At 31.8% G+C, this 130,184-nt stretch overlaps 10 protein-coding genes and 1 non-coding gene across 14 annotated transcripts; 7 read left to right on the forward strand and 4 right to left on the reverse strand.

Annotated features, from left to right (window-relative positions):
* Positions 1-1,493: 1,493 nt before the first annotated feature.
* Positions 1,494-9,547, forward strand: LOC109789374 (beta-fructofuranosidase, insoluble isoenzyme 1). Of its 2 annotated transcripts, none has more exons than XM_020348311.3 (6): positions 1,494-1,743; positions 5,602-6,473; positions 7,103-7,261; positions 7,991-8,229; positions 8,345-8,435; positions 9,110-9,547. In XM_020348311.3, the coding sequence occupies exons 1-6, from the start codon at positions 1,566-1,568 to the stop codon at positions 9,287-9,289; spliced, it is 1,719 nt and encodes a 572-aa protein (XP_020203900.1). In that variant the 5' UTR covers positions 1,494-1,565; the 3' UTR covers positions 9,290-9,547. The 2 variants fall into 2 exon arrangements, with proteins under 2 accessions (XP_020203900.1, XP_082917282.1); XM_083061156.1 differs by lacking the exon at positions 1,494-1,743 and adding an exon at positions 5,105-5,126.
* A 280-nt stretch (positions 9,548-9,827) lies between these two features.
* On the reverse strand, positions 9,828-9,907 carry TRNAL-UAG (transfer RNA leucine (anticodon UAG)). Its single transcript has one exon. It is a non-coding gene; the product is annotated as a tRNA-Leu (tRNA).
* Positions 9,908-12,102: 2,195 nt separating this feature from the next.
* On the reverse strand, positions 12,103-16,651 carry LOC109818874 (chaperone protein dnaJ-like protein). The gene is made up of 8 exons (XM_020384412.3): positions 16,319-16,651; positions 15,723-15,840; positions 15,487-15,606; positions 14,804-14,890; positions 13,726-13,802; positions 13,470-13,597; positions 12,919-13,055; positions 12,103-12,437 (listed from the first exon to the last, which is right to left on the reverse strand). Exons 1-8 carry the CDS (start codon positions 16,513-16,515, stop codon positions 12,360-12,362), a joined length of 942 nt encoding a protein of 313 aa, XP_020240001.1. The 5' UTR covers positions 16,516-16,651; the 3' UTR covers positions 12,103-12,359.
* Positions 16,652-24,846: 8,195 nt separating this feature from the next.
* On the reverse strand, positions 24,847-26,660 carry LOC109795056 (uncharacterized). Its single transcript, XM_020354466.3, has 3 exons — positions 26,272-26,660; positions 26,068-26,121; positions 24,847-25,164 (listed from the first exon to the last, which is right to left on the reverse strand). The coding sequence occupies exons 1-3, from the start codon at positions 26,554-26,556 to the stop codon at positions 24,931-24,933; spliced, it is 573 nt and encodes a 190-aa protein (XP_020210055.1). The 5' UTR covers positions 26,557-26,660; the 3' UTR covers positions 24,847-24,930.
* Positions 26,661-27,712: 1,052 nt separating this feature from the next.
* On the reverse strand, positions 27,713-35,489 carry SNX1 (sorting nexin 1). Of its 2 annotated transcripts, none has more exons than XM_020355091.3 (11): positions 35,333-35,489; positions 35,061-35,198; positions 31,939-32,074; positions 31,076-31,209; positions 30,482-30,556; positions 29,385-29,544; positions 29,104-29,237; positions 28,908-28,976; positions 28,605-28,684; positions 28,237-28,297; positions 27,713-28,149 (listed from the first exon to the last, which is right to left on the reverse strand). In XM_020355091.3, exons 1-11 carry the CDS (start codon positions 35,342-35,344, stop codon positions 27,940-27,942), a joined length of 1,209 nt encoding a protein of 402 aa, XP_020210680.1. In that variant the 5' UTR covers positions 35,345-35,489; the 3' UTR covers positions 27,713-27,939. The 2 variants fall into 2 exon arrangements, with proteins under 2 accessions (XP_020210680.1, XP_020210681.1); XM_020355092.3 differs by having other exon boundaries at positions 35,061-35,195; positions 35,333-35,481.
* Positions 35,490-55,096: 19,607 nt separating this feature from the next.
* LOC145949719 (uncharacterized) lies at positions 55,097-56,331 on the forward strand. Its single transcript, XM_083060535.1, has 5 exons — positions 55,097-55,417; positions 55,491-55,658; positions 55,726-55,830; positions 55,910-55,982; positions 56,063-56,331. Exons 1-5 carry the CDS (start codon positions 55,182-55,184, stop codon positions 56,219-56,221), a joined length of 741 nt encoding a protein of 246 aa, XP_082916661.1. The 5' UTR covers positions 55,097-55,181; the 3' UTR covers positions 56,222-56,331.
* A 10,665-nt stretch (positions 56,332-66,996) lies between these two features.
* On the forward strand, positions 66,997-93,175 carry LOC109808120 (putative UDP-N-acetylglucosamine--peptide N-acetylglucosaminyltransferase SPINDLY). 2 transcript variants are annotated; one of them, XM_020370979.3, is made up of 18 exons: positions 66,997-67,277; positions 67,574-67,996; positions 69,878-70,039; positions 70,164-70,339; positions 71,449-71,524; positions 72,021-72,149; positions 72,273-72,392; positions 72,481-72,549; positions 72,639-72,720; positions 73,463-73,557; positions 80,054-80,118; positions 81,121-81,319; positions 82,488-82,682; positions 83,637-83,731; positions 83,836-83,971; positions 84,214-84,431; positions 85,223-85,350; positions 92,233-93,175. In XM_020370979.3, the coding sequence occupies exons 2-18, from the start codon at positions 67,589-67,591 to the stop codon at positions 92,667-92,669; spliced, it is 2,790 nt and encodes a 929-aa protein (XP_020226568.1). In that variant the 5' UTR covers positions 66,997-67,277; positions 67,574-67,588; the 3' UTR covers positions 92,670-93,175. The 2 variants fall into 2 exon arrangements, with proteins under 2 accessions (XP_020226568.1, XP_020226576.1); XM_020370987.3 differs by having other exon boundaries at positions 67,579-67,996.
* Positions 93,176-93,314: 139 nt separating this feature from the next.
* On the forward strand, positions 93,315-95,888 carry LOC109795556 (casparian strip membrane protein 2). The gene is made up of 3 exons (XM_020355098.3): positions 93,315-94,667; positions 94,916-95,039; positions 95,521-95,888. The coding sequence occupies exons 1-3, from the start codon at positions 94,423-94,425 to the stop codon at positions 95,734-95,736; spliced, it is 585 nt and encodes a 194-aa protein (XP_020210687.1). The 5' UTR covers positions 93,315-94,422; the 3' UTR covers positions 95,737-95,888.
* Positions 95,889-99,981: 4,093 nt separating this feature from the next.
* Positions 99,982-101,111, forward strand: LOC109795579 (casparian strip membrane protein 2). Its single transcript, XM_020355129.3, has 3 exons — positions 99,982-100,301; positions 100,391-100,514; positions 100,723-101,111. The coding sequence occupies exons 1-3, from the start codon at positions 100,057-100,059 to the stop codon at positions 100,933-100,935; spliced, it is 582 nt and encodes a 193-aa protein (XP_020210718.2). The 5' UTR covers positions 99,982-100,056; the 3' UTR covers positions 100,936-101,111.
* Positions 101,112-109,567: 8,456 nt separating this feature from the next.
* Positions 109,568-110,656, forward strand: LOC109795545 (casparian strip membrane protein 1). Its single transcript, XM_020355084.3, has 3 exons — positions 109,568-109,893; positions 109,981-110,104; positions 110,205-110,656. The coding sequence occupies exons 1-3, from the start codon at positions 109,649-109,651 to the stop codon at positions 110,418-110,420; spliced, it is 585 nt and encodes a 194-aa protein (XP_020210673.1). The 5' UTR covers positions 109,568-109,648; the 3' UTR covers positions 110,421-110,656.
* Positions 110,657-112,639: 1,983 nt separating this feature from the next.
* LOC109795325 (casparian strip membrane protein 1) lies at positions 112,640-115,905 on the forward strand. The gene is made up of 3 exons (XM_020354782.3): positions 112,640-113,019; positions 114,192-114,315; positions 115,340-115,905. Exons 1-3 carry the CDS (start codon positions 112,775-112,777, stop codon positions 115,553-115,555), a joined length of 585 nt encoding a protein of 194 aa, XP_020210371.1. The 5' UTR covers positions 112,640-112,774; the 3' UTR covers positions 115,556-115,905.
* Positions 115,906-130,184: the final 14,279 nt, after the last annotated feature.

A 130,184-nucleotide genomic window follows, 5' to 3' on the forward strand; every position in this document is an offset into this window, starting at 1 on the left:
CGGGGATGTTAATACCCGCCCCCGTACCCGCCACCGCCCTCGTCCTGCTTAATAATATAATTAAAAAATTATTCTTATATATATATATATATAAACCAAAATTAGAATTCTTTATATGTAAAAAATTTGTATTATCTTGATTTTCTTTTTTTTTATTTTTCATATTTATTAGAAATAGAAGAAAGAAAAAGGTCTAGAAGTGAGGGCGAGGGTAGGTTGAGGAAACCCGAAAACTGTTGGGGACAGGGATGGATACCTAGATTTTATCTCCAACAGGTATCGGGGTTGGGGGTGGGGGAAGAAGCGGCCGATTTAAATTTGCATGGGCAGAGGCAGGGAACATAAAACACATCCCGCCCCGTTACCATGCATACTCTTACCTCTAGTTGATCAACCAAGAAGAGAGGAAAAAGAAAAAAAAGAAAACTTCACATGACTTCTACTCGAAATTCTTGCTCTGGGAACTTGAATCTCCTACTCAGTCAAGTAGATTCAGGTGTAGAGGAAATTAAAGAAAGTGAATGATTTAGTAGAAGAAAAGGGAGAAAGAGTCTTCAGGTTTTCTAGAGAACTTTTTTCTAACTTCTTACTAGTTTTTCTTAAAACATGAACTTATTAGATTCATGTCTTAATAAGAAAAATCTTATATACCCTTCCATAAGTTGAACTAACTTAACTCTAACTCGAATTACCTCAAAGACGGCTTAAATCTCAAGGGACACTATGTTAACAACATTTTTTTGTCATATCTTAGTGTCAACCGTGTTGATGCTTTTAGCTCTTTTTAATTATACATAGTTTTTAATTTATTGTGAGCCAAGTCCTTACAACTAATTATCTTCCATGTTTTAAAGTTATCCTCAAAGTCAACACAAAGGAACATTTAGTGTCAACTTTCATTGATTAATGTTAACTTTTAACTAACGCTAATTTATGTTTTTCTTATGTTGAAAGTTCATTCAAAATAAGAAATAAAAATAAGAAATTGTATCTCAAGAATTTGTTATTGAAGATAGTGATGTTCGAATCGAGTTAAACCACTATTAGGAGCACATGTGCTTAACTCGAATAGTATTGTCTTTTGTTAAAAGATACTTGTGGTAAAAACAAATTAATGCGTGAACTTTTAAAATTAAGTAAATTTAATTAATTTCAAATTTAGTGTTAATTATTTGATCATTGATATTTTTACTTAATAATGAAGTTATTTAACATAATTTAAATCAGGCAAATAAATAAAATGTAAAATCAACTCAATTAATTTGTAATATATTCCAAATATAAAATTTGATCCATAACCCAATTTAAAACTCGTTGTTTGATATATAAACATGAGAAACAATTTCTAATTAATCATATAAAACTAATTCAAACCAAATCAATTTAATTACAACGAAACCAACTAAGACGTATTAGTATTGAAGAGGTCGTATACATGGCCTAATTTCATCTACCTTTACTAGGTCCTTTGCATTTTTCACTCTATAAATAACAGCAATTGGTAACTCTTCCTTCACAATGCTCCCCTTCCCTCTTCATCATATATTGTTTCTCAGTTTATTCTCATGGCTCTCCCATATTGTCTCACAGTTATAGCAGTTTTCTCCCTTTGTGTGATTTGTAACAATGGCGTTGAAGCTTTTCATGAGATATATCCTGATCTTCAATCCATTTCAGCGCGTACCGTGAGCAAAATTCACAGAACTGGATACCATTTTCAACCTCATAGAAACTGGATCAACGGTAACGCTTTCAGTTTCTTACTCATGCACTTTTTCCTTCTCCTACGTACGTATTTAGAGTGCAATTATGTTTCCTCAATGTGATTCTTGTCTATATATTTGTTATCACTATTGAAGTAGTTATATAAGAATAGCATTAGCATATTATAATATTGGGAGTCCTGGCTACTATTTCACTACCATCACTATAAGTAAATATGTATAAAGACTTCCCAAACAATATCATTAGTACAAGTATGCTTAAGAGGATTTTGCTGAGTAGTGAGAAGAAACATGTTTTATTGGATTAAAAAAATAACAATTTCTATATTGTGAGTGGAGAAGTTTATTGAGAAATCGAGGGATTAAATAATATGAAGAATTATATTTATGGATGACAATTATATAAGTAAATTTAACACTACAATTGCAAAACATTATAATGTATTTGAATGAAAAAAATTTAGAATTTAAAATTTTTGAATTTTGAATTATTTTAATTTTAATTTTTATTATTTTATAAATATTTTATTTAAATAAGTCAGTTTAAATTTTTTAATTTTTTAATTTATTTAATATAAACTATATTCATACTCTAAGAAAGTTTTTTATTTTTCAACTGTTCAAAATGATTGTTTGTGATTGTAAAAGTGAATAAATTTATTATATGATATAAAAATAGGGTATCTATTATTTTTCTCTTAAAAATGTGATCTATATAAGTTCATATTCTTGACCTTCTAGTTGAGTGTATGGGGATAATGTTCCGTGTTTTCATGGAATAGTTTGTACTTTGTAGTGGCATCTCAGACTTTGTTGGAAAAATGGAGATAGTGACATTGACAAGATATAAAACTTTTTGCATCTAGCAGGTTATAGTGAATATACATGAGCCAAAATGAAAAGGTAAGGGATTACTTAGGTTGCCTTTTTAATTACAAAGATGCTTGTCATTTCAAGAGGAAGAAAATGGTTATATTGCAAGCTAGTGCAGATAGCACCTTTTTCCATCTTGTACATTTTTGTGCTATAATATGAAATAATCAATTACTCAGCAATTATGAACCCTAAAACACTATTATGAGAGTGGACTATGTTCCAAAAAATACTTAGAAATGAGAGTGACATGGCTTATTCCTTTCAAGTAGCTGGAACCTTCTTGGTTAGCCTTCACGTTGCCAATGTATTTTGGAGTCACGGACCACTCACACATGGAGATGAAGGACTAATTTGCATTAATAAGGAAAATTACAGCATATGCTTGTCACAACTTGCTGTACAAACTTGTATTGGTCATTTTTTTTATTAATCTTACCTCAGCCTTACTATTTGCGTTTACGAACTGGTTTGCTATGTTACTGTATTCTTCAAAATAACACATGGAAGTTGATACAAACGTGCTGATTTTGGACAAATCAGAGCACATGCAGATGCAATCTCTTTTCTTTCTCATTGAGAAATGTAACGTAGATAGTTCTGGTTCACAATTTATTCTCCTATTACATAAAGTATATTTTCTAATTATTTAAAGTTTGCTACATTTTAATTTGCCTTTTGATCATGTTAATTTCTATTTTTGGGGGTATATAAAAAATAATCAAGATTGTTTTATTCTTTACAAATATAAATATTGCTTTGTGTATTTAAAGACTTGTTTGGTTTAACAAAATATTTTTTATTTTTAAAATAATCTTAAAAATATCAACTTATTTTTGTTTTATTTGTTTTGTTTTCGAATATATATGATGCTTTCATTTATTTTATACAATTTTTTGAAATAAAAAATGATATTTTATAAGTATCTATGAAAGATAAAACTAATTAAAAATATTTTTTAAAAAAACAAACCTTAAATTCTAATAAATTTTGTTCGACTGAATTATAATTTTGATCTCTCTAATTTATTAATTAGTAATTTTATTACCTCTACTTTAAAATAGACTATTTAGTCCCCTATTTTTAAAAATATAAAATTTTGATCTTATTGTCAATTTAATCATTAAATTTTAATATTATTTAATTATTTGTTATCATTTAAGTGACATCATATTTAGTGACATAAAATATATAAATAAAAATTTAAAAATCACATAAAAAAAATCTTTGTTTATATATATTTTAACAGATGATTAATATTTATTTTATTAATAAATTTTATTTTTATAATTTTTTATCTCCAAATGTTGTATTATAAATTGTCACATTAAATATGAATAAATATTAAAAATTAATAATTAATAGATGTCAATTTGATAAAAGAATTAAACTTTTATATTTTTAAATTAAAGATATTATATATCTCTATTTTTAAATAGGAAAAACGAAATTACAAATCAATAAAAATTGAATATAAAAAAACTAAAAAAGTAATTTATCCTTTTTATTTTCTTTCTAAGTATATATATCATGTATTTTATTATTATTTGTAGATCAATAATTGATAATTAATCTGACATCAGGTTGAAAACAAACCTAACTAGTCCATGCCAACATCATTCTAGCTAGAAAGATTTAGTGAGGATAACAAAATTCACCAGACAATTAATTAGTTACAAAATTTTATTTCTTAAGTAGGTTTATTTATTAAATCTCAAATTAGTTATTATGGAAATAAATTATTTAGAGTTTCAAATAAATAAATAAAAGTACACACAACTTGTATAATTAAACAAGTTCATACAAGAACGTAACCAACAAAAAACTGCGACCAGTAATCAACAAAATATAGAAAACACCTCCATGCTTATGTATTAAACTAAGACCGGTAATCAACAAAATAATTATTAAATTTAAAACACTTCTAGGTCACACACATTAAATAATCTCTCTCAATCACTTATATATGCTTCAGTTATAGGTCAAGAAATAAGAAAACTAAACCTCCCCCATGCTTATGCATGGGTGTGCATGTGTGGCAAATAATTAATTTTTATTACAAAGGACGGAGGGATGTAGTATCTATTAATTAATTTTAGGTTTAGAGTTATTAATTTTTTTTTCCAAAAAAATATATTAATATTCTAATTAATAATTATAACTCACTTTTTAAAGTGTAATCCTCACGGGAAAATTGAGTATATATATTTCCTTCAAAATTTACTAGCAAAAAAAAAAAGTACTTTGTGCCTTATTAATATTATGAAAAATAATCATTTTTATTATAATTGATAAAATAAAATTATTGAATTATCCTTCACTAAAAATATAATTATGTAGTTATTGTAATAAATAAAAGATAAAAATATCTATAAAATTATATATATGAAAACGGTGAAAAAAAATTTATATATTTTTATAGATATAATTTTTTCTTTCGTGATAGAATGCTGATATTTTTTGGTTTCTTATTCTTTCTCATGGGGTGAACGTGCATTTATCAATCATCACCACATGCAGATCCAAATGGTGAGTGAGATATCCTTGAATTTTTTTTTTCTTTTGTATATTCTTTCAATCTTTGAATGATAAATATATTCGTTTATATTATTTGTGAAGAAAGTTAATACACATTTTTAACACGCTTCTTTTAAAATGTTATTTTTTACTATGGGTTTAATTTATTAAATAAAAAAATAAGAATTCATTATCTGACAAAAAAGAAAGTCCAACAAAATAAAGTTTTCCATAAACTTCAATCAACAATAAAAGAAATGTTTATAAACATATTTGTAACATCTTTCTTTATACAGTAAGTTTTGATATTATTTTTTTTATTTTTCTTATCATATCAATCATTTACCTCATGTTTTTTTAATCTCTTTTTATATTATGTAAATCTCATATGAATAAATTATAGAAACTTAATCTATAATAGTCATTCATATCTTCTTTTGTACCATATATCATGCAATAACACTCTCCTCTAATGCCAACACCGCAGGCCCCATGTATTACAACGGAGTCTACCATCTATTTTACCAATACAACCCAAAAGGGGCAGTTTGGGGCAACATTGTGTGGGGGCACTCGGTCTCAAAGGACCTCATCAATTGGAAAGAACTTGAACCCGCCCTCTACCCATCCAAACCCTTTGACAAATACGGGTGTTGGTCCGGGTCAGCCACGGTACTCCCGGGTAAAGGACCTGTGATCCTTTACACAGGAGTTATTAATAAGCATAGCAATGAGGTGCAATGCTATGCTATACCTGAGAATACATCCGATCCATTTCTAAGAAAATGGATAAAGCCCAATGCCATTAATCCTATTATAGTCGCGGAACACAATATGAATGGTAGTGTGTTCCGCGACCCAACCACTGCATGGTGGAGTGAGGATGGACATTGGAAGATGTTGATTGGTGGGAGAAGCAAAGATAGAGGAATGGCCTATTTGTATAGGAGCAAGGACTTTGTGAAATGGATTCGGGCCAAGCACCCGATCCATTCAGCTGCTTCTACGGGTATGTGGGAGTGTCCAGATTTTTACCCAGTTTCTTTGAAAGGGAAAAACGGGTTAGACACATCCGTGGTTGGTAATAGACTCAATAGAGTTAAGCATGTTCTCAAGAATAGTCTTGATGTAACTAGGTATGAGTACTACACAATTGGAACGTATTTCATGAATGAGGATAGGTATATCCCAGATAACACTTCGGAGGATGGTTGGGGTGGCCTTAGGTATGATTATGGCAACTTTTATGCATCCAAGTCATTTTTTGACCCTAGTAAGAGACGAAGAATTTTGTGGTCTTGGGCAAATGAGTCAGATTCCAAAGAGGATGATGTTAAGAAAGGATGGGCAGGGATTCAGGTACTTTATGTGCATGTTATATGATTATGTTATGTATAGTTTAGTTTATATATGATCTTTATTCCTAGCAATTGTTTACTTGTTACTTGTTTTTATCATAAGTGAGTAATAATAATTGGATGCGGGACACAACATATAAGTAGAAAACAACTTTCACCTTACAAAGTCAGTTTTGTAGGGTTGAGTTAAGCTTAAATTCACTATTCTAAGATGGTATCAGAACTATCCTAGATTCTTAAAAATGAGTCACCCATCATTCATACATGTACCATGAGCATGAGGGGGTGTATTCAAGTCCCGCCAAATCATTAGAAAAAGGGTTACCTACCATTCATTGATACATGCACCATAGGCATGAGGGGGTGTATTCAAGTCCCGTCAATCCTAGACCATTAAAAAGGGTCACCTACCATTTATCCACGTACCAAGCCTAATAGTGTTGGACATGAGGGGGCAAGTCCCATATCGACTAGAAATTAGATAATTAAACAATATATGAGTGGAAAACAACACTCACCTTACAAAGCCGATTTTGTAAGATTGAGTTAGACTTAAATTCACAATTTTAAGACAACACACATTCTTTTTAAAGTTTGTTTATTATGTTATGTGTGTATTGAAATTTTCAGGCAATTCCAAGAACTGTATGGCTTGATTCTCATGGGAAACAATTGGTGCAATGGCCTGTTGAAGAATTAAATAGTCTAAGAGAGAAAGAAGTTAAAATAAATAACAAAAAGCTTAAGAAGGGAAATTATGTTGAAGTTAAAGGGATCACTGCAGCTCAGGTTAGCTTCCTAATTAATTAATTGGTAATTTATATATTGTTTGTTTGAGAAGATTCTAAGGGAGAGGGAAATAAGTCTAAGTCAAAATGTCTATTGTTTGGTTGTTAGGGAAAAGATAGAGATGGGAGGATAAACAAATTTGTTAGGACCCATATTAAAAATACTCTTCAAGGTTAATGAGATATGTGGAGAAAAAAAAAATGATAAAATTGTGTGGAACTCATTAGACAGAGTAGAAATGATGAATTTGCCTTTTTGTTTTATATTACGTAAATGTATTACTAGGTCAAATGTATCCTTTGAATATACACATACTTTTCTTTCTCACTTACTTATTTCTTACTTTTTTCAATTTAAACAATTTAAAAACCAATTCATTTTCTCTTCTCTTTTACTTCTTTATTTTCAAAATCTTTCATCACCCAAACAAAAGCATTAAAGTTTTCTTACCTATATGGCATTTATTATAATCAAGAAAACCATATATGTTTAAACGATAAGAGTACTATAAGTTTACACATTGTTATCTAATCATATATATGTTACTATATGTAGTATGATAAGTTTATTAACTTTTATACCAGTTATCTTAAAAGTCATATTAACTTTGATTTACATTAATTTTAAATTGGTTAGTATTGTAAAAAAAAATACAGAAATAATACTTAAAAATTAAACTCTAATTAATGTATTCTAAAATGAAATGCACTTAATATATATATATTTCAGGCTGATGTGGAGGTTACCTTCTCATTCTCAAGCTTGGATAAGGCAGAGACATTTGATTCTAGGTGGGTGAATGCACAAGATCTATGTGCACAGAAGGGTTCAAAGGTTGAAGGTGGGGTTGGGCCATTTGGGCTTTTGACTTTGGCTTCAAAAAACTTGGAGGAGTTTACTCCTGTGTTCTTTAGAATTTTCAAAGCTCCAAACAAGCATGTTGTTCTCATGTGCTCCGATGCAAGAAGGTTTGTTCACTAACTAAAATGGGGATGAGATATACTTCCATTATTCCAATTTGCTTTCTCAAAACTATGTATGTGCATGTTTTCTAATTAACTTTAATTTTGTACATCTCCACAGTTCCTCTTTGAAGAGAGAATTGTACAAGCCATCATTTGCAGGCTTTGTGGATGTGGATTTAGCCCATAAAAAATTGTCTCTCAGGAGTTTGGTATGTTCATCACCTCATTTGGTGTTACATAATAATGAGTAAATTGTATTTTTCTTTTCAGTTTCATATTTTCCCAACTTATCCTTTTATACTTTTTATATCACTTAATGGGTTGAAGTTGCAAAAAAAAAAATAATAATAATACTATGACTACAATTAAAATTGTCACTTGTATATAAATCATGTTTCACCTTATAAATCAATTTTGTAAGGTTGAATTTGATTTAAACTTACATTCTATAATATGTTAGAGATCCCAACTCAACAAGTAAAATAATATATAAGTGAAAATTAATCATCATTTTATAAGGTAGTTTTATATATTTGAATTAAAAATAATCTAACATCCTAAGACAACTGATGAGTTTAAATGTTTAATTATTGTTTTAAATTAGTATAATACAATGAAACACGTCTTCTAACTGTGTAAGATAAGTGTACACTAAAATCTAAAATCATATTTAAATTAGAAAAGATAAAGATTTTTTTTTTTTACTTTAACTCAAATTTCATAAGGGTTTGCTTCTAAAAGAAAAATAGAAGAAAGCAAGTTAAGTGTGAAAGTATAAGGGTGGTATAAAGTCTAATATACCTGAATGCTTATTCATGAACTCCAAGAACAACCATGCATACTATATCATTAATTTCTTTTATGTTTGATTTTAATATGGCAGATTGATCACTCTGTTGTGGAGAGTTTTGGAGCTGGAGGGAGAACAAACATCTTATCTAGAGTTTATCCAACACTTGCAATAAAGAAAAATGCTCACTTATTTGTGTTCAACAATGGTACTGAGCACATCACTGTAGAGAAGCTGAAAGCATGGAGCATGAAATCTGCTCGTCGAAACTAATGGCCACATAGAAATTAGTATATATGAATGAATAAAAGTAGCTAGAAATAATTAAACCTCTTCTCTTGTTCTCTTCAAAAAGAGGTCTAACTTTTAGTCTTCTGTTCATGGGGGTGGTGTTGTCACCTGCACGTGAAGCTATACTAGATTAACATATACTGGTTTTAATTTTACGTCAAAGAAATTTTAATGTATGAGATATAGTAATTTCAATTTTCAATATATATATCTATATATAACTGCAACTCATTTGTGTCTCATCAGAATAATTTTTGGTAGTTTTGGATTAGTTTTAAGGAATAATTTCAACTTTTTTACTGTTGTTTTTCATTTTGTGCTATGAGCACAATTTTGTCATGAACTTAATTTCTCATAATGTGATGAGAAATTGGTCAACTGGATCACTCTCATGATGTTGCTGAATGGTGGGCTCTTTCAACTGGGTTGGGCCTGTTCCTGCCCATTCAATTAGTTTCATTCGAATCTCTTTTCTGACAAAAATAAAAACAAAAGGTTGAGACTAAAAAGTGCAAAATATTGACAGCTGTGGGATTTGAACCCACGCCCTTTCGGACCAGAGCCTAAATCTGGCGCCTTAGACCACTCGGCCAAACTGTCACATGTTCATACTTATAAATCATATAAATATTGAATATTGATCTCTGTGTTTAGGTGCCACTAATGTGAAAGTCATATGAAGTGGTGAAAAACTTTAGGAAGAGTGTTTGTGTTTCCACTCATTACGTTGAGATTTTTAAAACTGTTAGAGTCCTTGATTTCTCATTTGAGTTGTAAACTTAAGTGATAACATTATCTTGTGAAATCCACCAACATGGGAATTGAAAGGATGAAAATGAATTGTGTGTTTAATGAAGTGCATGAGCCCAACACTTTCTCTAAGGATCCGAATTTTGTGTTGAAATTGGCCTAATTGTGCTTTTAACCTTCTATAATATTTAATGTGTAATTTTAGTACCAACATGTTATTGGTTTATACAGTATTGAATTCAATTTCTATAAACAAAGATCTTGAATTTGAGTTTTATGTATGAAAAAAAAATGATCTACTAAAGATGGTTAGTCAAGTTTTTTAACAAATATTAATTATTGACGAAACTAGTAATTATTTCAAATCAATAACATGATTATCCAAATAAATTTATAATTTTAGTCACTTGATTATATAAAAATTATAATTTTTGTCTCATTACAAAATGTTTATTTTATTACCGTTTTAATTATAATATTTTTATTAAATAGATAAAATGTGATTCATACTCTTTCTAGTTCTGAATATAAGCAACAACAAAAAATCATTTACACTGATTAAGAAAGATTGTTTAAATCATTTACTTTTATTAATCTCACCTAAAAAAATAATTTATTTTCCTATATTATTTTCATTGAAACTTGATATCAAGAATAAAAAGAAATATTGGAGATACAATTTCAAATAAATAATTAAAATGAGATTAGTTAAAGTTTACTTATATTCAAAACTAACAAACGAGATTTTTTGCTTATATTCTAAATTGGATGGGATATTTAATAATGTTTAAATTAAATTACATTTTTAACCGTCATATTTATTCTATTTTCATTTGATTTTATCATATTTATGAGATAAAAATGGAAAACTAACATTACAAGTTAGCCTAAATATTAATTATTATGTCATATATTTAATGTTAAGTTATAACTAATATTATTATTTTAACGATAAATGGACATTTAAAAGTGATACCAACAATGCAAACTTTATAAAATTTGAGAATTAAAATTGTGTAAACTTAATAAAATTTAAGATTAAAATTGTGTTATTAAAAATTAGAGAACTATGGAAATTATAGTACAATTTAACCTTAAAATTATTTTAAATAAATAACTTGTTTTATAAATTTTGAAAAATAAATGAAGATTTCCTAAAATTGAGTTATAAACTTTCCCATTTCCCAAGCAATTTTATATTTTAAAATAAATTTTAATTTCATGCATTGTTTATGTAAATATTTTTACGCCAACTTATTAGAAACCACTCTAGTCATGACTTTTAAAGTAATTAGAATAAAAATTAATAAAAAGAGAAGAAAAGAAAAGTATTGTACAAGAGAGTTTGGTAGGAAAAAAAGTTTTTTCATGTCCAAAAAGATAATTTTATTAAAACAAAACTTTCTAATCATTTCTTATATTACATTTAAAGCATTCTAAATAATTAATTATGAAGATATATAAAAAAAATAAAGATACAATTATTAGAGCATTTTATTTTTAATATCTTAATTTCGTACAACCAAAGAATATAAAACATTTAAATGTGACGAAAATGTAAAAAAAAAAATATTAATAATTTAATTTTTATTATAAATTTATTTATTTAATTATATTGTTAATTATAAATTGTTTTGTGAAAAAATAACATTTATATTAATTTGGATGATGAAACGAAAAAAAAAATTCATTTGGAGAAAGAAATTAAAACACACACTATATATATATTGGCTAGGCCTTTTATAAACTACACAAGTTATCCCTATGAGTTATATTGCAAAACTTTTGAAAATATACTAAAAACATCTTATGAAACAGTTACAAAATATTTTCATAAGGTACCCCATGGCCCATACCCCTCACAAGCACTTAACATATTAGTCTAAATGAATAGTTTATAATCTCTTCCAAAGATCTAATATATACTGTATAAGTGCTTATTGTTTTTTATACTGTTATATTGTTAGCATGTTTAAATTGAATTCTAAAAATAATGACTGTATCACTGCTTATTATTTTTAACTGAAACAAGGACTATTACTTAATGACAAAATGCAGTATTTACCTGCAACATACTCAAAAGTACAACATTGGTTCTTATAGAAAGAATATTTGCCGATCAATTTTGGCAATGTTTATCTGGAGGGGAAGACTACAATGGAACCATTTTAGCCCAATTCCTTATATATTTTTTCTTAAATAATAATGCTAAATTTGGAGAAGGGGATTTTGTAGATGGTGTTCATATTTTTGACATACAGTTAGAGCAACAAAATCCCAAGTCCTCAATTCATGTCAAGTTTCAGTCGAATGGATCAATACGCAGGTCATGTTCACTTGCCATCATCATCCCAGTGCAAAGACATGTTGGACACATAACCTACAAGACAGGTAAGATGATTATTTAATCACTACTAATTAAAATTAATTGGTTGCAAAACTACATTTGCACATGCAACAACAATTGTTATGTATCCTGCATTCACTCAAAAGAAAATCAGAATTTAAAATAGAATTAAATATGTATTTAGTCCCCAAACTTTTGTCAATTATCATTTTTTGTCCTGAACAATTTTATTTAGTTTTATCCCTAAAGAAGTAAAATTTTCCTCCATGAACAAAAAAATCTTAACATCAGGGAATAAAAAGTCACAGGAAGAAAAAGTTTAGAGACTAAAAGTAAAGATCTGTAAAAGTTCAAGGACTAAATCTAGTAAAAAAATTATTCAGCGACCAAAGGTGAAAAGGTGAAAATTGATTAAAAATAAAATAAAATAAAGGACTAAAAATATATTTAATACTTTAAAATAAAAGTTCCAAGTATTTGTAATTTGAATTAGAAGTGTGACCAGAATGTGTACCTTTCCTGCACCAGAGCAATTTGGACACCTTTTGGTTGTAGGTACACGTAGAGGTCTAGCAGAAGCATTAGATACTGAAATAGGATCAATGTTCAAGCATACACCACTAGCCGAACACCGAGCACAGGCCAAGTATCCTGTCCATAGATTTTAAAACAAATTGGAAAGAACACAAACTTGACATAAGAATCAGACATTACAAGAAATGAATATAATTCTTTGGATGTTGTGGCAGATCATCTGATTAAACAGTTAAAAATATTTCTGAATGTTTTCCTGTCATGTATGTACTAGCTGGATAGGTAATCTTGAGAATATGTTACCAAATTGAACACCAACCTTACTGCATGTAAAATCCTAGTGATTAAAATTTAAGTGCAGTAAATATAATTTATTGTTATATCTGAAAAATGAAGAGTGCAATGGTGCAACCAAATTTTCATCACAATCACCAAAACTTAAAACTCAACTAAACAGAATATAATGTGTCTAAGATGTGCATGATTGAGATATATTAAGAGAATGAAGATCTTCAAAGAGTAGGAACATACCAGTTCCATGGCAATACTTGCACCTTTTTTTCTCTTGTTGCTCAACATTGTTGGCCTCAATTAACATTAGTACTGAAATCACACCAACAGCCCCACCTGAAAAGGACGCCACAATTGGGTCGACCTGACTGGATTCATGAAGCAAACAAATTGTAATTAGGTATTGATCAAGCAAGTCTGTTATTCATCAACAGAACAGTTTCTTCCTGATGGAAATTGATAATTAATAAAGCAAACAATTCAAAGAACATTATACCTTAGTTGCAAAGGTAAATGCATACTTCTTATGAAATCTTCATATGAGGTACCACCCAGGCCTAATTTTAGCTCAAGCTGTCATAGACATAAAGATTCAACATATGAGATGAGTATATGATCTACCAATATACAGTATTTTCAGCCATATCCATAATGATAGAAAGTAATAAGGCAAAATAAAATGCTAACAAAGTGACTAAATGTACTATTATCAAGCCACTTAATGGTAAATGTGTGAATCAGGGGGTTCAATGTTTTGTATGCCTCCACTCTTGAGACTGCTCCTTTCGTGGATCTTTCATCAAAAGTTAACTATTTAAGAAATCCAGGTCTTATACTAAATGAATAAATGCACCTTCCCATCTAATGAAGATCCTTTACTTTATATACTAAAATATAACATAAAGGGAAGTTGAGAGCCACTTATCTTTAATCATTTGGTCTCAAAAAGAAAGTATCTTAGATTCAAGTACTTACTTCTCAGCATATCTAAAACTTAACTTGCCCCGCAAAATTCAAATTATCAAAGCAAAAGAACGTTCCAAAAGGTTTGATATCTCACGGAATTTATTTGATGGGAATGGCTCCCTCTATCCTAGTCTACATGTATACCCTTCAATCACCTTCTTTTATCCATTCTCAGAATTTCCTCCCAACTAAGTTGAAAAGAAGCAGTCATGGATCAGAGAAATGATTCTCATGAAAAAGATAGAAGTATTTTTTACTAGTATTTATTTATGCAATGCAACAGGTAGAAGTCGTCACTTTCAAATAATATCCACATAGAAATACAGTATTAAAGTAGTATTTACACATGCACCAAACTATAATAGGATACACTGTCCATAAAAGTATGCGTGGACATGGTAAAGGAAGAATAGAACTCAAAGATCAATCGTGCAACAACATAGTGATCCCTAAAGAGTGAGTAACAAAGGGTATCAGATTCAGATCCCTATAACAAACTGAGAGAACAAAATGATCTACTCATAGACATTCTAGTCTTTTAACTTTAAAGTTATGTTTATCTGTCATAGATTAAAATAGAAACAAAACACATAATGTAATAAAATTACCGTCGGTGCAATAAGCCCGCCAAATACAATTATCGCAGATATGAATGATATGCTAGTCAGATAGAGCTTCTTCAAAGTCTTGGGCGTCTACTTCAATAGGAAAAGCATAGTTAGTGAAGATTAAATAATTGCCAAATGCACCAGCTTTATTCCAACTGCACCAAGCATTCATAGAGAAACAAAAAGAAGTTACTAAAAACTACTTTAGAAAAATGATGTTTCACCCAAGTGATATTCTACAAAAATTGTGAAAAACCTTGGTATATCATCCTTGCCAGGGGGGGGGGGAACAAAATGTTTAGACTACCACATCAATAAGTTTCTTCGGAACTTCTAATTTCCAACCATTGGTATAATTTGTCAATTATAGAGAAATAAAAATACTAGCAACACACTCTCCATTATTGGTTAGAATTTATTGAAATACAACAAAATCATGAGTGAAACTAGTTAAATAAAAAGTGAGACTAACAAAACTTTAAGATTTTCAATAAATTTCAACTTTTCAACTAATAATAGGGAGAGTGTCCAAAAGAATATGTTTGAAAGTGTATTGCTAACACTCCTCGTTAATAGAATTACTTTGCAATATGTTTCTCACCAAATTGCACCAATCCTTTGGAGGACGATTTAGTCAACACCAACAGCCTAATCAATCAAAGCAAGGTTCTTCTTAGACTCACCACAAGAGGAAGAAAAGGAATGGATGAAGGAATATCCGGCATCTCATTTGCTTCCTCCTCTCCATCTTCATTGACAGCTTTTTGTGCCCTTAAGCGCTGCTGCACACGTAATCTCCTCACCTGCCACACTCAATGCACATCAATAAACATATGTTACTATGATTCATGGATGACAATTGATACTATTCCAAATACTATTGCCACTAAGAAGTAATGGAGTGCCATTATAAACCAACCTCCTCCATGAGAAGAAATATTTTGTTGCGCCTGCTCTTTATGTTGTCTTGAATTTCCTGCTGCTGCATCTGAACAAAATCCTCAACCATGTCTGGCCCCTCAATGATGCAAAAGTTGCTGCTAAAACAAAAATTAGTTTAATTTACACACGATGTCAGTGTAAAAATAATTATACTACCACCTAATCAGAAAATAATTATTATAAAAATCAATAAACTTACCATCAAATAACACTAAACGCCCAATCAGATAATTTTTTAAAATAATTATTATAAAAATCAACCACTCACCCAACCATCAGATAACACTAATTATACTGACACCCAATAAAAATAATTATCATAAAAATTAACAAACTAATCATTGGATAACATAACACTAATTATACTAACACCATCAACAAACTTATCATAAGATAAACTTATCATCAGATAACACACATAGCAGTGTGCAAACTCTTTAAACAAAAATTAAAAAAAAGAAATGTACATTTTGCAAACCCAACAGCAAAATTTAAAATTTCAACCAACCCAATAGCCAAAAGACTGAGAAAACAAAAACCAACGAAAAATGCAGAGTCTTGTGAGGTTGCAACCTTGGTGGGTTGTCACCGGAACCTCCATCCTTTGAAGAAGAGCAAACAATTATCCGTGGCTGCGACTGCAAGAGGTTTGTGGCTTTGGAAAAAGTGAATTGCTTGGTGTTTCCTCTGATGGGGGGACAGAAAAAAGAGTTCTTGGAAGGAGCAATAGTGGAGGAAAGGAAGTGAGAGGAGAAAGAAAAAGTTGCCATTGTTTTGAGTTTTACTAGTTCATGGAATGGAAGAAGTGAAAGTGAAAGAGATGAGAAGAGTTTATGAAAAGTGATAGACAAATCCACCTAACAACTAACAAGTTAGGAATGCTTAGGGAAATGGTCCAATGGATGGGTTTACACTTTACACAATGTTTGGGTTGAGCAAAACTTGTAGGGTTGCGACCTATACATGTTGAACAGATACAGTGCTATCGTGACAACACATTAAAAATTTTGTTATAAACATAGAAAAGTAATAATATTTAATTATTATTCTTATTTAATCTCTATCGCATCACTGATAAGTGTTGATATAGAAACATGCTTATACGAGAAATTTTTTTATTAGAAGTAACTAATAAATAAAAGATTAACTAATTAAGTTTTCGACAAAAATAATCATCGCTGAAGTAAACAAATACTACGTTAGACACTTGAGCCTTTCATTTAGAGAAAGGAAAAAAAAAAATAAAACTTGAGTCTTTCAATGTCCATGTAACACTTTTTCATATCGACGAAATATTAGCTATTAATTTTTTCATCAATGTGGATCTCCAACTTTCTATAAGTTAGATATTAGATATGTCGGTGTAAAATTTATAAGATTGAATATTTATTTATAATTCTGACAAAATAATGAGTGATATAATTTTGTGAGATTAAGTTATATTCTAAACTCACGTGATGATGTAAATTGAATTAAAATTAATTACTAAAAGTTTTGTAATAAAAAACTTTTCATATACCATTGAATTTATTTGTTTTTATTAATTTTGATAATGGATTAAATATTTTTTTTGATTTTTTAAATGTGTAAATATTTAATTTTTGTTTCTTAATTTTAAAATATTAATTTTTTATCTTTCATTTTTTAAAATATGTTAAAATTTATCCTCCTCGCTAATTTTGTTAAGCTAATTTAACAACTATCCTACTTAGTAAAATACACGCACTCATGTATGGTATTTTAAATCTCAAAAACATCATGTTCTATTGCTTTCCATGTTAATGTTTTTATTTTCAAACACTTTTTTTCATATGACAATTTCTTGTTGATTCAATTCTTGTAGTACTAGTGTTTAGTATTTCTTTGCTTGAAGCATTCAGGTAGGCTTTGTTTGGATTTGAGGATGGAAAAGAGGGAGTGGAAAAGGAGAGATTTGAAGGGAAAGTGAGTAGAAAGTGAGGTTGTTTGGATTAAGGGAAAGTGAGTGGAAAGTGTAGAGAAAGTATGTGAAAGTTTGTGAGTGAATTGATTGATGTGATAGATAAAAATAAATTTTTTAATTAATAATTATATAAGATTACTATTTTGCCCTTAAGTTAAAAAATTTATAATTATTATAATTAAAAGATAAATATATAAATTTTAATTAAAAAATTATAAAATATTAAATATTAAATATATATATTAAATATTAAATATTAAATATTAAATATATATATATTAAATATTAAATATTTAATATTTAATATATATATATATAAATTAAATATTAATATTAAATAATTATATTTAATTTAAGATATTATATATTAAATATTAATATTATATATATATATATAAAAGATTATGTTATATATATATATAACATAATCGATTATGTTATATATATATATATATATATATATATAGCATAATCGATTATGCAAGGCTACATAATCGATTATGCCCTTGCATAATCGATTATGCTTCAACATAATCGATTATGTAAAGTCATAATCGATTATGTATTCTTGCATAATCGATTATGTTTCCTTCGTATATGCTTTTTTCACTGCATGGTACACTATGCATGCATGCAAAAGGGTATTTCTGGGTTTTTATAAATCTTACGTGGCTTTCTTCTCCTTTCTTCGCACAAAAGCGAGGACGCGAATCACGCTTCTTCCTCCTTTTCTTCGTCTTTCCGTCGTCGCAAATCACCGAAAACGAACAACAAGTTTCTTCGCCTTTCTTTGCTCATGAATAGTAAATCCCTGGAAACAAACACTACTTAAGGGAGGTAAATTCTGACACGTTTTAAAAAATGAAGGACCAAAAATAAACATTTTAAAATTGAGGGTTGAAAAACAAATATTTACATATTTTAGAGAATAAAAATGATGTCTTTGATAATTAATAAGATAATAATTAATTAATGTGAATAATAAAATTAATTATCAACTAAAATACAATAGTAAAATTATACTACCTTTCATCTTAATTTTAAGCAAAAAAATATATTTTTTTTGTCTTTATTATAAACAATAATTATTAATTCAATTATATTTCTTATACATTCAAGTATAATTAACATTAAATATAACAACCACTTAAAGGAAAGGTATATTGGAATAAAACTTTAATTTATAATAGAATTAATTAAAAATAATCATATTAATTATTTTTTTTAGTCTTTATAATTTGTCGTATGTTGCTTATAATTAAGACCAAAGGTAGTATATGTTTATGTGCATGTAAATAGTAATTACTCCATTTGTTCTCTAATATAAGTATAAAAAAATTAATTTCACACATATTATGGAGATTAGTTATTTGGCATTAAATTGTAATAATTCCATAATATTGTTCCTAAATTGTCCTTATTATAAAGGGGGGAAAAGGCATTGCAATTGAAAAATCATGTATTAAATGATAAATATTTTAAGGAGAGTGTCATTAAATGATGTAAAAGTAATTAAAATTTGTTTATATTTAAGAATAAAAAATATTTTTTTTTTATAATAGTGCAGAGGAAGTAACAATTAAGGTTAACTTAGTGGTGGAGAGATGTGACAATATGTGCAGAGCCTAGGTTTAGTGGAGGATCCAAGATACTAGAGGTGTCAAAATGAGTCAAACACATTCGGTTAACTCAATTCACGAGTCTAGACCAGGTCGAGTTAGGAAAAAAAAATTATACTCAATTCACTTAACTCGTAACTGAAACGGATTTGAGCCTAAATGAGTCAGATTGGTCCGTTTAACCCACTACAGTTATATATATATATATATATATATATATATATATATATATATATATATATATATATATATATATATAGTTATTATTTGTAATTTTGATTGATATTTTCTTATATGTTTGCATTTGAACCAATGATGGACTTGATTTCTTGATATAAAAAATTATAACTCTTTATTTTATTTATTAAAAATAGGAACAGGTGATTAAATTTTTTTTAATTTTAAAAAATTTGGTGAGATAACCTACCTAACTCACCAACTCGTAGTGAGTCGAACCGAGTTGAAATTTTTCTAACTACTAGAAAGTGAATTAGGTTGGATTAACTCATTTAAAGCATCAACTCATGATGAGCCAATCTATGTGAGTTGGGTTAGCTCACTTTAGGGTCACCAACTCATGGTGACCCTAAACCCTAAACCCTAAATCATAGGATAAATTTTTTTAAAATAAAAATTAATAATACTACGTCAGTTTTAATTATAAGTAACAGAACAAATCATTAAGATCAAGAAAATTAATTAATGTAATTACTTTTAATTAATTCTACCATAATTCAAATTTATCCCAAATATATCATTTACTTTAAATGATTATTATATTTAATGTGAGTTATATGTGAATGCATAGAAAATAGAGTTAATAATAAATAAAAGATATAAAAAAAAATTAACATGAATAATTTTAAAAATTAATTATTATTACATATAATTAGGTCATAAGTAATAATATATTATATTTGTAAAGTATATATATAATTGTTTGATTCAAATGGCTAAATTAACTGTTGGGGGTGCATTCCAATGAATAAAAAAAATACATGTAAATAATAAAGCAAAACTATCTAATTATATATGTATATGTTGTACTGAAAATCGTGTGTAAATATAATTACAAGACAAATAAACAACCACAAAGTTTTTGTGTTTTATCTTCATCTCTATCTTTTTTATACAAATATATTTATATATTTTATATATATTTATTATCTTTGTTGCTGTATACAAGATTTTTTCAACTAATTATGTCTTTTAAGAAAATTAAATAATTTAGTTATTAACATTAAATTTGTTAATAGTTTGAAATAATTTTAAAAATTACACTTAACATTTATGAAATTAATCCTATCTCTTTTCATTTTATTATTTTTTACCTAATTAATTAATATTAGAAAGAGAATAATGTCAAAGGAAATGAGAGAGTTATGAAGTACTCCCTCCATTCCTTTTTACTTGTCTTAATTTTGAAACAATTTTGTTTCTATTTATGCCTTTTTTTTAATTCCAGAGAACATTAATTACACTTTTACCACTTATACCCTTACTTGTCACATTTATTTGAGAAAGTGAAAATGAAAAAAATTTATTATACATTTATTCTAGAGTTGAAATACAAAAGATAAAATTGAAAGCTTTATAACTATTTTATTAAGATCATGAAATTTTATTATATTTCTTGGTTTGTGCATGTAAATCGTAAAAGTTAAATAGAAAAAAATAAAGTAGTATCAATTCATTCATTGTCATAATATATATATATATATATATATATATATATATATATATATATATATATTCATCTTTAACCCTATTAAGAGAGATAATTAATTTTAAGTATTTATTATTTTTGTGTAAAAAATTGTTAATTGAATAAGGTTAATTGAAGAGGAGCAAAATTTCTTATAACAATCTGACCGGTCACTACACTTAATATGATACAACTTACAATGCAACGGAAAATATAACATCTACTAGTCTAGGGTTATCAACAAAAAGGTGCCTGGATATTCATTCAACAGTTATATGTATAGGATACAAAAAACATAAAATAGCCTCTACTAATTTGACTTGAAAACATAAATTCTCACCACTTTGTGTTTTTGTTAGTGAGGTTCATGTAGTGAGTGTTTGAATCAAATAATTTTTTTCTTTTTTTAATTGTACATTATTATATTATTAATTATTTTACAAATATTTAGAATGAGTTGAGAATATATAGATGAGTTTACACAAAGAAAAAAAAAGGATATAAATACAAAGAAGTTTTATGATAAAATGTTTTTCTCATTATAAGTAAAATTTTAATTAAAACTATTAATTCACCTAACTTTTTTTCTCCCGATTTTATGCCCCCCACATGTGAGTATTTTGAATACAAAATAACACTAGTCCAAAATACATATTTTCTAACACATTTTCTACATTAGGTGTCATCCACATGACATACAAAGCAATGCAGTGGCATACTTTATAAATATATCAAAATATTTTATGATAAGTGTTGACTTACCCATCATAGAATGTTCTTTCTATCTTAGGTAAGTCAACACTCGTCATAGAATGTGTTGGTCAGCATTTGGTTATAACCATTTTATGACAGGTGTTGGTTTACCTGTCATAGAAAATTCACATTCTATGACAAGTAAATCATCTCTCACCATATAATGTCTTGTTATTAGGTCACTAAAAGGTGTGAAACCATTTGCACTCTCTACTATTCTTCTTATTTTTCTCTCTGACAACAAAGATAATATTGTTTCTGATGACTCTCTATGCACGTTACCCATAGTTTTCAGTGACAATTGTGATTAGAACATTCTAACATGCAGTTCGCCTTTCGTTCCTTATCACTCTAGCGACCTTTTTCTTCCAATTTTTGTCGTGTGTGGTACCAGGTGCGAAGTTTTTTCCTCCTTTTTCCATGGTTTTTAAGGTGGATAATGTGTGTTTGGAGAGAACTCTATTTTTCCAAGTTCTTTAGTTTGAAGACATTCTTCAATCCGTTCTCCCTTCTCCATTACGTGTGCTCCAGCTAGGTTCATTCTCTTCTCTCAACCTTCCAATTTTGAACACTAGTGTTGTTTGATTGAAATTTCTATGTTGCTAAGAGTTGTTGAGTTCGATCAAGAACACTATTTGATTGAGAACTTTAAGCATATTTGGGTACTTGGTGTGGGTTTGAGAGCTTATTAGGTGAGTATTATTTGTAATGGTTCTTAATTTAATATATTCAATTACACATTCCTTTACATTATGTTTCTTTTCACAATTATAAGTATCTTCGTCCTGTGGCTGTGGGCATGCAAAAAGCCTTTTATTATGATTTTATCAACCTGGTTACCATCTAGTGTGTTGGTAACAAAGACACTAAGATGTGTTAGTATTTGAGAGACTAATTCAAGGATGGAGGAAAGAAAGTGTACTTAACACCTTATTTGAATGGATAAATACTTATATTATATTTTATTTTATGTTTATAGTAATTTAGCAGTTTCTAAAAATATTTAAAAAAATGCAATACACATTGACAACTTCTCATGATAATTTTGAGGCAATTTCTTGTAATTATCTTGTGTTCATTACACAAGAAAACTACTAACTTGCCTATTAGACACATCATTGGCTCGTAGTATTTATTTTCAATAGTTGTCAATTTTTTTTATAATTTCATGAAACAGATAAAAATTGTATTCTTTAATTATTTTTTATTTATCATTTATTTTTCATAGGTCTTTGGAAGCAAGCTTATGTTGCGGGGGCTTCCTCTAGCAACTAGGAATAAGCTTCAATATATTGTCTCCAAAGTAAGTCAAATGTCAACTAAACAATAGTTAGAGTTCAATTAAAATATATTCTAAATATAATTTATTTATGTTTTATATTATAGCGCCCATATCCAATTAATAATCATGAGTGTAGCTATTACGTGATGAAACATATGCTCACCATCATTATCGATGACATTAGGGACTCAAGGAGAGAGATAATACATTTTTTAATCAAACTAATTACTTTAAATGATTATACAACAATGTAATGATCAACTAATGTTTAAATTATCTCTATTTTGAATTAATTGTATAGGTATTTAGAAATCCATATCCATTTTTCTGTGAAGGCATTAAAGATATCCGCAAAAGATGGACATATCCTTTTCTTGAAACAAATTAAGATTGATTTATTTGTGTATATTTTTTTAGTTTTATTTGTATACATTAGCTGCATATTTATGTTTAAGTTTTATCATATTGGTACATATATATTTGTGTACATTATTTTAGTTTTATTTATGTACATTGTTATTAATTAATGACAATTATTATTAACTTGTTTTATAATTAATTATCTTTCATTGTTATAAAATTTAATTTATATATTATTTCAATTTAAATAAAAGATGTTGTATATTATATAAGTTACTACTGAACTAAACAACAATATACTAATTTAAAGTATCTAGAATGTATTTCTACTATGTAGGTTTTGAAAAGCTCATAAGATATATTAAAAATGATTCACATTCTTTGACAAGTAACATAACATCCGCCATAAAATATAGGTATCAATGTATCAAATCATTTTAGGACATATATGTTGCATCGAAACAAATTAGGCACGTGCTTCACAAAGGAGAATATGTTTGTTAGCTATAACTCAGTTTGAAATTCAAAATTCATTAATGAATGAAAATAAGAGTTGGATTATCGTGGTGAGGGTAGTCTGGCAGTGTTTGTTATATGATATCTCAAAGCAACAATTACCAATGTTCATGATGAGAACTTTGATTTATAAGTTTAAGAAAGATATACATAGCGTTTTGTTTAGTCTTCAATCTTCTGGCTAAAATACAAGTAATAATATTTTATCTACATATACATTTTTGTCTCAAAATCCTCAAATATTGGGTTGGACCCTTTCTTCAACGTCTGTTCATTTTAACTCTTTCACTTTTACATGTGTTTTGGCTTCTTTCTAACTTGTAGGAAGAATATAAGATAAAATGGTACATGTGAATGAAAAATATTAAGTATCTTTTTTGTAGCATATTATTTAACACAATTTTATTATTAATTTATTTTTAAAAAATCAATTTAGTTGTCTTATAAATACGTCTTGAAGAATTGACTTAATTTTTAAGAAAATAGAGCAAATTAAATAATTCGTTTTTAAGCGAAATTTTGTTCCTTTGCACGAGTTCAGTTCACTCTAAAGTTTAACATTTGTACGACTAAAGTATACTATGTTAGACATAATAAAATCCGATAATGAAGCGATATAAACAGATAAAACTAGGGATAATCGCAAAATAATAATAATAATAATTAATAAATAAATTTGATTATTGGGTAACACTTCAACTCAATTTCTCCTATTTATTGTAATATAAGATACAACCTTGTTCTGAATTTAAAGTTATGCTCAACTTCGATTTAATTTGATCCAACCAAAACGTATTATGCCCAGTTACATTTGATCCAATCAATCATGTGATTTACAATTAGGACAACTGATTTTAGCACCAAGATATAATATAACATACATATAAATGAATTGGAACAATATATATATATATATACATGAAATTAAAAATCAAACTCCAAGTTATTTTTTTTAGTTCAAAAGTCAAAACCTTACAAGAGTAATTAAGTTAAAAACAAACAAAATATTCACAATCTGGCGATTTCAACCGACTTCTGAAGAGCTTGCAGAAGGCTCCTCATAATTCTTGGTTCACCAGGTGGTGCCTTATCCTTCAAGGGACCATTTCTAATGGCACGGAAAATTGGAGCAGAATTATCAGTTGGTGGAAAAACCATGCAGTCAATATACACATTAACTTCCGTTTTCCCATCTCCAATAGTGATAAAACCCAATCTAGCTCCACCTGCTATTTTGTCCACCTGTGTATTCAAAATGAGGACTATTACATACTTGAAGAACTGAACCTGTATCATCTTATTATATACTTGAATCATAAATAACTTCCATGTTAACTATTAGGGTCAATTTAGTGGTAGAATCAAATAAATACGTAAAGATTTAAGTTTGATCCTTATTATTATCATTTCAGTCTTTTTTACTGATAAAAAAGTTGACTTACATTCAACCGTAAGTTGAAATCTCACCATGTTTTGAACAAACAGCTATGAGTCTATGACAATGATTCAATCACTTCTCAGTTTCCAAAAAGGCAAAACGTATAAACGTAACAAAGTCATCAGCCATGAACATGAGGTACTTCAAGCACAATTTAGCAGAGTTGTGTTTTACAAACAGCCAGAGAAGTAGCTAGGACTAACGTTAACCGTGTCTATGACAATGAACTAATCATTAGCTTTATTTCTAATTTCTCCAAGAGATTTTCTGGCAACAATGAGATCACATTCCATGACTGATCATGTCCCACTGTGAATAATGGGAAGAAAACAAAAATATGTAGACAGAAAACAAGATTTGCCACACAAAATTTACACCAACATATAGCAACCTTCGAAAAGAATCAATGCCACCCTTTACTAGGCAAACCCAATTCTTGTTAAGAGTGTGTTTGGTAAGTGGCATTAGAAGTTTATAAGCAATTTTAATTAGTTAAAATAGCTTATAAGCTAGGTTTAGTGTAAAAAAAATAAAATATATGGCATAGATTATTTGTTATAAAAAATGGTCATTGCATTGTTTATGTTTAGCACGTGCGTGGGATGTGACTTAAAACAGGAGTTTTTATTTCAAAACTTGCCCAAAAAATGATTTAAAAAGATGATAATTTTAAAATAAAGCATTAAGAAAGAGCATAATAATAATACCTTGAGAGGCACGGGAAGGGGGAGATTGGCTCCCTGGCAAAGACTGTTAGCCCACTGTCAGAATCACACGCCAAGGCAAGGGAAAACCACGTAAACGTAAACGTAAACGTAAACCAAACAGTACTCAATAATCACAAAAAAGTAAATAATAAAAAAGTTTTAATCCTGAAACAGTATATTAATTATGACGAGAATGGAATTTACCTGAAACAACAAGGAATCGAATCTCTGAAGGTCGGTGTCAACGGGAAGCTTCATGGTGCCTAAAGAGACACCGTCGTCGTCAGTGGCGGTGGGGCCGTCGGTGCGGGCGGAGGCTTTGGGCAGCGTGGTGAGATGAATGGGATTGCGGAGCTTTAAAAAGGAATGGGTGTGGCTGTTGTGGTGAATAGGAACGAGGGAAGGGGAAGAAGTTGGAAGGTGGAAATTGGCTCCACTCACCCTCGGGTACACACTCTGCCCTATGCTACTGCATGAAGCCATCGCCATGCCTCTCCCTCTAAATTCTCGCTAAGGACTAATATCATTTTTATTTTTATTTTATTTTTTATTTTTATCCCGTGCTGCTGGACGATGGATAATGTTTCCTTTCGTTCATTTTGTCCTCAGGTTTCCGCCACAAGATATTTATAAATAAATAAACACCTAAGAATATTATAATATAAGAAAAAAAAGGCTAAATATTGGTTACGTTTAAAATTAATAGAGAAATGTTAGTTATACTTGCATAAATACTGTTTATACACTAATTTCAAAATGTGATTTGTAATACTTGATGGACATGGCTCAACTTTCATCAGTATAATTTTTAATTAGTTTGGATTTTGGAAATAAGAATTTAATTTTAATAAGACATCAGTGTAACTTTTTCAAAAGTAAATGACAAATTATAATAATTAATTATTATAAATACTAAGGGTTTTTTAATTATAGATCCACAATAAAAGTAAGTCATCGTTGAATAAAAGAATGATAATTCTGTGCTCAAACAAAATATATGTGGTAATCATGGGAAAGTTGAATGAGAAATTCAGAACCTATAAAAGAACGAGGAATGCGAGGGGGAAAAATGGGTTACATGAAACATAGTTATTTGTACAATTATAAAATTGTTAAATCTAAAATTAGAAAGAGTCTGAATTTTTTACATTGCATCAAGGCATCAAACACTTAAACCTTGTTAATCAACTATTATAAATCACATTTTGAAAATTAGTTTTTAAAGACGTGATGACCTTACTCATAAAGGGAAAAACATTAACAGCACTCTAATAAATTCTTTTAAAGACCACTGTAAATTAAAATTTATTAAAAATTACAAAATGTTATAAAGGACACTTAATTAAATAATTTTCTCTAATTATACAATTTTTAATAAATGTTAACCAGTAAAGAAAAAATATATTGAAGAAAAGTCTGGCTATCACTCTAAAAAAAAATGCTTGCACACTGCCAGGTAAATCCGGCAACATTTCCAACCAAAAGTATCACTCCTGCACAAGATGAATTAGATTTATGTAACTTGTTAAAAGTTTGTGCCAAGTCAAAAACAACATTCATTTTTGTGCTTGCAAATCCGTTGTGACTATATACAATACAACAGAGAGGAAGAGAGAGAGAGATCGAAAAAGCAACGGCAGCAAAATAGAAAATAAAATAGCGGATAGTTAACCTTTTACTTTGTTTAAAATTTGTACAAAATCGAGCAGAAAGAAAAACACATCTTTTACAACATAATTCGAAACAGCAGATAACTTCTGTAAGCTCTTTTACAAAACAAGAGCTGCGACCTGCGTCTGCCATACCCTAGTCCCTGTAACACCCATGAAAGAGTACTTTATCTATGCTCTGCAGAACTCGTTGATTAATTTTCTACGAGGAGGAACATGCTTCCAGTTTAGGAAGCAAACTTCTCCAAGCATCTGCAATACCATTTGCTAGACGTGCCTGACCTTTGGCAAATTCATGGAAAGCAATTCCCATATCTAATGTTTTCTGTTCCTGAAAACGCCCCATCTCTTCATTCATTAGTTTCACAATCGTCTCAAATGTCTTTGTCGCCTGTTCACTCTCTGCCTTCAACTGCATGGCAAAATCATGTCAGTCAAGCCAAACAAACTGTAAATTTATAATTCTCATCAGTGGAGATTAATATTTAAGCAAACTTGCCTCTTTATATTCTTGCTCAGCTTCTGCAACTTTATCAGATCGAATCAGCATGAGTTTGTCACTGCGTTGCAAACGATAATAAAGAATATCCATATCAGAATATATGGCACCAAGCAGTCTTCTAGCCCATCATCAGCCAGATTTGAAGGGAAAAAAGTACTAAATTTATTCATATAGCAGAATATAAGACAAATAAGGCTAATTTGCATTCACATATACAGACATGTCTGGGGAAAGGGATATTAAACAACAGATCATGAATGTTAATTCAAGCCATAGAATGATTGGGAAAAAAAAAAAAAAAAAAACCTATTCTGCTTAAGATACTATATTAGGCAAATAATAAAAACAGAGAAACAAGAGCATACAGATTAATCTCCTTTAGCTTCATTGTTTCAGCCAGTTCACATTGTCTCCTGAAGGCATTGGCCCTCTCTGCTATTGTTGCCTGTTTCAGAATGTGAAACAAGAGCATTAGAATGAAAAAAATAAGGTATAACAATCCATTTTTGGGCTGGTTGGAGGAGCATTAATGTTAGGGTTCCCATATTTGCACAACTATTTTACTAAGGCAATGGGGATATATATTTCAAGAATCAAGCGAAAAATATTTTGATCAAGTTAGACGAAGTAGGTTATTAAATGATGAAAGAAAACAGGACCAGGACTACCTTAATAGATTGCACAGCACGGACATAATCTTTCAAAGGTTCTTCAAAATTCATCAAGAGCTGATGTGCCTGCTCGATATAGTCATAGTAGGATAGCTTGTTTCAATTTTCATCCCTTAACAACATGTATATCATCATGCAAGCACACGGGAATAACCAGTAAAATGATGTGCAACAGCAAACGCATGAGAATTACCTCCTTTTGCAGCTTCGCTGATAAAATCTCTGACTTTATCCCTAGTTCAGAGAATGCTTTCCCAAGAGCATCTCCTTCAGAAGCGCCTAGAAGTTTTACTGCTTTTCCAAAATCAGACAGTGATTGACCCAACTCTGCATGCACATTGTGAATTATGAATTGATCTTACCAGAAGAGTGGATAAAACGTAAAAAGGAAGAACAAAACTGTAAAACAGAAAAGCAATAGATACAGAAGACAATAATAAGAACCAAACAAAAAATCTTAAATTCAATCATCACCTCTGTGCCTCTTCACAAGACGGTATGCATGCTTTTGAGCTTCAGCCAAGTGGTTTTCAAGCTCAAAGATGTAATGTTTCATTTTTTCATATTCAGGATCTGTTTCTTCTACTGGCTTCTCTTTCCCAAGGACAGCGTCACTCACTTTAGATTGCACATCCTGTCAAAATTCACATTCACATAAACAACAAATAAGAAACCTGGATGGACAGCACACTCAACCTGATAGGTTAGCAAAAGCAAATTTCTAAAATAGATTAAAATTGTAATCTGAGAGATTGTTTACATTGGACATATTCATATCGAAGAAACTGATAATCTGAGAGTGAAATACTGAAGTGGCAGAATTTCACAATTATGTAGCAAAACGCAATTATCAAGTACAGACAACAGAGTACATTTCAGAGGTGTGTATCCAGGACAAAACCCAGGTAATTTCCAAGGTCATTGCTCTATTCTATGGGTCTATATATCATCCATGACAAACTGAATTGTTAAAAGCAAAAAGCATGTTTCAGCAACAGTTTCAAATCAGCTAGCCATCTTTGTCTGAATTTATTTATACTAAAAGAAGATACTCAGTAGTAACTAGTAACATTCATTTACCCTTTTGTATACTTTCTTATAGCCTCCTCTTTTGAATCTAAAACAAAGATAGTTGAATATGAAACTGAATTTCTAGACTCCATTAAAAACAAAAACTCCCTTCCACTATCCCACAGTCTCTACTTTGCCTTTTCAGATATATTTTTTTATTGAATGTTTTCTCTTAATGATTTTAAAATTAAAAGGTCTAATTCCACACAACTATTATCACACCCTAATCTTTTCTTCTTGAACTCAATAAAACAAATACTTTGAGCTTATTAATCAATGTGTAGATATTTAAATTACATTATTTTATTTTCATTATTTCCAATATATTTCATGCAGGCTCATGTGTTCATAGCTACTAACAGGGAAGAAAAAAGAGGCTTTATTGCTGAGTTGTTTAATACAGGAAATTAGTGTGATTCAAATTTAAAATTATTCATTTGACAGATTTCAACCTAGCAAAAAACCATCCACATTCCAAGACAAATTAGAACATGTCGTACCTTAAAAATCTGCATTAGATCGGATGGCTTCTTCTTGAATATGCCAGTCTCATGTGACCTTAATCTTTCCATTGTCTGTGTAGTACGTTAAATGGAATCAAGATTAATCTAGGTTCTTATTTTCCTTCTTAAAAGTCAAATGTGGGGAAAAGAGCATAAATTGAGTACTTACAAATACAATAGATACTCCTACATCATACATATGACAGAAAGGGAAAAAATAAAAATAAAAATAGAAAACAATATTAATAACTCTTGCACATTCCATATCCCGCACTCTCCAGCCTGAACAGTGGTGGCAAGGTACTTATGGAATCAGTTACCATAATGCATAATTCAATTTTCTATATATCAATCACTAATATATGCTACAAAATATGAAATCAAGCATTCCAGATCAATTAAAGAGACTCACCACCAAACTGAACAATTAATTTAGTGACAATGGTTAGTTTGAACAGAAGATTTGGACTAAAAAAACAGTGCAGTAACACAGCACAATGGTAGAAGGGGGGGAGGAGCACCAAAGCAAATAACATCTAAAACTGACACAGCTTCAAAGAGGAATAAAGTCTACTTAGGATGAGGCATCACCTCTTCTTCTGCCTGCAAAAATAACCTCAGGTCCTCACTTTGCTGAAGTTCATGATGTGATGCTATCCTATTTACAAATATATCCAATGCTTGCCGCCTCATTTCAATAAATTCAGCACTGAAGCGGAATTTCTCTGCAATAACAAACCAAAGTGAAGCCAAAATGGAATTTTGGATGGCACAACATTTCAATTTTCCACTGAATAAATTACAATCAAAATGCAACAGCTTTTTATGACAGGAATATGACTTCTCAACATTCAACAGCGATATACCAAGTCTTCATAAAAGCATAATGTATGGCTTCTCTAGGACCTCAATCAGCTAAAACTAGTAATTATCAGCAATGAAAACCTCATTGTTAATTGAACCATCAACTGAATGCACTGTTAAGCATTCCAAAAGGTCAAAGACATTCTAGGGCACACTATAATCTATATACCAAAAAAAAAGGATTTAAATTCTGAAAAGAAAGATTTTATTATAACATGGATCAAACAGGAGATTTAAGATACTAATTCAGGCTACTAAGCTCCACCAGAAGCCTGGAAGACTGGAAAATAGACATGAAATAAAGCAGATGACAAGATACCTCCAAATCTAATTCTTAATAAAAAGAAACCTATGATAATCTTTTTTGTTTGACCCTGTGAAAAGCAATACGAAAAAATACAGCAGTTTTCCTCAGTCAAGATGTTTTGTTACAATTAATGAAAAGGCAACATAACCTCTGATAATTAAAATCAGCAGTAACATAGAGCATTGACTGAGTTTCAAGGTAGCATTAGTGTAAGAATTCCAATGACAGTAGTTACTTTCAAATTATCATTAAAAACACAAGAAAGAGTCCTGCTAGATGTTACCTACAGCACTTTTCTCTGGAAGAGGGGGAATGAAAATCCCTTTGTTCTTCTCAAAAAGGCGATCACGTAACCAGACAAAGTCACTGTATCGTCGGATTACAATCTTCTCAGGTCCTTGGTATTCAGGAAAATTTGTCTGCCAAATTGTTTCCAGCAGTCAGATGATGACATAGATGTTTACAATTACACATCTCCCCCATGCATTATAGTGATGGTATAAAAAACAGAAACTCATAAAGAAAGAGAATATATTTGCATTGAAAATAAGGGAGTAAATAGTCAACTGTCTAGCTAGCAAGTGCCCTTGGGCACCAGTTTAGAAGTATTAAATACATCATCTTATAAAATGCTTCCAATTACTTGAAAGAGCAAATATTTGTGTGCTTTTCCAATGTGGTAAATGTTTTCTCCAATTAAAAATTAATAAAAACTTTATATTTTTGTTTCCTTAATTACTATAGCATTGAAAAGTTATAGATACCTGCCCAATGAATTTCATACATATCCTTTAAAGTGATATATAACATTTAATGATTTACATACTAGTAGACTCAAGCAAAAATGACAAATAAAGATCAAAGTGACATCAAAATTTAGAGTATTAACATTTTGGGACAAGATTTCAGATAATTGAAAATTGTCCATCATCTTTAAAGAATTAAACATTTTCTGCTTCTGGAAAATCATGACCAAATTATTTTTCCTCAGTATTTGTTCCATTCACTCAATACAACAAGCATTAACCAAGCTCAAGCACACACCATCAACCAAAAAGCACATGCCATCTTGATTCATAATCAGAACTGTACTGGCTGTTTCCCCTGGACCATGCATTTAGGGCCCATACCCAAATCTTTGGAATGTTCTAGCACCCTCTAAATTGGGAATCTCACAAATCATTGGTTGTTATTCACACTATTTATGGACACAACCAAGGTTGTCAATTTCGAGAGTTTAGTTAATTTTGTTGAGGTCTCATAAACTCAAATTATAAGTTCGTAAGAGTTTACTTAATATAAAAAATATATTATAATACTTATAAATAACATAATTACTCAATATTTCAACTCCATATTAAAGTAAAATAGAAAACTAAAACATTAAAGTAGTAATGTTTGGTAGCAAATCATGCAAAATTTCATACAAGATACAAGTTCTTAAAATAACAAATAAAAAACTACGACTAATTTTTCCTTTTAGCAACAAAGGGGTCGAGATTGCTTGTGATTGCACGAGATTGGGCAAGATTGCTCGAGATTGTTCAAAAATGAGTTTACTTCCAAGTTGTATAAGTGGGACCGACCAATCTTGTAAACTTAGTAGTTACTACGAGTTGTCACTCGAGATTGACAACCATGGACACAACCATTATTTACACTTTAAGGATTGGCACCTTCCCATGCCCAAATCTTTCAAATGCTCTAGCAACCTTATGATTAGGAATCCCACAAATCATCAAACGCTATTTTCACTCTATGGATGAACACATCTAGCACCCAAGTCACAAACCACTTATTCAAATGTTATGAATGGAATGAGCATTATTCATACACATGCTCATGCCCAAACTTTGGAATGTTCTAGCACCCTTGTGATTGGGAATCTCACAAATCATAGGCCATTATTCGCACTCTACAAATGGACACGTGCTCATGCCAAAACCTTTGAAATGTTCTATCACCCTTGTGGTTGGGAATCTCACAAATCACGGTCGTTATTCACACTCTAAGGATGGACACTTGTGCCCAAAGCTAGGAATGTTCTAGCACCCTCGTGATTGGGAATCTCACAAATCGCAGTCGTTATTCACACTCTAAGGATGGACACTTGTGCCCAAAGCTTTGAATGTTCTAGCACCCTTGTGATTGGGAGTCTCACAAATCCTAGGCCATTATCACAATTTATGGACAAACAGAGATGATATTTACACTCTAAGGATGGACATGTGCTTGTGCCCAAATCAAACATTTAGAATGTTCTAGAACTTGTGTCATTGGGAATCTCACAAATCATGGGCCGTTATTTGTGCTCTAAGGATGGACATGTGCCCATACCCAAACCAAACCTTTGGAATGTTCTAGCACCCTCGTGGGAATCTCACAAATCATGAGCCGTTTTCGCCCTCTATGGATGGACACATTTGTAATTTGCACTCTAAGGATGGCACGTGCCCGTGTCCACGCCGAAACCAAACCTTTGGAATGTTCTAGAACCCACGTGACTGGGAATCTCAAAAATAATGGACCATTAATAACACTATGGATGGACATGTGTCTGTGCCCAACCTTTGGAATGTTCTAGCACCCTCCTGGTAAGGAAACACATAAATCACAGGCCTTTATTCGCACCCTATTGATGTACACTAGCTCACACAAGTTGTGGTGCGGAAGAGGAAGAGAAAGGCTCCTATTAAAGGTGGTACAACAGCGCATACACCAGGTGCACACAATTTTCTCATTCTCTCCTACAGAATCTTCAAACTAACTTGAGCATCAAAGTTCCTTTTCCTAGTACCCACCCTTCTGCTCAAGAAAAGCCCAACAACACTCTTGGGGACTGCAGTAAACAATAAGGAGGAAAGGAGAAGCTCTACGAACTACCCTAAACAGCAACAAGAGAACGAAAAATAGCAACCAATGCACAAATGCACATCACCATTGACAACAGAATCCAAAATGCAAACGGCATTTTAGAGGGGAAAAAAGACATCCAAATCCAACACACTTCAGCAACGTAATTTCTCTCGATCGCAATGCTCCAATTCCAATCACTACAATCCCACGAAAATGGATCGCTATTTAACAGCATTCATCGAAAACTAATCAATAACTCCTGAAAATGTAATCACAGAACGATAATCGATGCATCGATCACCGAGAAAAAAAAAATCAAACTAAACCTCTCATTCCTCAGCAAAATCAATCACACAAAACACCGAGATTCTACGATCTCGGCTTCCACAGGAAATTAACAACGCTGTCGAAGTTGAGTTGAAGAGAAACTCCAACGACCTCCGTCAACACGAAAATCAAAGCTCGACTGGTGAACAAAATTAAAAGAAAATAACACAAAGTGAATGAAAGAAGAAAAAAAAAGTGTAAGAAGGTGAATGATTGCAGTACTTTGGTGATGACGCGGTAAGAGATATAGGCTTGGACGCCATTGCCGAGCTTAACGGGATCCGTTACGGAGACGGAGAGGAACGGTGGCGACGATGACGGAGATCTAGGGCTCTGTGACGAACCGGAGAGAGTTCTCTGCTGTTCCATACCGCAAAGTAACCGTCAACATGCAAACACAAGAAGGAAAAGAGAAAAAGGTTGAGAAGAAGAAAAAAAAGAGCGCAGGTGATTCTCGGTATTTGTGAATTCGAGCGGGGTAGAATTGTAATTACCGCGGGGTTCATGGTCGTTTTGGGGCGAGCGAGTGTCGCAGTGGCACCGCGGAAAGCGTGGGTTGTTTCAGAGAAGAGAATGAATGAGTGAAGGGTGAAACTGGTTGCCGTTTGGGAAGTTGCCGGCTACACTATTCAATTGGGCCCACGGTGGGTTGCGGGGCGGGTACGAACGCGGGTCAACTTGTCCTTTTTTTAACGCATACTCAACTTCCAAATAAAATATTAATATTCGACTGTTACGAGGATATTTATTTGATAAATTTAAATATGTTTTTATTTTTTAAATTTAAAATATTTTTTTTTATTTTACAAATTTAAAATTATTATTTTTAATTTTATAATTTTAAAAAATTAATATTTATGTTCATCAATAACATATTTAAAAAGATCAAAATTTTTAAAAATTTTATTTTAGTCTCTGAAATCATTCATGATATATTTAAAACAAATTGAGATAATTATAAGGATTAATTGAATTTAATATTATATTTTTACTAATAAGAATACAAGTAAATAAATTTTATGTCAAAATATTTAATAAATTATTTAACAAAATTTAAATATAAAAATTAAAATAATATTTTTTGAAATTACGAAATTAAGAAAATTAGTTTTAAATTTAAAAAATTAAAAATAAATTTATCTTAAATTTAAAGGAATAAAAATATATTTAAAGTCTATTCAATAATAAAATGATACTGGTATATTTTTTTAAGTCATGGACATAATTTATGTAATATCTTAAAATTGACAATTAAAAATTAATATATATTTATAATAATTAATTTTTTTTCATCAAATATTATTTTTTTAAATCAAAATTAAAAACACCAATTGAATCTTTGTGTAATTGATAAAAATGCATGCTCATTAATTACCTCTCTCTATTTGATACGTTTGCATCGAGATCAATTTAGGGAATACATGATGAATAATGGAATTTGAACAATTATGTTTTGTGGGATCCAAACATGATGAAATCAATTTAAACATTACAAAATTCATGCTTTTAGTTATGAAAAGTGATAGAGTCTGTTTGAAGGCAGTAAAAGTTTTGTTAAGCTGCATAGTAATCCAAGTCAATCTAAGTATATTTTGATTTTTAATTATTAACTTTGTTTTATATTTATCTTAATTTAATTAATTTTTATATATTAAAAATGAATAATTATTTTGCACAATAATATTTTTAGAGATTATTTTTTTACGAAAGTATTTATAAGAATTCTTTTAACTTTTTAACTAATTAAATTCTATATTTATCATATTTATTTATGAAATAAAATGTTTAATATATTAAACGTGAACAATTATCTAATGAGAGAATAAGTTAAAATAAGTCTATAAATATAACTCAAAGATTTGTAATGGTCTTGTATTTGAAAGTCACTTATATATATAAAGAAACTCCAACATCTCGTAATGGAATGAAAGATAACTTACAAACATATTCTTCATTGATTTTCTATGTTCAATAATTTATCACATCTTATTTATAAGATGAATTTTCTATTATTTAAAAAAAAACTTTGTTGTTTAAAAAATATTTAGGTAATTTGCCTAAAAAGACAAATCAAATAACATTTAGAATAAGTCATAAATGACTTGTGAAATAATACTTGTATCTTTGTAAAAAAAATAGTAAAATATGACAAAGAACTAGACATAATCGCAATAATCAAAATGAATCAATATAAAAATATATTGCATTCTTTATTTTACTTTTTTTGCACTTCTTTGATCTCATGTAACTATTTCACTTTTCAAAAGATATTAAATTTTTTATAAATACTATTCAACATTTCTCCCTCTCTCTCTATTCTAATATCTTTCTTTTCTCTACGGTAACGTAAATATATTATTTTGTGGGAAACATAAAATCATAAAATAAAAGTTTGATAAAAAAAAAGTCAATAAAAGAAGGGTAACTAAAGTATCCTACAAATATTCAAATAAACCAAAGTTTGAATTCTCATGCAGAGGTTATTAACACCAAAATAAAAGAAACTAATAATTTTCATAAGGCATTTCAACCTTGGAAGTAGTCCTCATATAGTCTGTATATTTTGTTTGCTTTGTAACATGTTAAATTGAACTAATGAGATAATTGTCTTAGTAAGCGCCCTAAAGACACACGATATATATATATATATATATGAATGAGTTAATTACTTATACACTGTCACTGTAAAAAAATTTTACACTGGCAACCAATCATATCTTTTAATAGTGACATGTCAGTTACTTATTTAATGAAATAATAATAAAATACAGAATAATTTGATATATAGTTGAGAAATAAACTCTTTGATTATATCGTGTAGAAAATGTATATTTAAAATAGTGAAGAGAAAACTATTAAAATATTAAATTGATATAACCCAAAAATTAGGACTCTCTTTTTTAAAATTATACTATATATTGTCGGGGTGAATCAGTTATAAGTTATAACCATTGTTGAGTAAATTTCTTTACTTTTATGAATCTAAAAATCCGTTTAAGATGTTTGATTAGCGGTCATTTTCTTCCGAGTCAAATAAAAGTGTTCCAAAAAAAATAGAAAAAATGAGATAAAGCAGATAAGAACGAAATTAATAAATTTTTAATAGCTACAGAATAAACGGGTGGGTCAAAACCCGACCCGACCCACTTGATACCAGGCTCCGATAGCGCGTAGCCACGTGGAAGTTTCGACCAATAAGCTTTTAGCTCTGACGTATATGATGATGAGGTGTCACCCAAGCTCACACCCTCCATGCTGCATTCAATCACAATATTTTATGGTTTTTAGTTTTTACTTCTTTTCTATGAAAAATGCATTTGATGTTTTTAGAACATTAAAAAATATTTATTTTTATTTAATAGTAGAAGTATTTATAAAAGAATTTATAGAAAAACTAATGAAAATGAGACCCTTTATGTGTGTGTATCTTGCTTAAGAAATAAAAATAATAAAAAAAATGATGAAATAGAGAATGTGTAATTAATTTTACAATAATGGAGTAATTACTTGTATTAGCTGAGAGGTATAAAAGTTCAAAAAAAAATAGATACAGAAACAAATTGTATTTATTAATTGTTATATATTATATATACAAATTTGTTTATTTCAAAATATTATTGAGAAAGTAAATTTGAAAAGATCACATTCAACCTCGCCCCTCTGGTTTAAGTGGATTCCTTTGCGAAAGGGATAAAGATATTTCCCAAAATTTAAAATATCACATTCTTATATTTGGTATAAAAAATTTAAAAAAAAATGGTGATTCTCAACACTTGCCTTATTTTCTATTATCACAGGAAAAAAATAACTCTATGGTAACTATTATCTCTGCTTTATCTTTTTATGTTTCTCGTAACTCTTATTTTTCAAATGTTAAATATTTTTTAAAAATTATTTAACACTAATTTCATAGGTATAAAATTGTGTTAAATATTAAAAAGATAATTTATAATTCATAATAATCCTGTTCGATTCACCGTAAGAATGTCTTCATTAGAAGACCAGTGGAGGAAAATAATTACATATAAATACATAATAAAATAGGTGATTCGTTAGAGAAATTTACAAGAAGTAAAGAAAAAATAAACTAAATAAAAAAAATGTGTGTGAGAGAGAGAAATAATGGAAGGATAGATACACGTGGATAATCAATTCTTACACATTAAATACAAGCGATTATTTTGAGGATTTTTAAAAATATTTTTTACTTCATATGTAATTCGATTTTTATTTAGTATAATTAATAAAAGGGTTTTTAAGAATTTTTAAAATTCATATCTAATTTAATTTTATTTAATAATTATTTATGAATTAAGTTTTAATATTTTAAAATAAATTATTAATATAAAAATAATTTATGCTACAATAAAAAATATTTATCATAAATGCATTATAAAATTTATAAATTTTATAATATCTATTTATTCAAAATTTAAATATAATGTATATATTAAGTATAGTATTTATGTATTATAATTTTTTGTTATATATAATAAACATTCAGCTTGTACATTGCACAAACTAAAATACTATAACTGTATAAAAATAAATCTTATACAAATAATGTAACATTGTGTTGTGTTTTATGTATGTTCTATGTTGTTTTTTGTTGTTCAAGATGCTATGTAGTTTTATGGTTTGTTTTAAAGTTTTAAAGATTAAGTGATTCTTATGAGTTTAGTTGTTTTGAGTTTAGGTCAAAGTTAACCAATAATAGAGAAAGATATATAAGATTTTCAAAAAAATTAAACTTCATAAGCTCATTTGTCTAAATATTGGAGAAAAGTTTAAGAGAGATGGGCTCTAGAATCAGAGAATTTCAATCTTCAATCTAATCCCATTGAAAGTTTCTTTTCTTTCCCCTGAAGGCTAGATTGAGTAGTAGACGTGGAGATTCAAGTTAAGAATTATAGAAAGAAGTTATTGTACAAGTTTTGTAGTTCTTCGTTCTTCGTCCCTTTTTTTCCTTGCTTTTGGAAACATTTGAGAAGGTAAGCTTGTAATTTTTATATATCTTGAGTTGTGGATATTGATTGCTAAGTTGTCTTGTCGATTGGTGGCAAATTGAGTTGAATTGATGATAATGAAGTTGGATATTAGGCTTTTTTTAGTGTTTTTTGGTTTAAAAGAAAAATTGATGGATTTGTAACATGATCTAGTTGCATGTGATGTTTTTGATAATTTTGGTGATGCATGAAAGGTAGAATACCTTTTTCTAAGTTGCATATGAAAATAATGGTGAATGGTGGCTCAAAATGTTGAGATTAGGCAAGTTCCTTGGTGAAACATTTCCTCTTGCCCAACGAGATGAACATCGGGCCCAACGCGCATGCATAACTGATGAACAGTTGTACAACATCATATTCTCACTCAATGATAGAAGTGTCGCCCAATGAAAAAAATGGTTATATGGATATAGTCTCGTCCAGCGAGAAAACCCACAAAGAGTTATGTTTGATTAAGGAACTATGATTGCTTGACAAGTTTTTTTATTCCTTCACTAACGAGAATGGAAATAAACGAGAAACTTGTCTTGTTACATTTCTACCCTGCCAAAGCCTCTCTCATGATTGTGAAGAACGAGTTTGACTACCCAATATTTTTTTTCTCCATCTAGCTATAAATTTCCTCTTAGAGCATTTTTCAATTAATTGATTGGACCCTATTAAATTGTTTATGCACAAGTGATAGGAACCAACAAAAGAAGTTTAATCAATTAAAATAATATTTTTAATATATTAAGTTGGTAACTTATATATCCTTGAACATTTTTAATCGATTAAGAAATCATAATAATTGATTGACTAATATTTACATAGGCCAACAAAGAAATGTAATCGATTAAAGTCTAATTTTAATTGATTATGTTGGAAAGTTATATGTCCTTTGAGGGTTTTTAATTGATTACAAACTCATACTAATTGATTAACTAACATTGTTTATCCCTAGAGCAATGTAATTGATTAAACTTGTATCTTAATTGATTAATATCATTGAATATGATTTAATTTAATTGATTAACGACCATATTTAGTCAATTGTTATACAATTCAGTAAAAGGTGGTTCATTTTTAATCCATAAAAATGCAATTATCAAGAAGATGTAAGATAAAGGTAACTTAGTAAATTTACTTATATTATAATTTATTTTCTCCTTGTCCATTCAAACCAAATAACTTTACAAATATCATTTGTTATCTATTTCTCTTCAATCAAATAACTAAAATTTCAATATATTTCTTACTTATTTTCACTCGTTTATTTTTCTCTTCTTTATATCTCTCCATCCTATTTCTCACTTATTTTTCTCTTCTTTACCAAACACGCTATTAGGATTTTATGTTTTTTGGTACAAATATTTACATGTATGTACAAGGATTGTTGTAACCCCTATATTTGTTGCATGAATATTCAAGTACTCATAGCATGAAAATCTTATGTTACAAGATGTTTATTTTTATTATTCTTTTTACTTTGTAGCTATGTTGTAATAAGTGTAGTGACTTGTTGAATCGTTACAATCAATAAGATAAAAATAAATAAAAAGTCGTGTACAATTACTCATTTATTTTTAATTGTACGATGAGAATAAATTTTACATGGCAACAACTTTTTCTAACTTGCATCATTCTCCATGTAATGTGTTAGGAAAAAAGGAGAAAAAAATATAAATAACGATATATTTTATTGAGTAGAAAATACATATTTTTTATTTATTTTCTTCTAAACCAAATTAAGAATGTATACTTGATTAAGTAAATGTTTAATTTTCTATTTTTCTATAATAATTGTTATTTTTATCCTATTAATTTTTGTGCATGAAAAGAAATAGTAATTTAATATAATTTCATTATATTGTATTGTTAATTTTTTAGTATATTTAAATAAGATTTTTTTTTATTAGTACCAAAATAAATTAGAATTTACACAATAGATACTTTTGTTACCATCTATCAACTAGATTTGAATAGGTACTTTTGTTTAATAATAATAATAATAATAGTATATGACCTATTGTAGAGAGAAATATTAACATGTTTCATTTTGTTGCGATGGTTGCTTTTACAAAGACAATAATATTGGTTATTAATGGATATTATATAATTGCAATAAAGTTTAGTGACCTATATAATCAAGTCAACTACTTACTAAATAATTCAATATTTTTGAGTTTGAATTTTCCCTTTCTCTTAAATCATTCAATCATCCCATGATCATTGGTGTAACTCTAGGTGTCCAAGAATTTGCCATAGATTATTTGCATCATGTAGTTTAAGTACTTCGTACTTTAGTCCTACTTTGATATGTTGAATAAAGTTCAACTTTATAAATATCTCTAACAATTTCTCGCATAAGATAAAACTTGCTTATTATTGTTGTTGATTTAATTTTTTTTCGTATCCTATTCAAATGATAGATTGGAATTATTCTTTCAAAAACAAACATTTTCTTGTATAACTATTAAAATACCTTTTGAAAGTAATTTTATTAAGTTTATAGATAATAACAATCCAATTTATTTTGGATTATAATTCAATTCAAACTTTTGAAACTATAGTTCACTAAACTAAAAATAGTTTAGTTCACTTTAGTCAAATCATTTTCTAAACTAGTTCAATTTAAACGAATTACATTTTTAGTTTAGTTTACAAATAGTTCATTTTAGTTCAAGTCTTTGAACACTATTACTCTTGACTGAAAAATAAGTACACATCCATTAAAAATTGATATGCTCCAAATTTTATATATGTTTTGTGAATTTCATCTTGTTGGTTAACATGATAATTCAAAATTTGTGAATGTTTCCTTAGACACAATTCAAAGTATTAAGACTTAATATCACTTTTTGACACCCATGTTTCATAATTTTGCAAATTTTATCACTTAACTTTTAAAATTGCATACTTTGTCATCTACTTTTAAAGTTTTGGATATTTTGTCACACTGCTAATTAATTGTTTAAAGTTGTTAGTTGATCATTAACGTGATACATTGACTACTAATATTAAAGATGTTTGTGGTCTAATTAGATACGATTTTTGACTTAAAAGTCGTCTAAACCAAACAAGGAAGTTAAGTACAATTTAGTTTGAATGTATCATGAAATTCGAATAAATCTGATAGCAATAGTAATAATCGTAAATTATTGATTTTGTATTATTTTCTATTAACTAGGTTCCTAATATAATCTAGCTATTTATAAAAAATTGATACTAACAAATTGTATCTTAGAATAGTCTGGTTAGTTGCAATATATTTTGTATATATTGATCTATCATGAAAGGGAATGGGATACAAAATTATATTCTTTTATGATAATTAGAGTTTTTTGGCTTCTACAACCTTAACTAAGTCCTTATCCCATCATTCTCCTTCTTAATTTTTTTATTTGTTGTCAACCATGTCTACAACTACCAAATTTCATCCTGTTTTGTCTGTCACCAATGTGAAAGCTCTTATCCCCATCACATTGGACTTGGAATCGGAATAATACCATTCATGGGCGGCATTATTCAAAGTTCAGGCAAGAGTTCATGACGTGCTTGAACATATCATCCCAACTACAGATATAAAGGAGGTAGAGGTGACTAACAAGGCCAAACTTGACAATCTCCCTCTATGGAAACGACTTCATGTGGTGGCCTTGTAGTGAATTTATGTCACTATCTCATCTGACATCCTCACCTCCATTCTCATTAACGATGACACGATTGAACATGCATGATAAAGTGTTGTTGATCTCTTTTATGACAATAAGAATTCAAGAGTTACATATTTTAATAAGGAATTCACCAACATAAGTCTTGTTGATTTTTCGACGATAGATGCATATTGTAATCGTCTCAAAACTCTTGTTCATCAACTAGCCAATGTTGGGGCTTCAGTCAATGACCATGGTATGGTTTTGAAAATGCTTCAAGGTTTGATAAAACAATATTCTAATTTTGTCACTTTGGTGCAAAACAAGAAGACCCTACCTAATTTTGTTACAACCCGATCCAAACTTGCTTTGGAGGAGACCACCATCATGGAGTGAGCAAAACAAAAATTTGTTTCCACCACCTTTCTCACTGATAATTATTCTAAAGATGATGATTCCTCTTCCCCAATACCTCATCCACACAATAATTCACATGGTCATGGTGCTGGTCTGAAGTTAAATAGAAACCACAACAATAATAAAAACTACAACAAAAATATCGGTGGTAGTGATAGATAATTTGGTGGTTGCGACCATGTTGGTGGTGGACGCGACAACAATCATGGAGGTGGTCATCTCAATGGTGGTGGATAGTCGGTGCAACAACAATGGTCTCAACTCCCTTGGTGGGCGTCAACGCAAGTTCCTTGGTCCATACCTCCATGTCCTTACCCTACTCAACCTTGGCCTAAACAAGTTGGGCTTAGATGGTCTGGCATACTAGGTCCAAGACCACAGTAGCAACAAGCCTATGTAGTGGCTCCATAATGGACTCCAAGACCACAACAGGCCTATGTAGTGACTCCACAGTGGACTCCAATAAACATCGAATTAGTAATGCACACGATGTCACTTTCTCAACCCGATCCAAATTGGTACATGGACATTGGGGCAACGTCTCACATGATGTCCACACAGTAATCTCGTCTTATTTTAATTTGAGCAAAAATAGTGAAATTATTGTTGGTAGTGGATCTATTCCAATTCATGATTGTGGTCATACACCCTTGCCTCTCTCGAACCCACCTTCATCTTTAAAAAATGTCCTTCATGCATCTAAACTCATTAAAAATCTAGTGTTGGTACATAAGTTTACTATTGATAATAATGTAAGTGTGGCCTTTGATTCGTTTGGATATTTTGTTAATGATATGCACACGGGGATGCCGTTAACGAGATGTGACAACTTGAGTGAGCTTTACCCTATCACTTCCACCAGTCAAATACAATGTTTTCCTCATTTTGCTTATTTAGTGTCATCTCTTTGCATGATCATTTAGGTCACCCGAGAATTTTGGTGCTAGATTCCCTTCAGCAAAATAAAATGATTGATTGTACTAGTACTTCTAGGTCTAATGTTTGTCAATCTTGTGTTCTTGATAAACATATTAAGTTGCCTTTTGTTGCATCCATGTCTATGACATTTATGCCCTTTGATATTATTTATAGTGATATTTGGACATCTCTCATTTTGAGTCTTCAGGACATCATAATTATATCATTTTTTTATGATTATTCTAAATATTTGTGGACTTTCCCTATTGCTAAAAAATCCCCAAGTTTTTTTTTCATTTTCACAACTCTCAAAGCTCGTATTCATACTTAGTTTGAACGAGACATTAAAATATAAAATGTGATAATGGGAGGAAGTTTGTTAATAACAGTTTTTGGCAATATTGTACGTCAAATGGCATTGCTTTCCATTTTTCATGTCCACATACTTCGTCACAAAATGGGAAAATCAAAAGAAAAATTCAATCACTTAATAATATCATGAGAACTCTTCTTCTGCATGCTTTTATACCACCTTCATTTTGGCATCATGCTTTGCAAATGACAACACACCTACATAATATCATTCTAAGTAAATTATTAGCCAACATGTCCCCACTAAAAATGCTTTACCAAAAAGATCCCTCATATTCTCTCATTAGAGTCTTTGGATGTTTGTGTTATCCTCTTTTTCCATATACTACAATAAACAAACTCCAAGCCCGGTCTACTCCATATGTGTTTTTTGGGTATCCTTTGAATCATCATGGTTATAAGTGTTTTGATTTGTCTAGTCATAGAATTATCACTTGTCGGCATGTTCATTTTGGTGAGAGCACATGCCCCTTTGCTAGGGTGCATGAATCAACACCCATTGCTTACAAATTTTTAGATAATGGACTTTTTCATTACACGACCCACCATCTTTAACTTACATTAACTCAACCACCCATGGCCCAACCTTCTTTTCCCACGACCCATTCAACTCCTCCCATGCCTCTCCCTATGACCCAACCTTCACCAAATCCCCCCACACCGCCTAGACCACATAATGGACAAATACCATAACCCACACAAATTCAATCCTAGCCTCCTTCTCTTCAATCTCCTGTGACCCGCTGCTAACATGGTATCTATAAGCCTAATCTGAAATACACATCTTACCAAACTTATAATATTATAGTTACGAAATCACCTCTTCCTTGGCCCAAATTGGAAATTGGCTATGAATGACGAATTTAATGCTCTTATTACACATCACACATCCAGTATCGTGTCACGTACACGACTGTGCTAAGGCATCATACACAACATTTTCAATTTAACTCAATGCCACACACACCAATATTCCTATATAAACCAAGGGATCATGCACAATATCTTCATACACATTAATTATGTAATTCACATTCAATTAAATTCCATTCAACACAAACCATTTATATCTCTTCATACAATAGTCATTACAAGATATCATACGATTCACAACCATCATCAAAATCCATCAATAAAATACCATATTTCATAATCCTATAGCAAAATCACTCAATCATATCATGAGTATTATAAAACATCACTAAGAAATCATAAATATCACAAACATGCCAAAAAAAAGGGTCCTAAAACATCAAAAATGCAAACTAAAACAGAATACACGCGCTGGGCACCATAAATCTTGACAATTTGACCTCTACTCACTATTTTGACCATAACTTGAGTTATACACATCATTTTTGAGTGATTACAAAGTCGTTGGAAAGCTAACACCCAAAACTACAACTTTTGTGAAGAACACGAAGCCTAACAATGTTGTTAAGGTCACCTTGTATGGCTAACAAAACAAAACATAATATTTCACGCACTAGAATGAAGATTGAACTTATAGCTCGCATAACTTAATCAATTCTTAACATTTTTACACGATTCATGAGTCTAAATTATAGCCCCAAGTGTCTACTTTCTAACTCAACAAATGGAAATTGATTTGGTTAATCACACAGAAAGATATTACAAAAATACTAAGGTACATCTATAAGTAAAATCTTTCAATTACTCATTAATTCATATAATTAAGGGTGCCCGTCAATCTACAAGAAACCTAACTTAGAGAGCACATCCAATAAATTTAATTATCATCTAAACCAAAAATTTTATCAAAAAATATAACAACCACATTTATAAATCAATATCAAACCCAATTGAATTATGAATTTCACAAAATAACATACCAATTGATAAAACCTCAATCACTCATAACTCATAAGCACATTTAAAATAATTCAATCTCACATTCGGACATCCATTTTAATAATATATACCATAAATATAACCAGAAATCCACATAGAAATTATTAGAATTATCAAACATACAAACAAAAATAGATGTAAAATTCCTAATAATTCTAGAGATCTCTTCCTCTACCCATTTCTCCTACGCATATGAAAGTCCCCTTTTTCCCATACCAGATTGCATTAATAGGAACAATTTTGATGCCATTTGGGATTGATCCTAAGTACTCCTCCTCAGAGCTCTCTTCTCTTCTCTTTCTCTTTTTACCCTTTAGAATGCAAAATGAGATAGATAAGATTAATTCTGTCTTACCTCTTTCTTAAAATAATCCACTAGGTCGAGTCAACCCAACCCGCTTCTCTTCCTGACCCGCTTCTATTTTCTCCAAAATAATTAAATAAATAAAATAATTATATAATATAAAATACTTTTTCCCTAATAATAATAAATGAAAAAAAAAAGATTTCTTACCCAAAATATAATAATAAAATTTTGGTATCAAAATATCTTATAAAATCAACCTTTTAAATTTTATAATAAAATATATAATTAATCTAATTATAAAAATATAGGAGGTTGTATATCATCTCGACTCCTAAATTATCCCTTAAAACATATAAATAATTATTTAAAATACTAATAAAAATACTTATTTAATACGTACAAAATAATTATCCAAAACATAAAAAATAATTATTTAAAATGTACAATATATTCCCCTATAATAATAAAATAATTCTGACAAAATATTATATAATAATAGTTATAGTGTTTTTTTTTTTAAATGGGGTGTTATAGAAGTAATATCCTTGAGAAACTTTATATTATTTTCATTTTTGTTATTGTTGAACTACATATTTGGCTTTGTTTTGTTTTGTTTTCCCTTGTGAATTATTGCAATATATTTTACTTCCATTGAAATGTTATAACCGTTTCACTAACCAAGTCATTTTTTTCCTCTATATCCAATCTTTGAAGGAAGTGAAAAGAAGTTATTGTGTCATATATGACTTATTAATTGATTTAATGATGCTTTGACTAGACTGCTGAAATGCTAGCAAATAAGTGAAAAAAATTTTCTCACTATTTAAAGTGTGAAGAATGATTCTAATGGGATTTTTCCCCTTCAAGGCTTATTTCTTTTTATTCTGAATGTTAATATGTTTTTATAACCAACTTTCAATGAATAATAAAGTTAGATGTGTCTAGGGACATGTCTCTCTTACATGAACTTTCAAATTTTTGTAACATTTTGGTGTCTTTTTCTATTCTTTTTGATGAAGTTCTTGCAGATGCAACAATACTACAACAAGTCTATCTTCAAACCAAAATGAAAGATATTTGATTTGTTTATGCTTGCAATGTTATATTAATTTAATTTTTTTAGGCTTATATATGTTATCACTTTGGTTTTTTTAGGCAAAAAAGTCAAAGCATAAGTCAAAGCACTATTATAATAAGTCCAATGAGGTAGATATAAATGATCCTAAATATGCAATAAATTTAAGACATGATACTCTCCATATAATAGTTTAGAAAAAAATTGATTGCCCATAATAATTAGGAGATTTTATTTTCCTATTTATTTACTTATTATTATTTATTACTATCAATGGCCTATGTAGGCTACCTCATAATTGTATTTCAATGTCAAGTAATAATATTTATATTATTCCTTTTAACTGAAATAATTTGAGGTGCCATTTGCATTTGAAATATGGAATAAGAGCAAACAACTAGCTAGTTAATTTACATGAATATTGTTTTTCAAATTGATATATATATATATATATATATATATATATATATATATATATATAACATGTTTCTTTATTTTTTCTTAATAGAATTTGACTACTATACAACACGTATCACGTGAATATGTTCTCCTTGATATATTAATATTTTAGTATTTTAGAAACATTCTTAGTGAAAATATAGTTGGTTTTCTAGAGGTTTAAAAATAAAGAATTAATTTCATATTCTTTCCTTTTTGAGTTTCTCTTTTCTTAGTTGTCTTTATTGTTATTTTATTTTTACTGTTTGCATTTTTTTTTCTCTATATCACTTGGAGCATATCGTATTCATGATTAAAAAATTGGTGTCCATTAAGAACTAGATTGAAATTTGTCCTAAAGGTTATGCTTCACTTTTTTATCACAAAAATTCATAAACATTTTTTTCTTACTTTATATATTAGGCTCTTTTTGCAAAGATGAATATTTTATGACAAAATTGTTCCCTACTATTATCAAACTAAAAAAGTAGACTTAGAATGACTTTTAAGACAATCTTAACATTGAACCAAGAAACTCAAAATCATGAAATAACACCAACTCCCTTAGTTCTCCTTATAAGTTGAAGTAATCAAAATTTAGTCAGACCACAAGGAAGATTTGAAGAGAAGGTGAAACATAGTAATGAGTGTAGTTCCAAAATGAGAACATCATGAAGAAGATGGTTTCATGGAGATTCAAAGTTGAGTTTTTGATGACTTGGACTTATTGAACATTGAAATGATGTTTAATTCCCATGGAGGTTGATAAGAAGATTAACATGATTGAAACAAAAATGGCTTCCTTTGAATAGTAATATAGTGTTTACAATAAAATTTGTTGTCGTATATAGACTTGATAGCTTTTAAAAAGGTTATGCAAGATAACTCACTTATTTCTCAATTCTATTATATTTCGAAAGTTACTTTTGACATGTTTATTGAAATTATGTTATCAACTTACTAATTTAGACTAGTTCTTATTTTTTGTTCTATTGTAAACATTGTTTTATTAAACTTTGCCTATTTCTAACATTTTTATGTAGTATATTAATCGTAACATCTTCTCTTAATCTTCCTGTAGATATATTTATCTTTGGGATACTAGTCAGGTGTAGATAATCACAAGTTTAAAACCATTGTTTAAAGTTTTTTTTTTTTCTAACAATTCATAAAGGTCAACAAAATATAAAGGGGCAATTATAAAATTAATTGCGTTTGTAACAATTAAAATAGCCACAAGAATCGCTACTAAAGATTTCAAGTTTTCTTGGCCTTGTAAATGGGTTTTTACTTGCATTCAGTATAAATGTTGGTAAAGTTGTCAAAACAGGCCAACTTGGCTCACCTTGACCCACTTAAAAAATGGGTCAACCCAACTCGGCCCACTTTTGATTTTTTAAAAATTTTTCTGGCTCAATCCAGCTCACCACAGGTTGGCGGGTCATACGGACCAACCCATCAAAAAATTAAAAAAAAATACCAACAAAATTCAAAATTTCAAATAAACTATAAATTAACATAATAGTCATAAAATTAACATTATTAATAGTCATAAGTCATAACTCATCATACAAAATTAAATGCAAACCATGATAGAAATCTAAGATAAAAAGTTTCAATGTTCCATCATACAAAATTAACTACAAACACTAGTGCAAAAAAGGTTATTTACGTCACCCAATTTACGTCGCAAACACTAAACACCGACGTTGTAAAAACGCGATGACAGTTTCGTAAATAAGTAGAGACTAATTTACGTCGGACCCCCCCAGTCCGACGTAAATGTGGGAATTAACGTCGGAGTCTCATAGTCCGACGTAAATTTACGTCGGGCCCCCACTAGTCCGACGTAAATTTACGTCGGGCCCCCTCCAGTCCGACGTAAATTTACGTCTGAGCAACACAATTCGACGTAAAAAATGGCACTATATTCCCCACCTTTTCATTTTCCATTCCCGCGCTCACAGTTTACAAGCAACCCCTCTCATTTTCTCTGAATTTCTGAGTCTCCTTGCAGAACGGGCCGTTCTGCAAGCAGTACGGGCCGTTCTGCAAAGAGAACGGCCCCGTTCTGCTGGAATTTTTGTTGTTGTAATTTGTTGATCTGGAACGACCCGTTCTAGTTTCAGTACGGGCCGTTCCAGATGCATTAAAGAATAGACTTTTTTAGGCATTGACCTTTAGTTTACCATCGATTTTTTAGGGTTGTAGTTTAGGTTAGAAAATTTATGAATAACTGAGTCAATAGTTAATTTGTGTTAATATATAGATAATGAATCGAAGTTGGATGAATGCAAGTCGCATTAGTCAAGAGTACAGAAATGGAGTTGAAGAGTTCTTACAATTTGCAAGAGAAAATGGGAAACCCATCAAAGGGGCATATTATTGTCCATGTGTTCGATGTTTGAATCAGATACGTCAAGAAGTTGGAGAAATACGTGATCACCTGTTTATATATGGTATTGTGAAGAGTTATACAGTATGGACATGGCACAGAGAAATATTAGACATTCCAACAGTGTCAACAACTGAAAATTTTGAAGGGATGGACGATAACTTAAAAGAGATGATACGTGATGTTGGTGAAGAAAATTTTGAAAGAGCACATGTGTATGATACCTTAAAGTCTGATTTTGAGCAACCATTGTACCCAGGATGCAGTATGTTTACAAGATTATCAGCAACTTTAAAATTGTTTAGTTTAAAAGCAAGAAATGGCTGGACTGATAAAAGTTTCACAGAATTGTTGGAGTTATTGAAGGAGATGCTTCCAGAAGATAACACGTTACCTAATCGCAACTATGAGGCAAAAAAGATACTATATCCAATGGGTTTGGAGTATAAGAAGATACACGCGTGCCCTAATGATTGCATATTGTATACAAATGATTTTGCTACACAGAAAGTGTGTCCCACATGTGGATTGTCGCGGTTCAAAAAGAAAACTGATGGAAGTAATGGTGAGGAAGAAATAGAGGGTCCCCCTGCTAAGGTCTTATGGTATTTGCCAATAATACCTAGGTTTAAAAGATTGTTTGCCATTAAAGAGGATGCAAAAAACCTCACATGGCATGAAAATGGTAGAAAATGTGACAACTTTCTTCGACATCCAGCTGATTCTCCGCAATGGAAGAGGATTGATGAAACATTTCCAGAATTTGGTGCAGAGTTAAGAAACTTGAGAATTGGTTTAGCTACAGATGGCATGAATCCTTATGGGAACTTAAGTAGTAAACACAGTTCATGGCCAGTTTTGTTGGTCATTTATAATTTGCCTCCTTGGCTATGCATGAAGAGAAAATATATTATGTTGTCTATGATGATATCAGGTCCCCGACAACCAGGAAATGACATAGATGTGTATCTTAGTCCATTGATTGATGACTTGAAAATGTTATGGGACACAGGAGTGGGGGTGTTTGATGCATATCGTGAAGAAAATTTTACCATGCGTGCAATGTTATTTTGCACAATAAATGATTTTCCAGCATATGGTAACTTGAGTGGGTATAGTGTGAAGGGTCATTATGCATGTCCTATATGTGAAGAAAACACAAGTTATACCCAATTGAAACATGGGCAAAAGACTGTGTACACTAGGCATCGTAAGTTTCTTGTTCGTAGTCATCCATATCGTAGATTGAAGAAAGCATTCAATGGAAGTCAAGAGGATGAAATTGCCTCGACACCGCGCAATGGTGAAGAAGTATATCAACGGGTGAAGAACATTAACATTGTGTTCGGAAAGACGCAAAAGAAGTCAACTGAGAGAAATATCTGGAAGAAACGATCAATATTCTTTAATCTTCCTTACTGGTGCAAGTTAGATGTTAGACACTGCATAGATGTGATGCATGTGGAGAAAAATGTTTGTGATAGTGTAATTGGGACATTGCTAAACATCAAAGGAAAGAATAAAGATGGAGTGAAAGCACGACAAGATTTGGTGGACATGGGTATACGTTCTGAGTTGTATCCTCAGTCTATTAGAAGACGCACTTACTTGCCTCCAGCTTGTTATACTCTATCAAAGAAAGAAAAAAAAAAAGCTTTTGTGAGTGCTTAAGCAGTGTGAAAGTTCCACAAGGGTACTCCTCAAATGTTAAGAGTCTGGTGTCTATGCAAGATTTGAAGTTGATTGGTTTAAAGTCTCACGATTGTCATGTGTTAATGCAACAACTTTTGCCTGTGGCTATTCGTAACATTTTACCATCTTCTGTTAGAGTTGCTATTACTCGATTGTGTTTATTCTTCAATGCCATTTGCAACAAAGTAATTGACCCTGTAAAGTTAGATGAGTTAGAAAATGGTCAGTGGTCCTCGAAGGAAGAACCATGCATGGAACTCACGAAGATGAGTCTCTAGATATGCATGAGACACCGTCTTTTTCAAGCAGATCATTTGGTCCTATTGCGGACAATGAAGTGGACGAAATACATGCTATTCGAAGTGATCATGATGAAGGAATATGGGAAAACATTCCAACCTAATAGGTTTCTGTTTATGTATTATTTGTTTTTTTATTAGTTATTTTGTTACTATATTATTATTATCTTTTTTACTTTATTTGTCTATTCAATTAATTCATTGTTTTAATAATGACAGTTTAATTTTTTCAGGATTATGGAAGATTCTAGGTCTGGCAGTGGAAGGAGGGAAGGTAGATCTGTCACCCGATTGTCTGGGTTGACAGCTGGGCGCATTGCCAAGGAGAGGACACCGGTTGAGGTGAATCCTCGTTCTGGCAAGGCATCAGGCCCAAATGCTGCCAAGTTTAAGAGCTATTTGGGAGTCCTAGATCGATGACATGTTTCTATTATCATTCCATCATGGGATGACGTTCAGGAGGTTGACAAGAACCTCATGTGGCAGGATATTTAGGTATATACTTTCACATCCTTTCAATATTATATAACTTAAATACATTATTTATTATTTGTTGTTATTTTCATAGCAAAATTTTGACATTCCCAACACTGAGGGCATGAGGAGGAAGATGTTATCTGCCCTTGCCACCAGGTGGAGAGACTTCAAGACTTTCTTGACACGGGAGTATGTATTTGGAGAGCGCCAAAATGAGACTCCCTGTCTAAAGTACCAGATCACTGATGAGGAGTGGATGCAATTTCGTGCCACTAGATTGGACCCTTCGTGGCAGGTTAGTTATTGATAACTTTTACATTGACACAAATACTTAAGGTATATTTTAATTTATCTCATTTTCTTTTTTGTATTATTGCAGGCTAAAAGAATAGCTGCCCAAGAATGACAGGCCAAGAATGATGCACCCCATCTATTGTCAAGAGGGGGATATGAAAGAAAAAAAAAAGCAAATGAAGAAGGCTAACGCACAGGCAGCAGGGGTTGAGGATGCTGACCGTGTGGAGTCACCTCCCCGCCATGAGATGTGGATAGCAGCCCGGACAAAACCAGATGGGCAAATGACTTCTAAGTCTGCAAGAGTCGTTGCTAGTAAAATAGTAAGTAAAAATATACAAACTAAGACTCTTCATTTCAACTCATTTAATTCATAAGATTTTTTAATCTTCCTTATTGTTGCAGGAGGGTTTAGTTGAGCAGAGCACCCAGGGCTCATTTGTTTCCGATGGTCGGAATGATATCCTCACAACGGCCATAGGAAAGCTAGAGCACGGAGGTCGTGTGCGTGGTGTTGGTGGTTCTTGGAGCCACCGAAATTTCTTTGGTGGCCGATCATCGAGGAACACTGTCAACTCTTGTAGTCAAGAGGTTATACAGGAATTGGAGCAGAGATTGGAGATGCAGTTTGAAGAGAAACTGAAGAATATTGAAAAACAGTTTGAATAGAAGTTTGAACTTTTGGCTCGTTCTCAGCAACAGATTGCAGTTGCTCATGATGGTGTTCGAGTCAGCACTAAAGGGAGTTGTGCTGCTCCAGATCCCTCACCGGATCAGACTCACACTGATGTACCAAACCAGTGTGAGTTATATGTTGAGGATGACCCCCCACGGTTAGTGGCTATTGGCCGAGTATTTGAGGGTGGCTCAACCATCCATGGTGTCCCTCTACAGCCAGACTGGACACGGGTTGTGGTTGACCAAGTTCAAGATGCTGCTGCTCCAGTGCCTTTGCCCAATACAGAGGTTCAACTAGTGGGGCAGGCAACTGGCACATTCTTAGCTTGGCCAAAACGTTTGGTCATGTCGCTTTCAGCACGGACAAAGGTAATTATATTATTGCTCTTTTAGATTCTTATAATTCTATTATTGTTTAACTAATTTTGATTATTTTTTTAGGATTTTATCAATCGTGGTAAGGAGGTCATGAGAGAACCTCATGTTCATGATGCCAATATCGCAGAAGCTGAGGATGATCCCATATCTAAGCTTCTAATCAAATTACCACGAATAAAGAAGCATCCAATTCAATTGCAGTGGGACATTAGAGTTTTTGGAGTTGATAGCTCTGATGTTCCACTATACATATCTCTGCCTGATACATTAGAGATTGTTGGGGGAAACTGCATGTTAAATATATCTGTCATACAATTGTGGGCCATGTAAGTCATATTTTCTTTTATGAGTCTAAATTTACAATAATTACATTTAACTTATAATAATTATTTGTGTTAGGTACATGGACAAATTGAGTGTGGAGCAAGCACAAGCAGAAGTATATGGATTTATTGAGCCTCAATCCATCCAAAAATCAGGAAACACTCAGGTCCAGATCCAACAATATATGCAAACATGGATGAGTGACTCAAGAAGACATATATACATGGCTCCATACATTGACGGGTTAGTTTTTTAATTGGTTTTTTTATCATGGTAATTTTTTAACTGATTTGTTTGTCATACAATGTAGGTCCCATTGGCAGTTAATGGTAATCATTCCTAAGGAATATACCGTGGTGTGGTTTTGTTCACTTCATCGAAAACCAAGCCACGAAATTAAAAGCCAATTACATGGGTAACTAAATTTTTTCATTATGTTTTAAAACTGTAATTATATATATTGGCTAACATTTGTTTTTATTTCAATTAATTAGAATCGTGTCTGGAGCTAATATATTAAGTGGAAGAGCCAGATCATCAAAGTCATTGCATTTCATATACCCTAAGGTTAGCAAATTAATTCATACAGTCAATAATATTTAAATTTATTGACTTTGGAATTAATAGTTATTTGTTTCTCATTTTAGTGTAATAAGCAACAAGACTCGTTTGAATGTGGCTATTACATCATGTATTGGATGAAAGCCATAGTTTCTGCGGGTATTATTGATTCTTGGGCGCAGCTAATTCATATCAAAATTTATTTAACTATATTTACCTTTAGAATAATTAACATTGCATATTAATGACACTTAAATTACCCTTTTAGGTCTTTCAAGATCCATCTCCATTGCCCGAAGATGAGATGCTCAAGATAAGAGAACAATGGGCAATTTTTTTTCTAAGTTTAGTTAGTTAGATATTATGTTAATAGTTTGATAGTTAGTTAGTTTAGTTAGTTAGATAGCATTGACAAACATGTTTTATAGCTTTTTTAGGATAATAGGATTTACATTGTCATAATTTATGTTTTTTAAGATTTATATATTATTTTCTTTTTGTCATTCAATTTTAAAATACAATTTGAATTTCTATTCTGGACTGCCTGGTTTAGATTTGGTATTCTGGATTATATTTATATGCAGGTGTTGGGTATATCAATTTACAAACGTTTTTTTAAAAAAAAACTCCCATAATTTACGTCGGACATGGACTTGTCCGACATAAATTTACATCGGACCTTGCAATGACCAACGTAAATTTACGTCGGACAAGGCCACGTCCGACGTAAAATTGTGGCATGATTTTGCCCCTTTTTACGTCGGTCTGGAAAAATCCCCGACGTAAATTTACGTCGCCTCTGAAAGACGACGTAAATTTACGACTCCCGTATTAACGTCGGACCCTTTTCCAACGTAAAAGGGTCAAAATACACGACGTAAAAGACCCTTTGTGTACTAGTGAAACCGTAATCAAAGTTCAACTCCAAAATAAAAAGTTTCAACGTCTCATCATACAAAATTAACTACAAACCATAATCAAAGTCCAAACTTCAAAATAAAAAGTTTTAATGTTTTATCATACAAAAGTCTTGCAAAATAAACTTAATTAGAGACTTGCATAGAAATGTCAATAACATTTTTTTCTCTTTGCATATCCACTTTATCTCCATCTACAAATAGGGAAAAAGTGTTAGGATGAGCTATTGTAAAAATCAATAAGAAATTTCTCATTATAAAAATTACCTAATTCTTTTAAACCATGTAACCAATTTTGAGTTAGAATGAGTAACTCTACATTTTTAGGAAGAATGGTAGAGCGATACTTAGTTAGCACCCGAGACCCAAGGCTAAAAGTAGATTCACTAACAACTGTAGTGATTGAAATACTTAGCCCATCACAAGCCATCCAAGAGAGGTTTGAATAATGATCATGACGATCCCTCTGATAAGCTAACACATCTAACTTTTCATAAAACTTTGGATCAAGATTTCCTTCCTCCAAATATAGATCCAATTCATATTTTCCATTAGTAGTGGCATTTTGGCTCAAATAATCAACATATTCCTAAGACATTACAAAGAAAAATAAATCCAATATTCATTATTCAATGATAATTACTAAATAAAAATGAAATTAAATAAAGTACTTTAAAAAATTATTATCTTACATCAAAGGTATCAAGTACTTGCTCATCATCTGTATATGAAATTGGTTGTGGTGGAAGAAGAGACACATTATAAGTTGAAACATTTGACTCATTTGATTTTACTTTCTTATACTCTTCAAATAGTTCATAAATTTTGTTTCTTAAAACAAATTTTCTCTTCAGAAGTAGAAGGCTCAATTTTTCTATAAGCAAATTGAATAGCTCCAAACTTCATTCGTGGGTCAAGAATAACACCAATGGCAAAAATCTTGTAACATCCCGAATTTTTCTACTAATATTACGAATAATTATTATTTATTTTTGTATTTATGAAGATTATTTCCTTATAATTATCTTGATTAATTAAATGGGTTTGATTGAATTTTTAAAGGTTTTTAATAATAATCATTTATGAAAATTATTATTTTTATAATATTATTAATTATGATATTTTGTTATAATTATTATTTGAAGAAAATTATGTTTTAAAATTGTATTGATATTTTATTTTAATTTGATATATATATATATATATATATATATATAAATATATATGTTATTTATTTATTTATTTATTAACTACTAAATCTGGATTTTCATAGCCCCGGAACGGGCCGTTCCAGTTTTGGAACGGGCCGTTCTTGGAAAGGCTTTTGTATGTGTTCTACGGGCTCAGAACGGGCCGTTCTGGATTCGGAACAGGCCGTTCTGGCCGCGGCCTGATCCCTATAAATAGAGCGTTTTGCACTCTCTAAAACTCATTTTTTTTTTCATTTTCTAATCTTTTTCCTCCTTTCTCTCTGAATACGAAGGGGAACCTAGAGGGGGTGACCAACAAGATTCGGCTCCTACTTATCGAGGTAAGGGGGGAGTGAGAAATCTTGCTTTGGGTGTGAGAATATATGTTGGGTAGTGGGATTGGCCCCCAATCCTGTGTTTGCTATATTTTTTGTATGCTCATGTATGAGGGGTTTCTCTCAATTGTACATGTTTTGCTTATTATTTTTCTTATATGCAATTAATTGTATGAATTGAGATCTCTACGGGTTCCTATGAGAAACCCTATGAGAAACAAGCCAAATATGAATGTTTTCTGTTTTGCTATCTGATTGCTCTATTGTATTCCTTGTTAAATGTAATGTGTAAGTATGTGATTAATTTTGATAATAAATATGTTTTGATATGATTTAGAGTGCTTTATGGGTTCCTGCGAGAAACCCTATGAGAAATAGGCAAAATATGAATATTTTCTGTTTTGATTTCTGATTGTTCTGTTATATTCCTTGTTTGATGAGATGTAAAAATATGTATTTAATTTTATAAATAATTGAGTTTTGATATAAATTAAAGTGCTCTGTGGAGACTTTGTGAATATGATGAGATAATGTGAAAGGTAATTGTGACATGAGATATGAAATGTGATAATGAAATATGATGATGAAATGTGATGACGAAATGTGATGATGTGATATGACCATGGGAAATGATAATGTGATATGAGAATGCATAGAGTCTTGATTGACATGCATCATTTGTATAAGTGTTTTAAGGGTACGATATGGAATACACCGCCAGAAAAGGCCCCCTAGTGTAAAAGCTTTGGGGATTAGTCCTTGGGGATAGCTCGGTTTGGAAGTCCCAATCTCGCCCATTGTGTGCATGGGATGTATCTTGCGCGGCTTAGTTATCCCGACGAGACTCTGGTAGTATATCCTTCTACTGAGAGTGCGCAGAGGGTGTGACCCGGCATGTACTCCTAGACTACTCTTCGTGTATTGCTAGCGGCAATATGCCATGTGATGTTTTACTGGCGCCACATGCATGATAATATGTAGTTCGTGTCCATACATGTGCATTTTCAATGTTGTATAATAAATTGATATTTTTATGTCTTGGATTAGTGAGATGTAATATTGTGTTAATATATCTATGCTATACCGTATTGTTTGTGTTTGGCTATCTGATGTGTATTTCTACACTGTGAGCTAGAGTGAGATGTTTCTCACTCCCTTTTCTCGTGTTGTTTTGTTGTGACTATTATATAGGTGATCATCAGCGTGAGGCTGAGGATGTTGGTGATGAAGCTCAGGCTTCTATGTTGGGTTTTGCTCTGATAGGACATGTGACATTGGGACATAGATAGAATCAGAATATGACATTGTTTATGATTTATTAAAGTATATATTTTGGAAAATTCAATTTTTATTCTTTGTAATTTTATTTGCTATTTGGATTAAGGACATGAATGTGAATTCTCTACTCACATGATTATTGGAATTGTCGTTTCATTTTTAAATATTTTTTTATCCAATAAGATATTTCTTTTATTATTATTATTATTATATATATATATATGTTAGGGTAGAGGGTGTCACAAATCTCACAATAATCATGCCAATACTTTGAAAACTTAGTCATCATTTTTGAAGCCATCTCTTTAATCACTAGATCTTCACACATAACAAATTCATGCAACAATTTTTCAATTTTCCAAATTTGCATAAAGTACCGATTAGATGTTGGATAAGTGGAGCCTGATATCAAATTTGTCATGACAAAAAAAGGCTTCAAAAACTCGCACATTCTTACAGCTTTATTCCATTCATCATCTGATGGGCAATGAACATAATTCGTATCTTCAATAGCCAAACAACCAAATGTACGTTTGTATTTAATTGCACTATCAAGCATAACATAAGTGGAATTCCATCTAGTGGGCACATCCATTCTCCAACCCATCTTAGTATCAATACCTCTCACTTGAAGCACACATTCTTTAAAAATAATCTTTCTAGCTTCCAATCCTTTTACATATTTTATATTCTCTCTAATTTTTTTCAAAGCATTACTAGCCACCCCCAAACCCTCTTGAACAATGAGGTTCAATATATGTGCACTACATCTCACATGAAAATATGAGTCATTACAAATCAAACTATTTTGCAAATTAAATTGTGTTTTCATCAAATTTACTATTGTGTCATTGACACTTGCATTGTCCAAAGTTATTGAAAACACTTTCCTATCTATCCCCCAATCAAGCAAGATTTCAAATTTTTTTTTGCCATTTCATGACCACCATGTGGAGGATCTAATTTAGAGAAGGCAAGAATCTTACTATTCAGTTTCCAATTAGAATCAACAAAATGAACAATTACACAAATGCATCCTTCCTGAGTTATGCATGTCCTACAATCAGATGTTAATCAAATCCTACTATTAACTTTACGCATTGCATTGTTCACCTTTACTTTTTCTTGATCATGAATCCTCCAAAGGTTAAAAACAGTTGTGTTCCTACTAGGAATTCTTAACCTAGGATATAAATACAAAAGTAGCTCCTTAATCCACTTATACTCAACAAAACTAAATGATAACCAATGTTCAATAATAGCTCTTGAAAGCAAATCTTCAAAATGTTTTTGATCTATTTCTCTAGACCTTAACTTGTCAGCTTGATCAATTATCATATTTCCAATTTGTGAAGATTTTTGTTTTTGCTTTAAGATGTCACACTTTTGCAAATGATGTAACATGGAAGAAGTTCCTATTTTTACACAACCACAAACATATTCATTATCACAATAGTTGCATTTAGCTTTTTCTTTACCATATTTTACCTCAAGTTTAGTAAAATTATCCTAAACTTTAGACGTGATTATCTTAGGCTTCTTAATTGGCCTAAAATCATCAATATCTTCAATAATATGAGAAAGTTGTTCATTTAATCCAGCATCAATAATTTGCTCATGAGTTTCAGATTCCATTCTGTATATTGAAAGCATTAATAAAAAGAAAGTTACTTATACAATCAAACACTAATATATCACTAGTAATGATTAGTAGAAACTACCACTCATAGATTTTTACCACACATTTTAACAATATCTCAAAATCTTCTAAAAAAATTGTCCTCATTTTATGGTGACTAATAAAAAAAATCACAAAATAAAGATATAAGAGTTAAAATGAAAAAAAACTCGTACAATGACTAAAGTATAAAAAATAATTGAAACATAAGTAACGACTAAATTATTAATTAACTTTTTATTTATTTTGTTCTTGTGAGTTACACCAAATGTTCATTCTTTTATAACATATATTAACATTCATTGTTTTTTTTTGTTTTTTTAGTTGTTAATTAGTATCATTGAAGCATCCATTATAATACTTGATGTAATTTTAATTTAGTTTTAATGTAATATAAATCATCCAATATTGTTATGAAAGCATAGGTAAAAATATGGATCTAATTATTTGTGCTTAGGTAACAAGGTGAGGGCCAATCCCATTGGAGCCTAAACCCGATCCATTAAAAGAACAAAACCCTACACACCCTTTTAATCTCTCATCCCCAAAGTGTGTTGTTGCAGGCAGAGAGAAAAGTCAAAGCAGCGGAAGCAAAAGCAAAATGGGTCTCGTAAAAACATTATATTTTCTACTTGAATTCTTATTTCCCTCAGACTTGAACATACTGTAGAAGAATGTCAAGGGAGACAGATTGGCGAAAGATACCATTATGTGGGGGATAACAATTGATACAAGTGATTAATGCATGGAAGTTATATATCGTGTTTAGAGCGTAATGAAACTCTCATGAATTTGGAAGAGAAGAAAATGAGATAGCACCTTATAGGCCGAGTTCAACAACTGCAACGCAAAGCTCGTTCCCCTTGATGAGCACTTAGCACAAGGCAATGTGGCTGAGAGTGGTCCTTAAGCCGAAGAAGTTGTCCTTTGTGAGGTTCATGAGGCACGCAACGAGTTCCCTTCGAATCTTCGTGACGACTACGTGATCCTAATTCTGAAGTTGAAGTTGTTAGTCTCCCTCCAAGCGAAACTTGTAGAGGGGGTAGGAGGCGTGGAGGTGGAGGGCAATTTGTTCCTTGCTAGAATAAGATTTTGAGTCTTTTGACTGTTTTGTTTTGGAATTTGGACTTTGGTGTGTGTGTCTCATTGTATTGTCCGTTGCAAGAAAAAATAGGTGGGCTGGTGGGCTGTCCAACCCACCACGGGTTCAGTCTGAGTAGGTCGAGTTTAGATATATCCACTTACTATAAATGTTTCATTTATTTTGGCCCGGCCTGATCTGTTTTCAAGGTGGGTCGGGTTGGTCCATGGGCCACAACCCATTTTGACGACTCTAGTTTTTACCGACCATGAATACAATGGGTAATAGTTAATTGTTGGCAAAAAAAAATTAGTGGTTGTTTATATGGCCATTAAAGGACATATTAATAGTCGTTAAAAGCAAACTTTGGTGCAGTGATTTGAGTGTGTAATTTGTTGAGTATGGTGACTTTTGTTGCCTTTTTAACGAGGTATTTATGTGGTTGCATGACTCTCTCTTGCCATAATCAATTATAGTTCATATTCTTTAATATTTATACATTTTTAGTTCCCATACCAATTCATAAGCAAGTTAAGAACAACATACATGTAAAAAATAGAAGCCAAGTCTTCAATGAAGAAGGTGGCAACAACAACACAACTTTAACAAGTACTAACACCACGGCAACAACACAAAAAATAGCATTATAAGCATTGTAAGTCTAGTTGATTTTGTTTGTGTATCTGGGAACCATAATTGATTATAATTTGTCTATAATCGATTATGACTTCTAAAATTAAAGACTTCTAACATACTATAATCAATTATGACATTCACATAATTGAAATATGGCTCAATGTGAGTTCATAACAAAGAATCATAATCAATTGTGGCAAAATTCATAATCAACAATGGTTAGTTGATATGTTATGATGTATATGTTTCATAGCTTTCACATAAAGAACCATTATTGATTATGGCAAAACCCACAATTGATTAGGGTTCCTCGCATATGTTAGAGCATATGCATTTCAAAGAATTATAATTGATTATGGTTCTTTACATTTGTTCATTATTTTGTAATTTTTAAAGCTATTTATTACACACATTGTTAATAATTTTCATGCAATAAAATAAAAAATTCAAATACATATGGCATAATTGATTATGTCACGTCCTTGTATTAAAAAAATGTTGATATAATTGATTATATTAATACATAAATTAAAAAAACTTTTTTAAATTAGGTAAGGGTGATTTAATTAATTTAAAAAAACTTTATTTTTGTTTTCTTATCTATTGCATTGTTTTTTTAATCTTTTTTAATTCATGCTTATCATCTATTCAAATCATTACTCCTTTCTACTTTATTTTATCTCTTTTCATTCCTCACACTTTCATTATTTTTTCTTTGACATATTCTAGTATTTTAAACACTATTAATTAGGAACAAAGTGATATTTTGTATCTATGTTTTAAAAAATAAATAAATAAAAGAAAAAGTGAAAAAAATAAAATTGTTGCCACATTTGCTTAAAAGAATACCAAACACGTTTATGTACAATTAATTTATTTTCAAAGTAATATGATTTCAAATTTCAGTTACAAATATTTTATTTTTCAAATTTATTCTGTCAAATATATTATAATAGTTGAAAGAGAGTATTGATATTTATATTTAGGGGAATACATAAGCTTATAACATATTTTTGTTTTCACATTTTTTTACATAAGTTAACTCTTAAATATTTAAATAATAAAAAATAGTTTTAAATATGTTTTTAGTCCATCAAATTTAAGATAAATTTGTTTATAGTTTTTCAGTTTTAAAATTGATTTTTTTAGTCTCTATAATTAAAAAAAAATCTTATTTTAGTCTTTATATTTAATTTTTTTTAGAAAATTTATCAAATATTATGACATAAAATCTACTTACTAATATCTCTGTTAGTAAAAATTTCACATTAAATCTTGGTGATATTATATAATTATTTTAATTTGTCAATTGCAAATATGTTATTGGTGACTTGAAGAAGTAAAACAAGATTTTTGAAAATTACAGGGACCAAAAATAATAATTTTAAATTTGAGAAACGAAAAACAAATTTACCTCAAATTTGAGAAATTAAAAACATATTTAAACCTTAAAAATAATATTGAAAGTTACTTTTATTCATACTACTGAAATAAGTTAACTATCCATAACCACTCAAATTCTCAAATTGTTAACCACTTATTTTATTATTTAATCTTAATTCTTTTATTTTATTTTAAAATTTTAATATGTACTTATCTATACCTATATATAAAGGGGGTACATTGGTTTGTAACCATTTTTTCTTCTCCATATTTTTAAGATAATTTTATCCCTAAATATTTAAATTGAAAATTACTTTTGTTCTTACCACTTAAATAAGTTAATTACTTGTAACTACTCAAATTCTCAAATTGTTAACTACCTATTTTATTATTTAATCCCAATTCTTTTATTTTATTTTAAACTTTTAAATAAAATATAGAGACACATGGTACTTTAACCCTACTAGTGATATATAGATTTATTACTAATTGCTAATATACATATATATATATATATATATATATATATATATATATATATTGAAATATAAATATAAAATTATTATTAGTAGTATAACAATATACTCCCTTTATTTTCTATTATAAGAAAATAAAATTGATTTTATGTATATTAAAAAAATTGGTTATTTGTATTAAATTTTATTACTTTCATAAAATTTTTTCCTAAATATTTATTGTTATAAATGTAAAAATAAGTAGTACAACTCAAAGGTCATGCATTAAAGGAGAGATATTTTTAAAAAAATATCATCAAATAATGTAAAAGTATTTAAATTTACATATATTTAAGAACAAGAAATGTAATTTTTTCTTATAATAAAGAATAGAGGGAGCAGGTATTGATTTAAAGTCTGTTTGGAACTTTGGATACTATTTAAAAACATTTTTGAGAACTTCTCTACTCAAAATTCTTTATTTTAGTAGAGAAGTTTTTAGAAACACTTTTTAGACTTGTATTCAAACATGTTTTTATCAGTAATATTTAGGAAATTGTGTTTTTGATCCCTATAGTATTATAATTGTGTGATCTTGATCCCTAAGGTTCCAATTGAGAATTTTAATTTTTCAAGTATCGTAATTGTGTAATTTTGATACTCAAATTTTAACTAAACAATTTTAGTCCCTAAAGTATCATAATTGTATAATTTGATTCTACTAAGTATTACAATTATACAATTTTGATCTATTCAAGTTACATATATTATAATTTTTACTATATTAAATGATATATATTTATTACAATTGAAATTACTAATATATATAACTTGGTAAAAAAAATTGTACAATTGCAACATAATAGACTAAAATTACACAATTACAATATTTGAAGATTAAAATTTCTTTATTATAAATTGAGGGACCAAAATTATACAACATAATTATTGATTGACTAAAATTACTTAATTATAATTTGAGTAACTAAAATTGCACAACTATTATATTTGAAGGACCAAAAATGCATTTAACACTATCATTTATTAGTATCAAATTACACTCTCTATTATCCACTGGTGGGGTCAAGATACTTTGTGTCTTTATATGTATTTTATCTTAAGAGAAAATTAATTCATCTATTGATATAAGTTTCTATTGACATAAATAATTTTACTTATTTATACTAGAGGGTTTGAAGGACTTCGTGTCTTTAATAGTTATACACAAATAAATATTAGAAGTTGTGGATAAATATTCAAAGAGAATATAATTTTTTTTATATAACTAAAAGGTATAATGATCCACTAAAAATAGAGACCAATTACCAAAATATATTCTCTTTATAATAAGTATAGATTATAAACAAAAAAAAAACACATTTTTTTCTTAAATATTAACAAAATTCAACTATTTTACCTTATTTAATGATTATCTCCCTAAATTATCTATCAATTAATGAATGAACTTTTGATTAGAATATTTCTTTTAATTTTTATTAAACAAATAATTAAAAAAATATATTATAAAATTAATATAAATAATGGAATTCCTTAACATTTGTGAATCAATTATTTTTTAAATTTATAACTATAATAAAAGTAATAGACTTTTTTTTTTTTTTACATATTTCTTGAACTATTTTATTCTTTCATAACTACTTCTAACTCATTCACATAAATTCTAATCTCCAAACTTGTCTCACATCATAAATAATCTATAACTATAATCTTCTTTAACTATAATAAACCCGACAAACATTTTTCATCTATACATTTCTTAGACTATTTTATTCTTTTATAACCATTTTTAATCCATTTAGGTTTTAACCTCCAAACTTCTTTCAATCATAAATAAATAGTTTACTTACTTCATAAATAACCACATATATTTTTAATAACCACTCAATATTATACATTTTATTATTATTTATTACTTTTTAAAATAATTTATAGAAATACAGAAAATCTTTCATACAGCAGTACTTATAATGAAAAAGGAGAGAAGTATTGATTATGAAAAAAATAAATAAAAAAACAGTGGCATTAATAAAAAGGGTAGTCGTGGTTGGTTAAGAAGGAAGGGTGTCTTGTCACTTTGCGCCCAATGTTGTAATCAACGAAGCAGTCTCTCTGGGTTTTGGGAGACATCGAACTACCGTGTCGGAGGGGGAGCGTGTGTGCGTGGCCACCACCAACTCCACCTCGAAGCCTCCAACAACAACTCACTCCTTCCCTTCCTTTCGTTGCAACTCTCCATGTTCCTCTTCTTCAGGGTTTAACCCCTCTCGCTTCTTCCCATGCCCTGTCCCTGCCACCCCACCTCCTGAACAACCTTCCACAACCACCCCGTAAGTTCCTAGCCCCTAATCCCCTCCAAAAATCTCATCTTTTTTCCTTTGCCCCCTTCAATCTTTGTTTTTCCTCCCCCATACCCCTGATGTTAGTTCTACTTAGTTCCTAGGGTTTTTGTCTGTTTCATTATTTAATTTTGTTTTGCTGAACTTAACTGCGTTACTGGAGTCTCACTGCTTTAATTTCCTGTACTGTGTTGTTGGGTTAGTGTTATTTATTTATTTGGGTATTATTTGAGATAAAAAAAAATCATATTTTAGTGTGTCTGAGGTGTTTTTATTTCTGGGGTTAGGAAAGTGTGGTCCTGATGGCATGGATGGAAGATAATGATGGTAATGGGAGGGAAAAGAAACTGGTTGGGGAAAATGGGTTTTTGAAAGTGTCTGAGCCTTCTTCTGGAGGTTCTGCTGTGGATGATGGGGGTTCGGTGAGTAAGAGATGTGAAGGGAAGGATGATGTTTCTTATGCCAACATCCTACGGTCGAGGAACAAATTTGCCGATGCTCTTGCTATCTATGAGCGTGTGTTGGAGAGTGATGGTGGGAATGTGGAGGCTCTTATTGGGAAAGGGATATGTTTGCAGATGCAGAATATGGGTAGGCTTGCTTTCGAGAGTTTTGCCGAGGCGATCAAGTTGGATCCTCAGAATGCTTGCGCCCTCACGCATTGTGGTATTCTGTACAAAGACGAAGGTCGCCTCATGGAGGCTGCTGAGGTATGTCTGTGCCGCTGAATTAAGTATGACATGGTTTTTCTAATTTCATTTGTTCAAGATGGGAAGTGCATAGCTGCTTAATGAAATTTTCCAGTTTTCATTTGAAGCTTGTGTTTATCTAACCTAATGGTGATGATAAATTTATAGGTTTAATTTTTGATTGCATTCCATCTGACATTATCTGTTGGGCTACATGTATTATGTTGAGTGAGGCATTAGCATACAATACAACTCTTTTAGTTTATTGATTATGACCAGACACCACTTCCTGGTTATGCTTGCACATGTGATTATTCACAAAGTTGGTGAAGTTGTAGTTCTTTCCGATATGAATACATAAACTTGAGATTAGATTTATAGAAATTAGAAAGTTCTGTGAATTACTTTAGTGAGAGCACTCTTCATCTTGTGTATTTATATACATATTAAAGAGTGAATACTTTTTACACTTACGCGGACAATAATAATAATAGAGATTTAACCTATATTTTACAACTCTAGTCTTTCCAATGATACATAGCTCCTATAATTCCCAATGACTTATTAATCACTATGATTATTCCCAAAGTGAATGATAATTTGACAAGCATCATATGGTAGCATGCCATCCCTGATAATGTGCAACAGCAAGTCAAATAAAAAACGAGTACAATCATGTGTGCACCCTTGTAATTCCTTCCAGTGATCTTTATTGTTCATTTCACCCCACTTCACTTCAATTGGGAATATTGTACATATCATATTTGAATGTGTTATCACAGTGCTTGATTATTTGTCACTCTATGAACTTAGTTCAGTAAGATGTTGATCAAGTTTGCTGATACTGAAATCGAGAATCTGAAGTTTCCATGATTTGCATGCTTGCATGTGTAGAAAATCTGTTTCTATCCACCTCTATTCAGTTCCACTGATTATTGACAAAAAATTTTCTTTTGGGAAACACTTCAGTTATATATGAAGCATAATTAGTTAATGGTTAATAGATCTGCTAACTTGATTTTCTTTTAGAAATATAATTTAATCCTTTTAGTTTTTAATTGGAAAATTCAGATACTTAGACTGCTAGCCTATTTTACTTAAATAAGTTTAGGACATAAAGGGATGTATTTTCCTGTAATTATTCATGTCACTGTTCTGCTTTATGGCCTTGGTATTTTGACTTAAGAACCTAAAAATTTCCTTCTAGTTATGGATTAGCCACAAGGCCGCAATTGGTTAATATTTTGGGGGTATGTCTGATTAGGGTATTATGAGGCTGCAATTGGTTAATATTTTAAAGGTATGACTGATAGTGTGTTATGATTTATGCATAGTTTAATCTAGATGTTCATTGTTTTACATTTGAATTTGCCAGTGTCAAAGTTTTGACAGTTACCTCATTGTTTAACTTATTTCCCATGCTAGTATTTTGAGAAGTTGGTTGAAATCTGCATTGAAGTGTTGAGGGAGTAATAAGAGGAGCATATTTTAAAAATTGTCTTAAGTACACTCTGCTCTTGGGGGGCATTTGGAAGAGCTTATTTGAGCCTATGAAAATGGCTTATGACATTCAAATAAGTTCTCTGTAGCTTATTTTGATGAGCTTTACAAAGAAGCATGTCAATTAAGCTCTTTCTAACCTATTTCACTTATCTTTACAGTCAAGCTTATGGATCATTTGATAACTTCTGATTGCATAAGTGCTAAATTAAGCTATTTACCCAAACAAATATTTGATTTTTATATAATGAATGCAATTAATAAATACAAATGGTACAATTTTCCTGATTACTACATTTACATGACACACTGAACTTTGGCACCAAGTCTGAACTTTAGACATAATGATACACACTTCAAACACAAGTCATAACTGATAATATAATGATTTACTTGGAACAGTCATATCAAAAGGCTTTACATGCGGATCCTTCATACAAAGCAGCTGCTGAGTGCCTAGCCATTGTTTTAACGGATATTGGCACAAACATAAAGCTTGCAGGAAACACTCAGGAAGGAATTCAAAAATATTTTGAAGCTCTCAAAATAGATCCACACTATGCTGTAATTCTCCCTCACTTCCTCCATTTAACCTTTATTATTTAGTCCCTTTTAAATTTATTTAGTTTCTGGGTGCGTTATATTAATTTTGTGATATTAATTTTATTCTTTTTATCCGTGCTTGCAGCCAGCATATTATAACCTTGGTGTGGTCTATTCTGAAATAATGCAATATGACATGGCCCTCACTTTCTACGAAAAGGCTGCATTAGAGAGGCCTATGTATGCTGAAGCATACTGTAACATGGGTGTAATATATAAAAATCGTGGTGATTTGGAAGCAGCTATTACTTGTTATGAGAGGTAATACATATATCTAGAGCAAGAGCTTGTACTTCTTTTTATGGGACATGTAATTTTAGTATTTTGTTTAATGTGCTTTTTGATTAGTTTAGTTTATTTTGTCTTAAAATAAGTTATAATCAAAATCTTATTGACAGAGGTTTTGAAAAAAGAAATAAAAAGATTTCTTCCTTAACATTAATCCGTAGTTATCAATAGCGGTGGAGCAGCGCAGAGTGGCTGAGTGCCGCTTCAGAAAACTTGATGCAGAGCGCTTTAAAGGAGCGGCCGTGAAAGCAGCAGAGTGATCACGGGTTGGGTGGTGGGTTTTCTCTTCTTCTTTTTGGCGGATCTCTATAGATCTGTTTTCTTCTCTGGCGGATCATCACAGGTCTGTCTTCTTCTCCGGCTGGCACCGGATATGTCTTCCCAGCCGACGGCTTTGTCATCTCTAGCAGATCATTTGCAGATCTGTCTTCTTCTAAGGGGGGAGGCGGCGGCGGCGGCGGCTAATGGGTCTTAGGGTTAGAGGGTTACAACAAACAAATTAGGGTTGGAAAAGTTGGGCCAATGGGCCCAAATTTATTTATTTTCTCTTTTGGTTTGGTTAATGGCCCTAATTTAGGTTAAGTTTATTTTTACTTCTCTATTTTTTTAGACAGTAACTTCTCTTTATTTTTAATTATTATAATTCAGATAATATCTTAAGTAATAAAAAATTTAATATAAGACCTTAAACATTTTGTTTTCTTAAGTTTCTATTTTTTTAATATTTTTTTAACTACTATAAATTTTTATTATTAAAAATAAATGTATAAATTGAGTTATTTTTCTATTTTTATATGTGTATTATTAATTATTATATATTTTAAATTATTTAATATATATGTATGCGTGAGTGTGTATATATATATATATAATATATGTATGTATGTATGTATGTATAAATTAGAATAGCGGTCATCTCGTTATCCACTACCCCGCAATCCCACTTTTGGGGTTGACTGCTCCTCTCTGCTATCCGGGATTAATAACTATTTATTAATCTAATCCTAACATGCACTTAATGACTTGATTTCTGCTGTTGCCTTCTTTGATCATTTGATGTTGTGTTTGATGTTTTGTGGCAGGTGTTTAGCTGTTTCACCTAACTTTGAGATTGCAAAGAATAATATGGCTATAGCCTTGACAGATTTAGGAACAAAGGTGATGCACATGTCATCCACATATTGGCAATTGTTTTTGGGCAACCCTATTGATATTTTCATTTTATATGGCGTCCTGTTTCTTTTATTATAAAAGGAAAAGTACTTTAACTATCAACATGTATAATATTGCAATGGTAATGAAATTGAAGCAAGTTGGTGATCAATGCAATGGAGCTTGTCTTTTTTATGCAATTTTGAAGTAATGTAAAGCTGTTTGCTTGATAAATCATTGGGTTGTTCCTAGGACTGATGCTTTTAACTTGATTTTGGAGTGGCTTATATAAAATACAGAATATTGTTTTTGTTCCCTGTGGATCAGGAACAAATTTTATGGAAGTTATTTTGACTTGAAACCAATGGTTATTGCTTCTCAAGTAATGTTTATTTTTTTTCTTGTCTAATGTTTATTCTATTGGTTTGTAGGTTAAATTGCATAAGTTGTCAACTTTGAATCACTTTGTCTTACTTATGGAAATAATTGTTTTGGTTTATAGGTTAAATTGGAGGGCGATATTAACCGTGGTGTGGCTTTCTATAAGAAAGCCTTATATTATAATTGGCATTATGCTGATGCTATGTATAATCTTGGGGTTGCTTATGGTGAGATGCTCAAGTTTGATATGGTATGTCTCCCAGCCCATATTTTTAAATATGCATTTGCATGTATGATATTAAATGTTAGCATAAAACGTTATTGTATTACAAAAACTAATTACCTTCTTGTAATATTTATTTATACCACTTAGGCTATTGTGTTCTATGAACTTGCCTTCCACTTCAATCCGCATTGTGCGGAAGCTTGTAACAATTTAGGTGTTATATATAAAGACCGTGACAACCTTGACAAAGCAGTGGAATGTTACCAGGTAATGACAAGCATGTCAGTTGTTTTCACCCTTGTTGGAGGGATTGCATAAAATTTTTATCACAACTTCTTTTCTTCCTTTAATGCAGCTTGCTTTGGCAATCAAACCTAACTTCTCTCAGTCATTAAATAACCTTGGCGTTGTATACACTGTCCAGGTTAAATATGTGTGCTTTCCTATATTTGGAACTTGGGAGTTAATCCGATGCCTTTGGTTACTGATTTTATTCTCTTTCTCGTTCTCCAGGGTAAAATGGATGCTGCTGCAAGCATGATTGAGAAAGCTATCATTGCAAATCCAACATATGCAGAAGCATACAATAACCTAGGTCTTTTTTTTTTTTTTTTTTTTCCTTCTGTGATCGATAATTTGTTTAGTCATTGTGATCACAATCACATAGTGGGATAAGGCTATTGTTGTTGTTTAGTCAATGAAGTTTTACTATGACTTGAATTTTCTTGTGTTAGTCAAGGTTGTGCTGCTTCTTGTTTGACATGTTGCAAGCATAGTTCTAGAATTGGCTATGTGGCTTTTATCAATCATCAGTTGTGTGATTGTTATGTAAAATGGTTTTCTTATGTGGACTTTGGTTGAGAAGAGTCAACTAAGCATCATATTGCTCACTAATCCAACTGTGAATGAGTATCATTATAAACTTACCATGATGATCAGAAAAGGTGAACAAATATTGCTCAAATAGGTTCAAGTTAGTCATATCTGCTTGCTCTTTGGTCAGGCCATTTTTTCTAGAAGTCTATTGAATAATTTATAAGTAGATAAATTCCTAGAGATTGACCAAAAAGATGGTTACAAAGCTTATGTTGAATACAACTGCTGAAGCAAGGATAGCTAAAATTGCTTTGAACAGCATTGATTTATAAGCATTCCATCCCAAAAGAGTTTTGAAAAGTTGCAACTGATTTTGTTTACACGCTTTGCATGGTGGAGCCTTCTGATATCCAAATATGGATTTAGTTGCAAAATATGATTTATTTTAATGTGCAAAAGTAAATCAAACTCTTAGCCCATTTTTACCATTCACTTTATCTTTTTGTATTCTTGTTGTGCAGGAGTTCTCTACAGGGATGCTGGTGATATCACTCTTGCAATTAATGCTTATGAGCAATGTCTTAAGATTGATCCTGATTCTCGAAATGCTGGCCAGGTCTGGTGCATTATGGGTGAATGTTTTGTTCTTGTTGATTTTGTAAAATTTTCCTAGGTGAAAGTTGCCATTGCTGGTGCTACATAATATCATTAAATTGTGGTTTTGTTGAGAATATGTATTGAAACTAGGTTTGAATCGGTCATTATTCCTCAAAGCTTATGCCAAATACTGTTGGAGCTATTGAGAGAAATTACATTGATATTTAAACTCTTTTAGGCCATCATTTCTAATATAGAGGATTTCACTTAACCCTTCAACAACTTCTTTTGATGAACAAGCTGACAGGACAATCAAGCCACTCTAACTGCTGTAAAATAGAATGTTAGAATATCAGTTTGGGCCTAATTCAACCATACAAAATCAACTTGTAATATGAGGACTAACCAAACTTTATAAGCTCTATTTAAATCATATCTCTAGATGATGAGACTAAACCATCATCCTTGATGCTGCAATTAAGGCAGCCCCCCTAAAGGCCGTATGTAAGATGGGCTAGGGGTGACTGCAATTAAGGTGGCTTTCCAACAGGTTTATATCACATAATTGATAAGAAGCCCACTTATACTAGAAACCTTTAGGGTTTAGTCCTTCTAAATAAAAAGGGAAACAAGCAGGAGTGGTTTGACATTAGAGTTTTAAGTAAAGGGAATATATTTGTATAATAACTGGCTTGTATTTAGTTGTGGGCTTGCCAAATAGGTGATCTGACTTAACTGGAATTTATATAACCCCTTAAAATTGTCATGACCTCTTATACAGGATTGCTAACCTCCAACCTTTGTTGTAGAAAAGAATAATTTTTTTTGATCATATATATGTGTGTGTGTGTGTGTGTGCAATGTCAAATATGTTTTGATATACTGGGTTTAAGTATTGGGGACTGAGTACTTTATGTAATCTTCATCCATAATTGTTTATGCTTTTTGTCTCTGTGTGAACCTGGATGTAGGTTTATAGTCCTTTATTTCTCTTCTTATTCTTTGCTTAGCATCTGATTAAAGAGAGTTTGCGTCTCTCTTTATATTGCCAATAATGATTGTTCTAATCACTTTTTGGTTTCTTTTAAAGTCTATTTCTCTTCCTTTTTCCTTTTGGAAAATTAATCCACCAAAAAGTCTGTGGCAAATGGCAAATTGGATTTTTCTAAAACAGACGAATTGATTTGTCAAGCAATATTGTAATATGCTATAGCAGTGTCAAAGACCAATTCCTCCATAAGGTTGTTAGTTAATGGACATGAACGACTTCATTAAAACCTTAACATGCCTCCTCGTTCAAGAGTCTGTTGAGCTTGAAGAATAGATAATGCTTAAAGGTTTTTTGCTATGTGCTGATATTCAACATTTATTAAGAGTTTTGTCAAGATTGAACTCCTCTACACATTAAGGTTTGTGACTATGTCATGAACCAACTAACCCAAAAAGATTAAGTTGGAGACTATTGGGAAAAACCCAAGTCCCACATCGACTAGAGATTAGGCATAAACTTTACATTAGGATCCATGGGACTGTCAATTGGCTTACAATCTGTAAGTCCGGTCTCTTCTAGAATATCAAGGGCATATTTTCTCTGAGAAATAGCAATTTCGGACTTTGACTGAGCGACCTAAATCCCAAGGAAATAACGTAGGGGACCTAAATCCTTAGTTTGAAAGTGTTTAAATAAGTGTTGCTTCAGAGCCTTGATGCCCTCCTGATCATAACCTGTAATCACAATATCATCTACATAAATAACAAGATAGATAAATCTATGTGTTGATGAGCGTCTAAAGAAGACAGAGTGGTCTGTCTCGCAACGGATCATTCCAAATTCCTGTATAACTTTGCTAAACCGACCAAACCAAGCACGAGGTGATTGTTTGAGGCCATACAAGGACTTTTGTAATTTACATACAAGACCAGACCCCCCTTGAGCAACAAATCCAGGAGGTTGATCCATATAAATCTCCTCCTCCAAATCACCATGTAAGAAGGAATTTTTGATGTCTAATTGAAACAAAGGCCAATGCCTTATAGCAGCCATAGCTAAGAAGAGACGAATTGAGGCCATCTTCGCAACTGGAGAGAAGGTGTCGCTGTAATCCAAACCATATACTTGCGTGTATCCCTTAGCCACAAGACGAGCTTTCAATCTATCCACCTGTCCATCAGGGCCCACTTTCACATTAAATACCCACCGACAACCAACAACAGATTTTCCAGGCGGAGGTGGGATAAGTACCCAAGTGTGGTTGGAGTCTAAAGCTGCCATCTCATCAATCATTGCTTGTCGCCATCCTGGATGGGTTAAGGCCTCCTGTACTGTCTTGGGAATGGTAATAGAGGAAATAGTAGAGACAAAAGCATAATAGGTAGGAGACAAACGATGATATGAAAGAAAGTTATAAATAGGATGAGGATTACAAGTAGAACGACTACCTTTACGAAGAGCAATGGGCAAGTCAACTGAAGTAGGTGGGGCCAGAGTAGGTAAGGAGACTGGAGCAGGGGCAGAATCACATGACTCAGTTGTAGAAGTATTGGGAGGAACAATAGTATGTGACCGACGCTCATAGGTTATCCCAAATCGGTGTAGAGGACGACCCAACCCTGGTGGTGTGCTAGGAATCTCTGGTGCCTCTAAAGTAGTAGGTGTAGAAGGCACACCAGGATCAAAATGAGGAATAGGCAATACCTGAGAAAGGAGATCTGAGTCAACCGAAGAGACATCTGTAACAACGAAATATGGTGTATTTTCAAAGAAAGTGACATCTGCACTAATGTAAAACCGATGTGTAGCTGGAGAGTAACAACGGTACCCCTTTTGAACACGGGAGTATCCTAAGAACACACATTTGATAGCCCTAGCAGACAACTTAGCACGTCCTGAAAAAAGATCATGGACAAAACAAGTACAACCAAAGACACGAGGATGAACAGAGTAAATGGGATCCAATGGGTATAATAGGGAATGAGGTACTTGATCATTCAAGACAGAGGACGGCATTCGATTTATTAAATACCGTGCAGTAAGTACAACATCTCCCCACAACTTTGGGGGTGCATTGGCATTCAATAAAAGAGTACGAGCAGTGTCCACTATATGTCTATGTTTTCGCTCAGCTACACCATTTTGTTGAGTTGTATGAGGGCAACTAGATTGATGTAGAATGCCATGGGAAGTCATAAATGATTTGAAGCAATCTGAAAAATATTCTTTAGCATTGTCACTTCGTAAAATCCGAATTACTTTGCCAAATTGAGTTTTGATCTCCGAATAGAAACTTTGAAAAATATTGAATAACTCAGAACGATTTTTCATCAAAAATATCCAAGTACATCTAGAAAAATCATCAATAAAGGTGACGTAATACCTATGCCCTAAAAGAGAAAGAACTCGACTAGGGCCCCAAACATCAGAATGAATGACATCAAAGGGAGACACAACTCGACTATTAATACTCTTAGGAAAAGAAGTTCTAACATGCTTCCCTAATTGACATGACTCACACTCTAAGGATTCTAAGCGTGAGAGATGAGGTACCATTTTCTTTAATTTATTCAAGCTTGGATGACCCATGCGACGATGAATTAAACTAGGAGACTCAACAGATGCACATATGGTAGAGGTAGAAGACTGAAGGTAGTAGAGACCATGTGATTCATATCCGACTCCAATCGTCTGTCCCGTACTCCGGTCCTGTATCAAGAAAGAATCGGAAGTGAAGGTTATGGCACAATTTAGTGACCGAGTTAACTTACTTATAGAAATCAAATTAAAAGGACATCCAGGAACTAGTAAAACAGATTTTAATGGTAGTGAAGGGGTAGGTGATATTTGGCCAATACCAGTGGCTTGGACTTTTGACCATCTGCAAGAGTGATATGATGTGGAGTTTTAGGTGATGATAGGCTATGGAAAAGGGAGACATTACCAGTTAGGTGATCAGAAGCACCAGAGTCCAAAGCCCAAGGTCCAATAGACGTAGAGTGAGAGAGACAGACGGTAGAATTACCAGTGTGAGCAACAGTGACAGAGGAAGAGGCTTGTTGCGCTGCCTTCAGTTGAAGATACTCTTTGTAATCATCAGTAGATAATGAGATTAGATGATTGCCCTCAGATTCAATCTTGAGCTCTAGAGCCGATGTTGGAGATTGAGCCATGAAGAGAAAAAAAAAAGAAGAAAACCTCAATAAAAAAACCACAGAAACAGCAAACAATCAACCATGGAACACCGAGGTAGCAACCAATCAACCACGGAACTCTGAGTCAGCAACCAAACGACCACGAAACTCCAAGACAACAACCAAATGACCACGGAACTCCGAGGCCGCAACCAAACGACCACCAACAGACCACCTAGAGTGTGACCCACAACTTGAAAAGGGTCAAAACGAGAAGAGGGAGGGCCGGCGAGTCCAACCGAGTGAACCGCGTCGCAAACGGAGGCTGGGAGGGCGGCGTGTGAAGCCCACGTGTCGGCGAGCTTCCTCAACAAGAACCGCGCGTGAGAGCGTGTGAGATGGCGGATGACGGTGGCTCTCGACGGAGAGGCCGATCGGTGACCTCTGAGTGTGCAGGCGGTGTCAACTCCGGCAACCGCGAACAAAACTTGAAAACCCTAGAAACCCTAGATGTTGGCGGCTGGATTAGGGTTCCTGGACCAGAGAGCTCTGGTACCAACTTGAATATGAATAATTTCTTATTATTGAATCTGAATAGGTACAATAAAATAAATAGGCATAAAACATAATCAATCCCTAAAGTTTAGGGATTTAGATAAAACTGACTAAGGAAACTAAACTAGAAAATAGGAGAAGATAAACTAGTATATCTAAACTATATCTTATAGAATTATCTTAACACTCCCCCTCAAGCTGGAGCATATATATCATATGCATCTAGCTTGTTACATATATATGTTATCCTAGGACCTCGTAAAAATTTAGTAAAGATATCTGCAAGTTGATCCTTGGAGCAAACTGAGGTGGTCTTGATGATACCGGAGATGATCTTTTCTCTGATGAAATGGCAGTCAACCTCTATATGCTTTGTTCTCTCATGAAAAACTGGATTAGAGGAGAGGTATAAAGCTGACTGGTTATCACAAACTAGTTCCATATGACCAACCTTGCAAAACTGCAACTCTTGAATTAAGAATTTTAGCCACAAGAGCTCACATGTGGTGTGAGCCATAGCACGATATTCTGCTTCTGTACTTGATCGTGCAGCAACACTTTGCTTTTTACTCTTCCATGAGACAAGATTACCCATGAAGACACAATAGCCTGATGTTGACCGCCTATCACTTGCATCACCTGCCCAATCTGCATCTGAATATCCAACAATGTCTGTATGTCCTCTATCATTGTAAACAAGTCCTTTTCCTGGTGATCTTTTGATGTATCTAAGGATTCGAACAACTGCAAGCCAATGACTCTCACAGGGAGAGTTAAGAAACTGACTTTCAACACTGACAAGAAAGGATATATCAGGTCTGGTCATGGTGAGATAATTCAATTTTCCCACTAATCTCCGATATCTCCCTGGGTCAGGACAAGTCCCACATCGACTAGAGATTAGACAATTGAATAGTATATAAGTGGAAAGCAACCCTCACCTTACAAGTCGGTTTTGTAGGGTTGAGTTAGGCTTAATCCACTATTCTAAGAGAGACTAATCATTAGGCATTGGCATTGACATCTCCAGCAATTTAAGAATTCTTGAAATGAATCTAAATTGTAATGCTTTCCCCTACCGATTTGTGATCACCAGCCTTGCCGTGCCAATCAAGTGAGATTAAAAATTTAAAATCCCCAACATCTTCAAATCCCATGCCACATCTTTTTATAATGTAGAAATGGAAACTTTTTCGAACTAATCCAACTCCAAAGTATCTTACTTTATTTTTGGGTTCCTTTTACTTACTTTCCCCCACTAATATCTTGCCTCCCATCCTTTTAAGTTTTGGTAGAGGGTTTTGAGAGTTTAAAGAAAGACCTTGCTTATATGGTATCTCTAAAGCTGCAGAGTTTTTGCATCCGACCTAGCTTGCAAACCCATTTTTCTCTTATTTCTGCTTTTTATGCTTTCTTGGATTTGTTACGGGAAGCCTAGATACTTATCTTTGCTTGTACATGAATAAGTCAGTATCTTGATGATCGAAGATTCATTTCACCCCGTTCCCCTTTTCCTCTCCATGTCTCTGGTTCTTAACTTTGAATTTCTTAGAAAAACAGAGGTGAGTTAAAGTTGCTATAATGATTAGTAAAGGTAGTTCAGTTAGGTGTTAATGGCCTTGAAAGCTTTCTATTTATTTATTTTTTTAAATTCATATAATTTTCTCATAATTTGGAAATATTTTTTTGTTATATTTACATTAGCTGTGACTTGATACAGGATCGGGATGATTCTATTTTGTTGCTTGCAAGAATTATTTCTTAATTGTTAGGTGTTCTTTGTCTTCTTTTTTCCTACAGCAATTGATATCTCTTTTTACTACACTAACGTGCAGAACCGTTTGCTTGCGATGAATTACATTGATGAAGGAAATGATCAAAAACTTTTCGAGGCTCACAGGTACAGCGTTCTCCTGTGATTTTAAAATTTTAATTTTGATTATTGATAGTGTTGATCACTGCCATTATCGTAAACTTTTCATCAATTCACTGATTGTTTTATAGATTTTCATAAAAAAGTATGATTTCCCTAGGTGATGAGAGAAATAATACTTGGTTTCCTGGTCAACTTCATTGAACTTTTCATAAATGTTTGTTAAAATATATATTTTTTGTAGTTGATGAAAAAAATAAAATACTTCAATTGATTGCCTGAAAGTGACACATATATATCATCTGTTTTGTGCTGGTGAAGAGAGATAGTTTGTGCCTTTTTATTAGCTATTAGCTATTGATAACATTGATGATGATAATAAAGAAAAATAAAATTAAAACAGTTAAAAGAATTTTTTTTTTCTTGTCTAGCTGTGTACTAAGAAAGAAAAGAACAAATAGAGAAAGCTTGATTGAGTTTTAAAGATATGAAGAGATTAATTTTCTATGGCATGCATCAATGGGATGAAATGATTTCTGGTATCCTGGTTGTTAACTTCAAAGCACAAAAGCTCTTATTCCAGTAAATTTTTTTTTGAATAAGATACCTTTTACTCGTTAACTTGAGTTCATTGTTTTGGGTGCCGTGTTGAGATCTCTTTAACTAGTCATTGTATTGGAAAATATGTCCTAAAGTTCTTAAGTGTTTATTTACACTAAAGTAATCCATTTATATGATCATGAGAGTAGCTGATTAACACTTTTAAATCATAATTGGCTTGTTATATAGGAATATAAAATCCATGTTCCTGTGTTTTGTATGTTTAGAAATGTATGTTTCTTCCTGTTGACACTGCCAGAAGTGTTTCTTTATGTGATTAATGATGTACATGGGTTTTGATTGGTGGTAGTTTCAATTGCCAAATTTTTTTCAGCCATAATATTTTTATGCATAGCAACTTACCTTGAGTAAAAAAAAGTAGAATGACATGTAGCCTGGAGAATTTATCAAAGAAATGTTTTCTTACAGGGACTGGGGTAGGCGATTTATGAGATTATATCCACAGTTCACATCTTGGGACAACTCAAAAGATCCTGAACGACCTCTTGTGATAGGATATGTATCTCCTGATTATTTTACACATTCTGTGTCATATTTCATAGAAGCTCCCCTTGTCTATCATGACTATACCAATTATAAAGTGATTGTTTATTCAGCAGTTGTCAAGGTATCATTTCTGAATGCATGCAAACAAAAATGTTATATGTAATTCTGTTAATGCATTTTGGTCAATTTTCAAAGCTCTTGCTGTGGATTTGGTTGTTGTGCTAGGTACTTTCATAAAATATTTTCCTGTGCTATATAAAAATCCGTAGTCAAATTTATCTGGTACTCCCTGACAGGAACTGAAAAATTATAATTGATTGGCTTTCAACTGTGTTGCATGTATTCATGTTCCTTTTCTTTAATAGTAGAAATGTCAATCAAATATTGGAAGAGCCTGAGGATTTTCCTGCAGGGGTGATGTAAGATTGTTTGAAAGAGAAAGTTTCTCAATATTTGTGGATGATTTTAGAACTAGAAAATTAATTGCTTTAGGAATTGTGGTTACCATTTGGGAAGCAAATCACCATCACACTTTTTGGCCAGTTAGCTTCATGTCCATTGTGGGTTCTGTTCTGCAACAGTTCAAACTGATGGAGCAATAGTTACTTTCCCTATTCTGTTTTCGTGTTCTATTTTAAGTCATAATTGCTCTGTGAGGTTTCAGTGTTAAAATGTTCTGGTCCTTACACAAGAAAATATTTATTAAGAAAAATAGTGACTGATATGTTTGCTAACTACAATCAAATTGATGAAGGGCTGCAAAGAAATAATCTTGGAGATCACAAAAGAAGTTTGGTGAATACGAACTATCTTACTTGTAATCCTGTATGTCTTGTGTATAGATGATGGCTCTAGTGACTGGATGTCTCCCCAAATAGCCGCCGTCCCATAGCATAAATATAAGAAGGCCACATCTATGGGGTAGATTACTTACGAAGTCCACATCTACATGATGTCCTATTGTCATGTGCCATGAATAAATTAGTTGGTGCTGGTTTTTCTTTCCATATTGGTCATAGTTGCTACTGTACTAGATATTCATTTAATTGGTGTTCATTTTCCAATGTGGATTAAATGCTAGAGAACTTCCTCTTGCTACAATTATTGTGGATTATTATTTATACTCACTCTTAACAGGCCAAAGTTATTCATGCCTGCACACAGTCATTTACACAATTGTCTCGAGTCTTGACATTTATTGTTAACATTCCAAGTTTGTTTCTTTGTTGTTATTAATATCTCTCATTTCTTCCATAGAACTTGAAATTGATTTTCTTGCAATGTTGCAGGCAGATGCAAAAACCATCCGCTTTAGAGAGAGAGTCTTAAAGAAGGGTGGGATCTGGAAAGACATTTATGGAACTGATGAAAAGAAGGTTGCGGACATGGTTAGAGAAGATCAAGTTGATATTTTAATAGAGCTTACCGGTCATACTGCAAACAATAAGCTGGGAATGATGGCATGTCGACCTGCTCCAGTTCAGGTGTTTTTAACATCTACACATTTAGTTTTTCCCCCCTTTATCTATCAATTTGTAACTTGTCTGACCTTGCTTACCATATTCTATGTTTCCCCCTATCTCTATTTTGTAGTATGTTGATTTTTTGAAGCTTCAATTTTCGTATTCTATGCTATGCATTATTATTATTATTATTTTTTTCATTTTGTGCAATACAAATTGAGACATCCATTGTATTATTAACTAACTCTTTCAATTTCCATTGTATAATGCTATGAAGTAATTGGATTTTCATTTTTGTGTATTAGAAATTTAGAAATTGGAAAAGTTGGGTAATAATGCATAGTTTATTAGAATTGGATTGGGCTTAATGCCAAAAGGTAGCTTGGAGTATTTCAGTCATATTCGTAGCTGATATAGGATGTCTTAACACACCCTCCTGACATTTAGGACTGGATGTTTGGAGTGTAAAATTTGTAGGAATGGACATGTATGGTAGTCCAAATCAAAATTGGATAGACTCTAGTACCATAACTCAACCTTAAAAGCTAGCTCAAGGGAGGAGGCTTTCCTATGTCTTTTAAGGAATGTTATGGCTATATTCCTAGCTGGTGTAGAACATCCCAATGAGTTTGATGTAGCTATTTACTAATATTTTTTCCCCTTATATGTGGTTATATTTGACTTATAAATTAGCCTTGTTAGGTCTGAATTCAGAAATGAGATGATGTTTATATATGCTATTTAAAAGGAATTTACTCGTGTGACAAATCAATTTGAACAACTATTAGGTATAATGTCTTTAATCTATGCTTTTGTTTTGATATTACTTATGGCTTTCTCCATGTATCTATGCAGTGCTTAATTTAGTCATCAAGCTAGTGATATAAAGTGTCATGTATCATTCATGGTAGCATGTACCATGCAGTGTATTCAATTTAATCTTTGCTGAATTGTAAAATATTGCTTGACATGCAGGTGACTTGGATTGGTTATCCCAATACAACAGGATTGCCTACAATTGATTATAGAATAACTGATTCTCAGGCAGACCCTCCCGAAACAAAGCAGAAGTAGTTCTCTTCTTGAATTTCTGTACTTTCTTGTCATTATATTGCTGCTTCTCTACTACTTCTATCGTAGTTTGCTTTCTAATGACACTTTTCCCAAATTACAGGCATGTTGAAGAGTTGGTTCGATTACCAGATTGCTTCCTTTGTTACACTCCTTCCCCTGAGGCTGGTCCTGTTTGTCCAACTCCTGCCCTTTCCAATGGCTTTGTTACGTTTGGTAGTTTTAACAATCTTGCCAAGGTAGTGATAGTGTTAAATGTTATTGTTCCGACCTCAATTCTGCTGGCAATGTTAATAGTTAAACTGTGATGGTTTAACAAGTGCCAATGTGGACAATATCTCGAATGCGGTAACTTTAACGATGCCAGCACTTCAGCAGACTTGAGGTCGGAACAGTTATGCATTTCTATTTTTGATTATCAATACCAAATTGTAAAAGGTAAGTTGTGTATCCCCTGACTTATGCTGTTTTATTTCTTCAGATTACACCTAAGGTACTGCAGGTCTGGGCAAGGATACTATGTGCAATTCCAAATTCTCGCCTTGTGGTAAAATGTAAACCCTTTTGCTGTGATAGTGTGAGACAGAGGTTTCTTTCAATGCTAGAGAAGTTAGGTCTGGAACCACTACGAGTTGATCTTCTGCCCCTTATTCTTCTTAACCATGATCATATGCAAGCATATTCTCTAATGGACATCAGGTAATATCTATTTTTGTACTCAAATATTTTTGGTCCTGCATAAGCTCTTGTATTATTATTATTTTTACTATTATTATTCATGCATATTTTGGTTGTTTACAGGCACTTCTTTCCTATATATCAATTTTTTAACCTTTTTCATATTGTTGGTGTATATTGGATGTGGCTACAATTCAGTATAAATGCAATTCTTGAATACCGAAAGAGTGACGCACTAGGCATTTAGCACCATTTAAATCAAAAGCTGGATGTGTTTGAATTAGTTTATTTTGCATCTGGAAATGCTAACAAAAAAACTGCTCAAGAACTTCTACCCAAAGCTATTTTTGTTAGAAAGAGAAAGAAAAATCAAACAATCTTCTCACTCTTAATATTTGTTTGCATCCTCAAATCATTAATTCATTAGTTATACTAAGGATGGTTGTTTTTGATGCTAATTGCTTTGTAGTATGGAAGCATAATAAAATTTACAAAAGATTCTGGAATTTACAAATTTTCATGTATATTTCATTTTCATGGTCTATCTATATAATTTTAACTATTTTTAAAGCAGCATCATATAAATAGCATCTAGAAAAGCACAAGACTGTTACAAATATTTATTGCCGGGTTATCTCTTCATTACATTTTTGAATGTTAAACATGTATTAAACAACTTTTGCAATATATTCAGGATTTAGCTTGTCTATGAAATTTTATTAAATGCTGACTTTGTACATTGGTTCTTTAGTCTTGTTTCATGAGTCATGGTTGAGGTTCCTGCATATAATACATACATGCTTTTCATGTAGTTTGGACACATTTCCATATGCTGGAACAACCACAACTTGCGAATCTTTGTATATGGGAGTTCCATGTGTTACAATGGCTGGCTCAGTGCATGCACACAATGTTGGTGTTAGTCTTCTTAGCAAAGTTGGTAAGAAACTGCAATCTTTATGAATTAGTTGTTTCATGTGCTACGTTATGAATTGTGATTTGGTGGAATGCCTTCAAGCGAGCCAAAGCAGTGCATGGCTAATTTTATTAAAATTTTCCGACCTTTTTACAAAAGTCAATTGTTGTATGGTTGGAATAAAGGTTGTGCAGCTTGTAACTATAATTTTTTTAAAAAATTTATGAATAATAAACAATGTAACTAATGTACTCTGTTTAGTTGATGTCAACGATGGCTGTTATGAGTTTGGTTACAAAATTCAATGGTCTTAAATGCAGAGGCATCAAAAAAGGCTTTGTTAAAACTATTGTTTAATATAGGTTGTGCAGCATTCATAAAGCTGATCTTTTGGCCCTATCTGTTTTAGGGAAATTTAGGTCCATAGGCTAGCAGATTTTTTGATGGTGTATCTTTTTTGTTCTTTCATATATATATATATATATAAGAAACCAAAGCTAGGGTTTCTTGCTTTTTGCCACAAATTCAAAATTAAGTTGGTATCAGAGCGGGTCCGATCCCGCTCTTCTGTTTGCCATCATCTGCCACTGTTTACCGCTGTCTGCCATCGTTTGCCACCGTCTGCTGTCGGTCGTTGCCGTTTGCTGCCGGTCGTTGCCGTCCAAAATCTTCGGCAACCTTAGGGTTTGGTGCGCCTCGTTGAGCGCAACCCAACCCTGTTGGTTTTGAGGGCATTAGAAGCTTCATGCGCTCTCACGCGCCGTTCAAAATCTCCGTCCAGTCACGCGCGTGTGGTTCATGCGTCGCCTTCTGCTCATCGGAGTTCCGTCGCACTGCCACTGCGGTGTTCGTCCTCTTCTGAGTCTCTTCCAACCCTTGGTTCACTGTTTTAGGTGGCTGTGTGGCTCGCGGTTACTATTCATCTTCCTACTTATAAGTCAAATAGCCTCCATAGGTCTTGTTCATCCCTTTTCTGGGACTCCCACCATTACCACTGCAAAATTGAATTGGAAAAACTATTTATCTTGGTTTGCCTCCGTGGAGTTATGGTTTCTTGGTCAAGGATATCATGACCATTTGGAGAAGGAAGTTGAGGCTATTCCTAATGAAAATAAATCTCAATGGCAGAAACTTGATTTTCAACTATGTGCTGTCCTATGGCAATCAGTTGAAACTGAGGTGTTAGAGATACTCAGGTCATTTAAGACATGTCATTCATTTTGGAAGGAAGCCCAAGATATTTTTGCTAATGACATTCAATGTCTTTTTGATGCAACTCAAAAGAGTAGCTTCTCTTAAACAGACCAACCAGATATGATTTCACATGTAGCAAAGGCTCGGGATGCAATAGAAGAATTGAAAAGATTTCTTGTGGCTGACTCATTGGAGGGTGTCAACAAAAAACTTGATAAGTTATATATGGTTCTGATCTTGAGAAGCTTGCATTCAGATTTTGATCATGTACGTGATCAAATTTTGGCTGGTGATCAAATCCCCTCCATGGATAGCCTAGTCACTAGACTTCTTCATGTCCCTACCTTGTTGAAAGATGAAAACATAGCTAAAACTACTGAGATCTTAGCAATGATAGCATCTCGTGGAAGAGGAGGATGTAGTAGTCGAGGAGGACATGGTGGTAGAAGTGGACGTCCTCAATGTACATATTGCAAAAGAATGGGTCTTACACAAGAAAATTGCTATTCCTTGCATGGTTTTCCTGGCAAGACAGCCCACGTGTCAAAATCTGAAAAATCAAGTTGCAAGTTTTCAGATGAGGAGTATCAAGACTATCTACAACTCAAATCAGAAAAATCTAATAGTCAAGTCCAATCCTTTTCTATGCCAAGTGTTTCAACAACATGTATTTCTCAATCTGTGGAAGGTCATGGTCCATGGATACTTGACTCAGGTGCCTCTGACTACATATCTGGTAACAATTCCTTATTTTCATTCATTTCCTCTCCAAAAGCTCCTCATCTTGTTACTTTAGCTAATGGGTCCAAAGTTGCATCTCAAGGAATTGGTCAAGTTCCTTTGTCTCCTTCCTTAAAGTTAAATTTTGTTTTGTTCATCCGTCATTGTCCTTATAACTTAATCTCTCTAAGCCAATTGACTCGTTCATTAAATTGTTTAGTAACATTCGATGCTAATTCCTTTGTCATACAAGAACGTGGTAAGGGTCGTCTGATTGGCGAAGGACATGAATCACGAGGTCTTTATTACATAAAAACCAGCCCACCTGTATCTTGTTTTGCAACCTCAATACCAAAGCTTTTGCATGATCGTTTGGGTCACCCGAGTTTAGCAAAATTGAAGATAATGGTTCCTGGTCTCAAATCACTTCCTGTTTTGAAATGTGAATCGTGTCAATTAGGAAAACATGTTAGGTCATCATTTCCGAAACAAACTGAACGAAGATGTAACTCAGTGTTTTCTACCATTCATTCAGACATTTGGGGACCAAGCCGTGTCACTTCTTTTGGTTTAAGGTATTTTGTAACCTTCATTGATGAATTCTCTCGATGTACTTGGGTTTACTTAATGAAAGATCGTCCTGAACTTCTATCTATATTCATGTCTTTCTTTAATGAGATTAAGAACCAATTTGGCAAGATAATTAAAATCTTCAGAAGTGACAATGCTAAAGAATGTTTTTCTACTGAACTCTCTTCCTTTTTATCCTCACAGGGTATTTTACATCAATCTACGTGCCTTCACACACCACAACAAAATGGCATAGCAGAGAGGAAGATCGTTCTGAACTTCTATCTATATTCATGTCTTTCTTTAATGAGATTAAGAACTAATTTGGCAAGATAATTAAAATGGCACAACAAAATGGTTTACTTAATGAAAGATCGTTCTGAACTTCTATCTATATTCATGTCTTTCTTTAATGAGATTAAGAACCAATTTGGCAAGATAATTAAAATCTTCAGAAGTGACAATGCTAAAGAATGTTTTTCTACTGAACTCTCTTCCTTTTTATCCTCACAGGGTATTTTACATCAATCTACGTGCCTTCACACACCACGACAAAATGGCATAGCAGAGAGGAAGAATAGACATCTTATTGAAACTGCACGCTCCCTAATGTTGAATATGAATGTTCATGTACATCATTGGAGAGATGCAGTTCTCACTACTTGTTTTTTAATAAATAGGATGCCATCTTCCTCTCTTGAAAATCAGATTCCCCACTCTATCATTTTCCCAAATGATCCTTTATTTCATGTCTCTCCTTGGGTGTTTGATTGTACTTGTTTTGTGCATAATGTCTCTCCAGGTTTAGACAAACTTTCTGCAAAGGCTATTAAATGTGTTTTCCTGAGATACTCTCGTCTTCAAAAAGGATACAAATATTACTCTCCAACTACAAAGAAATATTATATGTCTGCTGATGTTACTTTCTTTGAGGACATGCCTTTTTTTCTCACCCTCCATAGACAATCTTGTTTCCGTCCAACAAGTTCTTCCTGTCCCATTCTCTGATCCAGTCATGATTCCTGATCCTTCTAACACCAACCAAGATGAGAATCAATCCCATACTCATGATTCAGTTGAAGAATAACATGGCTGTCTATGGAGGGTGAGAAAAATGGTGTGTCCTCAAAGAAGGTAACATCAGCAGACATATAATACTTTTTGGTAGTTGGAGAATAACATTTGTATCCTTTCTGAAGACGAGAATATCCCAGAAAAACACATTTGATAGCCTTTGCAGAAAGTTTGTCCAAACCTGGAGAGACATTATGAACAAAGCAAGTATAACCAAACACCTGAGGAGAGACATGAAATAGAGGATCATTTGAAAAATGATAGAATGAGGGATTTGATTTTCAAGAGAGGAAGATGACATCCTATTTATTAAAAAACAAGTAGTGAGAACTGCATCTCTCCAATGATGTACATGAACATTCATATTCAACATTAGGGAGCGTGCAGTTTCAATAAGATGTCTATTCTTCCTCTCTGCTATGCCATTTTGTTGTGGTGTGTGGGGACATGTAGTTTGATGCAGAACACCCTGTGAGGATAAAAAGAGAGAAAGTTCAGCAGAAAAATATTCTTTAGCATTGTCATTTCTGAAGATTTTAATTACCTTGCCAAATTGGTTCTTAATCTCATTAAAGAAAGATATGAATATAGACAAAAGTTCAGATCGATCTTTCATTAAATAAACCCAAGTACATCGAGAGAATTCATCAATGAAGGTTACAAAATATTTGAAACCAAAAGATGTGACACAACTTCCCCAAATGTCTGAATGAATGGTAGAAAAAAACCGAGTTACATCTTTGTTCAGTCCTTTTAGGAAATGATGACCTAACATGTTTTCCTAATTGACACGATTCACATTTCAAAATTGGAAGTGAATTGAGATTAGGAACCATTATCTTCAATTTTGCTAAACTTGGGTGACCCAAACGATCATGCAAAAGCTTTGGTGTTGAGACTGCAAAACAGGATAGAGGTGGGTTGGTTTTTAGGTATTAGAGACCTCGTGATTCATGTCCTTTGCCAGTCAGACGACCCATACCACATTCATGTATGACAAAGGAATTAGCATCAAATGTTACTGAACAATTTAATGAATGAGTCAATTAGCTTAGAGAAATTAAGTTATAAGGACAATGAGGGATGAACAAAACAGAATTCAATTTCAAAAAAGAAGACAAAGGAACTTGATCAATTCCTTGAGATGCAATTTTGGACCCATTGGCTACAGTAACAAGATGGGGAACTTTTGGAGAAGAAAGGAGTGAAAATAAGGAACTGTTACCATAAATATGGTCAGAAGCACCTGAGTCAAGTATCCATGGATCATGACCTTCCACTGATTGAGAAATACATGCTGTTGAAACACTTGGCACAGAAGAAGATTAGGCCTGGCTGTTAGATCTTTCTGTCTTGAGCCTTAGATAATCTTGGTACTCCTCGTCAGAAAACTTGGAACATGATGTTTCAGATTTTGACACATGGACTGTTTTTTTCAGGAAAACCATGTAGAGAATAACAATTTTCTTGTGTATGACCCATTCTTTTGCAGTATGTACACTGAGGACGTCCACTTCTACGACTACGTCCTCCTCCACGAGATGCTACCATTGCTGAAGTCTTAGTAGTTTCAGCTATGTTCTCATCCTTCACCAAGTTAGGAACACGAAGAAGTCTAGTAACTAAGCTGTCCATGGAAGGGATTTGATCACGAGCCACAATTTGATCACGTACATGATCAAAATTCGAATGTAAGCTTCTCTAAATTGGAACCATATATAACTCATCAAGTTTTTTGTTGACACCCTCCAATGAGTCGGCCACAAGAAATCTTTTCAGTTCTTCTATTGCAGCCCGGGTCTTTGCTACATGTGAAATCATATCATGGTTGGTCTGTTTGAGAGAAGCTAGCCTCTGGGTTGCATCAAAAAGACGTTGAATGTCATTAGCAAAAATATTTTGGGCTTCGTTCCAAAATGAACGACATGTCTTAAATGACCTGAGTATCTCTAACACCTCAGGTTCAACAGATTGCCATAGGACATCACATAATTGGAAGTCAAGTTTCTGCCATTGAGATTTATGTTCAGTAGGAATATCACTAACTTCCTTCTCCAAGTGGTCATGATATCCTTGACCAAGAAACCATAACTCCACCGAGGCAGACCAAGACAAATAATTCTTCCGGTTCAGCTTTGCAGTAGTGATGGTGGGCAGAAGATTGGAGCGACGTGTGAGAGCGCGAGATCTCCTCTCTCCCTGAAACAAATAGGGTTGGGTCACACTCAACGAGGCACACCAAAACCTAAGATCGTCGGAGAATTTGGTTGCCAGCGGACGGCAACGGATGGGGGAGGACGGCGGCGACAAACGCCGGACAAGGAGGGACAGCAGAGCGGGATCGGACCCGCTTTGATACCAAGTTAGATTTGAAATCTTGGCAAAAAGAGAGTGAGCACATGCTCCGCTGGTGTGTGTGTATATATATATATATATATAATCAAAATAGATTAATCAGAAACTTGTCTCAGCCTATGAGCCTACATCCCCTTTTGACAGATAGGGCAAAAAATCAGCTTTTAAAAAGCTGAACAACCTATACAAAACAATTGTTTTTAACACATACAAATGATAACACGTCAATGGTTGTGTTACATCAATAGTTTACTTACATTGTCAGGCGATCAATTAAGGGGTGGGGAATCTGCAAAATTTTTGAAAGTTAGGTGTTAAAATGTGGAAATTTGAAAGTTGGGTGACAGAATGTACAATTATTCCAAATTTCTTATATCTCTAATCCTTGCTTAATTATGTATAAATTTTATATCACTTAGACACTAACTTAGCTATAAAGATGAGTATAAACTATAAAAAGAAAGCTATATGTAGTTAGTTGCATGGTTGCAAGTAACTAAAAAACCAGTTACAAATCTATCTCGTAGTTTATGCACAGTGGGTCTCAATTGTCAAATACCTAGTATGTTAATGTTTTCAGAGGTAACAGCTACTGATGCCAGATTGATGGTTTTTTGCCTTGATCTAAAATAGTCTGTCATGGCATAATTTAACTTTGTGAGATGTTAAATCTATTGAATTTTCAAAATCCAGCATGGTCAATTTCCTTTCAGCTTGTTTGATTATGTATTTATTCCCATTTTCTCTTGGGTGAACTGTATTGCATAATTGAGCATATCTTTATATATCTGGAATGGACTCGTGTTCACTTGGTGTCTGTATAATTGTTCTCTTTCATCCGTTTGTTGTATGCATGTTTTTCTTTCTTTCTAAGGAGAGGTTATTGGATATGCAGTCAATACACCAAATAGTATATAGATTATCGAGGCATATTCTTTTGCATCTTTCGGTTTGCTATTAAAACCACTGAATATTTCACTTTTAACAATTCAGGTTTGGGCCATTTGATTGCGAAAAATGAAGATGAATATGTAAAATTGGCTCTGAAGTTGGCCTCTGATGTTTCGGAACTACAAAATTTGAGAATGAGTCTGCGAGAGCTCATGTCTAAGTCCCCTCTTTGTGATGGAGCAAATTTTACCCTTGGTCTAGAATCAACATATAGACAAATGTGGCGTAGATATTGTAAAGGAGATGTTCCATCTTTGAAACGCTTAGAACTGTTGCAACAGCCTGTCTCTACTAGTGACCCATCTGATAAGAACTCTGAGCAAACAAGGGCCATAAACTCGAGTGAGGGAAGCCCCGAATCTTTTAAGGCCAATGGATTCAGTTCAACGCAACCACCGAAGCCTAATGTTCACAGTTGTGAAGAAAATGGTGGGTCATTGAATCACAGTAGTAAGCAAGGGATGATGGGTTCAAGTTGAAATTCATGGGAGTGTCCTTTGTTGTGACTACAGTTGCTCAGCTTACAATAGGTGCAGTATTAGGTTGGCATGATGTCTATTGTGGTTGCTACTGGAAGAGGCTTTCGGCTACCACAGCATCACAAAAGGTTAATTTTTCATAGAATGATAATTTTTTTTCTGGGAAAGAAGTGTAAGCAACAGTTACCAAATCGATTTGTGTCCTCAACTGTTGTGGATACTCCCCAGAGGTGATGCTGCTTTAAAATGGCATCCTTCAATATCTGTAACACATTTTTCCCCCTTAATTATAATAGTCAGTTGAGAGTGTAAATTGTGTAATATTTATTTAATTTTTTTTGGATCTGGACTTCTTTTCTAGCATGGTATTGTTGATCAGATCATGGACAAATTAAGATTTTTGTAGTAGCATTCAGTAACAAATGTGTGTTGATTAAGATAGGAATTTGGAAGTTTAATTCTGAACTCTGAAGTACTGATATGTGATACAAATTCATTAGCTCTTATCTAGCACTAAATTGATTACTTTTATTACATATATGGCGAGATTCATCATTGATTGCCTTCGCCGTATGGTTTGGTGCCAAGGAAATTGTGACTAGTGAAGTTATCATGTGGAGTCAACAAATCCAACAATAGGCTTGGCTCCTGTTGAAAAGAATCTTAAAATACTACCCATTGAATGTATATATAAAGCTTTAAATAATTTTGATACTAACATAATCTTTGAATTATAACAAATGAATAAGATTATTTATTGGTGTATAAAGGTTGCCCTATCTATACTTTTTGGACAATTAATGAATAACAGGATGAGTACTTCGTCATACAAGAAACATGGAATGGGAAACAAACAATGCAATGTAGCATTAATGGACATGAATTAGGTATGGTTGACTGGACTATTAATTATATGGTTTAATGGATTAGAGAGACTGCATGGTTTGGTTGACTGATTAATTAATTAAAGAGGTTTGTTATTAGTCATAGTAGTAGATTAGATTCTGAACTGAAATTAGTAACCATGAACTCTTGTTTCATACCTTTTTCATTATACCATTCAACTTTAACTTTTGTGGTCATATCAACAAGGGGACGGTCTTCTTCAACCACTGTTACACATGCAATTTTTATTGAAGAAATTCTACATCTATTAATAATATCCATAAGAAATAAGAAAAATGTTGGCAATATGTTTTTCAATACACTACTTCGAATAAATTAATAATAATAATAATAATAATTGAAATTCATCAGAAATCGTTAAATAAAGAGAAAATAAATTAAATGAATCTTTCTAATACATATTTGTTCTATATTGACAAAGGTTGATTTAATTAATAAAAAACAAATTCATATATAATAAGAATGTGAATTTAATTCTCGCTGTTGATATAAAAATTTTACTAGTAGATAATTTGTTAAGATTCTTATAAATGTTCATTAAGATTTAAAATCTGTTGTCACCTAATTAATCTCTAGAATTCAATTCACCTGAACTATTCTATACCTAAAATAAAAAAAAAGAAATATTTGTTTTTTATAAAGAAAAAGTAACTAATGGAAATGGTTTCATAACAACTCAACTTGACTTCGTTTCTCTTTCTCTAGTTTATTACAAATATTGCTGATTCACATTACCATTCTATCGTTCTATACAAGCTTCAAAAATCAACACATTTGCATATTCATATTACAGTCTCATTTTCACATATCCTTAAAATATAAGCTTCTCTTGTTTTCAAAGCCAAAAATGTCAACCACCATTGATGTCCCAGAATCAAGCAATGTTTCTAAAGGAAAAGCAGTTTTAGTTGCAACCCCGAGGCCAGGAGGGTGGAAGAAAGGGGTAGCCATAATGGATTTCATTCTAAGGTTAGGTGCAGTAGCAGCGGCTCTTGCTGCTGCTGCCACTATGGGAACTAGTGATCAAACGCTCCCTTTCTTCACTCAGTTCTTTCAGTTTGAAGCTAGTTATGATAGCTTCACTACTTTCCAGTATGTCACCTTCAAAACTCTATTTTCTATGTCTTTCCAAAACATCAACGTTTGCAATCTTGTTTGAGTTCAATTTCTATGTATTGTCAATCATAAATTATGGTACTTTATGACTTTAAAAATAATTGTTATAAAAGTTAACATACATAACAAATTATGATTGGATCGTGACATGAATGTGTATAAACTATTTGATCATCTTATTGACATCGAAATGAGGAACCCAATTAATGCTTAAAAAAATGCAGGTTTTTCGTTATTACAATGGCTTTGGTGGGTGGCTACCTGGTGCTATCCCTACCTTTCTCTGTTGTAGCCATTATACGCCCCCATGCAGCTGGACCAAGACTTTTCTTGATTATCTTAGACACCGTAAGCTCTTTCATACTTGCATATTACTTCATTCAATAACCCTATGTCTTTGGTACATGCATATTGCATGGCATGTCTCTTTACCATTTATAAGAACCATATCCAGGGGCTTGGATTCAATACAAGAGTTATCAGAAAATTGAAGAGATGCAAATCACACTAATTAAGTTGATAATACACATCATAGAACTCAAATAATGGAGAGTAGTTCTATGAAGTAACTCATTGAATTGATTGAAATGATAAAAGATACAATAAAACTATAAATCTGATTGTATACAGGTTAAAAATGTTTTTGAGAGCTTCTTATCTTTATTTTCAGTAGATAAACTCTTAGAAGCTATTGCAAGCTTATGACAGTTAACCACTATTCTTAACAAACTAATATTTCTAACAAACTAATTAACTACTCTAACAAGAGTTAAAAACATGTTGATACAACGTTGGCTTAAGGTTTCTGTGTATGTTGGAGAAATTGTAGGTGTTTCTCACTCTGGCCACTGCCAGTGCTGCATCTGCTGCTGCAATAGTATACTTAGCACACAATGGGAACCAGGATTCAAACTGGCTAGCCATCTGCAACCAATTTGGGGACTTTTGTGCACAGACAAGTTCAGCAGTGGTGGCATCCTTCGTCGCTGTGGTTGTCTTAGTGTTGTTGGTTGTCATGTCTGCTTTGGCTCTTGGGAAACGTTGAGAATTAACATGCATGCTTGTGCCTTAGGGCTTCACTTATGTGTATTATTAATCCTCATTTTGAGGTTTCCATTAAGTTAATGGATCGTGTCCTATAATTGATTTGGGAAGATGTTGCAATGAAATATTTAAATATAATTTACATTTATGGCACGTGTATAGTATGAGTCAGTATGTTTAATTTGTAAGTTTTTTTTTTTTAATGATCAATTTGTGGCCGGAGGAAAAAAAAAAGAGTCCTTTCTAATTAACAAATAAGATATAAATTTAACTTTGAGTTCATTAAGGGCATTTCTCACAAAGAACTTATTGTTGGAATACAAATAAGTTCCACATCAATAAAATAAGAGAAGAAATAATAACTTACAAACATATTCTAATGATTGAAAGGTCTTTTAGATAATAACCAAAAGCAAATTAAATCGTTAGAGCTTAAGTCCTGTGAAGTTGTGTGTATAACCTTATGACAATAACCCTTATAAAAATATCTCCTCAGACAAATACCATAAAATAACTCTATCACTTACATGAGTTCTTTTATTTCATTTTTAATAATATATTTCATGCTTTCTTGTAATATCATATCATCTTTCATATTACTCAATCATATTATCAAGAGACTTACTAAAATTTCTTTAAGTACCTCACGATATACTTTAATATTCTTTTCTATTTTATTGTATTCCTCTTAATTTCTAGTTTGAATGTCAATTGTTAAATAATAAATTCATTATATTTTAATTAAATGAAATTAACTTTAAAATTTAAAAATACATAAACAATAATGAAAATTAAAATTAAAAACTTTTAAAATACATAAAGAAACACAAAATAATATATTATTAAATTAGAATTTCATTTTGATAATTTTTCTGTCTAAAACATGCTCCATTAGGTTTATTTGAAGATGACTTCAAAAGGGGCAAACTTATAGGACACTATGACTTCAAAAGGACTCCTCGTGCTTCCTCATTATAATCCCTATATATATATATATATATATAATACAGTCGAATCTAAAAAAAATATTAGGTTAGCTCTAAATCCTAACTTTTTACAAATTTACTCTTAATTGGATTTAACACGATTGTAAATATGAGAAAAGACAAGACAATAATCTAAATATGCCTCTAAAAAGTAAGTAAATATCGGAAAACTAAAGTAGTAATAAACTTGAATTTCGCAACATCAACTTGAATTTAGTTAGAAGACATATAGTAATAACAACCTAAATTTGAAATATAATTTTTCTTATTAGAGGAATTAATTTTATAAATAAAATAAAAATAATATATAACAATTAACATATGTATACTTTGAACACTAAAATCTTAAATAAATAAATTGTTACCAACTATATTGACTCGTTAAAATCTATGTTGGGCACAACTGAGTAGTTAAGCAGGTTGGTCCTTGCCTAGCCCATCCTCATATTTTTGGTCAATCCACTTTGGAATAAAAAAAAAAAAGGAGCAATTAAAAATTAAATTCTGGTCATTAAAATGATCATAATAATTGTGACTAAAAAATTTAGTTTTCCTAGTCATGTAGTGGTTTTCATTGGTATTTAATATAAGTATCGGTAATACTTTTATTGATCTTTATATGTTGTTCATTAGCTAATTGCCGGTGTTAAATTTAGTAGCCATTTATATGACGTCTAAAGTACATATTAATATAACTTAAAGCAAATTTTAGTATATTTCTCCTTTGTTTTTTTTACCATCTCCCTACTTTATGCTTTCCCCAATCTTTACTTTACGAGCCATAAACTATGCTATTTTAGAAAATGACGATTTAATAACGGTTTGGGCGTCAATATAATTGATATAATGGTTATTACTAATATTTTTTTTCATGAAAATAATTTACGGATAATCAAAAATTAATTTATGTTTATAAAATATAATTTATTTTAATTAAACATTATTTTAATACAAACGAGAATCAATATATTAAAATCCCTTATATACTAAATACAAATTATTATCTTGCACGAAAGTATTTTTAGAAATTATTTTTTGACGAAAGAGTTTATAAATGCTTTTTTAACTTCTTATCTAATTTAATTTTTTATTTATCATGATTATTTATGAATTAAATATTAATATCTTATATAAAATATTAATAAATAAAATAATTTGTATTATAATATAAATTATTTATTATAAATTTAAAATATAATTTATATATTTAAATATTTATTTATATAAAATTTAAATATAATTTATATATTCAAACATAATATTTATTTATATATAAATTATTATAAAATTTAATTATATATAATAAATATATCTATGAATCTGGTACAGCTGGGAGGCCCAAGCGCGTAACAAGAAAACCATTCAAATTCAAGGATTATACAATTTGAGGGAATTGGGCCTTAAAACTAGTAATAGGTCCGTTGGTTTTAGTAAGTTGAGTCCAACAATTTGAATTCGATTATAGAATTAATTTTTCCCTAAAATCAGTGCTCTAAGTCCTTCTTCTTATAGTGGCTGTATTGCATTTTGATGGTTATGGAATGAGTATCTTCTTAGCATTAACCTAGTGTAGTATTGTTTCTCTAGCAATACTCTATTAGAATCGCTTGATACTAATTTGCTACTACTAATAATTTTCAGTCTCATGGTTATTTTATCATGTAATTGTGTATGTATCTTGTAGATCTCGATTAATTAATTTTGTAAAATAGTTTTTTTTAATTGAATATGATATAACATGGTCAAAGAATACTAGGCATAGGGTGACACTGAATCCAATATCTTGTTATGGATTAGAGAGGCTACGTGGTTTGGTTGACGAGAATTAAATCACGAAATTTTAATTTGCTAATCACTTACATTAATGGGTTAGGGTGGCTTTAATTCATTAATCGAAAAGACTTTGTTAATTACTATAATAACAGGTCGGGTTGTAATTATAGTAAATATAGGATTTCTTGTTTATATTTTTTTCTTCCATTTTTTCGTTTATTATACTGTAGAAAATAATTCACAGATTAAATAATGTAATTAATATATTAATTTATACAATTTTTTTTAATATTTTAATAAAATATTTGTTATTATTTTCTCTTATTTACGATAAGCATGTAAATTATTTAAGAGTTATGCAGAAATAAATATATAAATAAAAATAGTGATAATATTTATTAAATTTTATATAGAATCATTTTTTAAAAGAGTTAATTACCTATACACTGCCAATATAAAGTTTTTTTTTACACTGGCAACCAATCATATCTTTTAATAGTACTATGTCAGTTACTTATTTAATGAAATAATAATAAAATAAGCAACTTTAAAAGATTTAATGAAATAATAATAAAATAAGCAACTTTAAAAGATATGATTGGTTGCCAGTATAAAAAACTTTATACCGGTAGTGTATGAATGATTAACTCTTTTTAAAAATGGATAAATAAATAAAGCTAAACCATTGCTTGATTATATATCATTCAAATTTGATTTAACAAATCCTATGTCCTTCGGTTTACGTACCCTACTTAATTAATTAATATATAATATATAACAAATCCTATTTTAATTAATATATAATGGTCACTGATGCTAACCATCAATTTGAAAACGTTGATTAAGAAATTAAAATGTAATAATTTTAATAAATAATGTAAACTTAGAGATTATTAATGTATTTTTATTATAATTCATTTAAATTTGTATTATAAAAAAATTATTGAAAATATAAGACTTAATATAAATTTTTAGACTTATACAAATGTTAACAGATATTAACTCTCTCTATAAATAACACATTTATAAAATCTTTAAAAACATCACATATAAATAATTAAAATGAACATAAATAATCAAATAAGATGGTTACATAATCTTTTAATGAATATATATGTAGCTAAAAATGATTATTATATGAATTAAAAAAATATTTTAAATTTAAATTTTTTCATAAATCAAAATTAAAACATAATTATTTTATATTGAGAAAAACATATTTAAGTCTTTTAAAATATAAATTCTTTATTAATTATTATTAAATCTTAACTATTGCTCATATTTGAAGAATCTCTCCATGAAAAACAAAATAACATTAAAAAAAGAAGATTAAATATATTTTTCCCTCTCAGGGCCTGACATCTCTATAGGAAAAGTTCTCTTAACAACTTCGCTAAGTTCGTTAGTTGGCATCCCTCATCCCACTAATCCTAACACCAATGACTCTTTCTAGTTTCTCCCTCTATAAATGTTTCAATCATCAACAAATTTTCATATTCATATTACACTCTCATTCACAGATATCCTTAAAACATAAGCTTCTCTTGTTTCCAAAGCCAAAAATGTCAACCACCATTGATGTCCCAGAGACAAGTAAAGTTCCTAAAGGAAAAGCAGTGTTAGGAGCACCTCCAAGGCCAGGAGGGTGGAAGAAAGGGGTAGCCATAATGGACTTCATTCTTAGGTTAGGTGCCATAGCAGCTGCTCTTGGTGCTGCTGCTACTATGGGAACCAGTGATCAAACACTCCCTTTCTTCACTCAGTTCTTTCAGTTTGAAGCTAGCTATGATAGCTTCACCACTTTCCAGTATGTCACCTTCAAAACTCTTTTTTCTATGCCTTCTCATATCATAACATTAATCTTGATTCACTGAAATGATAATTAACAAAATGCAGGTTTTTCGTTATTACAATGGCTTTGGTGGGTGGCTACCTAGTGCTATCCCTACCTTTCTCTGTTGTAGCCATCGTTCGCCCCCATGCAGTTGGACCAAGGCTTTTTCTCATCATCTTAGACACTGTAAGCTCTCTAAAATTCTGATTAATTTTAGATAAGCTTTTCATTTTTCATTGGAAAAAGTCTTTAACCCTAATTAGAACCAGCTTACATATTAAAAGCGCTTTTAAACTTGTATTCAACCATACTTACTATAATAATATTTCTTTTTCCTTAGTATATGATTTTTTAGTGAATGTTACTAGTTATAGAGTTTGTGTTGTGATTGCAGGTGTTTCTTACACTAGCTACTGCTAGTGGTGCTTCAGCTGCTTCCATAGTATACATGGCACACAATGGCGATCAGGACACGAACTGGTTAGCCATCTGCAACCAATTTGGAGACTTCTGTGCGCAGACCAGTTCAGCAGTGGTCTCATCCTTCGTTGCGGTGCTTCTCTTAGTATTGTTGATTGTCATGTCTGCTTTCGCTATTGGGAAATAAGCCTTCTAAATTAATTAAGTGTTATACTATTACGATTATATTATAGATGGTGCGTATGTTTATTAATTCTGTTTCCTAAGTCTTCCTCGGCTTGTGAGGTTTTACTTTCCTTCAAGTAATGGTATGCATGACGAATGGATTACTTGTATAAATTTGGTCAGATGTTTGAAGCTTGAGCCAATGTGTTTCACAGTGAAGTGCTTATTCTTCACTTTTCTATCTCCGGTACTTTTGTCAACTAAAAACTCTTGATCCAATTGTTTCATGGTGTGATATCGACATGTGATGAGAGTTAACATAAAAAAAAATGCAGAATATAATTATAGCTTTAGTTTTATAATTCTAAAAAGAAAAAAATGTAATTTTCAGAACTGGAAAGAGAGAAATAAGAAAGATAAAGAAAAAATATTGATAGAGATAATAAATGATTTAGTGACTCTCTCTCATTAAATCACTTATTAGATCGTCTGTCATTATTTCTAGATCTAGCTATGAAGTGTAAAACTTGTCATGAAAACATCTTTTCATATCAATCCAGGTAATGGTAGAATTAAGAGGTTTGAAATCCTATGGGTCATACGAGGGTATAAACCCCAGTTTCCCCCCAAGTGATTATTGGAAACCAATTAATTGGGTATGTTGCCGTTTCTCTAATCACTTAACTCTTTATCCTTGTACCTTGTTGTTAAATCCTTAATTTGTCACATTTTAACATTCTTTTAATCGCTAATTTGTCATGTTTTATGATGATATTTTTTAACAAATTTCACCTTTTTTTTTGCTAAGTGAGCAACAAACAATTGAGAAGATATAGAAGAGGGAATTGGTGCAGTTGAGGCCAAACCGGATGGAAAACTAGGCTAGCTAAAGCATTATGCACAATTATTCTTACTTAAATCACATCCTAGATTTGAAGAATGCTGACATATACAATTGTATTTACTGATATGTATGACCGTACTTCACTTGTGTACTATTCTAATTTTTATTTATAAATAGGAATTTAGAATACTTTTTTTATTATTATTTTTTTTTTTATCTTATATATCTCAGTTTATATTTCAAATTCCCTTTTTCTTTATTAGGGTCTTGGGAGGCAAACTTATCATATTAGAAAAAATTGGAGAAGACTAATCATTTGTTCAGTTCCAAATTGCAATGGAGTCATATGGAGAAGACATCATTATGTATATCCAAATCTAACCACCAATTTAATGAGGTAGTCGACCCCTCAAACCGTTCGTCCTTATAGAAATCTTACTCTTTGACCCCTTCTATTTCAATATGTATCGTGGGCCTCACAATGTCCCCAAGCTACCTCGAGATTTACAATGTAATTAATGTCATTTCGCCTATCTCCATCTGTAGACGAGCATCTGAAGAGATAGGTTGAGCCATCTCCAAGACTGGTGCATGGGAAGGGATTGTTTGGCATGTCCTCCTCACTGTCGACATAATTCGTCAACACAAAGTCAAGGTATTTGGAGGTCGTTGTAGTTACTAGAACAAAAATTGAGGTAACTTCAATGGTTGTCGAAACACCTATTGAAGTTAGTGCTTCAACTTGAGTGTTGGTAAGCTGCATGGTGCCCTTTTTATATAAGGTGGTTCCATGGTTGATCATTTAGATCTAATAAGTTACATGTGCCAAGAATGACCAAGAGGAAGTGAAAGGAACCTTAGAGTTTTGAAATTGGGGTTCATTAGGCATACCTGTTGATATTTTATGTTTTGTAATTCTGTTTTAATTGGCTAATAAGTATTGCTTTAGTGCAATGACGATTATAATTTTTGAATTATTTCTCTTTATGATCAATTATGTAATTGTTACCCTTAAAATGACTCCTCCTATTTTTGAATAAAATAACTACCTTTTCATATTCTCTTTTTCTCGATTATTATCAGTGGTATCAAGAGCTAGGTTAAGAAAAAGGCCGTAGTCCAAGAGTGTAAAAAAAAAAAAAGAGAAGAGAACAATTATCCCACCAATGACTTCTGAAAATTTTGTGCAGCCAGCCATTCCACGTTTTGATGGTCACTACGACCATTGGAGCATGCTGATGTGGAATCTCTTGAGATCCAAGGAGTTCTGGCAGGTTGTTGCAGATGGTGTGGCAACACCAGGGGATGGTGTAGCTCTTACAGATGCCCAACAAAAGGAGCTTGATGTGATGAAATTGAAAGACTTGAAAGCCAAGAATTATTTGTTTCAAGCCATTGATCGATCTATCCTTGAAACTATTCTTTGTAAAGATACTTCCAAGGATATTTGGGATTCAATGAAAAAAAATATCAAGGCTCCTCGAGAGTTAAACGTGCTCAACTTCAAGCTTTGAGAAGAGACTTTGAAGTCCTTCAAATGAAGGAAGGTGAATCTGTAACCGACTATTGTTCAAGGACCATGGGTATTGCTAACAATATGTGATTTCATGGTGAAAAAATGAATGATATAGCCATTGTTAAAAAAATCCTACGCTCATTAACACCAAAGTTTGATTATGTGGTGTGCTCAATTGAAGAGTCAAATGATATAGATGATCTCTCCCTAGATGAGCTTCAAAGTTCTTTGTTGGTCCATGAACAAAAGATGAACAAAAGTTCAACAATGGAGGAACAAGCATTGAAAGCTTCTACCAATACTCCTTCATACAACTCTAGAGGAAGGGGTAGAGGTAGAGGTAGAGGACGAGGGCGTGGAGGTCGTGGAAATAGAGATTTCAGCAAGAACTCTAGAGGCAACAATGACCAATTTCAAGGCAATGATAGAGGGAGAGATCATAATAAATCAAAGGTAGAATGCTTTAGATGTCATAAATTTGGTCATTATGCTTCTGAATGTTATACTAGACTGCCTAATCTTAAAGAAAAGGGTGAAAGTTCAAATTTTATCGAGGAGAAAGAAGTAGAAACCTTGTTGATGGCAGTTGAAGATGCAAAAGACAGCGAGGCAGAAATTTGGTATGTTGATACTGGCTGTAGTAATCACATGAGTGGAAGTAAGTCCTCTTTCTCATATTTAAATGAAAATTTTCATTCTACCGTGAGCTTTGGTGATTGCTCTACTGTGAAAGTGATGGGAAAAGGTGATATAAAAATAAAAACCAAGAATGGTTTTGTAGAAACAATTTCTAATGTGCTTTATGTCCCTGACTTGAAAAGCAACTTATTAAGTGCTGGTCAATTACAAGAAAAAGGTTATGAAATTTTTATTAGCAAAGGTTCTTGTGAAATTATTGATCCTGTTCGAGGTGCTATTGCAGTTGTAAACATGAGTTCAAACAGATTATTCCCGTTGAAAATTGAAAGCATTCAATCTGGTTTGTTGGCTAAAGCTACTGATTCTGATTGGTTGTGGCATTATCGTTATGGCCATTTGAGCTTTAGTGGACTGAAGACCCTTGAACAAAAAGACATGGTGACAGGCCTTCCACAAATTACTGTTCCTTCTCATGTCTGTGAAGAATGTGTTGTTAGCAAACAACATTGTTCTCAATTCCCTAATGGAAAATCATGGAGAGCAAAGAGTGTTTTGGAATTGGTCCATTCTGATATTTGAAAATCCTTCTTCTAATGGAGGTAAAAAATACTTAATTACTTTCACTGATGATTTTTCTAGAAAAACTTGGGTCTATTTTTTGCAGGAAAAATTTGAAGCTCTCTCTTCATTCAAAAGCTTCAAAGCTCGAGTGGAAACTGAATCGGGAAAGACTATTAAGTCTCTTCGAACAGACCGTGGTGGAGAGTATTGTTCAGATGAATTTTCTATTTTTTGTGAAAAACACGGAATCCGGAAGGAGTTAACAATAGCGTATACACCACAACAAAATGGTGTCTCGGAGAGGAAAAATAGAACCATTCTCAACATGGTACGGAGCCTCTTGACTAAGAGTGGTGTTTCAAAAGATTTTTGGCCTGAAGCTGTTAACTGGAGCGTTGACATTCTAAATAGAAGTCCCACATTTGCTGTGAAGAATATGACACCAGAGGAGGCATGGAGTGGGAGAAAACCAACTGTGGACCATTTTAGGATTTTTGGGTGCATTTCTTATGCTCATATTCCTGACAAGAAAAGATCAAAGCTTGATGACAAAGGTGAAAAATGTATCTTTCTTGGTGTTAGTGATCAATCAAAAGCATATAAATTGTATAATCCTATCACTAAAAAGATCATTATTAGTTGTGATGTTGTTTTCAATGAAGAAAGATTTTGGGAAAATGACATAGATGAAACAAAACAAATAATTGCAAACTTTGATGGAGATAATGAAGATGAAGAGTCACAGCCAATGGAGCTAGAAGAACAACAAATTCCAACAGCCACGTCTGAAGAAGAAAGACCTCAACGTGCAAGGAGAAGGCCTACATGGATGTCTGATTTTGAGGTAACAGGTATTGAAGACCCTATTACTCATTTTGCTTTGTTTTCAGAAAGTGACCCTACAACCTTTGAAAATGCTGTTAAAGAAGAAAAATGGAGAATAGCGATGGATGATGAAATTGATTCCATTGAAAGAAATGATACTTGGGAGCTGTGTGATCTTCCAAATGGGCACAATACCATAGGAGTGAAATGGGTTTTCAAAACAAAACTAAAAGAAAATGGTGAAGTGGATAAGTACAAGGCACGTTTGGTGGCTAAAGGCTACAAGCAACAATATGGGGTTGATTACACAAAAGTTTTTTCACCAGTTGCAAGGAATGACACAATCAGGTTGGTAGTTGCATTAGCAGCACAAAATGCTTGGCCTATTTTTCAACTAGATGTAAAATCAGCATTTTTACATGGTTACTTGGAGGAACAGGTATTTATTGATCAACCCCCTGGCTATGTGAAAATAGGAAATGAGAACAAAGTTTACAAACTAAAAAAGGCTCTTTATGGGCTAAAACAAGCCCCTCGAGCTTGGTATAGTCGCATTGAGTCTTATTTCATAAAAGCTGGTTTTACAAAGTGTCCTTATGAGCATTCATTGTTTGTTAAATCTGGAGAAAAAGGAAAATTGCTTATAGCATGCTTGTACGTTGATGATCTTATGTTTACTGGAAATTGTACTGTCATGTTTGATGAATTCAAGAAGTCTATGATGAATGAATTTGAAATGACTGATCTTGGCATGATGCACTACTTTCTTGGCATAGAAATAGTGCAATCAGAAAGTGGAATTTTTCTTTCTCAAAAGAAATATGTGGGAGAAATTCTAAAAAGATTTCATATGCATGATTGTAATTCTGCAAACACTCCAGTTGAGTGTGGTTTTAAGTTATGCAAAGATCATGAAGAGAAAAAAATAAACAGTACACTTTACAAACAGATTGTGGGCAGCTTAATGTATCTAACTGCAACTAGACCAGATATAATGTATTCTGTAAGTTTGATTAGCAGGTACATGGAGAATCCTATAGAAATGCATTTACTTGCTGCTAAAAGAATCCTTCGTTACTTGCAAGGAACAAGAGAGTTTGGACTATTTTACAAGAAAGGTGAAAAGTCCAATCTATTGGGGTTCACTGATAGTGATTATGCAGGAGATCAAGATGATAGAAATAGTACTTCGGGGTGTGTTTTCATGCTTGGCATAGGCGCTATCTCTTGGTTCTCTAAAAAACAACCTATTGTTACTTTATCAAGTACAGAAGCAGAATTTGTTGCAGCAACTGCTTGTGCTTGTCAAGCCATATGGTTAAGGAGAATCCTTGAAGAGTTGAAATTCCAGCAACATGGGGCTACTAAGATATTTTGTGACAATAATTCAGCAATCAAACTTTCAAAGAATCCAGTACTATATGGAAGAAGCAAACACATTGATGTCAAGATTTATTTTCTAAGAGATCTGAGCAATGATGGAGCCATTAAATTGATTTATTGTCGGAGTGAAGATCAAGTTGCTAATATTTTCACCAAGGCACTCAAGAGAGAGTCATTCATGAAGCACAAAAGGTTTCTTGGGGTCTGCACGCTAAATTCTGTGAAGCCTTTAAACTGAATGTTAGCAAACATTAGTTTAAGGGAGGGTCTGTTGATATTTTATGTTTTGTAACTCTGTTTTAATTAGCTAATAAGTATTGCTTTAGTGCTATGACGGTTATAATTTTTGAATTATTTCTCTTTATGATGAATTATGTAATTGTTACCCTTAAAAGGACTCTTCCTATTTTTGAATAAAATAACTACCTTTTCATATTCTCTTTTTCTCGATTATTATCAATACCAAAAATATGTTGGTGCAAAATGTGATTAGCCATTGTGTCAGCTAACACCTATTAATTAATTTCCAAATTGGGCGATTGACTAAGAAGGGACTTTGTTCCTTGCTTAGGTTCTTGATCAATCTCAAAGAGCTATCAGATAGTTGTAAATCGATGTTTTATGATCTTTTTAGTTTTAGTGAAATACAATAAAGGAAAACTTGTAAAAATGCTATAAAGAAAGTTGTAAACAATCGAATAAAATTGGCTTAAATTTAAATGAAAGATGTAAAATTGAACAAGAAAATAAATTAGACTAATCTTGATCGTGAACGTATATTACAATGTTATCTCCAATATTTAAACGACCTATCGCGATTAGAATTGTTTGTTTGTTTCTAAATGACCCACTTCCCTATATTTTAAGGGAAAAATAAGGGTTATATATGTTTTCATTCTCTTTCACTTTGCACTCTTAAGGGTTCCATCTTGTCACATTCCTTACTAGCCTTTCAATCGAAAGTTATTAACCTTTCAACTAATACTTTTCTACATATAGAATCAATTATATTAGTCGTCTTCTCTTCTATAGTCATTTTTAAATGACTACTTGTGATTGTCAGCTACTCTCAGTTGTCTTCTTTAATAGCTTATGTAGAATGGCCATGTCAACTAGATATTTTTTGTGTCAAAATATATAATATATTAACAAATTAAGTATATATACTACAATAAATGTTACATATAGTGACATATAACAAGTGTCACTATAAGTATAATATATGTAAGTATATATCTATTTAACATATAGTTACATATAATTTTAGTGTTGATTTTGAATTAGATTTAACAATATATTTTGTATGTCACTATAGCTTATACTCACATTTTTTAACAATATACCAACATATATTATATTTATTGTGTAGGTAAAAGTAGTTTTTAGTGATACATATTCTGTCACTATAGGATGTGTGTAAGTAAAAGTAGTTTTTAATAACACATATTATGTCACTATAGGATGTGTGTTACTATATGACAATTTCCTTGTAATGTATATATATATATATATATATATATATATATATATATATATATATATATATATATATATATACTATTAATTAAGAAAATATATCTATAACATGACAACTTTGGAAATAGAACCATAACTCCCATAAAAACATTAAGAAATAGATAATAAAAGTATTAAATTAGCATAAACATCAAACACAAATTAAAAGGTATATACAAATAAGAAACATAATTTAAAGTGCAATATAACTTTTGACATGAGTACAATATTATATGGTATAAATACGAGAATAATTTAGAGAAAATACAACTAAAATTTATTTTGAATGAACTAGAAGTAACTCCCTATTGTTTCAACGTCAACAAGATTTTCCAATTTAAAGTGCTTTTAATTAATTAGTAACCGACGTCGTATAAATTTAAGTCAAATCATGTTTAACTTAACTCAATGCTTCACTATGATTTCACGGAAAACAAAAAAATACGCTATTAATTTCTGGCTATTGTCATCCGAAGAAATTAGACCTGGGGTGACAAGAAGATAAAACTTAAATCCATCGAGTTAGTTTGTAGATGGTCCTAAATTTGAACTTCCACCTATGTAATTTCTATTGATTAAAAACAAGATGAAGTTATTTAATAAAATTAATCATATTACATTTTCAAAAATAATAATAAATAACATCCATTACTATGTGTTGTAAATTTTGAAATAATAATTGCCATATCATTACATAATATCGAAAATTTGATCTATATTTTTATTATATTTTTAGTTTCTATATTTTTTTTCTTTAACTTTCCAGTTATGAAAATATGTGGTATGTTCCTCTATCTATCCACTTTTCTTAATCGTCTTAGTAATAGGCAAGATGGTTTTTTTAAGATTAAAAGCAAATATTTCCATCATTACATGATTAAAAACATATTAAATTAAACCCCAAATTTTATCTTTTCTAACATTGCACCGGCGAATTATAGAGGCTATGCGGTTTGGTTGTACTTATATTATAGTAACGTGTTACGCATCAAAAAAAATACTATTATAGTAACGTATTATCTTGTTTCATAGCTTTTATCTTCGTCGCATCAATATTTGATGCTAAGACCTAAGAGAACAAAAGTCCACTGCTTGACCTCACGAAAATTTGATATAACAAATCCACAAACCATACCCTCCAGAACTTGGGACGACAACCATTGTTATCCCTTTAATCAAAAAGTAAATAGCTAAGAAAATAATTAATTAATATTAATTTCTCTCAACCTATCTCTACTTGCTTTGCAATAATTAAAAAAGGTAACTATATATGAAGTGGAATGGTTTTTTATAACAACTCCGCATGCATGCCTTAACCTTTATCTGAACGTTGACCATTCTCTCTCTATATAAGCTACTACCATGCATCAAGCCATTTGCATCACTGAGTCTCATACTTGATCAAATTTCAGTTAACACAATCTTAGCTTCTCTCAAGTTTCAAAGCCAAAAATGTCAACCACCGTTGATGTTCCAGAATCAAGCAATGTGGCCAAAGGAAAAGCAGTGTTAGTAGCACCTCCAAGGCCAGGAGGGTGGAAGAAAGGGGTAGCCATAATGGACTTCATTCTAAGGTTAGGTGCCATAGCAGCATCTCTTGGTGCTGCTGCTACTATGGGAACCAGTGATCAAACACTCCCTTTTTTCACTCAGTTCTTTCAGTTTGAAGCTAGCTATGATAGCTTCACCACTTTCCAGTATGCCACCTTCAAAACTCTTTTTTCTATGCCTTTAATTTCCATAACATCAATCTCAATTCACTGAAAATGCTTAACAAAATGCAGGTTTTTCGTTATCACAATGGCACTCGTGGGTGGCTATTTGGTCCTGTCACTACCTTTCTCTATAGTATCCATCATTCGTCCCCATGCAATTGGACCAAGGCTTTTCCTCATCATCTTAGACACGGTAATTATGATGATTGATGCATTAATTATATTCAGTGACTCTTTATGATATTCTTCTACTTTGAATCAGAATTTTATTTGTTTGTTTATGAATATTGCAGGTTTTTCTGACTTTGGCCACTGCTAGTGGTGCTTCAGCTGCTGCCATCGTTTATTTGGCACACAACGGGAATCAAGACTCGAATTGGCTTGCCATCTGCAACCAATTTGGAGATTTTTGCGCGCAAACCAGTGGAGCAGTGGTCTCATCGTTCGTTGCTGTGGTTATCTTTGTGTTGCTCATTGTCATGTCTGCTTTGGCCCTTAGAAGACATTAGAATATTAAGATGCAATCATGCAGGGACCAAGTTTTACCTGCTTTAATTAATTATTGTTATATGTTTTGTACTCCTGAAATATACTTCTTTTGGTTGTGATGATGTTAATTCTTCCTTTCATGAATTGAAGTAATGATGTGTCAGATTGTTTGCAATGATTTGGGCAAATGTTATCGATAGAATATTACTTATGGCGTTCTAATGTTAGAAGTTTGAGCCTACATGTTCAATTTTTATGTGCCTGTATCTTCTCTACTTTTTACTACTTTATCCTGATCGAAAATAAAAGATATAAATAAATTTTTCCGAGGGTTTCTCTCCTCCTCGTAGCAAAACAAACGAAGAAAATAAAAAAAATGAACACATCCTATGGGAACGTACAACAATAATATTTATAAGAAAGTCATAGTGACGCTATAAATGACAAAATAATTAATAAAAAAAGATATGAGTAATTAGTGAATACTGTACTGATATAAAATAAAAACCCTTTTAAAAGTTAACAATAAACAAAAAAAAAAAAAAAATGAAAGTATATTCAATATGCATGCTAGAGGCGCGCAGAATTTGATCATTTTAATAAGAGAGTGACTAGAGTGTTAAATTATGATGCACGATATTGTAGTTACAATATTAAGATTTTGAAAGTCTGTACAATTGCATGATTGCAATTCCAAATATTAGATATATTATTCTTTTTTGTTTTTTTTTCTTCTGTTATTAATGTATTTTTTTATATCATAGTATTCAACAAAAAAATATTTTATGGATTCTGAAATCATACAAAACCAATTCCATATATCACAAGGATATAATAGCTAATTAGTCAACAAAAAGATATCAATAAATGCGTTACATATTTTTTCTATCATTATGTCTTTGTTCTTTTTCATTTGTTATTTAATGTGTACAAAAGATATAATTCATATTTTCATTTATTTACTTATTCATTTATTTAATTGAAGTTAGTGTTGATTTCCTATTTCCTATTATACATTATTTTTTTTCCAATAACTATTTCACTTATCAACTAATACATTTCTCTCTCAATCTTTTGGTGCAACATTTTTTATATACCATTAATTAGCACCACACGAATTCTTTACTTAACTAAAATTTATTAGAACACGGGAAATAATATAAGTCTTATATTTACTATATAATAAGTTTAATTTATAATTTTGTGAGTTCTAATAAATTTTGATTCATAATAAAATATGTGATACAAACAGTGAGTTGTTAGAATTTTTCTTGGAATTAAAAAATTGTAATTAAGGATAGAATCAAGACAAAGGTGTAATTGAAAAATGATAATTAATAATGTTATTTTAAATCTTAATTATAGATAAATAATAAAACTTTCCTTTAAAATTAGTGACAGATACATAAGAACATTTTATACGATGTTTTTTCTAGGTTGCATGGCTGAATTTCACTAGAATTAAAAAGTACCTAGCTGATTAGGTTAGCCCCTGCAGGTAGGAGAATTCTTTTGTTTTCTTTACAAGAAAAATAACACACTTTGATTTCATGTAATTATTATAGAAAGAGATAGTCAAACCACATGACAACAATTGTCATCACATATATATTCGTTGTCATCATATATATATATACTTACCAAACCATTAGAAAGAATTAAGCATATGACGTCTATACATATATATATATATATATATATATATATATATATATATATGCAATTTTTTTATACGCAAAAATTATATATATTAAAAAATCAGAACACTAAGAGTGCTCCAACCCATATACAAGATAAAATATCCCTCCTCAAACTGCCTCTGTACTGTAGAACCTAATGACAACTATTACCATTATTATCGCATATACACCAGATTAAAATCGCAAGAGAAAATAAAATATATAAGTCGATCGATTGATTAAATACAACATGCACCCTTCGACGATGTCATGAAAATTGTATATTTAAGGAAAGAGATCAGTCAAACCACGTGACAACCATTTCCATTAACATCATATATATAACCAAAAAGTAAGCTCAAAAAAGTTAAAGAAAGTTGATTAAGTAGTACCATGTATTATTCTGTTTGACCACATTTTTCTGGCTCTAACACCTCCCTTACGTAACCACCTTACAATCATAAAGTGAGTTAAATTAGTGATAACGACTCCCCTTAATTGCTTCCACTAAACTCATTTTATCTTTGACTTCAATTCCATCCTTCTGTGTATATAAGCTTCATCTAGCATCAAAGCTATTGCATCACAAAGTTTCCCTCTATATATATATCATCATATTATCTTGTACGTACTCTTCATATATAGAGAGCACCACTTAAACTATTACCAATCCTATCTCACTTTGAAAGCCAAAAATGTCGAGCATCATTGATGTCCCAGAATCAAGCAGATTAATTACCAAGGGAACAGTTCCAAGTGCCCCCGCAAGGCGAGGAGGATGGAAGAAAGGGATAGCTATAATGGACTTTATTCTCAGGCTAGGTGCCATTGCTTCTGCTCTTGGTGCTGCTGCCACCATGGCAACAAGCGATGAGACACTCCCTTTCTTCACTCAGTTCTTTCAGTTTGAGGCCAGCTATGATAGTTTTTCTACTTTCCAGTAAGTCACATATATAATTTCTCAAATAATTAAAATTTTACTTTGATAAACACAGTGACGAGTCCAGATACTCTAGATAGTGGAGACAATATTTATTTATATATTTATAATATTAAAAATTTTATATATAACTTTTAAAAATATAAATATATATTAACTATTTTTTACAAGCTCTTATATTTATGATTACAATTAAAGATAAAAATAAATTAGGTCAAACTAGATTATATTATAATTTAATAAGTTTGAACTTGATTTTTTTTATAAAAATTCTTATCCTAAGTTTAACTTATTTATCTATCATAGACATTTTTTAAATGATTGGTTAGAAATGCAATTTCAAAAACTTACTTTATAATAATTTAACACTAATAAAAATATAAAAATAAATATGTTAAATTTTATAAAAAATCAAGTTTAATTTATTTATGATATAAACGTGTTTTTAAATATCTAATATAAATTTTTAGATGATAACTTATTTTAAAATATATTTTATACTAAAAATTCTAAATAAAACATAAATCTTCCAATATTTTTTATTTTGATTTTTTAATTAACGTATATAATAAATAAAAAACACAAAAGATAAACATACATGCTACAAATTTTATTTTATCAAAAATTAATTTTTTTTTTTATATATTACATTATATATATGAGCATTAATATATATATATATATATATATATATATTATAATTAAACTTTTAATTTTTTTTGACAAATATCAAATAAATAAATATTTTTTTCAAATTTATATTTTATACATATGATAATTTAAATATATATATATATATATATATATTTTTAAATATATTATTTTTTAATAAAAGAATATATATGTATTAAATGATAGTGGGGCAAATACATCCTACTATATTATATGTGGTTCTGTCAATGGATAGACATACTTACTTAAAAAAATCTCTTAACATTAAAGATAAAATTTTTCTAAAGGATCATTAATAACTTTATCTAATTAAATATATATTATTGAATTTTAACTAATCATTAAATAAACAATTATGTTTCATATGATATTTTTTTAGCATGTTATTAAATTTTTATTGACAGTTTTGGGAGTGTCCATTTTGATGTATCAGGAAAAAAAAAATTTCTTTCATTGATTTTCAAAGCATTCACGTTATTAACATAAAACGATCGATGCAGGTTTTTTGTCATTGCTATGGCATTTGTTGGTGGCTACCTTGTCTTATCTCTACCTTTTTCTATAGTCACTATTATACGTCCCCATGCAGCAGGACCAAGACTTTTCCTCATTATACTAGACACTGTAAGCTCTCTTTAACATCCTTTTTCTTTTGACCCAAAAGACTAGCTAGCTATATACATATGGGATACAAAATTAGAGCCAAAGGAAAATTATATATGTATTCGGAGTAAGATAATTTTGATTCAGTTTAGCTAAACTTTTAACAAATATTTATAAAAGAAGAAAATAATTAAGATGGTAAAAATAAATTAATTTTTGTCTCTCATGTGTGTTAATTTATGCAAAATTAACTTACTGGAGAAAGTGAATAACTTGTATAAATTAACATATTCCCAAGTTAATTTTAATTTATATAAAAAGTTTATTTCATTTTTTTTCTATAAATAGATATTAAGAAATTTATCAGAACATAATTTTTACATAACTAAATAAGCCAGTCAAATTGAATGAGGGAGCAATTTGAAAAGTTTATCTGCACCTCTAGATTTGGATACTTCTACTAAATTTATTTATATTATTTTAATATATACATATTTTGCAAAAAAAAATTATCAAAATAATTTTCTTTTATAAAATCCGTACACTGATTAGAATTTATTACCTTATACTTATGCCTCATATCTTCTATCAATAGGTTAACATTAGTGCATGCGCTTTATCTTGGTCGTCTTTAATTTTATAAGATGTTATTAAGTTTTTTTTTAATAAAAAAGAAACTGAAAAAAAGGGTAAAAGATGGTTTTTATAAAGTTCATATTAAAATAAATTTTATAAATGATTACATTTACAATATTAAGAATTAGAATAAAATTACCAAATTTCTTTCCTAAAAAAAACACAAATGAAATATTATTCACTAAATAATTTGAATCATAACAAAAAATTATTTTTATTTATTGATAATTTATTTTAAAATATTAATATTTTAATTTATAAACAATTATGATAAATAAAAATTAAATTAAATAATAAATTAAAAATTTATAAAAAATTTCTTACTAAACAAAATTTCTTAAAAATATTTTGCATAAGATATATTTGTGTTTAATGGAAATGTATGGAGTTAAAATAACACTATTAACAGGTATTCATGACCCTAGCGACTTCAAGTGGTGCTGCAGCAGCTGCCATAGTATACATGGCACACAATGGCAATCAAGACGCAAATTGGCTTGCCATCTGCAACCAATTCGGTGATTTCTGCCAGCAGATTAGTGGAGCAGTCGTCGCATCGTTTGTTGCCGTTGTTCTCTTAGTTTTGCTCATTGTCATGTCTGCAGTGGCTCTCCCAAATCATTAGATAGCACATAGTTAATTACAGCTTTCATTTATCCTTCTATAATTCTATTTCAGTTTCAGCTGCATGTGTGTGGCTAAATTGCCAGGTTTTTTTTTTTTTTTTTTTCATTATTGTGGGGCAAATGCTGTGATTGTTTGTCTGCATTTTTCGGATGAGATATTTGACTTTTAATCCCAGTTTGCTTTTTCGGGTCTTTCGTATGATTAAGTTGTGTCTATGCATATGATTTCTTCCCCTGCTCATTTTTGAAATTTGAATGAGATTAAGTTGAATGAGAATTCAGGAATGTAAAGAACATTTGTTAGACAAAAACCATGTGAGAACATATATAACAGTTCCAAAGTGCTTGGAAAAGGTTGAATTTCCATTCGGTAAACTGACTATAAAAGGCTAACTTTCATTATACGTATGGAACCAACATAGTGAAGAATAAATGTGATCACTAGCTCCTGAATACATAATCCAAAAACTTCTTATGACTCTACTTAAATAAATTATATCTATGCAATGAAATAATTTAATTTCTAAAATGATTTTACTCTCTTCTAATTTTTATATATTTCAACATAAACATATATCTTATCACCACATATTTATATAATTTTAACAGTAGCAACTTTTAACTTAAGCAACTTAAGATTATAAACAATTTTCAACTTTAACAATTTAACCCATCATACAACTTAAGCAACTTATAATAATAGACAAGTTATAATAATAGGCAACTTACACCTTAAACAACTTAAATCATCATATATCAATATATAATGAGCTACATTTAACTTTTATTGTGGAGAAAAGAGAGACACTATAAGTGAGAGTTAAATAGTATAAATTAAAAAATTCCACTTTTTTGAAACAGTGAAGTAGTATCAAAAACCTTATTACAAGTGCAAACGAAAAGTCAAGAGAAAAGAATACATTATTTTTATACTAGTTCATTTCAAGCACCGAGATTATGTTCAATTTTTTTATCAACTTGATCAAGTTCTACTATCCTTTACAAAGATATAAATATTCTTTCACAAGTCACTTCTGACTCAATCTAAATATTCTTTGACTTGCCTCTTTAAGCAATTATCCAAGTTTTTTTTTAAATGAAGCCTCTTTATGCTTCAAAAATTAAGTATTCTTTCACAACAAAGTTTCTACAAGCTTCAATAACCAAGTATTCTTTACAACAAAGTCTTTTCAGGCTTCAAAAATAACACAAAGTTAAAGTTATGAAATCACTTGTTGTTTCGTTGTACTATCAAGACATGATATAACTAATTTAAGTATAAAGATCTTTACAGAAAGAGTGAATGGGCTTTAGAAAGACTGTTTTTTTATATATTATTTTTAGTTTTCAAGCTTCTTTAAATAAATGTTTAATAAAGATGACTATTGCAAATCCTTAATCAAGAAAGTTACTTATCACATTTTTGGTACTAAATGGAAGGAATCGTTGCATGTGTCAATTATGAATGACTTTTTTTTATGAGATTTCGCATGCTTCAAGCAATTTGTTTGTCCTTTATCTAATGTAAAGCATGTCTTCATTCCATTTTGAAGAGCATGTACCAAAGAAGTGTTAAGTCAGACGAAGACGGAAGCAATTCCCAGCAAGGTTTTGAATGAGACAAATATAATACATATTGTTATTACTAACAAGTGTTAGTGTTTCAGATATAAGTACAGGTAAACTGCTGAATAAAGAATATACATCCATACCAGAATCATGAGATATGAGTCAAGCATTGGATAAAGGTTGGGCAAACGAAGGGAATACATCAGACGAAGACACCGACACGAAGGACAAAAGCTAACAAGACATCAGATCATGGACGAGCACAAAACATCCTAGACGGAGTCAAAAAGCTTATGCAGCCGACCAGAAGGAGACTCAAACACACAGACAAAGATCAAGAATGCTGGACTGTGTCTGAAGAACACAATACAACAAACCACCTAGCATCCACACTCTTAGAAGAATATATGAAGTCATGAAAGTGTAAGGAGAAAGAAAAGACAAATGGACGGGCGTTTATTCACAGATCAAAGCAGCGTGTGTCAGAGAAAGTACAACTATCAGCCAGGAAAAGACAACACCTTTGGAGCAACAGTACTAAGAAAGTACAATAGACTTCAAGAAGTGCAGATTCAGCAAGCAAACATTTAATGCTAAGTCATAAGCATTAAATGTCACAACTCATGGAGATTGTACAAATAAGATGAAAGACTCAGATGATGAGAAATCAAGCATAAGAACGAAGACTACTATTATCAAAGTAAGGCACCGAGGTATCAGATGAAGCTTATATGGAATAATCAAGGCAAGACACGACTAGAGAAGTCGAGGCAGATAAAGCTAGGAAACCGAGCGTCAAGAGAAGAATAGATGGAACACAAGTATGCACCAGATGATCATTCAATACTCAAACAAAGAAACCTTTTACATAGTGTGATAGTTTCTAATAAGGCTCTTGACGAGGCAAGAAGGAAAGGAAGAGTTGTTTAGTCTTCAAAGTAGACTTTGAAAAGCTTATGACTAGGTAAGCTAGAATGTCCTACTCTATATGTTAAGCAGATTGGGATTTTACAATAAATGGTTAGAGTGGATTTTAGCATGTTTGGAAACAAGTTATATTTCCATACTTATCAACACCAACTCTATATAAGATTTTAGGCTACAAAAAGGATTAAGGCAAGATGACTTACTGAAGCCCTTCCTATTTAATGTGGTAGTAAAAGGCCTAATAGGTTTCATGAGGTATACAACTTCAAAGAAATTTTTTTGAAGGCTTTTTAATGGGAAATAAAAAAGAGGAAATCAACATACTACAGTATGCAAATGATACAATCTTTTTTGGTGCAACCCATCTTAAGAATGTCATTGTTAATAAAAGCATTATGAGGTGTTTTTAGGTGGCATCCAATTTAAAGGTTAATTTTCTAAAAGGTAGGTTTGGAGCGATAAGGATGGAACCCCACATCTTAGAGAGCTATGCACATCTATTGAACTGTAAATTACTCTCTCTTCCTTTCACGTGCCTCGAAGTTTGGATTGGCACCAATCTTAGAAAAGGAGTGACTTGGGAATCAATAATATGGAAAATTAGGAAGAAATTGTCGTTTTAGAAGCATAAGCTTTTGTCTATGGCTGGTAGAGTTTGTCTTATCAATTCGATGTTAACATCGTTAATTTTTACTATCTTTTTAAAATTCCAAAATAAGTGGTGTGGAAGATCATGACTATTCAAAATAAGGTTTTTGTAAGGATGTGAGGGGGAAAAACAAAAGATTTCTTGGGTAAGTTGGGAAATGATATGTAGGCCTAAAAATTATGGTGGTTTGGGAATTAAGGATATTATGGCTTTCAATGAAGCTTTCTTAGCAAATTGGTGATGGAATCTCTTTTAATAGAAGGAAAGTTTATGGAAGAAAGTGTTGGACTCTAAGTATAAGGGTTGGCATAACCTTAGTGGTGAAGCTATCAATAAATATTCTTCTATATGGTAGAGAGAACTTAAAAAGGTATGCGAGAGTGATAATCAGATGCAATGGTTTGATAAATTGGTGAATTGGAAACACTAGTGCAAAAATAGCTTTTAAGATCGGGGTTTTAAAATATATGATTAACATTTATCATCTTGTCATTTGTATGCGATTTGTGCTTCATTGAGAAAATATTTTGAACTATCTGGCTTTTCTGTAGGTTTTTTGTTCTGAGGTGCTCCCAAAACAAGTTAAACATACAAAAAAAAAATCACTACTTTTAAGATCGGTTACGCCGTAACCGATTTTAAAAGCAGACTTTTAAAATCGGTTATGCAACAACCGATCTTAAAAGTATTGACTTTTAAGATCGGTTAAAACAGCAACCGATTTTAAAAGTATACTTTTAAGATCGGTTATAAATCAACCGATCTTAAAAGTCTACTTTTAAAATCGGTTGATAACCGATCTTAAAAGTCTACCTTTTCAAAATCGGCTATTTTAAGATCGGTTCCATAACCGATTTTAAAAGTCTAAAATAACCGATTTTAAAAGCTTTTTTTCCACTAGTGCTAGGTCAAGGGGATCAAATAAAATTTTGGTTAGACAAGTGGTTTAAGGAAGAATATCCTGCAATAACCCTACCTAGGGCATTTCTAAATTTCGAACAATAGAATGAGAGAATTAAATACATGGGCAGATAGGTGGGACAACAGTGAGAATGGGATCTCAAACGACGCAAATACTAGTTCAATTGGGAGAGAGACCAATGTTCATTTGTACAACAACTCCTTTCAACCATATCTTTGCAATAGGGGCAACAAGATAGTTGGTGTTGGTGTCCTAGTCTCTTTGGGGCTTTTTCAATCATCTATGCATATAAAGAGATACAAAGAAACTTGAGTGGTTGCCTACAAGTAGAGAAATTCTCACATATTTGGAACATTAATGTCCCTCTGAAGGTTGCAATCATTTTATGTAAGGTCTTTCATAATTTTTTTACCAACCTCGGATAATTTAGCCAAAAGGAGTGTGGTTTTGGAAGATAGTTCATGTCCATTCTGTCATTGCCAATGAGGAATAATTTCCCATATCCTTTTTACATGCAAGGAAGTGGACAATGTTTCGAAAGAGTGTTATGATTGGATTAATACATCAATAACTTTACTAATTACATATTCAGTGTCCTTGAATCAAAAGAAAAGTCTCTAAGATGGAAGGTGGTATGGTGTGTAATTTCTTAAAGCATATGGAATTTGAGAAATGCATGCATCTTTAAACATAATCAGCTTGACAAGCAAAAATTGATGAAGGATATTATTTTAACTTACTAGTGTTTTTTAGTCTAAAATGGAATAATTATTTATTCTCTTATAAGTTGTTGTCGATCAACTCTGCCTTATGCTTATAAATAGGTGGTAACATCCTATTAGTTGTGGCATTTTGATATATTAGGAGTTCTTTCCTTTAGGGAAGTATACTCATTTTTTGGTTTTTTATATCATTGCCTTTTATTCTAACACTTGTTTGGGCCTTAAGTTAATGGGGTGTGGCTAATTTATAAGTCCTTTTAGGGGTGTTGGTTTCTAGTTGCTTAACAACAGGAGGTAGTAGTACAATCAAACTTCATAGTTTGGTCAAAGCTAGGAAATGTGTATTTGGTCGATAACATAAGGTGTTATTGGTGCTTTTAAAACTTCCCTTGCAAGGAACTTTATTGGGGGGAAAAGGATATTTGTAACACTATTTTGTTTCTTATGTATGCCTTTATGACTATATTTGAATTAGGTATCCTTGTAACCTTTATTCTCTTTTTCAATATAGTTTATTTGCTGATAAAAAAAATGTTGTACTAAGTAACGCATGATGGTCCTTCACTTGGATGAATGTAATATCAACTAGTAGGTTTTGTGTTGGATCTTGTGTCATTGACAATTGCGCAACAGAAATATGAATTTCATATTTCAAAAATACATGTACATATGCAAGGAGGTAGAGTGCACTATACAACTCTAAGAGCAACTCCAATGGGTTTCAAGCCCCGGTTTCTTCTCATTGGAGGACTTTGACGTGGCAACATGATTTGCTTGAAGAAGAGAGAGAGTTGCTTCCTCAAGCAACCGTTCCTTACCAGATTTTGGTGGGGAAGAGATCAGCGGAGCGGGGGTTGACGACGGAGGCACGAGGTTGGACGGCGAAGGCGCGAGGTTGGACGACGAGGGTTTGACAGCAGAGGCGCGGAGTTTGACGATGGAGACGTGGGGTTTGACAGTGGAGGCGCGGAGTTTGACGGCGGAGGCGCAGGGTTTGATGGTGGAGGCGTGGGGTTCGACGGTGAGAGCGGAGCCATGCGTGACGGCTTTATTGAAGGCCTTGAGAGCCTTACCGAAGCAACACCCTAGCCTCCCACAGCAGCCGGCAACGCCTCCCACCAAGCACGACACACGAGCGATGCCTGCGAAGGTTGGAGAGTGAGGGAAGGAAAAAGGAAAAATGTGAGTGAGGGGATGGAGAGTGCGAGGAGGAAAAAGAAAAATGAGAGAGGAATAGAGTGGCTAGGAAGAAAAAAGAGATGTTGGGGTTAAAAGAAAAATTTAAAAGTTGAATTTCTTAAAGTTTCTTACCATTGAAGTGAATTTGTGTTTGAGTTGCTTAATGCTAACATGGCACATTGAGGACCACTTTTCTCATTTTTCAATGCATGAAGCAACTCAAATGAGTTACTTTCATTGGAGATGCCCTAAGTAAAGAGAAAAGAGACAAGTAAAAATAGAAAGCATGCTTGTGTCAGAAAAAGTGTTACTTTTTCATAAAAAGACAACTGCTATGTTGCTGCATGACTAGAAAAAGACAAACAACTTCTAAGCCTTAGATAAAGTCAAACACTGTTGCAACAAGACAGAGATGCAATGTCTAAAAATAGGAAACAACATTTAATGCAATACCAAATGCATTAAATGAAAGGATCAAACCGGTCATAAACAATTATATTAGCTTCAACGGACATATACAACGAGAAGCTCCGTGTCAACGAACATATTCAAAATAAGCAACGGGCACAAGTCACAAGACTATATAAGCCACAACTTCAAATCATAAAAAAGTGAGGCAAGAAGTAACGAAAGAATGATTATATGCCTTGCCCTGGGCTCTTTGATTGAAATTAAATGAGTAATATTAAGCCCACGAGATGGAGACCAAAGATGAGCATTCGTAAGTCATATGTACAATGTAATATTGTATTTTTATCTCTGTAGACTAAGGTGGTTAAGGTGTCATTGGTGAACTAAACCTTAGTGAGTGTTGTAAACCCTTGTATCCTTTCCATGAGAGTAACCCAAACACTTAAGCTTAAGTCTCTGTAAAACTAAGGTAGCAAACCTTAGTGAGTGTAGATCATATATGTATCCTCTCAGTGAAAGTAACCCAAAAAACACTCAAACCCGACTATACTTTTGTCAACATTGTAAAGCTTGAAGAGACTAGGAAAATAATACTTGTAAAGCCCGGAGGGGCTTGTCAAAGAATATTCACTATTAGCTAGAAGTGGCTGATAAGAAAATACTAGCATTAGTGAGTGAAGCCAACGGGCAAGGAGTGGTGTTAAGTCTCAATTTTACCTCTTTTTGGATGAGACTTATTAAACAAATTCCGATCATCCTCTGAACCATTGCAATATAATTGTTCTCTTTTTGGTTCATTTTGTGTGCAGATATAACTAACCCAAATTTAGCTAACAATACCTTAATACATCTCATTTTTTGTGCAGGTATTGAGCTAGAGACTTGAGGATTGAAGACCCATAGGATTGGAAACCAAAGAGGCTAAGGAGCAGAGAAGAGGTGTTGCGCCGGGCGCAATAAGACCCGCGTCGGGCGAGCAAAGCAGAGTATTTCGTCTTTGGAAGCCAATGCGCCGGGCGCAATATGAATTGCGCCGGGCGCGTGTCTTAAGGCAGAGAGTTTGTTGGGAAGGCTTCGCGCCGGGCGCCAAGACTTACGCGCCGGGCGCGGAACCCTAATCTGATCTCCCAGGCTCGTATTTGAAGCCATTTTCGGGGGAGAAACCTCCATTCACACATTGGGCGCCTCCAGGAGTTGCGGAAGGGATTCCCAGGGCTTGGGATCGTTCGTGTGCGGATCTTTCCTTCGGTTCTTCATCCTCCTTTCATCTCTATTTTGTATTTGCCCTCTTTGTTGAGTGGTTTCACCCATTTTGTGGGGTTAGATGTAGCCAACATACTCTATTGTAATCCTTACGTTTCAATGATATATATATTTTTTGTTTCATTCGTTGTTGTGTTTGTTTCTTTACTTAATGCTTGCTTTGGATTGATCACCCTTTGCATGATTTAAGGTTTTCATTGAGTATTGGGAAATACCATTAAAACTAGTTCTGAAACATATGCCTAGTGGTGATTGTATCTAGGGATAGAGCTTGACCCATTAGTAGTCTTAAACCCTAGCCCGTAATGCGGGTGTAGATATTGGGTACTCAAGGGATTGATATTCATTATCCGCACCTAGGCTCTTTCTCTAAGGGATTAGGTTTGAGTAAACTTATGGGTTGACTAAGCAATGAATTTAACAAGAGATTAAGGATATATTAGTGTTACGTTTGGTGAAATCTGACCCCCACAACATCACACAACCATTATACCATTTCTATCCTTTTCCACTCACAAACCAATCTTTATTTACAGCTTTCATTCCAATAGTCATATCTTTGAATTCACTTCACAAACTATGAAATTGGAATTATTCTTTAGTCACGAATAGTCAATAAATGCTTATTTTACCTTCTAATCCCTGTGGATACGATATTTTTACTACTTGAACGGCCGGTATACTTGCCGTGTTTGAGACCGTTGATAGAATTAAACGAATTTACAAATATTAACAAAAGTACTTCAACGGAAATCTCAACAAGTGGTCGAGAATACTTGGAGAACCATAAGTGGTTTAAGAATACTAGCGTTGGTGAGTGAAGTCAAAGGGCTAGGAGTGGTTGAGAATACTTGAACCAGAAGTGGTTGAGAATACTAGCGTTGGTGAGTGAAGCCGACGGGCCAGGAGTGGTCGAGAATACTTGAACCAGAAGTGGTTGAGAATACTAGCACTGGTGAGTGAAGCTGGCGGGCCATGAGTGGTCGAGAATACTCAAGGCTAAGAGTGGTCGAGAATACTCAAGGAGTAGTCGAGAATACTCAGGTCCAGGAGTGGACAATAATACTCAATGTACTTCATTTTATATCTAGTGGAACCCTTTAAGTTGAAGGAGACTAGACGTAACTCAGTTGAGTGAACCAATATAAAATGATTGCATTCCTTTACCTACTTAGATGCAAATCTTCTTTTTTAATGAAACCTTTGTGAAAGACTTCGTCAAACGTTTATATATCTTTAAAACAAATTTTAGACGAAGACACTAACTTTGCTTGACAGACTTATTACACTAAAAATTTCATCTGCCACTTATCCTTAAACGAAACCATTTTGAAAAGGAAAATGTAAGAACTTCAATTAATATCTTTACATAACATTTTTCCTAGTGGACGATAAATCCTTCAGAAGCACTAATAGTAAGTTAAGCAAGCTTTGCACAATCGTTTGATATTCAAAAGTGCAGTGGACGGAGAGTACTACTCTTGCGAAAATGTTTTTAAAATACCTTTGTTCACTGTTGAGATTTCCGTTAAAACTATTTTTGTTATCACTTTAAATCACTTGTGTTATATCAACAGTCTCCAACACGGCAAGTATACCGGCCGTTCAAGTAGTAAAATTATCGTATCCACAGGGATTAGTAGGTAAAATAAGCATTTATTGACTATTCGTGAGTAAAGAATAATTTCAATTTGTAGTTTGTCATGTGAAGATTAATTGAAGAGTATAACTACTGGAACGTTAACTATAAAAATATTTGGTTGTGAGTGGAAAAAGGGTAGAAATGGTATTATGATTTTTGTGAGATTGTGGGGTCAGATTTCACCAAATGTCAGACTAATGAATCCTTAATCTTTTGTTACATACATTACTTAGTCAACCCATAAGTTTACTCAAACCTAATCCCTTAGAGCAAGAGCCTAGGTGCGGATATTGAATATCAATTCCTTGAGTACCCAATATCTACACCCGCATTACGGGCTAGGGTTTAAGACTACTAATGGGCCAAACTCCATTCCTATATACATTTCCCACTAGGCAGTTGTTTCAGAGCTAGTTTCAATGGTTATTTTCCAACACCCAATGGAACCTATATCATGCAAAGGAGATTCAATCCAAAGCAAGCATTAAGAATAGAAACATACACAACAATGAATGAATAACATGTATATATATCATTAAAAACGTAAAGATTACAATAGAATTCATTGGTTACATCTAACCCCAAAAAACAATGGGTAGAACCACTCAAAACAATGAGGGTAAACACAAAATAGAGATGAAGAGAGAATGAAGAACCGAAGGAAAGATCCACACACGAACGGCCTCAAGCTCTGGGAATCCCTTCCTCAGCTCCTAAAACGCGTCCAATGTGTGAATGAGGACACGCCCGGCGCAATTTCCTTTTACGCTCAGCGCAATGTCTTCCAGAGAGTTTGAGTCACTCTCTGCCTCGATCACGCCCGACGCGGGTAGTCTTGTGCCCAGCGCATATATGACTTGCAGTGATAAGGCACTCCGTTCTACTCAAGCTCGACGCGGGTCATCTTGCGCCCGGCGCAGTCATTCTTCTCTGCTCCTTAGCTCCTTAGGTTTCCAATCCTATGGGTCTTCAATCCTCAATTCTCTAGCTCAATACCTGCACAAAAATGAGGTGTATTAGGGTATTGTTAGCTAAATTATGGGTTAGCTATATCTGCACACAAAATGAACCAAAAAGAGAACAATTATATTGCAATGGTTCAAAGAATGAGTGGAATTGTTCAACAAGCCTTGTCCAAAAAGAAGTGTAATTGAGACTTAACATTCACACACACATATTCAACCCCCCCTTCTATGTGTTTTTCCGCTAGCCTCAATTGGTATCATAGCTTGACTCCTTGGATTGAGCATCTAACAATGCAGGGGAATACTACGATCCACATAAGAATAAAGGACGAAGGAGTGTTGAAGAGACAGGAAGACGAACAACTAGTATAGGTAAATCTAGTATCGAAACTTCCGCCTCAACTGTACATAATATTTATATTGTGAGTATAAATTATGGTTGATAGATTAACATTATGTGTGCTCATGCAAATTCATCTTAAACATACTAGAACAACAATTGTAGCAAGACACTACATTAGTCATCACTCTAAATGAGTAAGAAACCACTAGGTCTGAAAATCACCACTCAATGCCACTCTATTTTGCATGATCATCTGAGTTCTGAATTGGTAAACTTTATCTACTATACCCCAAATAGATAATAATCATAATTGGAAGGCGTGTCTGTCATGCATAATCAAAAGTTCCACATTATTAATAGATATGCTTGTCAATCAATAGGCAGCATGACCGTCACTCTTGCATCGTAGGAAAAGACAGCTCCCTTATCTTCAATTAAGTGCAGCCGCACGTTACTCTACACGAGGAGATAAATAAGTGCCATGTAATTTATATATTTAAAAAAATAATTAAGAATCTCGAGGCTTTCTCCGGCTATAAAAACCCATAGAGCTTTAAGAAATCACAACACAACTCACACCCTAGAACTTCAAAAGCTCTCCTAGATTTCCTATACTCCACTCTCTCCCAAATGATCGATATCCATTATAATGGATGAGCATAGCAACCCTGCTAAAACACACAAAGCCATAACTTGCACTTATACCTTCACCTCGAGGGAAAAGCCAGAAAAGTATATGGAGCATCACCCTAATATCAACCAAATGGAGGAAAGTGGGATACTCTGGCATATCCACACTAGAAGTGTCATTCACACTAACTTGGTATTGATGCACTATGTCCTCTCGAATGATCCTCAAAGATTCATAGAAGGAATGGTGTTCGATACACACCAACCTTCTCAAAGCAAGGGTTCTACGTCAGAACAAGTAGAAGAAGACGCAACCTGGAACGGACAAATAAGTGAAAACAATTGTTCTAGAGTCGGTGTTGTAGAAGTACAAGAAGAATGAGGAGTGGGCTTTGGCAGAATAAGGGAGAGGCAAGTTCATCAGCAGGAAAAACTAAATGAACGTGCCACTTCCATAAAAATGACCTTCTGCTAGAAATCAAGTAGACGTTCCCTCATTCTCGTCCTAAAAAGGCGTCCCTGCTCAAATAGATCCTCACAGGGGAGAGGTGTCTTAGGTTCACCGTAGAAGAAATAAGAAAATAGGTATAATCATGCTAAAAGCCTCTATGTGCAGATTTCTCATGATGTAAATCTAAAACTAGTCAATAATACATTTACTTCTTCTTATCTAGAATTATTGGCTGATATGTGAAATAATTTGCTCAATGGAATTATCCTTTTCTGCTGCATAAAATAACTTTTCAGATGTTGGATTGCGTCCATTGTCTTATCTACTTTGTCTGATTAAGAAAAGTGCTTTCAACCCTCATGTTAAACATGTTCATAATCAATTTAATGCTCTTCTCTTCGGGTATAAATCACCTTACTCATAACTACAAAATTCTCCTTAAGCATCTCGCTTACTATACAAGTCTTTCTGATGTTTGAATATCCATAGAAACTCATCTATCTTGATTACTACAAATGAGAAAAATGCTAGTAAGTTTGTATTATACAAATATTATTCCATATCATGTACGTCTGATAATTAAAATATTAATACAATTTAACTAAGTGCACATAATTCATGCATAGTGATCCCGATAGACTGAATGTTAAAATGTTTTTTTTTCTTTCATGATTCGACCAAAAATACCATTGTACGGTTATACTAATTAATAACTACTCTCGCATATAATTCTTTTTTATGATTACAAAGGGGGAAAAATAGAAAAGAATTGATCACTTTATCAAACTTGCTAAGAGACAACCTAGTAAGGGGGAGTGCATAAGCTAAGGGGGAGAAATCAAATGAACTTGCAAATACGTCTGATTTAGTATATCTAAAACCTAGTTGATCAATTATATTTGTCATCATCAAAAAGGGAAAGATTGTTAAGTCAGACGAAGACTGAAACAATTCCCAGCAAGGTTTTGAATGAGACAAATATAATACATATTGTTATTACTAACAAGTGTGTTAGTGTTTCAGATATAAGTACAGGTAAACTACTGAAAAGAATATACATCCATACTAGAATCAAGAGATATGAGTCAAGCATTGGATAAAGGCTGGGCAAACGGAGGGAATACATCAGACAAAGACACCTACACGAAGGACAAAAGCTAACAAGACATCAAATCATGGACGAGGACAAAACATCCTAGGCGGAGTCGAAAAGCTTATGCAACCAACCAAACAGAGACTCAAACACACAGACGAAGATCAGGAATGTTGGACTGTGGTTGAAGAACACAATACGACAAACTACCTAGCATCCACACTCTCAGAAGAACATATGAAGTCATGAAAGTGTAAGGAGAAAGAAAAGACAAATGGACGGGCGTTTATCACTACAAGAAAAATGCTAAATAGCGACCGAAATTAGCGACCGAAATTTTTCGGTCGCTATTTTGCGACCGAATTAGCGACAGAAATTTTTCGGTCGCTATTTTGCGACCGAATTAGCGACTGATTAAAATAGCGACCGATTTAGCGACCGAAAATTTTCGGTCGCTATTTTGCGACTGAATTAGCGACGGATTTGGGTGGTAGCGAGAAAATCGGTTGCTAAATCGGTCGCTATTTAATTGTGTTTTATGAAAGCATGATCTGCGACGGAATTAGCGACCGATTTTGAATAAATATAAAAAAAATTGCGACCGATTTTATTTCGGTCGCTAATCCTAAACTTTTGAATATTTTAGCGACCGAATTAAAATCAGTAGCTAAAACATTTTTTTTTTTTTTTTTATCATTCAAATGTCAATTGATGTGGCAATTTTTATTAAAATGTCAAAGTTAGGATTCGAACTATGGACATGGAGATTATGGGCCACGCATGGTACCGCTGTGCCACTTTAATTTCTTTGTAAAATATTAAAAGTAATATATATACATAATATAATATCTTTTCTAAACTTTGAAAAATCCTCAACATTATATTAGATATCTTTTAATTTAATATTAAATATCTTTTAATTATAAAATATAATAAATGAAATCTAAAATCTGTAATAATTTATTTGATACAAATATTTAATATGAAATTAGTTATTTTAAATTTAGTTATGATTTTTATAATCTTTTAATTTAATACTGGATTTCTTTTGATTATAATATTTTAATATATTTTATTTGAAATATCAATTAAAATATTTTATTACCTTTTCATTTTAATTTATTGTAAAAGAATAAGAATATTTAATTTAGCAGTAATAAAAAATAACTATTATAAGATTTAATTTGTTTAATTTTATTATTTATTATAATATTTTTAGTCGCTATATTGATAAAAAAAAATATTTTTAATTAAAATATATTTTAAAATTTTAATTAATTTATTTCATTCACTCTCTTTATTAAAAAGTGATAAAATATAATTTATATTCAATTAATTTAATAAAATAAAAAATTAAAAATATGTATTTAAAATCTATAACAATTTCTTAAATACAAATATTTAAAATTTTAAAATAAATGTTTATTTATTTATTTATTTTAAATAAATTAAGCACAAATTAAATGTTGTGATTTTTTTTAGAGTATTCATCCTTAAAGTTGCAAGCTCAGTTACTTGCTGTAGAGAAGGAGAAACATAAATATTGAATAATTCATCTTTTGAGAACCATGAAGGATCTCAGATCAAAGTTAGAGCAAGTGAGTATAGCTGATTTGTTTTTAAATTTTTATTGAAATAAATGATCAAAATATATTGCCTCTTTTAATGTGTTGCTTCAAGTCAAAATTAGCCAATCTGATTACAAAATAAATTAAAGGCAAAAAAATCACGTATCAATTCATATCATAATCAAATTTGATTATAAAAGAAAAATGAAAGATCATATCTGGTTCCGTGAAACATCAGTGTTTTAGCGACCGAAATAGCGACCGATTTTATTCGTAGCTACATCAGTGTTTTAG

This window comes from Cajanus cajan, chromosome 7, assembly GCF_000230855.2.
Source record: "Cajanus cajan strain Asha chromosome 7, NIPB_CcT2T_4, whole genome shotgun sequence".
In the NCBI taxonomy this organism is placed as follows: domain Eukaryota; kingdom Viridiplantae; phylum Streptophyta; class Magnoliopsida; order Fabales; family Fabaceae; genus Cajanus; species Cajanus cajan.

What these genes read in the sequence shown, in the direction of transcription:
- LOC109789374 (XM_020348311.3), top strand. Translation starts at nt 1,566, where the DNA reads ATGGCTCTCCCATATTGTCTCACAGTTATAGCAGTTTTCTCCCTTTGT. An exon ending in TCATAGAAACTGGATCAACG is followed by an intron (nt 1,744 to 5,601) that starts GTAACGCTTTCA and finishes CCAACACCGCAG; the next exon opens with GCCCCATGTATTACAACGGA. An exon ending in AAGGATGGGCAGGGATTCAG is followed by an intron (nt 6,474 to 7,102) that starts GTACTTTATGTG and finishes TGAAATTTTCAG; the next exon opens with GCAATTCCAAGAACTGTATG.
- LOC109818874 (XM_020384412.3), bottom strand. Translation starts at nt 16,515, where the DNA reads ATGGCAACTTTTTCTTTCTCCTCTCACTTCCTTTCCTCCACTATTGCT. An exon ending in GCGGGCTTATTGCACCGACG is followed by an intron (nt 13,803 to 14,803) that starts GTAATTTTATTA and finishes TGTCTATGACAG; the next exon opens with CTTGAGCTAAAATTAGGCCT. An exon ending in CAAGTATTGCCATGGAACTG is followed by an intron (nt 13,056 to 13,469) that starts GTATGTTCCTAC and finishes ATCTATGGACAG; the next exon opens with GATACTTGGCCTGTGCTCGG.
- LOC109795056 (XM_020354466.3), bottom strand. Translation starts at nt 26,556, where the DNA reads ATGGCGATGGCTTCATGCAGTAGCATAGGGCAGAGTGTGTACCCGAGG. An exon ending in TCGATTCCTTGTTGTTTCAG is followed by an intron (nt 26,122 to 26,271) that starts GTAAATTCCATT and finishes TGATTCTGACAG; the next exon opens with TGGGCTAACAGTCTTTGCCA. An exon ending in CCCTTCCCGTGCCTCTCAAG is followed by an intron (nt 25,165 to 26,067) that starts GTATTATTATTA and finishes TTGAATACACAG; the next exon opens with GTGGACAAAATAGCAGGTGG.
- SNX1 (XM_020355091.3), bottom strand. An exon ending in GTGCTGTGCAATCTATTAAG is followed by an intron (nt 28,685 to 28,907) that starts GTAGTCCTGGTC and finishes ATTCTGAAACAG; the next exon opens with GCAACAATAGCAGAGAGGGC. An exon ending in CTGAGCAAGAATATAAAGAG is followed by an intron (nt 28,150 to 28,236) that starts GCAAGTTTGCTT and finishes TTTGCCATGCAG; the next exon opens with TTGAAGGCAGAGAGTGAACA.
- LOC145949719 (XM_083060535.1), top strand. Translation starts at nt 55,182, where the DNA reads ATGAGAGAACCTCATGTTCATGATGCCAATATCGCAGAAGCTGAGGAT. An exon ending in ATGGCTCCATACATTGACGG is followed by an intron (nt 55,659 to 55,725) that starts GTTAGTTTTTTA and finishes CATACAATGTAG; the next exon opens with GTCCCATTGGCAGTTAATGG. An exon ending in TGCATTTCATATACCCTAAG is followed by an intron (nt 55,983 to 56,062) that starts GTTAGCAAATTA and finishes TTCTCATTTTAG; the next exon opens with TGTAATAAGCAACAAGACTC.
- LOC109808120 (XM_020370979.3), top strand. Translation starts at nt 67,589, where the DNA reads ATGGCATGGATGGAAGATAATGATGGTAATGGGAGGGAAAAGAAACTG. An exon ending in AAGCAGTGGAATGTTACCAG is followed by an intron (nt 72,393 to 72,480) that starts GTAATGACAAGC and finishes CCTTTAATGCAG; the next exon opens with CTTGCTTTGGCAATCAAACC. An exon ending in GTTTTAACAATCTTGCCAAG is followed by an intron (nt 83,972 to 84,213) that starts GTAGTGATAGTG and finishes TTATTTCTTCAG; the next exon opens with ATTACACCTAAGGTACTGCA.
- LOC109795556 (XM_020355098.3), top strand. Translation starts at nt 94,423, where the DNA reads ATGTCAACCACCATTGATGTCCCAGAATCAAGCAATGTTTCTAAAGGA. An exon ending in GATAGCTTCACTACTTTCCA is followed by an intron (nt 94,668 to 94,915) that starts GTATGTCACCTT and finishes AAAAAAATGCAG; the next exon opens with GTTTTTCGTTATTACAATGG. An exon ending in TCTTGATTATCTTAGACACC is followed by an intron (nt 95,040 to 95,520) that starts GTAAGCTCTTTC and finishes GAGAAATTGTAG; the next exon opens with GTGTTTCTCACTCTGGCCAC.
- LOC109795579 (XM_020355129.3), top strand. Translation starts at nt 100,057, where the DNA reads ATGTCAACCACCATTGATGTCCCAGAGACAAGTAAAGTTCCTAAAGGA. An exon ending in GATAGCTTCACCACTTTCCA is followed by an intron (nt 100,302 to 100,390) that starts GTATGTCACCTT and finishes AACAAAATGCAG; the next exon opens with GTTTTTCGTTATTACAATGG. An exon ending in TTCTCATCATCTTAGACACT is followed by an intron (nt 100,515 to 100,722) that starts GTAAGCTCTCTA and finishes TTGTGATTGCAG; the next exon opens with GTGTTTCTTACACTAGCTAC.
- LOC109795545 (XM_020355084.3), top strand. Translation starts at nt 109,649, where the DNA reads ATGTCAACCACCGTTGATGTTCCAGAATCAAGCAATGTGGCCAAAGGA. An exon ending in GATAGCTTCACCACTTTCCA is followed by an intron (nt 109,894 to 109,980) that starts GTATGCCACCTT and finishes AACAAAATGCAG; the next exon opens with GTTTTTCGTTATCACAATGG. An exon ending in TCCTCATCATCTTAGACACG is followed by an intron (nt 110,105 to 110,204) that starts GTAATTATGATG and finishes TGAATATTGCAG; the next exon opens with GTTTTTCTGACTTTGGCCAC.
- LOC109795325 (XM_020354782.3), top strand. Translation starts at nt 112,775, where the DNA reads ATGTCGAGCATCATTGATGTCCCAGAATCAAGCAGATTAATTACCAAG. An exon ending in GATAGTTTTTCTACTTTCCA is followed by an intron (nt 113,020 to 114,191) that starts GTAAGTCACATA and finishes CGATCGATGCAG; the next exon opens with GTTTTTTGTCATTGCTATGG. An exon ending in TCCTCATTATACTAGACACT is followed by an intron (nt 114,316 to 115,339) that starts GTAAGCTCTCTT and finishes CACTATTAACAG; the next exon opens with GTATTCATGACCCTAGCGAC.